Here is a 144,179-nt window from a genome sequence, read left to right on the forward strand (position 1 = left end):
TTCAACAACCAATCACGAACCATTGCTGTCACTAGTAAACGACACTCACATATCAGTTTCGGTAACAATACGTGCAACAGCCGGACTGAGCCGCTTGAAGTGGAAGAGGATTCCAGACTCCAGAAAAATGCGAAAGTATTTCGAGGTGCCATTGAAAAATGAAGATAATCTGGCAGCGATGGATTTAAATTTCAGAAAAAGGAATATGAAACCGAAAAGCCGAATTATGTGGATCCCAGTAAAAAATAATACCTTAAAAATGAAAAATTATTGGGGGATGTATATAAGACCACGAGAAGAAAAAGCAGAAGAAGCTACAAAAACTGTAACTCCCACTGAGAAGATTGAGATGTTATCTCTTTTAAGGGCTGAATTTCTGAAGAGTGATAATAACATGAATAACACAACTGACGCCATGAGTTTAGAGACTTCATCACCACTTCATGAGAATGAGTATGAATCCGTGTCAAACGCTGCTGAAATCGAAACATCTTCTGCTGCCTTAGAAACATCCGAGAGTAGTATTAAAAATGCAACAGAATATATAATATATAATGTTGATTTCATTTCCGGGCCGCCCTCTCAAGATATTACCTCAATAAAACACGATGAAAGCTCCACCGAAACTACAGAATCCAAACAGAGTTGTAAATCTGGGTGCAGTATCATATTCAAACGTTTAAACCCAAAACAAATTTTGACTTCAACACAGCCAACTGACCGCTTAATAGAAAACAGAGCTTTGAGTAGGAAATCTCAGACTGTATTCGGACGTCGAAGCTTCCTGGGAGCCTCCCCGTCCGAACAACTAACTGTAAAATATGATCCCAGACTTGACTGCGACGAAGATGAAGACGACAACAAGAAATCTTTTCGCGGATGGAGTGTCATAATTGATACAGGCTTAGTAACAAAAGAAAAAACCGTGAAACGAAGAAAATGTAGAGACGATGTTACTTCCAATAAAATGAAGAAAACAATGCCCTGGACACACACTCGACCAACAAATAAAATTTCGAAGAAGAACGAAAATAAAAATTCTCAGAATCAACAATTAAGATTTGGCTCCATGGATCAACAATATTGGCTAAATTTAGTGAAAAACTGGCTCGATGCCTCTCCAGATAGCCAAAGATCCCATAATGCAAGAAACACTCCAGATAAACGAGGTGGTGATTTAAACCATAACTCTCATTCTGATACACCTGAAGACTGGTCCAGAAAGCTAGAAGCGGCAGATGGACGTAATAACAGATTATATAATTCTCAGGAAATACACACCAGAGGGCGGGCAAATAAAGACCAAGATGACAGTTTTCATAGCAAATGGAGTTCTCAAAATGCTGACAATCTACCTCGTAATAACAGATTACGCAATGAAGACATTATCAGTAAGAACCCAAGCAGAAATAAACATCATTCAGATGATTTACAGATTTATCAGAGTAACAGAAATGAATGGCTTATTGATGTACCAGGTGACAATAGTGATTTCAAACTTCCTTCTTCTTCAAATTTAATGACTAATAATGATCAGTCATCTTTCGCATTCAGAACACACCAGCAGAAAAATAAATTACGAAATGAAAATGGAGCTCCTGTACAAAATAATGGCTGGTTATATGATGGTGGTAGTAAAAATAAAAATGCGCCACCTACTGGTGATTCAGATTGGGCTTCAAGAAGAGCTGACAGCAAGCAGCCGAGTCGTGATGCATCTGGATTCAACCAACCAAATAGATTTTCTTTTGATAGTGATGAAAGTAGAAGTTCATTTCCTAGAAACGATAACAGTAAAAGACCCAGCTCTCCAGATAAGTCACAAAATTGGTCACCAGAAAACGGAAAAGAAGATCGTTACTGGGCATCCAGCAACCAACATTTTCAGACAGCTGAAAATGGTATGGATGGTTGGCAAACGGAAGCACAAAATCCCAGAAACGATTGGTCTAGAAATAGAAGAGACATGAATAATTGGCCCAATGAAGAAAATCAAGACCAAAATGCCAAATCCAATAAAAACTCAGGTGCTGTAAGACCACCAACATATCAGTTAAACGAAGAAATTTTAGCAGCATTAACAGCAAACAATTTTATGGATTCTGGTGCATCTTGGGGAGACAAAAATCCGCAATCTTCTGGACCACAAAACGACGAACAAGTCTGGCTAAATGATGAAAGTGATTGGGCACAGGAAGAAAACATGATGAAAGAAACATGGCCAGATCTTACAGGAACTATGGATGACTGGTCAACTGACACGCAATCTGCACAGAAACCCTCTGATAAACAAAACCGCAATCAAGACTGGTCAACTAGCAGCGCTGATAAAGGCAGTTGGTCCGATTTTAAACAAAATAAGATGACTGGAGATCGAGGATTAAAAGAAAATGGCAGGAGCAGCCGTGCAAATGATTGGTCTTTGGATATGCAAAGAGACGTAAGTAATGATGATAGTAGAACAAGCGGGAAAATGAGTGATTTTAATTGGTCATCCAGCTCTCGGAATCATAGAAACAAAAAGGGAGATTCCAGAAATCAGTCTCAATGGCCACAAGAAACCATACAAGAAACGCCAGACTGGTCGTCAAGTTTTAATGATGATAGAAGTAAGCAACCTAAACAAAACGTAGACAAGGGAAGATCTAGATTACCGCTTCCATCTAGTCAACCAGCTTCCAATAACAAAGGCAGAAGTTTCAATATTCCAAATCAACAACAATGGAATATAGATTCCGGTTTCGATATGAAATCGGATATGTCTTCAGATTGGTCCCAAAACAATAAAAGAACAACTATTAAATCATCCGGTAAAAGTTGGACTGAAGATTCTCCCACTCTAGGCTCTAGTTGGAAAGATGAAGGTGACAGCCGCTCAGGGAGGAAAGTGGACAGCAATATTAATCTTGCTTGGGACTCTGATGAGTCATGGGACACTGATTCAAAACCAAGAAGTGGTTCAGATGCATGGGATTCGTCTACTATGAATGATTGGTCGCTTGATGGGAAAGCAAAATCAGATTGGTCTTCAGGTAATACACCAAGTTTCAATAATGATGGCGTTAAAACTGGTCGACAAAATCCTTCTAATAGAGGCAATAATAAAGGCAGCTCTTTTCCAAATTCTTCAAATAAAGGAAGTAAAATTCCTGATCGAGATTGGTCGACAAACACTCAGAAATCAGAAGATGATCCGTGGCCAAACGATGGTCCTCCAAAAGGACAGATTTTCCCCAAAGGAAACAGCAGACCAATGAAGGGAAGTGATACACCAGGGAATAAAAGTCCTGGCAGAGACTGGTCAACAGACACGCAAAAATCGGAAGATGATCCATGGGCAAACGACAATCCCACAAGAGGGCAGACTTCTCCTAAGAAAAATAATAGACCAATGAAGGGAAGTGGTAAACCAAGAAACCAAAGTCCTGACAGAGACTGGTCAACAGACACACAGAAATCAGAAGATGATTCATGGCAAAATGATGGTCCTCCAAAAGGACAGATTCTTCCCAAGAAAAACAACAGGCCAATGAAGGGAAGTGACATACCAAGGAATATAAGTCCTGACCGGGACTGGTCAACAGACGCACAAAAAACAGAAGACGATTCTTGGGCAACTAGTGGAGCTACAAAGGGGCAGGCTTCTTCCATGAAAAGTAAACAGCCAATGAAAGGCAGCGCCACTCCTAGACAAAGTTCAGCCGGAGATTGGTCATCTGATGAAGATTCTGATTGGTCTTCTGACAAATCTTTAGGAGTTTCTTGGTCTGACCAAACACCTGAAAGACGAAGTTGGGCTCAAGATAAACCGAAAGATCCAATGCCAAGTAGTAAAGGAACACTGAATATAAAAGGAAGAACAAAAAATAAACCTGGAAATGGGAAGTCACCACCTAGTGTTCCATGGAGTGGAGTTAAAGGCAAAAATAATGCAACGAATACAAAAGGTGATTCTGCAAAAATGGACGAAGAAATAGTCTGGAGTATTCAGATCAGTAGCAATGGAAAACCAGGGAATGGTTGGGTCCCAATTACTCTTAGACCTAACCTTACGACAAGAACCAATGAAAGTTCATCACCACAAAACAGTAAAGGTTCCTCTTGGAATGGGAATGGCAAAACAAAGAAACAAACTGATAGTTGGGATACGGATAGGGTTTTAAAGGTTACCCAAGGTCCTCTTCTACTCAATGCAGGTATAGTAACAGAAAACTCATTTCCAAGTGCGGAAATAACAGAAGCCAGTCAAGTTCAAAGATTTTACATTTCGAATGCCCGTCGCAGGCTAAGAAGAGATGATAAAAAAGGTGCTAACAATAGACATGGAATCGGCAGGGTGAGAGAGATTCCTAAATCTGTGGAACATGAGTATGAAGAAATGAAGGATGAAAATAACAGATTCTTCCTTGCCAGTGCTGACATTCTTGTAGGAGAAGAATACATAACAAAGCATGGCTCTAAGAAGCATCGGATACAAAATATCCGAAACAGTAATAACACACCCAGTAAACTTAAAAAAGATTTTCTTACTAGTCATAAAGAGAATTCTAGCAGTGACATGAATATATTTCGTAATATCGCAAAAAATTCATCTAAATCCCTCTTAGATGTAATGCAAGAATCAAATGTCAGAGAGATTTGGAGTGAGCCATTTGATGCATCGAGTATTCCGAAATCGGGATGGATACCTTTACTGAGTGCTTCGAATTTCAAAGTCAATGCTACTCCGATGCCTTACCTTAACAGTAATTTAAATAATTCAAAGTTTACTAGCTTCAGCAATGAAAAAAGTGATAATTATGAAAATAATTTCGAAGGGAATAAAGAAACGGTGTCAAGTGACTCGAGTAAAGAAGCAGACGTAGCTTCAAACTCTGGTCGAGGAGCTCGTAACTTCAAAAATAGTACAGATGCAGATATTTACGACGAGGAAGAAACTATTAGCTTTTTTGACGAAGAGATGAGAGTTGGGAACGAAACTATAAGAGTCATTCCCTTTTCCAACATCATGAAGCAAATTAGAGCAGATTCCAAAGTGCTAACCGACGATGCCACTTCAAAAGCGGAAGATTCGAATAGCGGGAATTCGGAATGGAATCTACCAATGACAGCTCAACCCAAAACCTATTCACTTAAACAAATAGATGCGAGTGAGATGCTGACCGGTAACAAGAGTAGTGCCTGGATGTTCGCGAAGCAAACTGAGAAAATGGGTGATGCATGGATTCTTGTTGAAGAAAAAAAGCAACCATCTGAAACAATCTTGCAAGACTTACCCGATAACTCGAGCATAACTGACGATAGCAATTCCACGCAAAACCGAAATTCAAAACCTGATTCAAGGAAGCAGGATTATGTTTATAAAATTATTGTTGGCAATAGAACAGACGAAAGGGTTGATTTAAGAAGGGTGGATGAAGAAGAGGCTGAGAAAATAAATATCCATCCTAAAAATAACCACACAGATAAATTTTCTTTCAATTTCAAAAATGGTCAACAGGATTCTGACTGGACACCTTTGTTGAGATCAGTAGGAAGCGTATCATCAAGAACAAATATTAGTTCTGTAAACAGAAGAAAGATTGAGTGATTTTTAATCTTAAAAAATTTAGGAGACTTTTTCGTAAATGGTTTTTGATGGCTTAGGAGGGTTTGAAGGGTTCAAGTAGTAGTACTGAAGCCTATTTAATCATTTCACCATTACTCCAATCTAATATTTTCTATGGAAGATGAATATTTAAAAACAAAAATAGAAAAGAGTAAATGGAGAAATTTGGAAAAAAATTTGCTGTTCTGTTCTAGGTGGTTTTCTTCAATACGATAGGAAATTTTTTTAATATTGTAAAGTAAGAGAAAATGCAAAAAGGAATTTCAGCATTTAGTCCGTTCCTCTTTGACGTTGCGTTTGTGCAACAATTTGTGGTGATATAAAAAGTAGCTTTTTGAAGAAAAAAAATTAGCAAGTGATTAGCACTTAATAAAGGAAGATGATATCTAATATGACTACCACTTTAGTTTTAAAAAAATATTGCGAGTATTCAAAATATAATTACTTTTAAATTTTGCAATTTGTTAGCTTCACTAAAATATTTTTTTTTAAATTAAATTATTATAGAACAAGTTTCTTTTTAAAACAAGTACCCGAGAGTAAACTTTTTTGGTGGTTAGTGGGTAAAATTTAATACGTTTAAAATCAACTAACGCATGTTAAAATTTTAAGTGAGACGGAAATTTGAAGAAACATATTATTTTCAATAATTTCTGCCGACCAAAATGTATTTATAAATAAAAAGAAATGCATTTAGATGTTAAAACAGCCTGACATAATTCCTAAAATTAAACTTAAATTTATACCTTCAAATTTTCCGACAGTTTCATGACACATTTGCCACCACTTTTTAAAAATATTCTTGAATTTGGCCACCCTGTGCAATTCTGTAAAATATTTTCACTAGTTGAAGCTTAGAATATCTAAATTATTTAGCACCTTTGCTATAAATTATCAGAGTAAACGAATAATTATTTGAAAATTAAAGTTTTCACAATAAAAATTCAAACTCAGGAAAGGAAATGCCCGTATAGAGAAGAAACTGGCTCAGCCCGGGGACAGGCCAGACGTAGGCTTGTGCTCGTTAACTGTAAAAAGGTTTCAGGCTCAGACTCATGATAAAATTCTCATTAACTTTTTTACTTCTTTGAAACAACTGTTTGGTTCAGTTTTCAAGCACAGTAAATGTAACATTTATAAGGTATAAAAAATTACAGCAATCTGCCTCTTCTGTTCGGTACTTTTGCTTTGTGAAGTTAACACTAATTGTTAAATGCCTGGCATTTAACTTAATATTTTGATTAGTTTGAAAATTTAGCTTTTCTCTAACGTATATCTCTGGCTCTGGTGGACTCGGGCTGTTAGTAATCTTATATATCTCAGGCTACATTACATCCAAATTAGAATGCCTCTACACGGTTTTTAAAAGTTTTCTGTGTAGACTATTTAAAACGTGAACCAGTTCTGCGCAAGCAACCAAATTCTATTTTAAAAGTAATTGAGAAAAATTTATCATATATATTTGAGAATTGAATCTGTGGTGATTGACAAGTAAATAAGGCAAACCAATCATATTCATAAATGAAACAAATTTTTCGTCACATATACATATATTTACTACCACTTCTTATTTTTACACGATTTTGCATTAAATGGCTCTTTCATATACTGGTTTATCTTCATAGTGGTCTGATAACACTACCTATAAAAAAACCGTGAGGAGGCTCAAATTTTAACTTTTGGGGTTCTGTACTTGTCTCATACTATTCATTATTAAATTTTTTACTAAAACAATTTAAAGAGTTAAACTAATCCTTACAACTAGGCAGTAAGGAAATTATACCAAAAATATTTTTAGGTTAATGGAACAATTCCGGTTAAAAGTTTAGACACGCATGACATTAACAAATACGAACTTATTAGACAGTACATTCTAACATAAGCGGCATACTTTTGCTCTTTTAGTACTTTTGCTTTTTTTTTAGTACTTTTGTTCTTTGTTGTTTAGAGACTTTGTTGTTTTATTGTAAAAATCTTTGAAAGGAATTAGTTTCAATTCACTAATGTTTTGTATCTTTTGTTGAATTAGTGTTTCCAAACTGGTTACACTGCCCCAAAGCATGTTAAAGAATTGTGACCATTTTATCAGTTAACAGGATTTTCACCTTTTTGGAAAAATTTAAAAAAGTGGTAACAATTATTTCGCGAGCTTATCGTAAATTTCATTTGTTTTAATTTCAATTCAATTTTAGAAATTCAGTTGTAACGTAGATATTTAATTTATAAACATTTTTGATGTAGTAATTTTGTTGATAGTAATCGTCAAAACATTTGGTTCCTTGATCTTCTTCAATCAGTTTTCTAAATTTTTAGTGATTCATAGATGCCCAGCGTATCAATTGTTTCTAGTTTTAACAAAATTTAAGCTATTTTTTGTTTCGTATTTTTCAGTTTTGGTAATCTTTCCACCTCTACACATCAAAAATTCAAAGTATCGTATGAAATGCAACTTTATTGCAGTTATCTCGTGGTGACACTTTTAAAGAGGGGCCCTAGTTATCCTAATTCTTCTAGTTTTTCTATCTAATTCTTTATGAATTTATGAAATCTTTTACAAAAACAGATCAGTTGGCATCCCTGCAGATCGCGGTTGCCATTGTCAGTGACGGTAATTTTCCATTTGAAAATAATTTCTCTTCAATTGCTACGAGGGGTCATGTCCATCAGGTAAATGATTAGAGACCAAAATGATTTCAACTTTCTTGTTGCTGAAAATAACCTGATATCAAGTCAAGTAAAGCGTGTCAGAATCCTTAGGCAAACGATAATTGCGCTTCGCAACTGGATCACAAAATTTTGAATTCAAACAAAAAGTCAGGTGATTGAATTTTAAAAAAAAACGCATTTCCCATGAAATATGTTTTAATTAAAAATGCTTTAAAACTCAGGTAAATAAATTTAATACTCAATGAAAGAATCTAGAAAAATTCAGGCAATTTTTCAAAAAAAAAGAGACAGTCTTCTGTAAAATGTGGTTAAATTTTTGTTGTTTATAATGTTTTTTATAAAACCAAAGTTCAATCAAAGGAAAAAATTTAAACAAAGGATTGATAAGTATCTTTAATTTATAAATATAGCATCGAAAAATCAAAATAGCCATATAAGTACGTTTGACGCATATGCAAGTCGGACCGAATTCCTATAGCAGTATGTAAGACGTGCATAGACATCGGACCAAATCCAAAATGCAGGGCGCGTGACGAGTTCACACGTCGTGCAAAATTAAAAAAGTACCATTGACTCTCAAAACTCTAAATTCCAATAAAATGCAATTCCCTTAGATTACCAATATAATTACCAATATGTATGTAACATTTCGAAAGAAATCCTTGTTGTTAATTTTTCGTAAAATTTAAAATAAGACCATTTATCTTGCGTTTGGCGTATATAATACAGGTCATTTCTTGGTTTTAAATTTTGATCCTGTCTCGGTCAAGCGTGATTGTTTATCTTTAATGCTTAGTTATACCCCATTGCGTGGTCATTTAATGGTAATTTCTCATCTTCTCTCAAAATTTATCTGTCGAATTTTGATAAATCCAAACATTATATATTTTATTCATATCTTTTGTAAAAATATTCTTTAAATCATTTCAATATTTGTAGTTGGACATTATAAGGTTAAAAATATGTAAAAGTAGTTATATTAGGGTCGTAGCTACCATTATTTACTAACACCCAGTCGATTCCACCTGTTCTTCCATGGAAACAAGCCTATTAAGGAAAAATAACTGGCTTCCTACAACCAATTTTTACTGCTTTTGTGAAGGATTTTTTCAAATGATATCAATATTAATGCTTTGTCTTCATATTTTAGTCAAATTTAGTTTAAAATAATTTTGTAATGCATCACCTGTATTAAAATAAAACTTGCACATGAAAACTAATGTTAAAAATTTTGCCAAGTTACGTGTTTATATCATGATGTTTTACTTCCTCCTCAGAAAAGCGTAAAACTTGGCAACTTAACAGTTGTACGTTAATGAATTATAAGACAATGTCTAGATCTGAATTCATGTTTTTTGAGATTTTTTGAATTAAGTTTAAACAAAATAACTGAAAAATGCCTAAGTAATTTAAATACAAATTTGATACAACTTTTAATATTTTTGTGTACCTAATATTGTCTGATCAATAACAGTTTTCTCAGGGTGAGGAAATACGAAATAAGTTACAAAAACCTACTTCCTCTGATTAAAGATGACTTTGGTAGAGGCTTTTTCTTAAAATTTAGAATTATTGATGCATATAAAACATTCTAAAGACGATAACTTTTTTTTTATATTTATGGCTTCTTAACTATTTACGACGGACCTACGACAATAGTCTTATAGTACTCCAATGCATTTTTTACCCTAAGTAGTTATGCTTACTACTTTGCTTAGGTTTTGGTTTGACATTTCTCTTGGTTCAGGACTTACTTCTTTTAAATAAGCGTATGGTTAATTTTCAAGGTGTTTAGTTTGCAATTAATATACCTGGAGTACTGAGTTCAAAACTTTACTTAAACGTCTAAAATAAGAACATGTTGACAGATATCTCTAATGTTAAGGTCATAAAACTGGATAAAAGATAATTTATTGATAAAATAATGTTAATCTATATTTCTTGGAAAAAATAAAGGTAAGAGCATTTTATGCATCATAGCTTATTTATTTTTCCTTTTCATGCTATTTGGCTTATAAAACCTTGAGCTTATTTCGTCAGGTCCACTATTTCTTAGCAATGAATCTTGCTTTTCGAACCCGGGATCATTTTGATGTGAGACTAGCTCCCTGATCATTCCGCTGTCCGGTCGGCATTGTCCGAAAAATAAAACTTTACAAAATAATAAATGAATAAATGAAATACAACTAATGAATGAAATAATAAATGAAATAGAATAAATGAATAATAAATGAAATGCAACTGTATCTTATTGCGCAATTAATGTACTAGATTAGCCCCATCCATTGTTCTGTCTTGACCCCCTGATTAAATTAGACTTCGTGACAGAGCTTTAATCTTGTAAAATACAAAATCCAATCTGAATAAATTTAACTAGGTCTTCAAGTATTACAATAAAAAAAATTAATTAAAAAAAAACATAAAATTAACTTAAAAACAACACAGTTCAATGTTAATTTTTTTCTTTTTATATTTTGAATATATTAGTAATGGTCTGTCTTAAATGATTTGATGTATTTCAAATGAACAGTGAAACATAATTAAAATTAATCATAGCATCTGCTTTATTTCGATAAAAATCGACTATCAAAATTGGCAACGCGTTACCCAATAATACCACTATTTTGTGTATTTTAATATCAATCCCGATTGACAATAAGTTTTCCTTGTAGTAGAATACGTATTTCATCTATTCAGATCAACCTCATAAACAGTCTCAGTGAAAATTCCCAAATCATGTAGTTGAAGTTTAATATCGCTGATTAATATGAAATTATGACTGTTGACTTATGATTAATGCAAATAAGGTTATTGGGTTTTACTTTGGCATACCCTCCAACATTCGAAGTTTTAGCGAATTACTTTTTCAAGTGGAAAGGAAATGGAACAAAAAAATTTTTGAGCAAATTGAATTTTTAAAAGACTTTTATTAGAACTTCAGACCATGACCTGGTCTGGTTTTTAATTGTATAAATTATATGTACTAATGGGCGATATAATATTGAATTCGCCAAAATGTTAATACATTACCATTGCTGCCATTTAGAAAATTACTTTTTAACATTACGAAAAACCGTAGTAGCTAGAGAGTGTGCTTTAGTTACTATATATTTATTTCAAAATGTAAAACTCTGAGATTTCAGATATGGAATTATAAACAGTTAAATGAGAGCCAGAGTCCCCAGGAAATCTTTTCAAAAAGATACATACTGGTAACTCAATCATTTTATTCTTCAAATTTATATTGCTGAAGTAAGATATCTGCATTGACCATAATACATTATAATTAAATAAATACCTGTAATCTGATCTAAAGCTATACAACTGTGATGTTTTAAAACTAAAATTTTAATCAACTACTAAAAATATGAAATAGCTCTTAATTAAAAATAATTTATTACTTTTTACACTAAGATACTTTTTATGTTACTACCAGAAGGCTGCAATACTTCACTAGACGAGATGGAAAATTACATAACAACAAACGTGTGGCGTTAGTCTTTTTTGAATTAAATTTCAAACTGCCTTGTGTTTTCGCTTTCCAAGGCAGGGTGGAAAAAAGTAAAAAATGCGTACAAAACCTATCTCATTAAGTATGCCTCTGTGCACTTAATAGGTATCAGTGATGGATATACTATATACTATAGTAAAGTACCATTACCCGGTATTCCCTACTTCATATTCAAGATAAAGTTCTATTGTCTAGTATTACTTCTGATTCACTTTTTTTTTAAATGTGAGAGTCATTGTCTGATATTTCCCACACAGAACTTTTTTTTAAAATCTAAATTGTGTGAAAACCATCGGGGCAAAAAAAAATTTATCCCAACTACTGACGAAAAATGTATGAATATAATAGCATAAAATTAAAATGGTGGCAAACTTTAAGAGTCTAAATGCTTTTAAATACATTTCGTTGTAACAAAGATTGTAGTTAATTTTTGATTTCCAAATTCTGAAATCGAAAATAAATTTTGTCTGCTATATTTGTTTCAGAAAAAATTTTCATACAATATTTTCTTCATTTACAAAAGAAATTGAAAATTCCCTTCCTATAGAGAAGCAGCTTAGAATTGAAAGACCTGAATTCGCACACTTGCTATATTGTAATCTTGTCACTAAGTAAATAGATATGTTGAGAATAAAAATACCTTATCATACGAACTACCATAGGAAGTGTAGAAAAAATTTTCCAATTTAATCTGTTAACTCTCAACGTCCTATTTATAGAACAGTTGCATTTTTCAAAAAGGTTTAGTAAAGAAATTCAAACCCTCCAAAGACTATGGAACTATTGTCGTTTCAGAAAATATTTTTCCTTGAGGTAGTAACGGTAATGTATTACATTTCAATAAAATTATATATGAAAGAATTTTGCAGACCACTTATAAATAATTTATAAAAATTTAAAAAAAACACAGAAATGCTCAGCCGCAAACAACGAAATATTTTTAAAGCGGAAATGCTAATTAAAGATCCCAAAATCTGACCCCTAGCCTTCTTTTTTACTAGCGATATTAATTTGGCAGATTAATTCAATTAATTCTTTACTATGTTTAATCTTTTATTGATACTTATAATTTAATTTATAAATTCAAACTATAACACTGCAAGCGATTGCCGCTGCAGTCTTTTCTCTAACTGTTCATAAATCGTTCATAACTGTTCATAAACTCTTGATAAATTTTCTCTAACTGTTCATGAATTCATAAATTTTTCTTATTGGTGATGTGATTCAGCCAATGGCGTTTCAATTGCATCAAATGGTTCAAAATTATTTTTACTTTTTTCTATATTGTGATTATTTTTCTTTCTGTTTTCCAAATTCATGATGAAAATTACTTCACGAATCAAGTTGAAAAGATGAAAGCCTTAATCAATAATATGACTATAGTCATGTTTATTTCAAAATTATACCTACCCCATAGAAATTTTCTTCATTTTTCTTGCTTTTATTTTCGCAAATCAAGCTGAATATACAACATGATCTATCAAATCGATATGAAATTCAATACGACAATTCACTTTAACCCGTTTTGTCCCGAATTTATATATTGAAATGATACAAAAAGTGGTTTTATGGAAAAAGTGGTATAATATATTTTCGAAATTAATTGTTTTTTCTACTGTTAGGGCATTCAAAAAGTCTTTGATAGACATGGGTGAAAGCCCTTATATAGCAAGACGGAAAAGAGAAAAACCTGGTACGTAAAACATTTCATTCCAGCATTTTTTTCGAAAAAAATGAAATATCTGTAACTATCAAGATTTCTTTTATAATTCTGGCATATATATAAAACTGCTTCTTTTCCAAGATAAAGTAGATATTGTTGAAAAATTTATAAAAAAGAATAAGTAAGCTCCTCCCCAAAACTAGCTATAACTGGAAAGGTTTTACTACCAGCCTTTCCTCGTTTCCGTCTCCCTTTCACACCTGTTGATAGATCAAAAAGTGCTTGTTCCTTATTCTAGATCTAATCAGAGATAACTAAATCATTGTGGTATCGGAGAATCTCTTAATTCACCCAGATAAATTAAAATGCTGAAAAAAGTTTCCCGCCACAATGAATGTTTTTGAAAAATGGAACTGTCCTAAATATATGACGCTGGGCGTTAACCGGTTAACCTTTTAGAGACGGACGGGTCATAAATGTATTCGTAACCAATAAGAATAAGGATGTTAAAAAATAAAAAGTGGTATCTTAAGTTCGGGAATAGTTAATTTGGCAGACTCATTTTTTCTTTCACTTAAAATCCAACACATCCTTTTTAAAGTGTAACTACATAATTTTTTAATTTGAACTAAGTAATGGTGAATTAAATAAAGTAAACTGTTATTACCCCGCCCACAAGTAAACTGCTATAAAAATAGTTTGGCTACCAGTTTTATTTTTTTACCCAGATTGTCGCCAACCTGAGAATACGTCATGCTTTTATATACAGTTTAAAGTTTTGCTAAAATTCTATTTACTTATAAATTTTCAGCTTCAGTTAGCTTCCACTAGAAAAATTATTTTGAATTAACTTCAAATGTTAGCAGGTATGGAAATTGTTACATTTTTAACATTTTTCTTTCAAAAAGAAGACAATCGCTTTCCCAATACATTATTTATGTAAATGTGCAAGGATGCCAGACTCCTCCGGACAGTGGATAAGTATTTTAGAGTGGTAGTCTCGGTTTAGTAAATTCAATTTATATGGTTTTTACTCCCCACTACTTCTAATTAATTCTAAGTGATGAGCCACTTTATTCTAGTTATACTGCTTGGGGCCTTTTAAGAAGTTGGAAATATCAACCAAAAATCTACAAAGTTTAGTTTGTAGTTCTATAACGCTTTTTAAAATATTTTGACAAAGCTGAAGCAGCTGGCTGTGCAAGAGTGTTGCCTCTTTCAAGAAAAATTTAAAAAGTGGTGACTAATAATTCACGAAACTTTGGGTAATGCAAAAGTTTTAAGTTCACTTTAATTTTAAGAATGCTTTTAGGAAGTTTTACAACAAATATTTAATTTACAAATATTTTTTGGTTGGTAGTAATTAGTTAAAACGGCTTATTTCCTTGTAATTTTTTCTACCCACTTCAACATTTTTCCACATTGCGCCTGTACACAGTGTATATGTAGGTATACATAAACATGTACAGTGATGCTAACTGTTCAGCTTTCTGAAAAAGATTTAACAAAGTGATAGAAAATTTAAAGCTCAAAACATTAGCACAAGTTAAACTTGCCAACACTTTAACGGTTTCACTACCAGATAATTGGTACAAAATGATGTTATGTTCTGAATCATTTATTTGTAATGGTGGAAAAAATAACTTCAAAACAAATTTATTAAACTAACAGTTATTGATCAGCAGGGACAAATTTTTGTTGCGTTTATACAAGTAGTACTTGATTTTATCCGGTGTTGGGATTTTAAATCTGTAATTAGTTTCGGTTGGAAAGGTTTACATATATACTTATCCACTCTATTGAAAGCGACACTAAAAAAACAAACGAAATTAACGTAACGCATCATAAAATGAAATGTATTATCGCCTTCGTCCGACCACTTCTTACGTCGCAGAGAAGTGAGACCACTTAGTATTAACGCGAGTGAAGTTTAAAAAATCCTGATTAGGAATGTGTTATTAAATTGCACGTAAAGTGTGGCTCCTGGAAAGAGCCCGAGTAAAGATTTGAAATCGCGAGAATGTCCCTTCAAAACTAAAAGAAAGACAAAGCGGTTTGCATCTCTACGTTTATAAATATCAGGTTCGTAATGTCCTGTGCAAATTTTTAAAATAATGTTAAAATTCTAATAAAAAAAAAGTCATAGGTTTCTTTTTAGTGGCTTTCACTTTTATGTTAAAAACTCTCCTTTATCATTTTAAAACTAGAGATATTTATTTAAATATATTAAGCGCAGTGAGGAATACAAATTTATCAAAATAAAATTTTATTTTCTTAATTAACCATTTTTTTAAATTTTAAAATGACCGTACAAACTCTGAAATATATTGGAATTGAATAAAAATCTGTAATTTTTTTAAAAACTCAAGTGGTAGTATCACGAAAAAATAATTGAATTGTTTAAACCTAGTTATAAATACTAGGTATTAAGTTTTTGATATAAAGCACTTATCACGCACTTACAGCGCAAGAAATTGGAAAAAATATGTTAGATGATTATTGCGTCAAATGGCAGTTATAGTATTTGCCATAACTTGTAAATGAAATTACAAATATATTTTTGTAAAAAAAAAAAAAAAAAAGTTATCTGTATGTAATTATTATTCGATTGTATTGCAATGTGTGTTATTTAAATGTATGTTTAAATTATTTATTTATTTGTGTTCTTTAGTTCTATTGATTTAAATAAATGTTGTTTTATTAACTCTGTCTGTTTCTGATCATTAAAAAATAGGCTATTATTTTCATTTTAAGATCTGTTATTTGTGAGATTATTAAAAACTATGCAGTATTGCTAAGATCTGAATTTTTTTTTTTTTTTTTTTTTTTTTACAATAGTAACAAAAGTAAAAAAAAAAAATATAGATGTTTAAAGCTAATCGTAACTACAGAAGGGTACGTTACCAGGCCTGACAACTGCTACGCTTTTGGTAAAAAAAATTTTTAGAGTGATGGACATTTAAAAAACAAAGCTTTCAGAATTTTTGGTGATTTTGACAACATTTTAAATGCCTCACCATGAAACAGTGGGGAAAAAATGGGGTTTCATATAAATTTTTAAATCATTTATATGTAGTAGCGTGGAAAATTCGTTACAATGAATAAGAAATTATACATTAATACAACAATTTAGCTGCCACTGGAATAAATATTTACAAAAGCGTTAATATTAACAAAAACTTTTTACTTTTTCCTGGTTCGTAAGAATTTTAAAAAAAATATTTCGTAAAAACTTTTGGAAGTATTTTTGCAATGTTTAAATGGAAATGGAAAATAAATATTTTTCAATAGCTTTGAGAAAACTTATTAGCAACTTTTTGATTTTTTCTAGGTCGCCGGAACACGAGTGGAAAATTGTCCTCTTGCAATACAATCAATTACTTAAGAGTGCGCATTATTAGTTAAACATTAAGAGAATAGAAAACAGTATAACTGGGTTGAACACCAGCGATCGATTCTGCCTAGAAATGGGTACCGTAAATATAGAAAATACGATAATTATCGACACCGATAAATAACGAATGTTTAATCGTGAGTATATTATCGCATTCTACTCGGTAATGGTTAATATCGAAAAAAATAGTATTTTCGTCACTCATCAAGTACGATATTATCATAAATGTAACGGAAATATTTGCCGATTTAAAAATAATCTATAAATTAGTTAAATAAGAAAAAGATATCTTTAAATCATGAAATATAAATATCTGATGATTGAGCAGTGCACAAAAAAAGGAAATGAACTGCCTTGAATAACTTTTGATCTTTCAATAAACGATAAGTATTTGTGCTTCCATCTGTTGATCATAAAGAGAAACATCAACGATCGCTTCAGTTTTAGGTATACAATGCGAGCCAGAAGCCTTACTTATCTCAAATGTAAAGATCCCAAAAAGAAATGATCGGCCTGTCGTAAACGACCAATTATTAGTTTATTTACTTGAGAATCTTTACAAGCTATCAATTTTACTACAACTACAGCTACAACTCTTATAAAGGATGTTGATTTCCTTGTTTTGAAATTATAGTTATGTTGTGATCGTACATATTTTAATTTTAGATATACTTGTTAATTGTACTTCGCTTTATCAATAAAAATTTTAATAATGGCTTTTAATCTTCTTTCACGACCGTCAACTATTCATCGTTTTATTGTGAAAGATTTAACAGTTTGTTGGTTGAGAAAGGTATCAACTATTGTGACGGAACCTTAATATGTTTTTTTTCATTTTCTTTGCATGTTTTTTTTTCTCCATTAAAAACATGTAATATAAGATTTAAAAAAAAAGAATTATACCTTTTTTCCTTCACTATCCTTAGTTTTGATTATATATTTCTAGCTATTGATAGGGAATAAAAAAATATTCAACAATAGTTAACAAAATTAAGGTTTTCCAGATGTATATAAAAATTTTAAAATAAATAATATTTAATTTATTTTTTGTAAAATTATAGATTTTTAATGAACTATGATCTTTAAAAATTTTTTTTTCATTTAAACATGTTTTTTTTTTTTTTAAATGAATCATTAAAGCGAAAATGTTTTTATACAATGTTATTTAAGTTAAAATTGTGATTTCCTTGGTATAGTAAAGGTGTTATTGTTAGGAATTCTGAAAGAGGATTAAATTATTACACATCAAAGTAGGCTAATTAGGAAATAAAAGAGATTGAAAGTTGCTATGAGTCACGGGAAACTGTTAAATTATAATTTATTTCATTAGTTGCATGCAAAATAATTTTGCTGCTAATAAACATATTTCAATTATACCCCCTTTAGTTTTATGTTTATTTAGATACAAGTGTTTTTAAAACTTATTAAAAACTATTAAATTAAGTATTTCAAGGTTGCCTTCCCACGGGAAGTATAGGAAAGACCTGGAAAATGCAGGGAATTTAAAAATGACCTAAAATAACAGGGAATCGTGATTTTTTCTTTAGAAACTGGGAAAATACAGGAAATTTTGTCTTCTATTTTCAGTAACATGGTAACCACTCGAAGAGCAATCTATGGGATATTTAAGGATGATATTTCAGCTATATTAAACTATTTCATTTACTATAGCATTATTGGGGATATTTCTGTATCGTGATCTGTCTCGCCAACTAAAATTGCCATGATGCCAAATAGATTTTATACTTGTAAATTGAAAAAAAAAAAAAAAACATGTAGATGTTTGCTTGGGGTGGCTACGAGTTATACCTTTCAAGTCAGTCCCTTTCTGTGATGTTTTTTTTTAACGTCATTATTGTGCCACTGATCACGATTTGGAAATCTCCCCCACATTATTTGTTTTATTAAATGTGTTCAACTGTTCCTTTTTTCTCTTAGTTTTTTCCAGCAATTATAACTAGTATAGTTAGCCCAATACAGCTCATACAAGAGCATAGTGATTCTGTTTTTCCTCTTATTATCTTGTGTATAATATGTACAGGGTACAATATGTAAGTATTGTGTACAATATATGTAAAGTAGCACAATATTTAAAAGAGACTTGTTTGTCCACAGAAGCTTACATGATTTTTCTTTAATGTATTCTGATTTAAACTAATTTACTCTTTATTTATATACAAGTGTCAAATCTCCTCCCTGTCTTAAATTTTAGGATATTTTGCTTGAACAAAAAATATTCATGATTTCATTTATTCTGTGATTATTTTGTAATAATTAAATAATAATTTTTAAAACATTTTAGTTGATTTAAATAATAAAAATCAGATTTTTTTTTATCATGATTTTTGCTAACTCTGGTTGTTAATTAATTTTTACAAAACATGAAAAGTTAAGCACAGTGCAGGTCTCAAACAATTTCAAAATGTGTACCCGCCAGGCATCTTGATCTAAACAACGTATTACACTGTATCTACATCAACAAATTTGTTTTCATCAGTTGTTAAAAAACTTTGATTTTTGTTTGAAGTGAACAACAACTTCGATTCAAGTTATTTTCAAATGTAGTGATTATTAACTATTTTCAAAGTGTAATCATTGCTTAACTACTATTAGAAAATGAATTTTACTAGAGGATTCATTTTACACATATGTTCAAAAACAAAGGAAGTTGTAGATTTGTATAAAAAATTTGTTTAGAATAATAAATTTACTTTAGGACAAGGAAAATTTAAAAAAAAAAATCTATTCATGTTTACATATGTGAATTTATAATTCTAAACCAGTTTTTTTAACTCCTCTTTTTATGCCTTTTTTACTGCAAATATTTTGTAATAAATTACAATGAGAATTACAAAGCAAAATATGTCTCTCTTCACTGAAATAATGTGTACTAGTATTTTAATTTTGATCTTCAATTCAATGTATATTTGTATTTGAGGCAATGATACCCATGATTAGAAGCTAATTGATAAATTTGCTTTGGTTTATGATGGCTTGACTAAATAAAATCTATAATGCTTGGTCACAGAGACATTCTCATTGCATCTGATAATGAGTTCATATAAGATTTGCACCTTTCAGATTCAAAAAATTAGTTGCATTTAAACCTTGTTACTTTAATAAACAAATGATAAAAGTAGTTGCTAGGAATCACTACAAACTATTTTTATTAATTTATTTCGTTCTTACCCTACTCACTTCACTTTTTTTTTTTTTTTAAAGAAATAGCTTGTTATGCTAAAAACTACAAATAAAAAGGTAGGGACTACAATAGTATGTTAGTTCCAACCACTGATTTTAAATATAAATCAGAAGCAAATATTATTAAAAAAGAGCATTAATTTTCGAAAGAAAGTATTATATAGTTAGTGAGTAAATTCAGAGTATCATTATCAGCATGGAAGTATCTTATTAAATGTATGTCCTTCAGCATATTGCTTTAAAATGATGTTATAAACTTTTTATATTAAATATTTTCTTATGCATAGTGATTATCAAGGAGCCGGAGCTGTGTTTTCTCTGGAAATCTAAATTTTCCAATGCTCCAGCAATTTCATGAAATGTTCTATCAACACTCATGAGTAGGGCTTCAAGTTTGTCCCAGGAAAAAAGACCCCTAATTCGTGGGAAAATCGCGGGAAATTTTGAAAATTACACAAATTCTAAGCATAAAAAAATTTATTATATAAATGATGCAGAGACAGAAATTTCGCAAATAATAAAGAAAGCTTAAAAATACGCAACAAAAGTATTTCTTTGAATTCCACGCAATATTAATATTTTTATTTAAATGAACAGAATTTTGGTACAAAGTACTGGACATTGTCAGATTATTCTCATTTATCCTTCGTCTTTCATCACTTAATAAATTTTTATACTTAGAAAACGATCTTTCTGCATCAACGCTGTTTTTAGGCACCGGCAAGCTTCGAATTGCCAATTTTGGAGCGTTCTGTCTTTGATTTCCAAAACTCGATCAATTTTCCTTCACCAACGAGCAATTCCTTAACCATTGCTTTGTAAGAAGTAATTGCTGTGAAAACTCAAACATTCTACATTCAAACTACTAGTTACAAGTCCTTACTAACTACTAGCCCCCCCCCCTTCATCTAAGAAACTGATCCATATTTAAGAAATCACAAGAAGCCGCCTAGAAAAATTAACTGGATATGTAGAAAGGTAGAAATTTCACTGCCCAGTGCAATAGCATGTAAACTTATTTTCTGTCAAAGATTTGATTTATAACATTTTCCTTCGTTTGTGATTCCAATTTCTTTTGTACTCTTACTGACTTCAGGAAGGTAATCACCCTCCCTAAGTGTAGAAAGACCACCTTAGTTGACAAGATTGTGATTATCACTTATCTTTGAACTATTTTCAGGTCATTTTGCCATTGATTCACTCCCCTAAATATCTAATCAATTTTACATGTTCAATTTAAGGTTCAGGAAAATAAAAAATTCTGTTTAATAAAAATAATAAATAAAAAATGAAAAAAAAAAAATTTAAGCAATTTTCGTGCAAGTCAAGACATATTGAGAAATTCGCGGATTTTAGGAAAAAATATGACAATTTTGTGGAAATCATCGCGGAAATTCACACCGCGACAAACCTGCAGCCCTACCCATGTGTCAAGAGGTTTTGCACATTGTATTGATATTGCTCTTTAACCCTCTTGCTGTATAAGGATTATTCTCCATATTAAAATACATCTATAATGATTTAAGATCCTATATAAGGGAGAAATTATTAGATTCCACTCTTTTTTTTTTTTTTTTTTTTGAGATTGTACAAATTAACTGTGTATTTTATTTATTAATTTGTTTTGTATCAGCTATTTATATTTTCTGAATCAGCTATTGGTTTTTTTTAATGCTCCTTTTTATAATAAAAATTCAAAATTAGAATTTGAAACTCGAAAACATGTATATACAATAAAATTGCTTTAACTTTTTATCTGGAACAGAGCTAGAAAGACAAAAAAATATTTTAGCATTTCATTTTTTTCTCCTCTTTTGGTAAATTTCTATTGAAAATTTCTTCTACTACATGGAATGTATAAAAGTTCTATATGAAATTATATATATATATATATATATATATATATATATATATATATATATATATATATATATATATATATATATATATATATATATATATAAAGGAAAATATGTATGCAGAATGTGAGTTATACATATAAAAAATTTTATATTACTTCTAATTTTATATTAAGTGCATAAATACATATATGATATTTTTTTAAAAATTATATTTGAAATTGACCTAATTTAATTCATGAAAAATTGGTAATTTTTAATTTAAAAATTTCAATTTCACTTCAGAAATTTCTTGTCGTTTAATTTTTCCTCGAACTTAGCCACCTTATTTTCATCAATTTTTATTGAATTTGTGTATATTCATGTTTCTTTTTTAATTGATCTTTATTTCTTAAAGGTTCATGTGAGGCATAAACAGACTATTTTTTCTGGAATTCAGCCAACAGGAGTTCCACATTTAGGAAATTACTTTGGTGCCATTAAGAAATGGTCTGATCTTCAAAATGAAGGAAAGAACTGCATTTTCAGCATAGTAGATCTACATTCGATAACATTACCTCAAGATCCACTTCAATTAAAGTTTGTGCAAAATTTCTACATTTTAATTTCATTGGTCTTATTCTTTTTTGTGAAACATGTATTCTTATTTTTAAAATTCTAAAAAGTACCACTTGGTGTATAAGTCAATCCCTTGTGTAAGTTGATTCTAGTCTAATAAGTGAAAATTGTGTAATGTTTATGCTGCTAACATTATTGAATCCGATGCAGATGATATTCTGGAATCTTTAAATTTGTAACTTAATATTGTGCTTTAAAAGTTTTCACTGTGTTATTATTTTTTTAAAAATATTCTTCACTTGATATCTTCACTTTTCTTATTCTTAATTTTTTTTTCTGAATGTAAATTAAAGTATTATTCCTAAAAATAAACTTTTATATATAAAGAAAATATTAGTAAAAAAGTGCAAAATTAATTGTATTTAACGTATCAAAAATTGTTTAGTAAAGGGGTAAATTGACACTTCATGTTTATCATTATTTAAAATGCACGTATATTTTTACAATCAACAAATTCCCATTTTATTACGGATGTATAAATAAGTCGACCTCCTGATTTTCGTAAAATTTTGGGAGTTTGAAAAGTTGACTTGTACACTAACATATACAGTATGTTTTTTGTTTTGTTTTTTTTCATACTCATACCTATGTTTTATTTTTAAAAATCAGAAAGTATTCCATTAAGTCAGTGGAGTTTTCTTCTTTGTTGTTTGCAAATTTAATAATTTTTATCTTGTCTATAATTTGATCCTAATATTTAATCAGTAATAAAATTTTTCCAATTTATCTTTAAGATGTTTTTAAATAGAATTAAGATAAATTTTTATCATAGTTATACCTTTTTTACGTTTACCTATGATGAAATATAGAAACATTTAAATAGTATAGTGAAATTAATACTATTTATGATTTTATAAAAAATATGTTTCTACTCATTTTCACGTTTAGTTAAATAACACAAAGTGTACAAAAACAAATTATACTTAATCATAAATTCATTTCAGTTTTTACTATCAAATTTGATATCATTTTACTTGCTGGCAGACAAGCATTAGAAGTTTTGTTTTGCATATCTAAATTAGCCAAGAGTGGCGCTAGACTTAGCCCGACAGGGGGTCAGCAATGCCCCGACAGGGGGGCTAAGATAATTTTGAAAATAAGCAATAATTTTTAATATACGAAAAATAATTAATATGACATAGACATATTTGTTCTGATAAAAAATTTATCATGATTCAAATATTAACAAAGAAAAAATATAAAAGTGATATCTGAATAAATAAACAATATATGCACATCCATCATAAGATTCTACAGTGTTCTCAATTAAATATTCTACTCAAACAATGCAACTCAAACAATAAAAAATTTATGCACAACTAGAAAAAATCCGAGCTTACTACTTCTAATGCTTAATTCCGTAGCCTTGTAATTTTGAACCTAATCCAGCAGACAAGAGAACTCCAGGTTCAAGTAGTGGAATAAATTTTTGCATTCGTGGAGGACGTTTTGATAGCCCGCATTTGAGTTACATGGAGAGGAAAACCACGAAATCCTCCTACGGTTAGTCTGATACCAAGGGAACTCTAAGAAATGATCCGCTTACCACTGAGGATATTTCACGTCAGCACTGTGGTCGGTAAAAGCCGGGTGTGGAATTCATATCACTCAGCCATCACTGGGATTCGAACTCGGTGCACCTCATTCGGAGGAGAATGCTCTATCCCTTGAGTCCAACTTTATTGAGTAAAAACTCTGCGGCAGGTACCAATTTTCCAATTTTATTGATTGGTACCAATTTTATTGATTTACTTAAATTTAATCACCTTCAAAATGTAAATGGTAATTCAATCGTAATTTTTGTAGAAAAAAAGGGAAATAAACCGTTTTTCCTCTAAACCTGCAATGAATGCAGAAGCAACCACGAGGGTTAGTGAGCAAAATGAACAGGTAGCGGAGCCTTCCAGTTCATTAAATAATTGTTAAATTACTAGTTATTAACATGCATACTTAAAAAAATACGAAAAACATTTTTCAGCATTAAGAAATAATAATTAAAAACTGCCATCAGCTGGAATAGAGCTCCCGATCTCACAGTTTTGTGTTAGATTTCATAATCATCAGCCCCAAATATACAAACCTGCCTTGCGGATATTTTTTAAAATTTTTTTTTAAATTCAATAAATTAAGTCATTTGGATACTTAACATTCTTGAAAAATGCTTTCCAAATTGATCAGTTCATTTAGAAGTAAACCATAATTCGGCTTATCTTATTCATTTTCAGCTTATGTATATATATACACCAAAAATTATTCAAAACTAGATTAGATATAACTGAAGGACTGCAAACTTAACTGTCGGATATAAAACCTTATTTAAGATTAAAAATGGTAAAACGAGGAAAAATCTACATTCCTCGAATTAAATATTTTAAAAATAGTCTGTTTTTAGGTTATAATATTCGTAATTACCTTAATAAACTTTAATCGTAATGTCGGGGTTCCGCCGATGGAAGACATTTAATATATACACACTAACGCTTTATATCAATTAGTTTTAGAATTACAATTATAGAATAATTATTATAAGATTATTATAGAATTAATAATTATTATAGAGTGAAAGGTTTTAAAAGACAAATATTTGTTAATGTTTAATATTTAATCTATGAAAAAACATAACACATATTGAAATCTAACGAATAGCCCCTGATAAATTTCGTGACAAAAAAAATTGAAGCTTGATTGATTTCCGGATTTTAGAAACACCTTCTAGTTTTACTATTCAATCAAATTGGTTTCGATGTCGTTCATCCCACCTGTCTCACTAGTGATTCAGTATATATTGATATCATTTTTGTTTCGTTCTTACTTAATATTAATTTGCTTGCGACAATTATTTTTTTACGTATTAATTGTTTAAATATTAATTGATTTTTGAATTGACAATTTCAATCATCTCTTAGGTATTTAAAACTGCAGCATATCACATGAAAATATTAAGTATATATCATTTTTACAATAAAGTAAAATGAAAAAGAATTCTGATCCTTAGGAACAGATATTAAATAGTCTCATGATCGAATGATGGAGCATAATTACCTTTTAAACAAATAAAAAAATTTTTTTACCTTTTAAACTAAAAATTTTCTTATTTTTATATAACTTATTGATACTCAAATTATTCAAAAGATGATATGACAACGAAGTTTTTTTTTTTTTTATTCAGTCATTTATTTACATTTTTTCCGCTTCTTTATTTATTTTTATTTCATTAAATTAAATGCACACGGTTAAAATAAAAACAAAGCTGTCAAATTTTTATATATAGTTTCGATTTATAACTTTAAGAAATTGCTTCGACTTTGATTAGGAAATTTAAAAGCCTTATTAATGAAAAAATTGAGGAGCCTTATTAACTTTAAACACATAATAACAACAAAAAGGAGTTAAAAATAGAATGATCAATAAACAATAAAATCGTAAGCTAACTAAATTAATTAATTTCGTGTTCGAACTATAATATTACAAATTAAACATATTTCATATTTATGGGAAACATGGAAAATTTGATCATACAGGAGTTTTAGACAATTTTTTTCTCATGTTGTAACATTTTTTTTAGCTGATGATCATTTGATTTCAATGCTTTATTAAACAAAATCATATGTTGTTTCTGTCTATTAGCAGTAAGTAAAATTAAAATTAAATTACTTTTGTTATATCAATTTTATCCGGAACAGACCAAATCAAGAGTTTTGGCAAACAGGCCAGTCAAAGAGGGAATTGAATAGTGGCCCGCCATTTAAATAAATAAACAAAACAAAAAAATCTCGATGTATATATAAAAAACTGCTTAAATCTTTCACGTTTTGATTGATTTACTAAAATTGATTTAATAGAAACATTTGCTTACCTCCATGTGAAAGATTTATGTCTTCTTAATATCCTACAAAAAGTTGATATAGAAATTCCTATTTCATTCTCTTACGATTGATTTGAAAAATAACAGAATTAAATCAACTACAATAATTAAATAAAGTAAACAATTATGCTAGTTGAAACATTTAGGATGATTAAAGGAAAGAAAAGCTTTTATAATAAATTAGAAAAAATATCTTCTAAATTTTGTAAGAGAGAAAAATTCGAATTGAACGAGTCCCAATTTAAGGACAATATGGAAATCTCAAGACAGATTCTAACAAGACCCTCCCCCTATCTACAGCCCTAGAAATGTTTTCTTCTTAGAAATTTATGACCAGAAATCAAACAAAAGGGTGTTTCTGTGGATATCTGATATTTCCGAAGTTAGGAGAAAAGAGCCCCTAGGCAATATCAAGAAGCTAAAAACATATTCTCACAGTGTAAAGTGAGGAGGCTATTTAACAACTCTGTGGGTGGTAGCTACGAAAGTGGGGATATTTTCATCAGTAGAAAAAGCGTTTTATTGCTCTTTTGGTTAGAAAACTGAAGAATAACAATTATTTTATGTTTGTAAGCACTTCGATTAGATTTTGAAAAGCATCCAACTATGTAAAAAAGAAAAAATAATCTGAATAAATCTCTGAATAAAACTTTAAAAAAAGAAGAAAAAAGTGGGATCTGGTGGCCCTCTTGAGTTATAAATAATAAATGAGTTAGAATTAAAAAAAAAAAAAAAGAAACAATTAATGCAATGAGATTTTAGACTTTTCGGGGGCCCCATCAGAACTCGGGGCCCTGGGCCAGGGCCCAATGAGCCCATCCTTAAAAATGGCTCGGGTTCAAAATTACAAGGCTACGGAGTTAAACTTTAGTAGTCGTAAACCCGAAAATTAGGTCAGCTGTTCAACGACGGATAGAATAAAATAAAATAGCAAGATATACAAATTTTTATATTATTTTGTGGAAGGTAATTTTAAATTGTAAAATACAAAATTTGAATAAAATTGATTGAATAATTAAAGATAAATGAAATTTAAACAAACCGACGTTTTTAAAATTTGAACTCAGAAACTAATCGATCGATTGCTCTGAAAGTTTGTGTTTTGAAATTAAAAGGATGTAAAAATATGTAGAACATGCAATTCAATAAATTTTATTATTATTTAATAAACTAGTAAAAAATAAATTATTTAAAATTATTTTTGCTTAAAAATTTGTGCATAATTTTTTTTTGTAATTTAATGTATACATTTTTCAATACACTGAAGAAGTTCTCGAGATAATGCGCAATAATCAAAGTATGAAGTTAAAATTAAAGGACCCAAACTTTCGATCTCTCTTTTTGCCATAACTTTGGACACTATCATCTTCCAGATTGCGGCTGTTTCCGCATTTTGAAAATTAAAAACCTAAAACTAAACTTTTGACAAACTTGCATGTTTGTCCTGAACAAAATGCGCTTTAGTGCTCTTTTTCGTAAAAATATGGTATTGACTCTTTATACGTGAATATACGATTAAATCAAAAGTTAATCAAGGTGTTCCCTTTTTCCATTTCATACACTGTACATAAAATAAGTCAATGAGAATCTATTATGTTGATTAATATATATTTTAAGATATTGAATACGGACAGTTTAATTGTTTCTCTGAATCAATCAACAATCTTTTTACTACTAAGAAAATGATTAAAAAAAAAATAATAAATTAAATCTGCCAAAAAAATTAAAATAAATTACAAATATTTTGTTAATGTTTGTTTTTCTTTTTTTTCCGACTGCTTATTTAATGCGCTGATTAAAATATAAACCTTGAATCCGAATAAGTAAATGATTTTCCTCATTTAAAAGTATTGAAAAAATTAAAACTGAATTTTTTTTATTTTATTCTTTTACTTTCATTTTGCTTGAAAATTTCACAAAGCAATTATGTGATCCCATAAACCATTAATAAACATGTTACATAAAAAAGAATTTGTAAAGAGGACCTGCCTCTCTCTCTCTGTGTCCCCCAGGCTTTTGTCAGTTATTCTCCCAGTAAAGAGGGGTGATTATCTATCCCCTCCTCAGTTCTCGAGAAAAAAGAATAGCAGTTTGAAAGATAAGTTTTCAAGAAAATCAAGATGTGTTTGAGGGGAAAGGATTTCTATGGGTCTTCGAAAAGTCTTCAATTTCAACCATGTCTAATCGCATCCGGACTCTAGTTTAACAATGTATGAGCAAAGTTTGGAGTAGTGCAGTGAAACTACAATTACATAGAATTTACAATATATTTTACTAAATTTTGTTACTAATTCTTAAAAATAAATAAATAAAATGTCAACTACAAAAATTTTTATTAGGCATTTGTAAATGAATTTTTGACATTTTTTAGGAAAAAAAATGTGACCAGACTATTTTCCCGACGAGACTTTAAATTTTTCCCGATGGGGGAGCTGGCCATGCCCGACGGGGGTGCTCCAGCCCCCCCTGACCCCCTACTGGCGCCGCCCTTGAAATTAGCATAAATGAATGACCTACTTTAAAAAATTATTAATATTTTTTGGAACCATTACACATATACGATAAATGATACAGAAAATTAAAGAAGAGATCTGGCAAATGTTTTTGCAATTGCAAATGTTCAGTATGCATAATTTTGTCACATCCAACATTGCATTTGTTACATCTAATGCATAATTTTGTTACATCCAGCATTGCATTTGTTACATCTAATGCATAATTTTGTTACATCCATTTTGTCCAATGTCTAATCTAAAATCAAGTTTGTTCCTCCCATTTTGAAGTCCCTCAAAACCAATGATTTTCTAATGCAACACAAATATGTTTATTAAATTCTTGTAATGTTTCAGCTTGTGGTGATTCATAAACGATGCCTTGTAGGTGCAGGTCATGTAAGTTATGAGGTCAAAGAGGTTTGGAAGTGGTAGCATATCAATTTTGATTCTTGGTTTAATAAATTCAATTCAGTAGATTTTAACCACCACTATTTCTAAATAATTTGCAGGTTTATATAATTCACGATTTAACAGTATTTATGTCATGCTATACCTCTTAAAAAGCAAGCAAAAATAGTCAAATATTTGCACAATTTACTTTGTAGTTATTTGCCGTTTTTTTTAATTATTTTGGCGTGTCCGCAGTAGTTGGCATCTCTGTAGCCACCAAAATGCCCGTACATCTCTCTATGTAATTTCTTTTCATTGAGTAATGTCAAAGGCACTGTTTATAAATGCCTGACTCCAAAAAGACAAGTTTAAAATGCATGTGTGAATCATTCAAAACTGCTGGCAATATAAAATTACCAGTGGTTAGAAAAACTATATTTTTTCTATAGTTATAACTGCTTTAATACAAGTGTTAACTACAACTATTTTTTTAAAAATCTAGTGTTTACAAACTATTTTTGAAACATAATCACGATTTAACTACTTTAAGGAGATTTGACTACTTTTAATTGATGATCATTTTGAAGTTTAAAAAAAATAGTGGAATATTGAAAGTATAAATATGTAAAAAGTGGTTTAAAATATGAAATTTATTTTTTAAAAACATATTTCTTTCAATTTTCCACTTTGTATACCTTTTTTAACAGTGAATACTTATTTCCAAATATGCTAAAAATATTTATTTAATTAATTAACAAAATTTATTTATGATTTTGTTAAGTGTCTTAAACTTAAAACTTAACTGAAAAAATTGAACAAAGTTCATTAGTGAAATCCTCATTGCATCTGCTGATGAACTTGCATAAGTCTCCATTTATCAGGTTTGAAAAATTATTGGTACTTAAACCTTGTTTTTCTACTAAACCAGGGTTGAGTTTTTGACACAACAGAGGAACAAATTGTGTTTTTTCTGGTAAAAGCTGTCAAAAAAATACTTTTTTTCTTTTTGTTATGGTACAGTAAACACTAACTTAACAAAATTTTCTTTACAAATGACAATTATTTTGGAGATTTTTTTTACCTAACCATAAAAATACATTGTTATTTTTTTATTAATAATCTTAAATTATTTTTTGACAAATACATACCCTCCAACTGCTACGGAATTTCCGTAGTTTCAGAAATCTTCTTTTCTGACGGTAGCAAAATTAATGTCTTAATATTTAAAAAAAATTAATTTTAGCGTAACTTGTCCACTATTACTTATAAAAGTGCAGGCCATATGGCTAGATTCTTAAGTTCTGATAAAAGTTTTATGAGAGATCCATTTGCTTTAAAAATTTCTACTTTGGTTCGCAACCACTAGAAAGAATTATTTTCAAAATCCTCATAAGTTGGAAGGTATGCAAATATCTATCTATTCTGTTTATTTTTAAAAATTTTAATGTTTTAAGATACACTTATTTTTAAAAGTTTAATTAGTTGAAATAAAATAAAAAATGCAATATCACCAGAGTTTTGGGTTTTTGACAACAGGGTTTTTGACATGATGGTAAAAACCTTCATATGTAAAACACTTTCCAACCCTGAAACTAAAATCATTTGCGAAAAGTTATTACAAAATGGGTCACTTTCTTATTTTTTTCGTATCACCTTGCTCACTGTACTACTTTTTTCAAAAAGTAGCACAAACTAGGAAATATTAATTGTAACTACAATAGTTTCAATACTCGTAGCATGTTATTTATGACCACAGGAAACTGCAAGGAACAAGCTTGATTACAGATTAAATGTTAAGCATGTAACAAAAGAAAAACTCATCAAACATTAGTAACTGAAACAAAAATTAAACATTTTTCTTTCAATTTATGTATCATTTATTTTAATGTGTGTAATAGTTTCAAAAATATAACTTTTTAAAGTCTAATTATTCATTTGTGCTAACTTTGAATTAGTACTAATATCTAAATTTATTATAAAATTATTTACAATCATTAAAATATTTTTTTTCTTCTGAAATTTTTCTTTCTAGATATAACATCCATTTAATGACTGCTTGTCTGCTAGCATGTGGTATAAACCCTGATTTATGCATATTATTCTTACAATCACAAGTGAGTCTTTTCTATTTTTTCTCATGAAAAATAATTTTACAAATGCTGGTTGGTTTAGAAGCTGTTATTAATTGGCATTTTATTGTTGATTTATTGAAATTGGTTATATTTATTCTTATTTATATTGTGCAATTTATTAGTAGTTCTTTTCACATACTAAATACAGTGAACTCCCAATTATTTGCTGGCAGATCATCCGTGCTTCAATTTTTTTTTTCTTTGCAATGATAAACAACATAGCATTTAGAATTTAAAATAAATAAATTTATAAAGATGGAACTATTTTAAGAGAAAACTATTTGAATAATTTAAAAAATCAGAATTAATTTTCAAGTATTTTGACCAACTCAATTAAAACAAAGATTGGAATTAACTTCTTGTGGATTTTGACTTTGTTCTTTGTTTATTATTTAGTTAACAATGAATTTGCATACATTTTACTCTAAGTGCAGAACCTCTTTTGGAAAATGACCGAAACAAATCAAATTTTTATATCAACTTGAGAGTTTTTCTATTAATTGTAATTGCCAAATGCTCTAATTTTGGTAAAGGATTCTATAAAGAGGCAGAGAATTAATAGCTAACACTTGCAGCAATTCAGCTTTTGGATATTATTTTTAAAGCCTCACCCTGATATAACTTGAACAAAGTTGTATTTTATTTGAATTCTTGAATGATTTATGTGTAGTGGTGGATTAACTATAATTAAAATTCAATCAAGGAAGCTTTAAAAAATAAAAAGGTTCCCACTAAGTGGGATAAAGTGGCGCATAAGTTGATTTAAAAATTAAAAGACAAAATTTATGCATTGAAGATTTAAGTTAAGAACAGTAAAAAAGAATATTTAATTCTTGGTGCACTTAACCTTCTTCTGTAAAACTAAATTATTGCTGATTTCTCATCTTACTCTGTGGAAAAATTAATTTTATATTTTACTATACATAAAGTACTTCTATAATTTTTAAATAACTCTTTAAACTATAAGCAGAGTTCATAGTTGTCCTGACTTTCCTCACACAAAATATTTTTTCCTGATTTTTAGTTTTTTGTCCTGACGCTCCTGATTTTTTGTATGTATTCAGAATATCCTATATTCTAAGAATGCATGCTCAAATTTTTCAAAAATTATTTTTTTATCTACTTTTATTTTTTATTTATAATGACCTAAACTTTGTGAAATTTAACTTGCTTTAAAAAAAAAAAACGTGGAATGGAAAAGGCTAAATTCATCATAAATTTAAGGAAGAAGGAAAGAAAAGATTTCAAAGTTATTTGAAATTTAGGCTTTAAAAATTTTAACGTTTTAATGTTTGAAAAAAATAGAGATGCATAAAATATTGGTCTATTTTCCTTGATCATGAAAATATTTGTTATTCAAATCTTTTGCATAATTTGTGTTTTGATTTATTTTCTATTAATATTTATATTACTTAAAAATTAAAGGCTTTTACTAACCTACACTTTTTTCTAAAGTGAGATTTTTACATCAAACAAATCCTTGGTATTGTTTTCAAATAGAAACTTTATTAGTTTCCAAAATTTTCTCTTTTGATGAACAGAAATCTCTTAGTTTCTAAACTAATTCTTGTATTCAAGCAATCTTACACATCTTGTTTTTTAACCAATAAAGTTCTTAAAGCATGTTCTTTAAAATATTTTAAAAAAGTGGCATGTCATTTGCCCCAAGCTCATTCAACGTATTATTAACTGAAAAGATATAGCTTGAAAATAAAGACTTCCTTATCAGCATTAAGAAATAAGACTTTTTTTAAATTAATATTTGCATAATATTCTCCAGAAAAATTCCCTTTAAAATATTTCACTAGAATATGAATGCAAGCATGTGTAAGAGTTAAATTAACTTAATTGGGCTTTACCTTCTATGTTATTAAGTTAATTTTGTTACAAAATTGATATTCCTAATTAGACTTGCTTGTTTTTTCTAAACCAATATGAAACCATCTATTTTCATTTTAGATACCACAACACACTGAACTAGCCTGGATTTTGGGTTGTCTAACAACTATGCCTCGATTAGCTCATCTGCCACAATATAAAGTAATTTCTTATTTTTCCTGATGCAATTTTGTAATAAATTATGCAGCTACAGTCAAAGGTTACAGAACCTGTTTTTTTTTTTTAATTGTTCGAAGCTTATTCTTGTTTTTTTATGTATAAATAATAACTTTCTTATGTATAGTCTTATGTAAAAGTCTTATAAGAATGTGCAAGTTTATTATAACATTATCTTTTTTTAACATATTCAAAAAAAAATAATAATAAAAAGATTTTATACATTTCCGTTAAACTTTCCTTTTTTCTACTCTATTAGGCTCTACATTGTTTTCACATAACAAGTGAATATCAAGGAATTTTATCTATCTAAAAATCTCAGGAATTTAATTTTCAAAAAAAATCAGTCGAAAGGAATGAATTTGAGTTCAAGGAACCAGAAAGTCATGCACTGTAGGGAAAAGGTTAACTATAATTATCTAATCTTTCTATACAAATTTATTATCATGCAAATGTTTACTCTAGCTCTGTAAAAATAAAATAAAAAATTACATGGTTTATTTTGAATCATAATTTCTATCCTAATTAATAATCCTAATTTGAATCTTAATTCATAATCCTATTGAATACTGATTTTGACGCTGCATTTCATTATTACCGCCTTTTATTAATATTTAGTCAACTAAAAATTTCTGTCCTCCACAAAAGAATGCATACCATTATACAAGGATGTAAAAGGTGCATTTATAAAAATATATATATACTGCTTAAGGCCTGGCTTCTTAGGACAAGCGCCTTATCTGGGCGTCAGCATTAAGTTGACGTTACCCTGACGCCAACAAAATACTGGTTTGTTAGCTCAAGGCCCGGTTTCTTAGGACAAGTGTCTTATCTGGGCGTCAGCGGAAAGTTGACGTATCGCTGAAGCCAAAAAAATACTTATCTGTTAGCTCAGCGTGAGCAGTCGGTCCAAAGCAGACATTATCTCTCATTGCGCATGCATTAATAACGTAAACAAATATTTAATTTGAATTTGTATTGATTTTGTTATTGTCGACCAGTGCTTTAGAGAACAAATAATGGCTTTGTCCTAGAAAAAACACATTATAGCTGAGCTAAATGAAGAGTGCTACATTTAATGAAGAAGCTATGTTTAATGTTAAAATCAAAATCTTGGCTGATTTCAATCTGCTGTTGGATGTTGTCTGCCATTGCTTCAGTCGTTAACGTCACGCTGTAGTCCAACTGCAGTTGAGTTGGACGGAAATTGTAGTTCAAGATGAGTGTTCGATGACGTATACTGTCATACTCACAAATGGACCAATCAGAGGTTAGCGCTGATTTCCAGCTGACGGCGACCTGTCCTAAGAAACCAGACCTTTAGATGTGTCCGATACTTTCATTACAAGTTTTAATATGCATGCACATGCTCTTGCCTGCCATATGTGCTGTTTCTTTTTAAACTAGTACATTACCATTGAGTTGAAGGGTATATACCATAACACTTTCTTTTATAAACGAACCTTTTATATTCCTGTAAAAAAAAAACGGTGTGTACTTTCGCAGACAGAACTTTTGGACCTAATATAACGTTTTTGCTGAGTTCATTGAAGTGTATTTGGAATAAAACAAGTGAACAGTTTCTCCAAAGCTCTGTCATTATATGAGTAACCTTTTTTAGGGAATTTTGCACTAATATAACTATTCATGATATGATTGTTAGGTTAAGTTTTGTCTAGCTTAAGTCATTGTTACTAGCTTTTATCTAATGATTACATTTCATTTAGATTGGTGCCTTATTCTTTACTTATATTCTATTTTATTTTTCATAGGACAAATCATCATCATTGGAGAACATACCTTTAGGCTTATTTGTTTATCCTGTCTTACAAAGTGCAGACATTTTATTATATAAGTAAGCATAATCATTGTTTTTTAAATACTGTTACAGTTCTAAGATAATCTTTTTGAGTTGTACTATTAAATCTCTATTGAGTAAATTATTTAAAACTATAAATTTCTGTCTATAAAATTCAATACTCCAATGCCAGATATGGTACTTTAACATAATATTCATTAAGTTGCTTCTATTTGTTTTTGTACTATGCCATGGCTGTAAGAAGGGATAAAAATATGCTTTTTGTATGTTAACTTGAAATGAAACTTTTTGAACTAAGTATGTTATATATTTTTTCACTGCATCATACTATGCATACAAATGAATAGAGCCCTATAGATTGTGCAATGATCTGAAAAACTGCATAATTTTAATTTTTTAGCTAAATATCTTCATTCAGCAGATAAACTTGTCTTTGTGTTTTTCTCACATGCAATATAGACTTCTTTTTCATTATAAAGAATCCTTTTAACAACTTATTCTTAACTTTGTGAACCCAAGTCTTGTCAACCAGCATTTAACTTCATAAAAGTTGCTCAACATTTTGATTTAAAAAAAATAGCTTACTTTATCAATGACTTATAATATACAGACTACGCTTTTTGCAAAACTTTGCCAAGTACTTCACGTTTTGCAAAATATTTTATATAGTTTTGACTTTCATAATTTTTGTTAATTTTGCTGACAATTTAAAATCTTCACTACGAGGAAATGAAACAAAGTGCATTTTTTTATGAACTTTTGAATTATTTACATGTAGTGACATGGAAAATAGCTTTAAAATAACATGATTTAACAAAGAATTATATATTTAATCATTAACTTTTCTACCACGAAAACCAGTTTTCTCACAAAGTGTAAAAGTTGTCAGCCCTGTTATGTATTTTTAAATACTAGGAATGAGCAATCTATCTATGAAACTTGAGTATATTGTATACAAAGAATATGTTGAAAAAAGTTTTGTTCTGGACACAATCAGATTCTGGAAATCATATCTAGTCTTAGGGAGGTATCTAAGTTAAGGTTGGGCTTTCTCCTGCCTAATTCATCATTATAAACATGAACTCATTATTACTCAGTGTTTTAACTAAAATAAAAATTGAAACTTCTATAAAAAAGGGTTACAATTTGTGCACCAATAAAAAACAAGCACTTATTGGGGTACTATGTTAATTGTTGATCTGTCACTCGATTTTAGTTTTCTTTCAGTGATTAAATGTGATGAATATTTTATTTCAATGTTTTGTTCTAAATCAACTGTCATTCGTCTTTCAGATCTACTCATGTTCCTGTAGGTGAAGATCAAATTCAACACATTCAACTGACTCAGCATTTAGTCAAAGTATTTAATAACAAGTATGGAAAAATATTTCCAGTTCCTGAAGCATTAATAGGTAGAATGTGTTTTATTTATTTATCTCTCACCTAAACTGTCGCTTTTATTTAAATTAAACGTTATTTTTTTGCATCAGACTTATTTTAATGTACTGTTTGGTCAGATAATGTACATTAACAATTGGACACAGAATTATTTAGCATTTTTCGACTTTCTTCATTATTTTAGGCCAAAATAAGTTTAAAATATTATATCTAGCATTTTAATAATGATTATGAAATAAAGCATGAAACACTGGTTTCTTTTCCTGCGTCAAAGGTAAAATCTGCCAAACATAGCTCTCTTTTAAATTTGCACTTATTTAGATCTAAGAAAATCAGTTCATCATGAAATTTGCAAAATCAGTTAATGATAAACTTTTGAATATGAATGGAAAAGAAATTTTAAAACAACTTTTTTTATATTTTGGTACAAATATGATTCCAATCTTCTATCCCGTTTTTGTAACTATTAGACTGTTTCTTATATTTAAAAAATATGAAAATATATTTTTGCTTGTAACTAGAACTGGAGCATATTTTTAGTTTAAAAACATTTCTAATCCTGGTATTTTTTTTGGAAAGTTATTGAAAAGAAATCTTAATTGCTATTTTATACTCAACTTGAGAACTTAATTAAATAATGACTACAATTTAGTGAAGTTAGTCTCTTAAACAATGTGAATAAACAGGAAAGTGTAATATGTTCTTTTTTATGGCCCATTGAAGAATTTGAATATTTGATTACTAATATAGTTATAACTTATTACTTTTATACATTTATGGCTACAACACATCAGGGAGGTATATATTAACAGAACTCCTTGATGTACATAATTAGTTATTAAACCTTCAATTAGCAATTGATTTAAATAATAACATTTAATTAACTAATTACCTATCTTAAATTATACAGTTGTCTTTAATTTACTTAAATAAAAACGAAAGTATGCTTAATTATTAAACAGTTCAATAAATCTCCTGAAATATTTCGAAATTTTTGTTGAAGTTAACGGGAAGAAAAGTTATTTTATTTATCTGAAAAAGAATTGAAGAAATTTCAAATTCAGAAATTATGTTATATGCCATAAAACAAAGTAAATTACAAGACAAACAACAAGGTCTTCATTTCGCGTCGAGTATGATATTAATCTACTTCCAGTATTAGAGACAGTTACCCTTGATTTGATGGCATAAAAGCATTGGATGTGGGAGAAATATATAATAAGTTCTTATCTCTCTAGTCCCTCCTCATCACTATACATCACCTGCTCTACTGTTTTTTACAAGAGAATCCGCGTATTTTGATACTACTTAACGATTTTCCATATTTTGACTATTTTCTCTCCTTTTTTTGTATAAAAAAAAGAAGAAGAAATTACATAACTTTTTTTAAAAAATCCGAGTTTTTTTTTTTTTTTCAAAAATATTTCTTTTTTCACTTAAGTGCAGGAATTACTAAAACTATTACCAATTGTATATCTGTGAATGCATGCTGGTATTACAAATTGCTCTAATTAGAGATTCAGCATCCTTTAATTATCCTTATTTCTAGAGGCAATTTTGTCCTTAATTTTTATATTTTGGACTTCCTGCCCTGATTATATTTATCAATAATAATATTAAATATCACAATAGAAGAGTGTGTTGCTATCAAGACCAGTAGCAGAACCTCTGTATTTATCTACAACACCATAAAAAAAATACTATAACTTATCTACAGAACATGCTGTAAAGTATTTGTATTCAAATGTTTCACTTGGTAAGTTTGCAAGTTTTGCTAGGCAAAAATATTTACTGAAAGAAACATTTTAAAATTAATTAACTAAAATTTGATTAAAGGCGATGAAAATCCAGCTGATGAAAATGAAAGACAAGCTGTTATAACAGTAGAGTTGAATTTTTTTAAGTTTAACTTACGTTAATATTACTACCACTTTTTTTAATGTTTAGTTTATTTTCGTCTGCAAAGCCAAAATAAACTTACGACACTCGTCGAAGTGCCACACTATCATGGGCTTTCCTGAAAAAGCTTCTTTTAACTGCAGCTATTGAACGTTCATTCTTCACCTTCGAAGATACCGAAAATGTTGCTCATTTCACGTTACCCAGTGGCCACCTGCGAACCTAAGTCACAGTAGGGAGCAATATTACCCACTCTACAATGCCACAAATACCCGTTCATAGGGTGGGCCCTATTCACACACATAACACACAATAGAGGACAATACACAGAGAGAAACAACCATGCCCTGAGCGGGATTCGAACCAACATCAGGCACGCTAACCACTCAGCCACCTGGTTGTCTACATTAAAAATTAATATACAGGGTTATTCATAATTTCCTCCGCCTGTAAACGCCATTTTTCTTTACTACAACTGGCTTCAGTGGTACATGTTACTGCCATCTACCGGCAACTGCTTAAATTAAAACTTGAATAATTTCATATGTTCTTTTTTGCCATATTCGTCTTCGTTTTTTTACTACAATGCTTCGAAACCCCGGAGGGAATTATGAATAACCCTGTATATTATATATATATATATTTTATTTATATTCTTTTACATTAAAAATTAAAATACGTATAAGAAATAAATTATGTGATTTTGTTGGGTATATTTATAGTTGATGTCTCACTTTTTTTTTTCAATATTTTTTACTCATTCTTATATTTTGTACCCCTTACAGTGTCCCACATTATTACAAAATTTTATGCTTGTACTTTTGAAGCAAAGCACTATATTATAGATTATATTTCAAATTTCATTTTAAAGCCTTATATGTTATAATTTAATTTGCTACATAGAAAGTACTCTAATTATTTACAACTACAACACTTCCTCTATCCATTCATAGGGCAGAGGAAGTGTTGTAGTAGTAATTAGTAATCCTCATATAGTAGTAATTACTAATCATAGTAGTAGTAATCCTCATTCATCTAGAACTTTCAAATGTAATATCCTTTTAAGCTTTTAGCTAGGACTTAAGTTAAACCTCAATTATCTTTAGCAAAATAAAATCAATGATTATACAAAATAAAATCCTCAAAAGAAAAACAGCATTTTCTGTTCTTGAAATAAGATGGAAAAAATCAGAATCAAAAAAATATATTTGTTTTACTGATTTTAATTAATGTATTTGAACTAAACTGTATGATGCCACTCTTCTTGCTACCTCTCCTTCTCTCTTCTCATAAACTGTCACAATTTCATGAACACTCTCATCTTGTCTTTCATGCAGCAACTACATCTTGTCTTTAATTCTCACAATTTCTTGAACTTACTGTCCCTTTACCCTTTACTTTAACTGTCGCAATTCCATAAACCTTTCCCCCTAGTCATAAACTTTCACAATTTCATCTTCTCCTCCTCCTCCCTTTCTCAGGAACTTTCACGATTTAAAAACCTTTAGCTTAGAACAATATGTCAATTGTTGGAAACTTTTCGGATGATTAATTGAGCCTATTTTGACATACTTCAGCATGTTTTGAATGAACATAAGACTTTTTTTTTTTTAGATGAAACCTGTGCACGTGTTAAGGGCCTCAGAGAGCCAGACAAGAAAATGAGCAAGTCCGACAAAAACTTTAAAAACAGAATCGACCTGACAGACTCTCCTGACATCATAACAAAAAGAATAAAAGAAGCCCTCACTGACTTCACGTCGGGCGTCACATACGACATGGAAAAACGTCCGGGTGTCGGTAATCTGATTCTCGTCCACAGCCTGTGCTCAGGAAAATCCTTTGAAGAAATCTGTAAGGACAGTGAAAGCCTGGACACTGGCCAGTACAAGTTGGTTGTTGCTGAAGCTGTGATAGAGCATCTAAAGCCAATACAAGAACAAATAAAGCGAATAATGTCCGATCGTGGATACATCGAAAGGATTCTTAAAACTGGATCTGAGAGAGCAATTGAAATTGCATCCAAGACAATGAATGAAGTTAAAACTTCTGTAGGTCTTACAGTAGAAGGCTGTCAATTAATTAAATAACTAATTGTGATATTAAATTATTAGTCTATTTTTAATATGCAATTCTGTGATGTTATACTATGTTTTGTAACTGAGAGAACTAAAATTAGCCAAAAATAAATAATTTTTTGACATATTTTTACCTGTTTATCTAGACTCAGTATCTTACCTGGTTATTCTAGACTCAAACTTTTGGCTATTTCTTTGCCAGTAGAGGATCCTTATGATGCTAACTTTGAAACATTAATTTGCATTTTATAGAGTTCTGTGTTATATAGATCATATCATTAAGCTTACTGACTAAGCATCACAATATACAGGGGCTGTTTTTTAAGTAAAGGCTGTTTTCTTATGTACACTTAATAGGTGGTGTGTGTGTCACAACGAGTGCTTACCTCGTGTCCTAGCATTCCATGAAAACAACTGTGCCCAGTTACAGCTGTGTAGGGAATCTATGTGTTCAGTTCTATGTCTTTAAAATGTTCAAGTTCAACAAATCATCCGCCACATATGAGGTACGGTCAGTGTTGCGTTTTTAGTAGGCAAAAAACCTATCTACTGAATGCTTTCACCGGTAGATTTGTGAAGTTTATGATGCTTAATACTGGTATGCTGACAAATTTTGCTACTTTATGACTCTCCCCACAACTCAGTCTCGAGCTTTATTGAACTCATTTGGCTAGGAAGTTTTGGACCACCCCTCAATACAGTCCAGACCTTGCGCTAAGGGATTTTCATCTTTTCCGATGTTTCACACATCATTTTGACAGCTACCAGTGCTGCGATGACGTCCAGTACATGAAAACGCCATGATCATTTGTTTATCGGAGCAGACGACAAGTTACTATGAAGAGGATATTCTAAATCTAGTTGTAAGGTATGATAAGTGCTTAAGCAAACTTGACAACTATTTTGAAAAAAAGGAAATTAAAATTAAAATAGTGTTAGTGATAGAATTAAAATAAGTGGAATTAAAAAATAAATTAGCTTCATGAGAATTTTCTTTCTTTTGGTTTTTATTTTCAAACAGCCCTTACTTAAAAAACAGCCCTAGTATATCTGGAACATATTATTCAAATGTTTTTAAATTATTTCCAACTGCAAATTACTTTAAAACAAAAAAACTTGTGCTTAGGTATTTCTTATTTACAGAAAAAAAATTTAATTATCCAAAGCAATATAATCAAGAAGAACAAGAAAATATATTAATTTTGTTTGCTTTAGAGTTTAAAACCTGTTTAGAGTTTAGTTAGCAAATAATTTTTCTTTCAGCCTTTGAACGGTTGATGATTCTTTCTCAGCATCAGAAAATCCTTTAATATGATTTTCATGGTTTATACCTATAAATGATTATAATTTATTACAACCTAGTTATTATAATAAATTATTATTATTTTGCGAATTATAGAATTGTGTTATATAGATCTTCTGCTGCATTATATGATTTTTAAAAGGTTTTATTATAATTCATTTTTGTACAATTTAAAATTGTTAAATGTTAATGTTTAATTAAAAGTTGCCTTGAATGCTGGGTTCATAATTTACCTAATAAATAATAGTTTGTTCTTATTTTCCCTAATTTTTAATGTTTGATGTTTCTGATTTACATTTGAAACGTGATCTGATTGATTTGAAAACGTGCTGTTAAGGCTTCATTTATTTATATTTCTGTATCAGTATTGGTTATTTTATATGTTTAGCATATTAAACCTCTTTTTCCTTTCCTCATTAGCTATTATTAATGTTCAAAATGCAAGAGCGAATCATATGCTCTTGACCGCAAGGTCATGCTCAACAGGTGTTTCTGTAAAAAAGCCTTAAAGTTCAGAAAGTAAGGAAATTAAAGAAATTCCCTTCTAACTTGGAGAGTTAAATCTTTTCTTTTTTTACAACGATTTTGATTAAAAATCAAAACTAGAATAGTGATCTTATTAAAGTAATTAATCATTATATCAACAAAATAAAATAATTAATTGCATTAATAAGATAACTATTCATGTTCATGATTTTTTTTATTTGTATTTTATCTAATAAAAAAAGCTATAATAGTTGATATTCTTTTTGTATGTTAATAACCATTTATTTCTGAGATCGCTATTTTTGTCTAATCAAACAAGAATAGTGATCTTATTAATGCTATTTATCAAAGAACAGAAGTTGAATCAGAAGGTAATAAAAAAAAATACTTACTCACAATTTTGAGGAAAAAAACTTCACAGCTTCAAACTTTAGGATTCAAGCCAATTGAAATTAATGAAACTTAAATGTACCCTATCAATGCTTAGAAATCTCTTGTCACACTCAATATTTGATACAAGAGGAGGAAAAAATTAGTTTTTATGTAAAATTTAGAGAATTATTCAGATTTTGCTTTTTAATTTTATACTACTTAAAAACTGAACGGCTGTGACGCCCATAATTTTTTTTATGGTATTTCCTTGAAAGAAGGTTGTTCAACAGTTGGTCTTACTACTGTGTGCTAATAGCCATTTTTTTAAATCATTCCAAGTGATATAGCCACATAGCCATAATAAGAAAAAATTAGAGCACTGCCCTGTAGTAGAAAAATTAATGTATGTGAAAAAAATTAAAATTGAGATAATTATATCTTTGGCATTTTTTGTATGAATGGCTGTGATACCCATAATTTTTCTATGGTATTTACTCAAAAAAAGGGGGATTTAATAATTGCTCTTACTATTGTGTGATAATAGTCTTTTTTTTACTATTCTAAGTGATATCATCACACATAGTCATAATAAAAAAAAGAGTTGAGTAATACAATAGAAAAATCAATGTAGGCAACAACAAAAAAATTGGAATTGAGATATTAAATATTTTTGTATAATAAGCTACATATTGCAAGAAAATACATATTGCAATTTTGTTTTATCAGTTTCCTAAATTTATATTTCAGCCTTAATAGTATTAGTAGGAAAAAGAAAATACTTGCCAAGCACTTTTCTCAGAATCCATCAGAAAGCACTTGAAGTGTTTTTTTTTTTAATTGCACTAAGAAACTGACTTGTTTTTACATAAATGGCAAAGTGGTGTCTATTATGGTCCAAGTCTAATAAGAAAGCTCTAAATTTCAAAATATTTTTTGGTTTGATATATTTTTGAGTAATACAAAATATAGTTAACATGTACATATCAGTAAGATCAATTTTTAAAAATAAAAAAAAAATTAGGTAATGTGAAAAATACATGATTCATATATGTACTTCATGTTCTAGTACAATCTTTTTCAAAACAGTATTTTTGAAGAATAATATTGTATCATTATGTGATATTTAAATGAAATGAAGACACTAATTATGACTAATGAAAGAATTTATTTATAAAGTTTTGACTAGCTATAATACAAAACATACATTAGACATATATAGGAACATATGACAATTTGATAGCAAAATTATCTAAATATATAGTAAAACAAAAAAATAGTTTCTAACAATGTATGAATATTTATTGGAAATGGTGTACTTTTTTATTCGCTCTATAAACATGACATTTTCATGATATAGTAAATTGTAGCTATAATTTACTATTAAGGGCAGAGTAATGATGGTTGCCATAATATTTTTAGGAGAAAATAAATTTAATTATTCCACGAAATTAGTTATAATCTCATAAAAAGAATGAGTATTCTTCATTTATCTCATATTGCGGAAATCTATATCTCATATAACACGTTGTTAATTTATCTCATATTGTTATTTATTGCTAAGAGTTCTTAATTCCCTTCAAAAATAAGTAGTTTATAAGAAATGCCTCTATTTGGTCTGATAAATTGATGATTTATTTTCTTTTAGAAATAATTATATTTAAAAAAAATAAGTGAAGAAATGGCAGTAGGATGTTTAACACTAAGCAAACCTATACATTTTTACAATGCAATACAACATACCATAATCAGTCTTATGACCAGCTTTGGTATGTTAAGTGTTACGAACTTGTTTGGTGGAGTCTGCAAAATCTATAGCTTTTGATTATATTTTTATTATTTAATAACATTAAAAAATTTTATTTAATCATATTAATCGCTGTCCTAGTTTTTCCCAAAATTATTCTTTCTTTACCCTGAATTTAGGCAATTACAACTTTAAGCATAAGGCAATTTAAAAGTATATATATTATGCAGTTTAGAAAGAAAATCATTAATCTTTGTACATTTTACTAACATTTTAATGGAATTAATCGTTTTCACTAAAATAACTTTTTAATTTTTTTTTATTAATAGCATTGTTTTAATTTTATAGACTGATTAAAAAAATTTAATGTTAAATTAAGTCATGAATTATTTTTTTAACCTAACTTTTTGATAATGTCCTCAATTTGTCCATTCATTATTATTTTAAATTAAACATTTATTTTACATTTTAATAATTAAAATGCTTAATCTTTGACAACCCTGCCACTTATAAGTTTTGTTTTTAAACTTATTAAAACAATAAATCAAGCGGAAACTTTATATCTAGTTACATAAAGTCTGAAAAATATAACATATCAAAAATAACATAGCTTACTCAGTATTTTTTTTTATATGAAATGAATTTTTTTACATGTTAATCAAAGTGAAAGACATATTGTAGTAATTGCACTACGTTTAGTGCTTATTTCTGACAGGTATAATATTAAATTCTCAACACTTTTCAGTTATTCACAAGAGTTCACATTTTTTCAGTTATATAATTATTTACATATTGAATATCTGGTAGCAAGAGAAGTATTGAAGTTCTTTTATTTAGGAATAAACTAGATTTTAGCTTACAGTTATTGCTTTATCACATATTGCTCTTGTAGCTCTAATTTGAGAATATTATAACATTTTACAATTCTTTGATTTTTAAAACATGTTATCACCTATTCATTATTATATAGGGTAAAATTAGGAAAATCTGATCCTGCGACGAGTAGTAACTATGTCCACAAAAATTTAGATTTTTAAACTATTAAAAAAGCTGTTGTAGATACTAATAATGTAAGGTACTTTTTATGAAGCATTTATCAAAATATTCTACATATAAATACCTACTAATTCCATATTTGTTAAAAAAAACTAATAATAATAAAATACGCACAGGATGCATTTTCAATGGAAAAAAAGCAAGTGACAGACAATTCTTTTTGCAACCATTAATTTTGTCCTATCAGTAATTATCGGATAACAAGAATAATTTTAAACCTCTTTGGTTTAGAAAGGAACTAAGAAGCATTTAGCTTGGCATTACTACTATCATCGCAAAACGATCTTTATAGATAATTGCTATCATCACCATGCTATCTTTATAAGTAATGTGTTCTACAGATTTTAAATCCATTGATGAATCAGAAGAGTGCTATCTAATGCAACAACAAAGGAAGTAGCTCGCTCGAGTCAAGTTCCAGTCTGAAGCCAGAGAAATATTTCTCTGAACTTTTCAAAGTTCTCTAACATTGCAATCCTTAGTTGAGAAGGTATAAAACTTTGGTCGTGGTGAGTGCAATTTTCAACTGTAGAGTGCTCTACTGAGTCGTAGTTGAAAGTCTTTGTAGAGCAGCTTGCCACCAAGAGGCACTCGGCTGACAAACATTTCAATGGACATCAGGCAAAGAGCTTTTCCATTCATCAGAAAGCGTTCCAGCTGGACTTTGGGCAGCTGGTGGGTGCTGATGACTGATTCAATCCATCTGGCAACATCCTCTCTGCTCCACTGACGAGGATCTACAAGGTGAAAAAACTTATTAGGCTTTTTATTCTATTTTATAACCGTCGTTGAACAGACGACCCAATTTTGGGTTTACGACTACTAATATTCAACTCGCAGCCTTGTAATTTTGAACCCAATCCAGAAGACAAGGGAACTCCTGGATAAAATATTGGAAAAATTTGCCTTCGTGGAGGACTTTTTGATGCATCCAGCATTTGCATTACATGGAGAGAAAAACCTCCCACGGTTAGCCTGACGGCAAGGGGAATAAAACCCAAGATCCGTCAACCACTGAAAATATTTTACATCAGCACTGTGGTCGGTGCAAGCCGGATGCGGAATTCGTATCAACCAGCCAACGCTGGGATTCGAACCCGGTTCACATCGTTGGAAGGCAAACGCTCTGTCCCCTGAGTCACCAAGTCTTCTAAGTTTTGATTGAAATTGTCGTTGAAATAGCTATTAAAGCTTAACGTAATTAATTATTGTATACAGCTTATGCTTAAATAAATGTTCATTCTATCGCGGGAGAAAATCGTCATGGCAAATTCTCTTTAATTTAAAATAAAAATTAATTTAAAGTATAGAAAACGTTAGTTCATGTAAACCATGTCCACGAAGTTTCAAATGCTGAGCAAAAATTGAAATTATAGAAATTCAAACAAATTACTTCAAGATTGCGCAATGGGGAATAGCAATAATTTGTTTACATTTTGATATTTTTAATGAGCATTTGAAATTTCATCATTTAATTTAGGTTTACCTGAACTCATAACTTAAGAGTTTAAAAACATCAACAGAATTCGCAATGAAAGATTTCTCAGCGGTATAGTGTTCTCTTAAGAGGACACTATCTCACGGGAGAAACTTTTCATCACAAATTCTCTGTGACCCCCATAACTAATTAAAAATTTACAGCATAAATAAAGCGAATTCAGACAGACCTAGAATAAGTCATGAAGTTTTAAATAGCTTTAAGAAATTTTCAAAATGAAAAAAAAAAAAAAAAAACACTTTTACGCATGGTTTATTGCTAAGATTGCGGAGAAGTTCTGTTCAAATAATTTGTTTGCATTGTGATAACTTAACAATATTTTTTTCAGAAATTGAAACTTCATGGTTTTTTCGGGGGTTTTCTGAACTCGCTGTTTCTCTGTATTTGAAATTAGTTCTAGAGATAATACAGAATTTGCGGGAAAAAATTTCTCCCACGGTATGATTTTTCGAAGCTCTGTCGCCAAGGAAAATAAAAAAGCCATAGTTTAAGTGCCTTACACTGGAAGGAATGCGTTGATTTTAGACTATAGATATCATCTTGCTGTAAAGAATTATCTGGGCTCTAGAACTGACAAATAAATTAAATATAAAGTCATTAAAATCGTCAATTTGCAACATTTCCCCCCCTAGATGGAAATTATCAAAATCACTGCCTTATTCTCAGCTTTTGTAAATTTTTTATGAGCCCGGATAATACAGTAGTGGAGAATGTTTTTAAACATTAGACAACAAACACTTTTCATTTTCACAAAACCATGGTTTTCTACTGTTTTTCTGGTGAAAAAATATCGCCAGATTGGCGATTTTTAAAGAAGTTCAACTTTTTTAAATATTTAAGTTATTTGTCTGTTCTAAAGCCCAGATAATTCTTCACGGTAAGATAATATACATAGATTAAGATAATCGCATTGCTTCAAGTGTAAGGCACTTAAACTATGGCTTTTTTATTTCCTTGATGAAAGAGCTTCGAAGAAACCATATTAAACTAAAACTTTGAGAAAACAGTCAAAATCAATAAAAATTCTTTTCTCACCTGATGGTAAATTAGGCTCATTGCTGTGGTTTCTTCCAGATGGAGGGGGGATACTGGCCTTGTAATTGTGGCGAGAATAATCTTCTATAAATTTACAGAGTGTGGAATAGGCTTTTTTATCCCACATCCTTGAAGAGGTAGGCGGTAGGTAGGTAAGCGAAGATAGGCCACGATCAGGCCAGGCAACTGTAGGCAGTGCTCCGCAATCAACAGGATACAACATTTTATTGCTGAAAAATTAAAGATAATTAGAACAAAACTGCTGAAAATATTGAATTATTATTATTGAATTTATTTCTTTTTGGATTGTTCAAATTTAACGAAAATTAAAAATAACAGCTGTGAGAAGCACAGACAACTTACATCATTGACAGACAACATTTATATAATAGCGTTTATTAATTTATATTTTACCTTTTCTTTTTTTTTTTTTTTTTTTTGCTGAATTTTTCACACTTAACTTTTAATGGTATAGTATAGTTATAATGGTATTTTAATAGTAATGGATATTTTACCGAAAATTTGAATATTTCTTTTTGTCATAAATCTGAAATTAAAAAGCAGCAAAAAATAATTATACAGAAATCAAAGTTAAAATATGCTCCGTACTAAAAGGAAATTTCACACAATTATTGAATTATTATAATTTTTCTCCTTTATTACATGAAATTAAAAAAACCGTGCAAAACTAAATTTAGAAAGGAATTTTTGAACAATTATTTTCTTTTCTTACACAATAAAATTTAAAAAAGAAAAAAAAGAAACATGTATGAGTAATTTCCGAAAAATCACATTTATGAGCTCAGAGCTAAAATAACGTTATACGGAATTATTCAATTATTTTTTTTTCTTTCTTATAAAATAAAATTAAAAACGAAAGCAAAATAATTATAAGAAAAAATAAAATCGATTATATGGTCAGTGCTACAGTCATTTTGTCCAATTTTTTATGCTAACTGACTGACGTTTATGATATATATATGTACGTTTATGACATCAATAAGTAATAAATAAACATAAACTAAATAACTTAAAATCAAATTAAGTGCAAATTCAAACTACTCTTCAATAGCTTAGTTTATAACAAAATTAATATGGGTCTAGTTATAAAACGATTTAAGTGTATTAAATTGTTAATCTTTTTATTTTTAGAAAATAATAACCCCTATAGCGATGGATGTGGTAGGGCAGGATGTTTTGTAGAGGTGCAGCAAATATTACATCCGCGCGGATGCACGATTCAGCTGTGTGTATCACCTGGAAGTACTTTACACCTGCCCCTCCCACTTCCTTCCCTTCCCTTCACCTATCACTAATTAATAAATTTCAATTCCTTTATTTTCTATCTCTCTCAAAACGATTGTTTTTTTATTTCTTGCAGCTGTGATTAATGCCGAGAAAGGATTTGTTACAGATATAGAATTTATTGTACTTAATACGTTCCCTATTTTCCAAAAGATTATCTGTGTTTTTGTCACTAAAGCCATTTGGCGCAATATTTTGAAAACAAGTCTTTTTTTCTTATCCTAAGATAAAGAATACTTAATTATTTCATTTTTAGGATAAATTTTGAAAAACTAAAGCGTTCGTGTTAATCATAATATATTAGTTATTTTTCTTTATATCGATCTGAAATCATTCGAATGTGATCCCTTTAATTCTTTCGCGTCGAGTGCCCCTAACACGCGAGCATAATTTACATTGACCGGATGCATAATTCATATTAACTAGACGCCGCTGGGATTCGAACCTGGGGTACCTCATTATGAGGCGAGCGCCGCTGTATCCCTTAAACCAGTGTTTCCCAAACTTATAACTTTTGTGTACCCTTTCTAAATTATTCGAAACGTAGAGTACCACTAATAAAAAAATGAATGTATTTTTTACTATAAAAAAAATGTACAAAAGTTAATCATCACAACTGGCTGTTGGCACCACTAATTATTAACTGTTAATTCTGCAAAAAATAGCCAATAGAAAAATACGTAATCGTAAATTTGAATGGCTAGCTTTGTTTTTAAATAAAATTGTTTTGAAATTTCGTTTGTTGCAAGATATTTCACATAAGAAAGCGTACCCCCGCTAAATTGTTCCCGTACCCCAGGAGGTACGCGTACCACACTTTGGGAAACACTGCCTCAAGCCACTGTTGCTCTTCTTAGGTAGATTGGATACCCTGAAACTTCGATTCAAGGAACACAAAAGAAGTGTACAAATTCAAGATATTAACCGATCTTCCATCGCCCTACATTGTTAGGATTCTGATCACAGGTTTGAGTCTTCTTGCGCTAATCATTCAGCGCTGCTCTTCATCTACCGAACTTGATATCTGGGAATCATTGTATGTTTGGAATAAGTTTAATAATTTATTTAATGATCAAGACAAGACAAGGAAACTCCTGTAACTAACATAGACGCATACTGACTGACTTTTTTTTTTATGTAATAAACTTATAATCCTTGGCGTGCAGTGGGGGTGGAAGCAACGGCCGCAACCATTCAGCCAAAGTGGGGCATCCAACCAACGACTAATGTCTTCAAAATATATTATCTTTATAAGTTTTTTCTACTAGTTAATGTCTATCTCACGCAAAATATTTTAAGAAGAATTTAAACAATTTAAGAACAGATAAGCTTATTAAGATTTAAATTCCTTTCATATTTTGCTTGAAATAATATTCTTTTTACCTTTTAATAATTTCTCCTTTCATTTATGTAAAAAAAAGTTTAAAATATTGATTCAGTTTTTATAAATATAAGTCATTTCATTCCCCTTCCCCTTTTTTTCCCAATGTTCTTTGAAGACCACCCCCCCCCCAACCTTCTTCCTTTTTTCTTTTCTTTTTTTTTCTCGTCTTTACACCACTGCATGCTGCTGTTTACAAATGCGTTACATATAGAGCAAAACTTACATCTATTAGCCCATGAACCATTTATTAATGACGATATTTTATGTCAGCATTGCGGTCGATCTGAGCCTGCACAATTATCATTTTTCTTAATGTATACAACTCTAAAGAAACTATAAGTATTTATGAATTTCGGAATTATATTTTGCGTATTGTGATATAAAAATCATAAACAATACTTTTCCAACAAGTGATGTTTTTAAATGTATTGAAAAGAAACGCTTAATCTTTTTGGTCAATTATCATGAAATTCCCCCTCTCATCGGAGATTATTGTTAACTAATACGTTAATCTAACAATACTACAATAGGCGATTTAACAATTTAAAAATAATAATAAAAGCTCCTTTCAGTAGATTTTATATTAAAACACTAAATTAATTTTTAAATAACCTATAATTTCGTTCGAATAAATATTTAATTATATTAAATTAAAGGTCAACAGAATCGACCCTGTCGTTTGCAGGGAGCTATCTAAAATCAATTGGATACAAATTAGATAAAATAACTGGTTTTAATTTAGTTCCCTAATTAATCTACTGGCATATCAAGAGTTAATATTGAATTAAAAATGCTAGATTTTTGAGAAAAAAAACGAATTGCTTTTATTAATATGCTAATTTCTGTTACAAAAGATCAATTTACAAAAATATAAATCGTTTTAGATTTATTGTAGAAGTGTACTGAGTAATAAAAAATAAATTTTTTACCGTTATAACGTATTATTATGTGTTTTTCAGTTTCATAGCAATTAAATAGCTTTATATTTATTATTAAAATAAGAATAAAGACGGTATAGACAAGAATAAAGACGGTATTAGGTGAGTGGATTGAATGTTGATTCGATTTAAGCATCCGGCGTCATAGAATAGAGCCGAGTCGTAATGTTTTGTGTAAATGTCAATATTAAAGCGATAAAATAGTTTTGTACTCATTGTTGAAGTAAACTGAATAAAAAAGGAAATTTATTATCGTTTTCTTTCTTCAGAAGTAAAGGAATTCAATCGTCTGCTGCCTTTAAAACTGAAGTTAAATCGTATTGTTTATCCCAAAGACTGAAAAGATGCTGAGAAGTTGTGTACTCTTTTAAAGATCCTGTCTATTTATCTCCCTTGAAATGCTTGGAATGTTGTCCCGCCATCCGTAAAAAAACACGACCCCTCCTCAATTTCTTCAAAGGTGTTCAAAAGAGGTGAAGAGGAGCAGACAGGAAATGTGGTAAGCAGGGAGCAAACGATTCCTTTTCTTGGATGAAAAAAAAGAGAAAGAAAAGACACCTCAAAAAGGAAATGCTCCACAAAAACTTTTCCCCTTCCATTCTTCTCCCCATGCTCTTACTTTCAGAAGACCGGAAGCAAGAGGGAGGAGGAATCTATTCAGATTTATTAACGTCCCTGGGCCCCCTTATTGGCACCGCGCCCTCCTTCCTTACCTGAACACGTGCGCACACCGGAGGTAAATAGTTTCTGTCCTGCAAAATTTTTTATTGATGCTCGGAAATTGGAAGATTTGCAAACGATAAAAAGGTCAACTGGGCGATTTTTTTAAGAAAAGAAAAAAATATATTTATCTTCGAATGAGCATCGAACACATTTGCAATTTAGTTGCCCTATTCTGCTAATTTTTTTTTTCTTCCAAATAAATTCTAATTAGAGATACGATCATTTTGATTGATATATCTCTTCCAAGAGAATATTAACTAAACAAATATGTCGAAGTTAGAAAAGGACGAAACCTTGATAGTCAATCGATGTTGCCCGAATAAGATTTAAAATTTTTTTTGATAAACCACAAACGATTTATATTTTATTATTTTATTTTATGACCGGCTTTGAACAACCGACCAAATTTTCAGTTTACGTTTTTCAATGTTCAATTCCGTAGCCTTATAATTTTGAACCCAACGCAGAAGACAACGGAACTCCTGTATCAACCATTGGTATAAACAGGCCTTCTCAGAGGACTTTTTGATGGAATTAACCCACATTTGCTTTACATGGTGGGGAAAACTATGAAAACCACCCATGGTTAGCCAGACGGCTTGGGGATTCTGTCCCATGATCTGTCTACCACTGAGGATATTTTATCCGGGAGCGGATATAATATCCTCAGTGGTATAATATCCTCAGCGATCCGGAAGCGGAATTCGTATCAACCAGTCACAGCTGTGATTCAAACCTGGGTTACCTTATAGGAAGACGAGTGCTTTATCCCTGAGCCACCACGACTCAACCACTAACGATTGTGAATCGGATGAGTACATTGCGTCCATACTCTTAATCATGGTGGACATATAAATGACCACGTTTTACTGATAAGTGTGAATGCAGCCTTAGAATTTTTGTTAAAATTTAATCCTATCCATGGAAATACATTGTACCTACTTTTTCACAGCAACAAAAGAAATTTAGATTGGAGAGAGAAACCGATTGCAGATTTGAAATCAGTGATGGTACCTAAGATCTGTTAAAAATTCTCAGGCAAAAGAAAACAAAACAAAGAAATTAATAAATAAACAAATAATGACAAATTCAAAAAAAAAATTTCCAATGTAATTTATGCTTCCTAGAATTCATTATTAGGTGGAAGATCTAATTTAAAGTGTGTCATAAAGCAGCTAGGTTGCTTTTAATATTAAAATGGTAGCTAAGAAAAGAAAATTTTAACTCAATTTAAACTTGGTTCAACTCGGAATATATATTACCACCAAGCATATACTGGTTTAAAATATAGCCTGCACAGTTGTGAGGACTGGGTCTTGAAGAGTTAAATTATAATAATAGCCGCGTTAAATTGATATTGTGCGAATTTAGATGTTTTTTAAAACCATTTAATAGTTCGGTATTCTGAATACGAAGAGATCGTCTGAAAAGTTACGCCTGTAATTTACCCCTAAATCTAGGAATTTTCCCCAAAATAAATATGCTTAGTGTTTACATAAATAAGGAAAAGTGAGTATGAAATTCGCTTAGTTGTTAAAATTGGGTTAAACATTAAAAAAGAGCTTTTTATTTCTTCTTATGGTGTGTCCATTTATTAAACACGCATTTTGAACTGTGTCTGAATAAAAAAAAACTCACAGACGATTTTCTAGATTCGCATTAGAGCTTTTTTTCTGAAAATCTCGGCGCTGAAAGCGATAAGCTAAGATATCGATTCCACTCAAATATGTTAGCATTCGGAAATCGTTAAGGAAAATGAAATCCAAATATGCATTCAGGCCTTTGCGGAACTCAGAAAATTTATGTTTCTCGAGTAAAATTCAATCGAAAATAATTAACAGCGATATTTAGATTCGGATTAATGCCTGTCAGTAACTTAAATAAAATTGATGTTTTCACAACAGTATGAAATTTTTAATTTTAAAAAAAAATTCGCGTTGCAAAAGATGAATAAATAAATAAAATCTTTATATATTAGAAATCAAAGGAAAATGAGTCATAACAAATATTATTCAAATTCCTTTAGCAGACAAAAAGTTGAATTTCAGTTAATTCGTTAAAAAAAAGGGGGGAAAGGTTTTTATTTAACTCTTTGCACTCTGAATACTTTAAAATGCTGTTTTTCTTTTATTTAACCCGAATAACCTTTGCACTCTTTGAATTAGCCTTAGCTGTCTGAATACTTTAAAATGATGTTCGAATTAATCCAAGCATTAAATCATTTAAAATACATAAAACTGTATTTTTTTATTATTTGTAAAATTCTTAAAATAATGTGGTTACTAATTATTAAGGTATAAAAACTTTTAATTTTACAGTGGTGACAGATCATTATGCATAAAAGGCGAAATCGGAATGCAAAAGTTTAAAATTTTGTTTTTCCTTTTTTTTCTCTTTCCAATGCTCTGACGAAAATACTCTTTATTAATGCAATAGCCATCACAATATTTTCATGAGACTTTTTAAAAAATTCATTGTTTGAACTTTTCTTTTAAAGTGATCGTTTTATTGGCAAATGTAATTTTTTTTTTTTTCTAAAATCCTCATAACTCTTATGATGATTGCATAATGGCAGACATAATAGTGCACAGTGTTCGAAAATAAATAGTTCATTATTACTTAGTACCATACTCCATTTTGAAATTTTTCAGTCTAAGGACTTTAAACCGACAACGGATAGTTTATGACCCCCCCCCCCCGTCACAACAAGGGTCTGTAATAAATACAAGAAAGAAAAGTAACTTTCTTGTCTTTTTGTTCCTAAGAAAGTTGAATTTATGTTATTACGGTTTGCACAACGAAAATTTAAATGCTTCACTATATGATAAATGTAGCACTCATGATCGCATAGCAATGAAAAATGAGAAAAAATAATAAAAAAAGCTTACTCTTTATAGAACTTTCTAATATTTTTGTGTATTTTACAAACTCAGTTAGAGAAAGAGGATCAGCATTACAAATTAAATAATTTAACTATGGAGACTCGCTCTAAACGTTTTATATTTTAATTTTGCCACGACAAAACAAAGAACTGCCGTATTTATTTTTCAAACAAGAAAAAAATTAATTTTCTAATTTTTATTTTTCAGTTATATTAATAACTAATTAAACAAGAAATGCTAAAATTTTGTAACATGGAGGATTTTTTTTAAATATATATATAAAAGAAGCAAATAGCTGAAATAAAAGCAATAGGAATAAAAGCAATAAGTTGGAGGATTAGGGGTGTAAAGTAAATAAAGAAAGAAAATATTTCAACAGCATAAAATATCTCTAATTTGAACTTGCAATACAAAGTAAATATTTCATTACCAAAATATTTAAATAACTTAAACCTTATCAAAATTATTATTTTAAGTAGGCAGGCGTAAATGCAGCAGTTTGAAGAGAAGATAAAATTACCTTTATAAAAAAAAAATTAATAAGTAAGTAATAAATAATGTGTCGAAATAAAATGGGTATTGAATATCATTAGCTACCCCGGATAGCCAAACTCAACGAAAAATTTAAAGATGGGTTATAAAAAAGAAAAAATCAGAAGATTAATTTGTAGTACAATTATTTCATTGCACATTTTATTATATTTGTTTAAAACAAATTTTGCATACATTATAATTTAATATTGCACTCGACTTTTAAGTATATCCCTTTTTGTCCAAATCATAACCCTTTTCTTTTTTCCTTCTTTATTTTTTTTAATTTATTTTTTTTAATAACAAATTTATTGTTTGAAAATAATTTTATAATTCCTTTCTTTGAAAAAAAAAGAGCAATAAACAAATAAAAGCAGCATTTATGTACACGTCTGCAACAAACGAAAATTATTAAGTTCTTAATATGTAAGTTTTTTAAAAAAAAATATGTAATAAATAAAAACAATTTACCTGATTTTATATAACTCCTCTAAATAACTGATATGCAAATCTTGAGTTATTAATAGCATAACCTGAGCTTAAACCTAAATTCTAAATGCATTCTGATATTCTTTCAATCAAATACTTCGAATTAAAATTTTATAGGTTTAAAATTTTATGGGTTTTAAAAATTGAAACCCATAGAAATCAAATGCAAAAAAAAAATGAATAAATTAAAAAAACTTACCTGTTATATTTAACTCTATTAGGTAGCTGGTATGCAAAACCTTGAATTATATCCAAATCGTCTGCTGTAAGTGCTGTAAGTCGTCTGCTTTGGTCTGCGTACAAAGTGTTTGTGTCTGGTTAGATGAGTACACCGTTCTTTTTTCTTTCACGGCCGACCGGAAAGAATAAGGGGGGGGATGACTTGTTCCTCTTTCATCACCCCTCACCTCCTTTCCCTCATCTTTTTTTTTTTTTTTTTTCGAGCGGGAGATGGCTGTAGATTTCCGCCTTTCCTCTATTTTGAAGCTACTGTGAAAGACCCCCGTCTTTACAGAGGAAGCCAGCCTCCTTAAAAATATGACAAAATAAACAAATGTCTGCCCTATAAACTGGTTTATAGGAAGTGTAAGACCGTATCCTAGAAAAACAATTTTAGTAAACAAGATGGAGCTTCAATTTTTATTCGAATACTAGCTGAATACCCGTTCTTCATATTGCGTAGAACAGAAACTAAACAATCGATAAATCGGTATTAATCATGCACAAAACTGGTGAGCATATGCCGATGTGGTCAAAGTTAAAACAGCAAACAAACAAAAACAAAAAAAAAATATAAATTTTTTAAAATTATTATTTGTTGCAATTCACGGTGACATCATGTTAATAAATTAAGTTAAAAAAAAATTTAAAAGTTCAACTCATGCAAATAATTTATTAACCCTGGAACAGCAATTCAAAATGGTTTCCGAGGAACCTTATGGTTCCGTGTAAGGGTCACTAGGGGTTCCAAGAGATAGGATATTTTTTAACAGTTACGATTTTCGCAACCAGTCATTAAATTTATATTTAATTAATTATATCCTTATTAATTTCATATTTCCATTACCTTTATAAAATTAAGCGAAATAGTTGCGAAGAAAAAAGTATAATTAAAAATACTTTTTTTCATTTTGTAACAATATATTGAATGAATAATATAACATTATATTGAATTGTACCAATATATTGAATGCGTTTATGAGAAATTGCACCAGTACCTCGCATCAAATAAAAAGTGTAGAAGTATCTTTTGCTAATAAAAATTTTCGACATTTATTTTTCGCATTTTCGTTTTTATTTTTTTTTCTTCCAACGAAAACCATATTTAAGCTCATTCATTTTCAGTTTATGCATATGTTACCGGCAAAGTATGAAATCTGGCATTGTATAGAATGACTAGTCATTGTATAGAATGCCTAAAATTAGCCGGCAAAGTATGAAATGATTTATATTTCACACATTGCCTAGGCATTCTATAGAAAGCCAAATGAGAAATTCGCAAAGTATAAAATACATCTCCGATTCGTCAAAAAGTCATTAAAAAATGACAAATTCAAAACATCATCCGATTTATATTAATTTATTCGTGGATATAATTACATTTATTCTATATTTTAATACTTCCTGACGATAGATTAGAAGAAACATCAGTGTGTGGAGTATCGGGCAAATGTATACCAGGCAATGGCACTTAACTAGAACTAGTATGACTGGACCTTTGGTAAATGTCCGAAATATATACTAGGTTTAGTTAAGTGCCATTGCCAGTTATACATTTGCCCGGTATACCCTACAATGTTTTTTTAAGGTCAAGTGCCATTGCCCGGTATACCCTACACTGATGTTTTTTTAAGGTCAAGGGCCACTACCCGGTATACATTTCCCCGATACTCTAAACACTGATGTTTCTTTTAATCTATCGTCAGTAAGTATTAAAATATCGAATAAATGTAATTATATCCACGAATAAATTAATATCGAATGGGATGTAATAAATATTTCGGACATTCACCAAAGCCACTATGTGATTGTCAAGATTCATCGGAGAAAGTCAACAACCACCGATTTCGCTCATTCACACTAACATGCACATCATTTACATAATAACCTCAACAGGACATTTATTTCATACAATGCCTAAATAGCATCCGGTATTGTATAGAATTCCTGGGCATTCTATACAATTCCTAGGCAAACTATGTAATACTTCTCACATTTCATACTTTGCCTAAAAACGACAGGCACTCTAGACAATGACTAGTCATTCTATACAATGTCGGCGTTTCATACTTTGCCGGTAACACATACACTAAAATCAAATTATGAGCTTGAATAGTTGCCAAACCCGTCAATTCAACCTTCTGACATAAAACCCAATTTGAAGACTAGAATCAATCGAAGGATACAATGATAAAAATTCATATTTCATTCACTCGTTAAATACTTATAAAATAATTAATAAAATTTAATCCACGAAATATTTTTTAAATAATTAATAAAATTTCATTCATTAAATATTTTCCAAATAATTAACAGTCAAATTTCGGTCAGTATACTAAAAATTGCTATTACTGTTTTTCGAATGCTCAGCCGTCATATGAAATGATGCTTTTTTGCGAATATTATACTATTTTCATAACTACTATGAGTTTGCAACTGTTAATCATGACTGTTAGGTAAAGTTAAAGCCAGCGTTGTCTAGGCATATTCAGGGCCCGACGTAGCCTAATTGGGTCCCGGGATGAAAACTTCTTTGGGGGTCCCCTCTACTTCACTAATTCAGTAATGAAGAACTAAACTTTATAGAGGTATTTAAAATTTTCACCTCATTATACTTATATAACAAAAAAATTGACTAGAACCTAAAATAACAGATATTTCAAATAAATATAAAGTAACTATAATAAATGACTACAAAGTCCCCCTCACTGCAATGGTCAGTCAAAATATCGTTCTGTCCATTTCATTCATTTTCTGACAATTATATGTCAATCATGCCGAATGCAATTTTCTGATTGTTAATTTTGTCATCTAGCTGCCAAAAACCCATATCCTTGCTGACATTAGGACGAAATTTAGCTAAATTTTCGCAATTACGATGGCTCAATTAGGTCAATCAAAAGCCTGTATTTTTGTAAACATATCGCATTTTGCGATATGTAAAAATACAGACTTTTGATTGGTCAAATAATTTATCCATCGTAATTGCGAAAGTTTAGCTAAATATAGATTTTTTGCGTTCATACAATAAGAAGCTAACATAAAACTGACGGATTTTACACTGTACAGATATTTTGTTTAAAAAAAGTTCATCACAGAAGGAAACCTAAAATAAACTTTCTATTCGAATTGGGGGCCCCCTCTGTTGTGGGCCCGGGGCAACTGCCCCGTATGCCCCTGCCTTGGTCAAGCTATGGGCTTATTTTGAAAATGGTGCAAAACGTCAACATGGTTAAGAGCCACAGATTTATAAAATTGAAAAGCGTTTGTGGTCTAATTTTTTAATATTTAGAAACTTGCCCCAATGCTGAATTACTCGTAAAAATTTGCAAAAACTGAAAATAAGGCAGTGGTATTGATAATTTTCATTTAGGTGGAAAAAATGTCATCAAATTGGCAATTTTTCAAAAGTTTAATAACTTTTGAAATATTTAAGTAATTTCTCTGTTCTAAAGCCCAGATAATTCTACATGGCAAAATAATATATATAGTTTAATATCATCGCATTGCTTCAGGTGTAAGGTTTGGCATTTAAGGTAAATTATGGCTTTTTTATTTTCATTGGATACAGAGCGAGAAATAGAAAGTAGTAACATGGAAAGAAAACAACTACAACTACATGGAAAGAAAAATTAACTTTTAATAGATTGATTGTAGCCAGAAAATTATCAGGCTGATTAGAAAATACTTTACTAATTAGTCTGTCTTATTTTCAAAATGATGGCAGCATCAGCATACAGCTAGAGCTTTCTATTAAATAATTACAGCTACTTCTAAAATAAATAAATAATAAATAAAACTGATTTGGTTCTTGGCAAATGTGTGATTTGGCTTCAAAAGACGCATGCTACTAAAATCTGCAAAGATTTATTATTATTTTTTTTTTATGAAATTTAAAGCGTGTTAACAAAATTATTTATCTTGCTAGGTATTCTTGTGTGATTTTGAAACTGGCATATTTTTATTTTCTAAACTCCTGGAACTGAGTACAGAATGTAAAAGACAACTTATTGAAGCTATAATTGATTCTTGGCACCATGTGATTACGAAAGATGAACTCCAAACACTCGTTCACTCGATGAAAAGACGCTGTGAAGCTGTCTTAAAAATTAAGGGCTATCCTACTAAGTATTGATTGTGTAAGTATCACTTTAAAAAAATGCAAATCTAAGATAGATCTGACTATTAATTGCATAACTTTTTTTGTAATACAGATATTGTATTACTGTATTTATTATTAAATTCTACATTAAATTACCTTCAATTTGATATATAAACGCTTGTATTTAAGTGAAAATTAATATATTCTACAAGCACCCAATGTTGAAAAACATGAAACTTTCAAAAAATGCCCACACTTTTGGCCACCACTGTATATAGATATAACAATGATAGACCCTCAAATCTTCTCATCCAGCTACGCGTCTGTACAAAGTTCTTAACATTTGAGTTTCTTAAGAAAAGTTTTTCGTAGTTTAAGTGAAACAAAGAAATTTTTTTAACTCCGTCAACGTATTAACTTTTTCTAATTTTCGTTAACAAAGAGCCGGATTTTCCAATTAGCCAATGAAGTATAGATTATGATTTGGTTTATATACATTTTACTTTCAAATTACTTTCAAATTTGGTTTATATACATGCTACTTTCAAATTACATTGGGAACAAATAATTCATAGAACTAGGAGGCTTCGCCCCCTGCTCGCTGGCGCTCACCAACCCCCGGAACTGCTTTCACAGTTCATTTCGGATTGCTGCGCAATCCAATGCTCGCTTTGCTCGCTCATTGGATACGTTCTTAACGTCTAGTTTTTGTATACTTTTTTGACTACTGAAGTTCCGAAAACTTTTCACTGTAGAAAATTCTAAACCTGTACATTTCAATATTATTTTGAAATTGCAAACAGTTCACATATTTTTCTTAATCACACTATTCTAAATTTCAGTTGTTGAGAAAAGTAACTGTTGTAAGTTTTGTTTTAAAGTCTTTCCCACCAGAGGGCTAAAACCATGTGTTGTAAAACAATATGAAATAGTAGTCTGCCACTGAACGCCGGATGTAAAGCATCGGCTTCGATGAAAATAAATTTGTATTTTTAATTCTTTGAAAGGCGCCACCCTAATAATATGGAATTTGTAAAATAAATGTACATATTTTTGATTGTTGATGAAGCCCATGATTTTGCGTTTTCATCAGTGTTCAGAAGCAGAACAATAATAAGTTTTTTATTTTTAAAATGTATAAAAACAAAGAAAAGAGTAAGAAAATGAGTATAGTCATAGAAAAAGTTAAAATTATAATATAGTATTTGTCAGTTAAAATAAAACTTTTTGTTTAAGTCATTGCTAACAATTCAAATTTCTCCGAGGCAATTCTAAACCTTAATTTTGTTCAAAATGTCAGTAAAATTAAGGTAGTATTGTTAAGTTGAAACACAATATTTTTAGTTTTGATGTCAGCAATACAATTCAATTTTTCACAAAAACGATTGTTTCTATTATTAAATTCAGTGTCAACAATTCAAATTTTTCTGAGGCAACTCTTAACCTCTAAATATTATTTTTTTTATGTACACATTTCTAAATGTCAGTATTCAACCACAAAGCAACTTAAAGTCCTCAAATTTAGCATAAAGTTGTAAAATGTAATGAAAGAGGGTCATAGCAATAATGTTAGTAGAAGTAAAGTTAGTACTGTAAAATTAAGACAATATTTTTAATCAATGAGCCAAGTTCTTCAAGAAGCAGTTGTAGAAGTAGCTGGATAGAAGTTTTCTTAAAACATTTTATAGAATTTCTTTAAAAACACAATTGTTAATCTGGGCATTTGGCGATACAACACTTATAGAATCGAAGGATTTGTTACGTCAAGCGCTCAGGTATCATAATTTTGATCTAGTTGCGCTTCTATGTCATTTTGATTTATGTTGCTAAGTTAACGTTCAAAAAATTCTATGGCTGGCAACAGCATTTTTATTTTTTAAGTTGTTTATTTTTATTTCTTTTAGAATTCGTTATTTTTTTAGCGAAATGTTTTTTAACCTAACAGAATTCTTTGCCGACTGTTTTTTCTATGAATGAAGAAAATAAAGTAAATATTTAACTGTTGTGAAAAGAATCTTATTTAGTTGTACAAAGTACTTCAGTCAAAATTTGGGAGCCACGTAAGAGAATTATATATATTAGATCAGAAACACATCATTAAAAGGCAGAATGCTTTGGTGTTTTCAAAACAAAGCAAACGTTGCCACCGGCGGAAAAGAAATACAGCCAAAATTTGGGAGCCACGTAAGAGAATTATATATAATAGATTTCCTTATGTACACAATTGGATGCCTACAAGCTCCGTCATCGTGGGTATCGATCCCGATTGGTCAGCTTAACAGCTAATCAGGTCACACATGACGTCGTATGCGGATATCCAATAAAATCTTATACGAAAGATGATTCATCGTAATAATAAACCCAAGCCTTAAAACTGTAATGTTAACACGTCATGCACAACCGCGTGATTAGACACAACGATGTGATTATTTGTAAGTACTTAATTCAGGAAAAGAGCCACGAAAACAAATTGTAACTTGGACCAGTAATCAGATGTTTCTGAATTTAGTTTTAGACTCAAGATAAGTTGACATTTTACTATACTACTAAATTTATAACATTCAAACAATAAATTTCTTTTAATATTAACATAAAAATAGTATATCTATTAAAAACTAAAGTCAACATTTTAGCTACATTTCTTTTTAGTAGCGCACGAGAACAATTAAATGTTCTAAATTCGTTATTACCCGCCATAAGATAGAATTATTTTCTTGATTTCAAAGGAAACGCATTAGTTGATTGTTCTAGTTCCAAAATCGCTTTGGCGATATAAATAATATTTAATTATACAGTTTTCCATTATAAATAACTGGAAGTGTATTCTTCATTTTAATCGTTATCGCGAAAATATGAAACAAGGTCATTTTAGTAACGGAATTACACTGTGTTGAATATTAATTGACTCAAATAGTTAGAAAAGTGGGAAAAAAATAATAAATCAATGGAATTAGATTAGCATTTTACAGGGATTCTTCCCTTTCTTCAGCGCTGGGAAACACGCCAAGTGCAATCGTTGACGTCAATTCTACGTCACATATTCGAATTAATAACTTTTGAGATGACGTCAGCTATCAACATTTCTCCGGTTTCCCTGACAACCGAAGATGAGGGGCTCTCTACATATATAAATTAATTCCTTAAAAAAATTTTCCATTTCTGATTTTCTTTGTTATTGTTTACTTTCCTCGCAATATTAGAAATAGTCATAATGCAAATTCCTTTTTTCAAATGGAAAAAATTATCGGAAAAAATGAATATATATATATATATGACATATATATATATTTTCTTCGTGTTTTCTTGTATTTATTTATATATATATATATATTGTGAATTAGTAATAAATTTGCATTTGCTTATTTTGTAAAACTAAAGCAGCCAAAACTATAAATTTCCAGTCACTTATTTCATAAAAGTAGCTTTTAAATCACTGCAAAAATTTTGCGTTTTCTTAATAGTAGTCCCAAAGAGTTTAATTTATTTTTCCTTTTAAATTTTATAAATGGCAACCCTTATCAAGCGTTCGGTTGCAGTTCACATTGTATAGTGTTTTTATACAGTATACAATTAGGGATATTTCTTGCGAAAACAAGTTAAAATGCAAGTGGTTTCACTATCAGCTTTTTTATTTCCGGGATACAAATAGCCTTCTTATTTAAGCTGTTTCCTTTTAAGTCATGACTCGAAGGTAAGCATCATGATGCTTAGTTAAATTAACTTCATTTCCGTAAATATTTTCGGAAATGCAATTGAGAGTCTTGAGCCAAAAAATAAATGATAAGCAAACATTTTAAAATTGTTCAGGATATCAATTTTGCCTAGTAGATTTCTATGAAAAGCAAACAAATATTTTTGTGTTTTGGGCTGCAGGGCTGCAGTCTAATTTAAGTCAAATGAGAATTTGTTTTACGTTTTGGCTCGAATTTGAGCTATGTCCATTTACTAAGTGCGCACTTTGAGCTGAATATTTTTTTTTTTTTTTTTCCTTTTTGAACGTGTATTTTAAGCTACGTCTATGTTCTTTCTGAAAAGCACAATTTCAGTTTTACCAAAAACGAAAGGCTCACCGACAGATGACCAAAAAATTGTCGATTAAATTTTTATTTATTATTATTTACTTTATAACAGTCATTGAACAGCAGACCCAATTTTTGGGTTTACGACTACTAATTTTCAATTCCGTAACCTTGTAGTTTTGAACCTAATCCAAGAACTCCTGGATCAAGTATGGGGAGAAATTTTCTTCGTGGAGCACTTTTTGAAGCATCCAACCCGCATATGCTTTACATGGGGAGGAAAACAGTGGAAACCTCCTACGGTTAGCCTCGCGGCAAGGGGACTCTAACCCATGATCCGTCTATCACTGAAGATATTTTCACGTCGGCACTGTGGTCGTTGCAAGCCGGATGCGGAATTTGTAACGACCAGACATCGCTGGGATTGGAAGGCGAACGCTCTATCCATCACGGCTCCTTAAAAAACTATTTTGTAATAATTCTAAAATAGCCTTTTCATATGTTATCTTTTCAAGTAATGAAAATTTTAAGACCCCGTACCATTATTGAGAGACTAGACACATTTTCTAGAAAAATTTTTTCGGATCAGCATGACGTCTAAAAATCAAATCTGGCACTCAATATTCTCGTAAAAAAATAATAATAATAAAATGATCCTTGAAGCATAGTATCCGACCATTATATCAATGTATTGTGACTTTCGCTTGTGTAATGATCTATGCATTGACATAGTGAGTGCCATTCGTTTTCGAAATTTTTGAAGACATGGTAGTAAATCTATTTTGTTCCCTCTCTGTTTCTAAAAGAAAGTGTTTGTTCATCATAACCAAAAACTATAAATATTGATTGATTAAAAACTTTATTCGCTTCCAGAATAAACAAATCGGAAATAACGGTTGACATATTTGAAGCGCTCCAAAACAAGCACATATTTTCAAGATTGCCAGACGTCGAGTCTTGATCAATTATTTTGGTTTCTTCAGATTCGAGTCTGGCAAGTCTTGGTTCCTGTCTCTTGAGCACTTGAAACATGTCAACTGTTCTTTTCAATTTGTTTTTTTGAAGAGAAGGAAGTTTTTAATCAAGTAATATGAAGTCACGATGGCTCAGAGGATGGAGCAGTCACTTTCCAACGTGGTGAACCGGGAATCGAAACCCAACAATGGCTGGTCGGATACGAACTCGCAACCGGCCTCCATCGACCACAGTTCTAACGTAAAACATCCTCAGTGGTAAACGGATCATGGGATAAAGTCCCCTTGCGGTCAGGCTAACTGTGGCTGGTTTTTGTGGTTTTCCTCTCCATGTTACGCAAATAGTTATTAATTAGTGCCTTCAAAAAGTCCTCCGCGATGGCAAATTTCTCCCAATACTTGAACCAGGAGTTCCCTTGTCGTCTCTAATGGGGTCAAAATTACAAGACTACGGAAGAGATCATTAGTAGTCGTAAACCCAAAATTGGGTTGACTGTTCAATGACGGCTATAAAATAAAATCAAGTAATATCTTATAGCTTCAGTTTCTTGGCGTCCCGCAGTGGACTGATCGTTAAGACACGGTTCCCAGCAGATCACCGAAGTCGAGCATCACTGGCTGCGGTTAGTGTGCGAATGGGTGACCACTTGGATCAGTCTGCGTAGGGACCGAGGGTGTGCGGTATTGGCCCTCGTTAAACTGGGCTACCGTAAAGTGCTCTACTTCGCGCGCAGGTCGTCGGGCTACCGAAGCGGGGGTGCCATCCCCTCCGCAGAGGATCAAAATTGTGATGGCATGTCTTCAGATCATCCTCCGGGATGTTTCCCAGACCGTCGCCAATAGCCCATTGTGCAGCTCTAGTGTGACGTAAAATTAACAACAACAACAGCAATCAGTTTCTTGGCATCATTTATTTCAAAAATATAAAGGATTCAGTGCTGATGTATTCAGCACTATAATTGCTCGTCGTAGCAAAATTTTAAGTTCGAATTCTAACTCTATAGAGACAAATTGGGGCCAGCTTTAATAAAATTTTGTCTACAACTTCTTTAGGGTTTGACCTGCATTATTTTCTCATAAATGCTCATGTGGTCAAAATTGGCATGTGTCATGTGGACCCATGTGGTCAAAATTGCGCTCAGGCCGCTTTTATTTCCTAGTCAAGCTGGTACACATTGATATGAAGCTGGGTAGACTTGAATTTATTATTGCATACCATGCTTCTGATTACTTTTATTAATTTTAAATAATACTGAATTGGAAGTATAAATTATATTTATGCATACAAATTCATAAAAGCAAACCACTGCTTTTTCTTTCAGGCTCGTAGAAATTTTATATATTTTTGTAAGCCCTTGATCCCCCCCCCCTTCCTGTATCGATATATTCCGGTATGCATGACCTCATCCCTATCATGTGATATGCACAACCCCCCCCCCCAAACGAATGTTCTACGTAACTTCTTCTATTGAAGATGAAGAAGAAAGCAGTCCTTGGCATTCATTCCTTTGAAGTACTTTTTCTGATGACGTCAGAGAAGATGCTCTTGATCTCATTCTTTGCCCTGACTTTGAAAAGAAAAACAGGAGAAGGAAACGGGGATTATTATTACTCACACTTCCGACCGACATTTCTTTATTACGACTATTTATTTCTATTCTTTTTAAGATTTCGTAAATTTTTTTATTTATAATTTATTTTTATTTATTTGTAATTTATATATTTTTTTAAGAAAATCAAAATATTTAAATGCAGATTATATTAATTAATTGTTTGATTTACTGCATAAAAAATGTGCTTACTTGTGTTTATTCATGACAATTACTTGATTAAAAACAAAAGAAAGAAGAGAAAAAGAAAACATTAACAACTAAAAATTGTTTTAAATAGTGAATAACTAAAAAACTAAAAAGATAACGTTAATATTAAAAAAGAAATTGAAATCAAAAGAGTTGGCAACTATGCCAAACGAAAATTTATTGATAACAATATAATTGATTGAACAAATTGATTGACATATACTGATGGAATTTTTTTTTTATGTTGCATTAGTTGCATAAGATTTTTTTGAAGACCTGATTCAGATCTGAATTCAAATCTGCAATAGGCTTCTCTTTCCCTTCTCTTTCCAAGCTACAGTTTTTTTAATGACATTTTGGTTTTTTTTTTTTTTTTTTTTTTTGTCAAAATGTACAAGTTTAAAAATGTTATCTATAGCAGGGGATTGCATAAATATTGCGGCAAACATCTAGAGGAGTTAAGGAGTATCAACGGGATTGAAATTGCTTTGGAACAGAAAGGTCATCATACGCCGCTAGGGGCACCTCCTATTGTTTCTTTGTGGGCTTCTAAGCAGGTCATAATAGGAAAGTGACCCTAACCGCGTAAGACAACATTTCCGCAGATGGATTCCGCTTTAATTTAAAATTGAAACAGAAACTGATTTACGAACTGAAATAATTCAAAATTTAAAATAATGGAACAAGTCCTTAAACACTCTGTTTACAAGTAATTAGTTTTCAGAAATTAAGAGTTAATTTTCAAATTTTTATTCATATTTCAAAATTATTTTTCAAAATTCCAGTTAATTAAAGAACATTATTGGAAACTTTTGAAATTCGTCACTTTTCCTCTGCATATATCTACAGATTTGCAAACAAATATTGTTATGAACTTGAAACGAATAGCAATTTACTAAGTTTTGAGACCAAAGTTTATTTTTCTGTTTCTCCTCACAGTAATATTTAAGCTTGTTCTTAAAATCTGCGATACAAAATAAGCTTCAAATGAATTTTTTTTTTTTTAATCTGAAGTAAAAATAATTTTATGATGATCTATTAATCTGAAGCTCTCACTGCCGGGCAGGAGGATTTTCAGAACCGGAAATGTATATGAAACAAAATGTTTAAAAATTAAAAAAAAAAAAAATCACTATGTTTTGGAGATCTGTTATACAAAATGCGTAAAAATATTTATTTATTTGTGTACTTTTAAAAGCAGCTCGATTATGCATTCAAATTATCTGAATATCCAGATTTAGTTTAACACGTCAGACAAAAAATTTTGTTTTTTAATGATGAATAATTATTTTGTGGCGCAATGTATGATGCAAGAAATTCAAAATATTTGTCAGATTAAAAAAGAAAAATTAATATCCGTCGGTAAACTAAAGTCGGAAAAAAAAAAGGAATGAAAAAATAGGAAAAGAAAACAATCCATCCATCCCATTTCTTCTTCCGTACACCAGCTGCCGGAACACAAAACAGGAAATACCTGCACTTCTTACCTTATTTAGGGAGCGTCTACAAATTTCCGAAAAACGGAAGGGAAACACCTCTGAATGCTGCTGGAGGAAAAAAAAAAGATTTAATTTTTCTTACAAGAATATCTATTACGCGCAATCGTCGATTTTAGTCATAGATAAAAATGCGCGTTTAAAGGAAGAAATTTTTTTTTTTTTTTGCTTTTGTTTAATAAGTAAGAATATATGCGGGGTTGAAAGAAAAAAAAAATAGTAAGCTCAAAAGGCGTGTTAATAAAAATAAGCATTGCTTAAAATCCGCGCTTTAAAAAATGAATAAAGCTGACAAAGCATGTTTAGGAAACTAAATTTAGCCTTGTATGAGTGTTTAAGAAAGTAAATTTGTGATTCACAAAAAGTGATTTTTAGAAAATAAATATAGCTCGAAATAGGTGTTTTAAAAAGTGAATCTAGATTTATCGTCGATTTTATGAGAATAAACATAGCTCAAAATGCGTGTTTGAAAAAATATATCTATATCAAAAGCTGTTTTAAAAAATGAATCTAAATTAAAGGACGATAATTGGAATGGAAATTAAACATAGCTCGAAACATGAGCTTAAAAACATGAATAAAGTTCAAAATGCGCTTTTTGGAAAATAAACATAGCTCGAAATGGGTGCTTAAAAAAAGCGAACCTTGATCAAAATGCAATTTTATGGAAAATAAAAATAGTTTGAAATGCGTGTTTAAAAAAGCGAATCTTTATTAAAAGGCGATTTTTGGAAATACGTTTCGAAATATATTTCGCGTATTTAATACGAAACGCGCGTTTAAAGAAGTAAATCTAAATCAAAAGGTGATTTTTTGGGGGAAATAAATATAGTTTTAAATATGTGTTTTAAAAAGAGAATCTAGATCAGAAGGCGATTTTTGGAAAATATACATAGCTCGAAATCAGCGTCTAAAAATTTAGTATTGATCAAAATGCAATTCTTGTAAAATGAACATAGTTTGAAAGGCGTGTTTAAAAAGTGAATCTTTATTAAATGGCGATTTTTGGAAAATAAACAAAACTCGAAATACGTTTCAAAAATTTATAGACCGAAATGCAATTTTTGGAAAATAAACATAGTACGAAATGTGTGCTTAAAAAAGGGCTTTTAGTATTAATTATCCAAATTTGACTATCATCATCAGCTTCTTCTTTTGAGAATGCTGCTTTCACAAAATTTTTGTTTAAAAGCAATCAATTTCATTGCTTGTATTTTGATGATAAGAGGTTATGCATTACAAACATAGTAAAAACAAACATAGTAAAATGTACATAGTACATGTTGTGCAATTGCACAACATGTTTTCATAAAGAATATTCAAGACCTTTTAGTTAAAGCAAGATTATTTTGTACATTGATTGGGAATTTTTTTTAAATGTTTTTTTTTTACCATATATGTAAATGTTCTTCAACATAATTTAATATAAAGTCAATCAAAGAAATTTTAACGATTATAATTATTTTACAATTTTATTATTCTAAACATGATAAGAATAAAAAACCAATTTTGTCTCATATTTGAAATGAATAATCACGTGGAAATTTCTAAAATTAAAGTCATAAACACAATGTTGATAATAAAAATGTCAAGTTTGTTTAACATCAGCGTTAAAAGAAAATTGCTTCCGATGTTATGCAAAAAATTAAAAGTAACCAAATTTTAAATATATTCAACTGTTTTCATGGCACTTGAGCTATGACATAAAAATTTTATAAAATTTTATCAATGCAAATATCATGCCTGACAAATCATCCTTTTTTAAAATTTTGAAGATTTATAACAAAGTCGTAGATGAAATTATACATTACAGTAATTAAGAATAAAAAATAACATGATAAGCATTATAACTATTTCGCAGCATAATAATTTTATTTTTAAACAAAACTCTCTATAAAATAAATTTCATTCAATTGTAAATGCGATACATTGATCTTCATTGCTTAAAATAAATGTCGATAATCTTTTGGTAAAATATAAGTTAAAAATACATAATTGTTAAAAACAATTCGATGCAGTTTGAGTTTATTTCTCCAATTGTTAATCTTTGTTTACTTGAAATTATATTTCCAAGCAAATGCATTTTTTTGAAAGCTTTTACGAAATGTTCAGCAACAATTAATAATGTGTGTATCACACAAAAGCACACAACACAGTGATGAATCTCATCGGTATCCTCTCTTTCTTCAAACTTCCACAATCTACATGAGGACTTTCCGCCATGGCAGATTTAAAATGCACCTTGCTATTGCTGTATATTCACACTGGTTACTTCATTTGCTGTAAGGATCAAACTTAGAACTCAGAGCTTTCAATCAGAGTGTGCAATTTCCATTTTCAGTGTCCAGCAGCCCTTTTTAAAATTGAATCAGCCCCGAGAAGAAGTTTCTGCCTTTGAAAACAAACAGTTTCTTCATAGTTTTTCTTGAAGTTGAAGAGCTTTGGCAGAAATTATAAAAAAAATAAATAAATAAAACTTTACACTGAAAAAACCAAATTCAAAACTATTAAGCATTGAATATTTGTTTGAAACTTAAATTATTTAATTCAAAAATGTTTTTAAAAAAATTGTAATATCCCTTAGAGTGAAATTCAATTGTAAATTCCGGTATCAATACCTGCGTAAAAAATTCCGGTAGCGCCACACAAGAAGCAAAAACAACACAGAGGGAATGAGATTAACTAAAAAAGTTTAACTCATAAACACTTCCCAAACAAAATATTATAATTTTTTTTTTCTTCTTTAAATGTCAAACTGCAAAACCCTTTAACCCCTTTTATTAGATCTGAAAATAACTACTCGGTGTGTGACAAGTCAGCAAAAAAAGAAGCGACTTAAATTAACAACTAGTAATTTTCTTCTTTTGCTTTTTTCAAACAAAAAAAAAAAAAAAAAAAAAAAAAAAACGTCAATGTAAAGAGATACTCTGGGAGTTGCGTTTTCTGGTGCAAAATTGCAGCTGCTAGAAATGATGTTTTGCGAAATATTTAATTTGTTGTTTTCTTTTCACAAAAATGTGGCGCTAAACAATAAGTAATGAAATAGATGATAATTTTAAAAGTTCGAATATTAGATCGAATACTATTTAATCTTATATAATATTAGCTCTAATGTTAGAAGATAGCATTCAGGAGTCTGGCGTTTTCTAGCATGGCGGTATTATATGGCATCTTTCTAATGTTAGATAATATCATTTTGCTACAATTCAGAATTGCCAACAATTCTGAAAGCTTTAGTTTGGCTTCTACTCTGTAAATTTTTTTGCAAAAAGCGTTGCATGTTGCAGCACTGGTTTTAACTATAACGCTTAAGCAGTGAAGCAAGCGCAGTATTACGCGCATTTAATTTTATTAGTAATTTTAGCTTAAAATTAAAAAATACTATTAAAAATATATTAATACCCTTATCAGAGTATTATTATTAAGCAAATAATAACAAATATAGATCGCTTAATATAATATGAAAAGCAAATTTTTTGGAGGATTTACTAATTAGTTTATTTATGAAATCAAATAGAATAAGTAAGATTTGTTTCCATGATTGTTGGATGTAATTTGAAAATTTAAACAATGCGACGACGACGACGATCTGTGATTAGTAAGGTGCCTGCCCGCGTTAGCGGGCACCAGACCTCTTAATCTGATTTTTTGCCCTAGGGCGACTAATGGCATAGGGATAAACAATGGGAAAGTTACCACAAACTCTTGCAATGCAGTATAAATGTGCGAAAGTGGAAACAAGACTGCCAATTTGCCGAAATATTTCTCAAACTGTATAATAGTAACTGTATAGTTGGTAACACGGAAGACGTTGCACTTAACAACGATTAACCGGTAAGCGCCTTGCGTGATATTTATAAGACAGTTACTTTTTTCAAAAACATACATTGTGGTAGGATTATTGTTTCAAAATCATCATTTATTAAAAAGATTCTCAGTTATTAAAGTTCATTTATGATTTATCTGCATTTTTGATGCTGTCGTATTCTTCTCATTTAAAAAAAAAAAGCTTTTTTTTAAAAATTTGTTTTGAATTTTTTTATAAATATTTTTATTTAAAATAATTTTAATAAAATTTTTTATTTAATACCTTAGGATTAACAAAAAATGGGAGCTTCATCCGCCTCTAGAATGAAAGCAAAACCATAAAATCTCATGCTTTTATATATATATATATATAAAAAAAAAGAGATTGGATTTGGAGATACTTTACTTTAATAGAGTTCAGTCATTGATTTTTAAGACTTCCTCTGTTACCGATTCGTTTGTGTTTGAATGTTTTACGAGTAGGAGACTAATTATATTTAAACGGAAAATTTCATTCAGTGTGACTTTAGAAATTTTATTACATAAATGTTCTTATAAATTTTGTAAATATCGGAGATGCCAACTGCTCCGAATACGCCGAAATAATTAAAAAAACAGTAAATAACTACAAATTAAATTTTGCAAATATTTAACTATCTTTGTCTGCTTTTTAAAAGGTATAGCATGACATGAATACTATACCTATATAAAATAAAAATCTGAGTACCAGCCACTATATTTTAATGCGGCTTTAGCTCATCCATCTGCGTGAAAGTTTTTAGAAATTATCATCATCATCATCGAAATATATCTGGGCACCTGGGGCCGTTAGCGGCCTTTTTCCCATTCGTCTTGTATTGTGGTCTTTAAGGTGGTTCTTTCTGGTAATTGGAATGCAACTGGAATAAAAGTAAATTAAATATTTTGTATTTTAGTTAAAATTACGTCACTACAAAAATGAGCTGCTATCGGTCTGAGGTTTATGTCTTTTCTTAAGTTTTCAAAAGTAAAAATTTCGTTGAATCCTGCCGTGTCACAATTTATGGTCTTTTCGAAAAATCTGAAATTTAACTTTGCAATATGATGATCTAAAAAATCTATGTTGAGGTCGCGATGTATGTTTTTATTGCGGATAAACCATCTTGCTTTTGTTATTTTCCTGAGGATTTTGTTCTGGCATATTTTGAGTCTTTTAAGGAGTGATGTGGAGATGTTGCACCAAGCTGGAGATGCATAAGTTAGGATGGGACGGATCATCGAGATGAAGAGTAAACGTTTAAGTCTGAGTTCCATTTTGGGGTTCTGAAGAAGGATTTGTAATCTGTGACAGGCTGCTTGTGCTTTGTTGCTAACTGTTTTGACGTGATCTTTCCAATTGAATTTGCTGTTTATGACCAGACCAAGATATTTTGAGCTTTTGACTATGGGTATAGTTTCGTTGAAGAGAACAACTTGATTTTTTGGGAGGATAGTTTTTGTTTTATGTTGGATGATTAGTAGTTTCGATTTTTGGTTGTTGACTTTAAACTTCCAGTCTAGACACCAGGTTTCTATTTCCGTAAGCTTTTCTTGGAGTTTCTGTAGGGAAATGTTGGGAGTTTCTAGAAATTCGGAGGTGGTGAATGATATAAGCTTACGAATTATTAAGAATTAGTGGTAGATCAAAATCTACTAAATTAAATTTATTATACCAAGAATCACAATTTATAAACTACCACTTTAAAATATGTATTTGTTGTCCGGAGTAAGTTGGTATCTCTGAAATATATGCATTTGTTCTTCTTTTGCAGAAATTTCTCTCTTTGTCTCCACCGAAAATGGTCCGGTTTCACAGACCGGACGGCAATATCTGTCTCTCTTTTCTAGGGCAGGTAGTAAAAATTTCGGATCAATAGGTCAAGACTGGACATATATTAGTTTTGCATATCTTTTTATCTATCTAAGGAAGAATCTAAAGCCATATAAATATTTGTTTGTCAAAAGAATTTGTTCGTTTTACTTTTAGTTCTCTGCTGTTATCCTTACCGAACCCAGATACCAGAAGTTTTAAATTTATGTTAATTTCTAAACATGGTTGATACCACCATGTTTTGAGGTAAATATACTCTTGTGCTTATTCTAAAATCATGAATATTCTAAGGTTATGTTTAAAAGGAGATAAAGTGTAACTGCAATTATTTAATATCGGAAATTATCAATAAGAGAAATTACATTTGTATCAATCAGAGCATATTTATATATATATAAATCCATATTTAGAATCGGAATGTAATCGTTAATATTATTAGTGTCAAAAATGGCAGATAGTGGAAAAAATTATAAATTAATTTTAACATTAAAAGACCATATTTATATGTTGCTTAGTACAAAAATTTGCATTGAAAGGCTGAGAGTCTTTGTCAAAAGAATAATGAGTTGAAGCTTGGGATTTCGTTTAGAATTTTATCTATTTTATTTAAATTTTTTGCAGTACAATAAAAATAAACATCAACTTTTCAGTGTTCGAAAAGTGTTTTCTTTAATTTTAATTTTTTTAACTTTTGATGCTGCCCTCTATTTTCAAAAGTATAAAACATTTCAAAATTCATGATAATTTTTTGTAAAATTTATATGTCGTCTCTCCAATTTTACTGAATTTGATTGGTTGTTGTTTATTTAATTATTTTTCTTGTTACAAGCAATTATTTTCAAACTAATGTTTCATTTCATGACTACGGTTCAGGAGATAATTTCTTCGCTTATTTGCGAAGTTTTAAGAAAGTGTGGTGCTGCCATCTTGTAGGTTATTTAATAAATTTATTATCATCTAAAGAGCTGGAAGATACAACAGTATTTTTTTTTCACTCTCCTACCATTCTTTCATTTTCTTCTTATTTCTTTCTTTATTCTTTTTCTTTTTAAATCTTTAAATAATATTATGGACTAAACAATAGTTAAGGTTTGAATTTTATTTATAACGAGCTTGTTTTAATTTTTTGGGGGCAAAATAAAGTTCAAATATTTAAATTTGAGTCAACCGATTGGAATGATGAAATTGAAAAAGTCTTTTAACGTTAATGACTTAAGAAAAAAAAAATGTGCATTTTTAAAAAGAAAAACGAAACATAAATGTCAAACAATCTTTCTAAAAATACGGCGGAGAAACTGAAGCAGCAGAAACGAGAAAAGTGCAAACTAGTTAAAAAGGAGCAATTAGTGAGAAAAAAAAAAAAAAAAAAAGGGAAAGTAAAAAAAAGGGTAGTAATTACTACTTGACTTTTTAATGATATTATTTTTCTTAATAATATTTAAATAAACCAAAATTAAATTGTGAAATTTCATAGGCTGAAATCTTTTTTTTTCCTCCAAAATTGTTAACAAATTATGACAGGATCACTTTCTCTTAGCATACGTGCCAAGTTTTACGCATTTGGCGTAAAATTTTATTTTTATATTTAAAGTGGTAGTAAAATATACACTTTTTATATGTTCCTTGAGTTTATAAACTTGATTTATAATTTTTTTGACCACCACTATTTTTAAAAAAATTAAACATATAGTACAACGACGCGTTGTTTCTGCGTTAATTTGTCATTCAAGTTCTCCTTTTCTACCGCTGGGAAAAATCATCCTCGAAAGAATTAAAAGTTGGCAGGTAATCATGCCATAATTAGTTAACATTCTGATATTTAAAAGATACTTTTTTAGAATGTTAATCTTAATAGTATACTTTTGAGAACAGCTACTGTTTCATTTACACAGGGTTACAAGCTTTCTGCGCTTTTTGTAAACATTTATTCTAGTGGTAGCTATGTTTTAATGTATTATTCTTCATTCATATAAATTTATTTTCCACACCGCAACTTATAAATGATTTATAAGTTCATATGCAAGGCTACTTTGTTTCGTCTCTTAATTGGTGTGGCTTTTAAAATGTTGGCAAAAATTCTGAAAATTTTATTTTTTAAATATCACTCTAAAAATATTTTGCGAAAGGCGTTGTATGTGGTTACTATTTACATGAGTCATATAAATTATAAAAAATAAACTCGGGTAAACAAAGAGTAAACCCTGAAGTTTCATATGTATGCTTCACTCGCCAAATCCATTAAACAAAAAGTTGAGAAAAATTTTAAGCAGTATAGATTGTTTTTTAAAATTCTTCTTTAAGATTAAAAACTGAAAAATACGATGTAGACTGTATTACTGCATATTCTTCTTTTATCCAACAACATATTAAAATTACAAAATAGAATATCTTTAGAGTTATTGTTATTATAACTACAATTTTTTGTGTGATGAAAGGAGTTAATCGCTTTGTCAATCGAAAGAAAATTATTAATTCAAATTCAGTCTTCGAATAATTACTTTTATTATGGAAGAAACTTCATTATATAAAAACATATGCTTTTTTTAAAGATTTTCGCAAAAATGAAATAATAACTGTTCCGTTGTTTCTGATACATAATATTACGGTATCGTTTTGTTAAAATTGATTCATCATCAATATAAATGATGTCCTCTTCATTAGCTATATTGCATGACGGTAATCATGCCGATTTATTCTTAAAGTTTTGTAATATGTTTAAGGATGTTTTTCGAAGGCTACATCGTAATATGAAAAGGTACTTTTTTGCGAATACGTAATATGCTATTTATATAACTGCAGTAGCCTATCTAAAGCCAGCGCTCTCTACGGTTATTTTGAAAATGGCGCAAAACGTCAACAAGGAGAAAAGTCACAGTTTTGAGAAAATGAAATGCGTTTGTGGTCTAATTTTTTAATATTCAAAAACTTACTTCAAAGCTGCACCATAAAAGTTTTTCAAAAAGGAGACTAAGGCAGTGATTTTGATAATTTTAATCTAGGTGGAAAAAATGTCGCCAAATTGGAGATTTTTAAAAGCGTGTAATAACTTTTAAAATATTTAAGTTATTTCTCTGTTCTAAAACCCAGATAATTCCTCACGGTAAGATTACATATATAGTTTAACCCTTTGCACCCCGAGTATTTTTAAACGCTGTTTGATCTACTACCTGCACTATGGCATTTAAATTACACAATATAGTAATATTATACAATTTAAAATTCTTATAATAATGTGGTTACTAATTATTAACCCTTTCGCGCCGACTGTCACAAATACGTGACAGCATAAAACCGTATCAACCAGGGTAAAAAGATAAAACTGGTAATCAAAGTATTTCCTTAGCAGTTTATTTGTGGGCGGAGTTATAATTGTTTGATTTATTTAATTCACCATTACTTAGTTCAAAATAAAACTATTTAGTTATACTTCGAATTAACACTGATTATATATATGATTAAACTAACAATAATTAAAGTAAAAGCAAAGTAAGTCTGTCAAATTAGCAACGACTACATTTAAGTTACCGTTTTTTATTTGATTACAACTTGATTCTGATTTTGTACGAATGCTTTTCAGAATCACTCGTCCCCAAGGGGTGAAGGTATAAATTTTCTTAATTTTGAAGTGGTGACGTCGAAGTGCAAAGGGTTTAAATCAATGCATTGCTTCAAGCATTTAAACTATGTTTTTTTCTTCTTCTTTTTTTTTTCTTTGGCGACAGAGTTAATAGAACAGTGTTAATAGAAGAAATGAATTTCGCCTAGTCGTTTAATCCTTTCGCGCCGACTGTCACTAATACGTGCCATCATAAAACCGTATCAATCAGGGTAAAAAGATAAAACTGGTAATCAAAGTAGTTCTTTTGCAGTTTATTTGTGGGCGGGGTTATAATTGTTTGATTTATTTAATTCATCATTACTTAGTTCAAAATAAAATTACATAGTTATACTTTGAACTAATATTGATAATACATACCTGCCAACTTTTAATCCTTTCAACGATGATATTCCCCAGTGGTAGTAAAATGAAATGCAAATTACAATTTTAGGCAGAAACATTTGCTGTATTATGAACTAACTTATACGGATTACTGATTACTCGAGCAGTATTACATATTAATCTATATGCTTAATTATTTTAAAAATAGTGGTGAATTAAAAATATTATAAATTAAGTTTAAAAATGCAAGGAATATATAGAAAGCATACATTTTACTACCACTTTAAATATAGAAATAAAATTTTACGCCAAATGCGTAAAGGTTGGCAGGTATGATAATATATACGATTAAACTAAAGGTAATTAAAGTAAGTCAGTCAAATTAGCATCGCCTACATTTAAGTTACCGTTTTTTTAACCAATTTCAATTAACTTAAAACAGTTTTACTATTTCAGTTTTGTACGATGCATGAGTCTGAATTGGTTTTTGTTTGCAATTTCTAGGAAGCTTTTCTGGACATCTTTCTTATTCTGACCAAACAAACATGTGACTTACATTTTCATCCAAATCATGACATCTGAAATTGTAAACATATGGATATGTTAACTGGATCGTTATTGTGATTTAAATACATTGTAGGATTTACTCTGAAATAAATTATTCTGAAATAATCTGATTGGCTTCTGAAATAAATTATTCATAATTCAATAGCTAAAATTTTTTTCTCATTTAGTGATGTGAATGCTTATTATTAAGGGAATTTGTTTTGAATAGATACAGTTAGCAACATATTAAGGGCTTCGGTATATAAACAGAGATGCCAACCTGCTCCGGACAGCGAATAAATATTTTCGAGTGGTAGTTCATTAATTGTGATTCTTGATTTAATAAATTAAATTTACTAGGTTTTAATCCACCACTATTTCTACATAATTCGAAGGCTTATATACTTCTCCACTTTGTCTTATTAAACCTTTTCAGATGTAAATAAAAGTAGTCAAATATTTGAGAATATTAGATGGCAATTAATTACATACCTGCCAACTTTTACGCATTTGGAGTAAAATTTTATTTCTATATTTAAAGTGGTAGTAAAATGTACGCTTTCTATATATTCCTTGCATTTATAAACTTAATTTATAATATTTTCAATTCACCACTATTTTTAAAAAAACTAAGCATATAGATTAATATGTAATACTGTTCTAGTAATCCGCATAAGCTTGTTCATAATACAGCAAATGTTTCTGCCTAAAATTGTAATTTACATTTCATTTTACTACCACTGGGTAATATCATCCTTGAAAGGATTGAAAGTTGGCAGGTATGTAATTACCATTTTTTAAATTATTTTGTCGTCTCCGGAGCAGTTGGCATCTCTATATAAATTTGTTAATCTTAGTTAATAGATTAACTTAGAAAACTTAGTTAATCGATTTGGCAACTTAAGTATTCATATGCTGAAAAATGTTTTGATAATATCAAACTGCAAACAAATTGTGGCAGGATAACTTACCCACTGAGTAATTCTAAGTAAACATGCCATAACTTGTTTACATTTTAATATTTTGAACATTTTCTTTTACCATTGATCTTCAAACTAGAAATTTCAATAAAATAATTGTATTGTTAGGTGTTATGTTTTCTTTATTTTACCAATAGAACTAAGTATTTTATATTGCACGGACAGGGTTCAGAGTCCGAAACTAATTACATTTGTAAGTTTGAGCGTTGATTTACTTAAACATTTAGCAGGGCCTATTATGACCCTTTGATGTAAGAAACAAATCCAGACATTCTTGAATTGATTACAATAATCCGGCGATACTCCATTAGCAGTGCTGAATTATGTGACGATTTAATTACGTAATTTATATACAAAAACTTTGACCATCACTACAGGTTTTTTAAAATGAACGAATAATCGGAGAAATTTGGAAGTAAAATTATCTAATTCATCTCCTTATGATTCTTTAGTAACATTGCAAGATTTAATTCTAGCATTGTTTAATTATATCAAATCTTACTAGATTACGATTAGATTAGATCCGAGAAAATTTATATGTATTTTTTTCAAATAAATAAATTGGTAGTTAAACTTCAGAAATTTTTTTCCGATACTACGAATTTGAACTGGATCGATATACTGTGTACCTATCCGCAAAGCTGACACTTCGCACTTTCATCTGAAGGTGTGCTCGTGGGATGATGACGTTGTTTACTGATACTACGAAAATTTTGCATTTGATTTGATACTTTCTTTCTTTTCTTTATTTATAAAAAAATGGGCACCAGAGCCGAGCAGAAGGCCCATATCCCATACATCGTGAAATAGTATAAAAAGTTAAAATAAAAGTCAGTTCTGCAGGATTTGATACTTTTAATTTTTTATATGCATTTATGGGGAAATTACTTAAAATAAAAATAATAAACTGAAAATAGTTAAAAATTCGTGACCACTAAAAAATATTTTTTACAAAGCGGAGCAAGTTGGCGTCTCTGTAGTTTTTATTGTTGATTGCTTGATAACTTTACTGAAAACTCTAGCTTAAAATATTTTAAATTTTAAGTCAAAAGTTAATTTCAGAAATTACTTTTTTATTCAAAATAATACCAGGTACTACCGATTCGATTATTTACTTCAAAACCGTTAACTTCATTTCAAATTCGATTATTTTCTAAGATTTTTGAGCAACTAACTGTTAGGTTTTGAACCACTAACTAATATTTAATCTAATTTTGAGGAGAGGAATTAATTTTTGAAATTTTTGGTAACTAACAGATGTACTATCAGAGATTTTTGTTTGAGACGGTTCACACTCTGTTATACTGCACAATTTAATTTATTATTTACATTATTCTCCATATTAATTATAAATTAATTTTTTAAATTTCTGTTTTTGCATTAATGGCTGTCCCGCAACATGGCTTACATTGAAAAACTTTTAAAACTATTTTCTGATAACATATTTTTCATTGTTTGCTATCTTCCACTTCTTATGTGAGCAAACTTTCATGATCAGTAGCCATTGCAGTGGGATTTACAAAACTCTAGTCAGGCCGGTCTTAACGTATGCTTCTGACAACGACAAAACTGGATGCAAATTGTATCGCATTATTTGAGAGAAAGATTTTGCGAAGCATACCTGGTGGAGCCAGGATGGCTCAGGGGATAAAGCGTTCGCATTCTAATGAGGAAAACCGGGTTCGAATCACAGCTATGGCTGGTTGATATGAATATCACATCCGGCTTGCACCAGATACAGTACTGAAGTGAAATATCCTCAGTGGTAGATGGATCATGGGTCCCCTTAACGTCAGCCTAACCATGGGAGGTTCTCGTGGTCTTCCTCTTCTTGTAACGCAAATGCTGGCCAGTTCCATCAAAAAGTGCTTAACGAAGAAAATCTTTTCCCAATACTTGGTGGTGCAAATGAATACAATAAGTGGAGAAGGAGGTTTAACTTTAAACTATAAACAACAACAACCTGATATTTTTAAATGCATAAAAATAAATCGAATGAATTGGATGGCTCACGTGATTCGAATGAGAGATGACAATACAAGAAAGCGAGGAAGGTGGTGGTTGAGATGGGCTGATTCTGTGGAGTCTGATTTTCTTGCAATTAATGAAAAGAATTAGAGATCAAAGATAAATCGGAAGTCGCTATGGAGAAATCTTCAGAGGAAGGCATTGGCCCACATTGAGCTGTTTGGCCAACTATACTGATGATGGGTGGATAAAAAGCACCTACTATTATAACCGAAAAATTGAAATACACTTTGTTGGTTGGTTACTTGAATGAATAAATTTAATTTTCGCTTAAAAAACTAAACATATAGCATTAAGAATTATTTAATAACTTTGGTTCTTTAAAGTGTCAGAGGATTTTTCTTCTTTATCAAATTGTCAAAATGTATTAATTTTACATCGCCATTTTTATTTTATGTCTGTTTGATGAAAGACATAGTTTACACTTAATTTACAGTATTATTATTTTATATTATTTCACAGTTTTTATATGTTTGAAAAGTACTTTTTATTTTGCTTAATACCTGACAATCGTGTTCAAATAACATCAGCGCTTCTCGTTTAATTATTGTTGCTTTTTTTTAATACAATAGTGCAAAAGAATGAATCGCTGATAACTAAATGGCAAAAAGTTTTTATTTGAAAATTATTTGAGCCCTTTAAGTTACAATAATACATTTTATTAAAAAATATTTAACACATAAATGCCTTTCTATTGATATTGGTATGCAACGTACATTTGAAAGCTTGTGTGCGCAGTTAAAGCTTACAAGCCTTTGTCAAGTAGAAGGATATCACGAAGATGCACTCTGGATAGCAGCGGGATTCAAACCCGCTATCCCCACCATTCGCACAGCGTTTGATAGACAATACCGATCGGCTCTATACACACGTAAATGTTTCTATCTGGCCTGAAATTGAGACGGAAAAGGAAAAATAAAGCTTGCTATTTCAATAATAGCTGGTTTTCGAAGGAAGTAAAATAAGTTCTTAACATTCTTAACACATTGCTGACCGGTCACGAGTTAACTCGTGTTTTTGTGGCCAAACGTTGGTGACCGGTCACGAGTTAGCTCGTGTTTTCGTTCGCAGTGATCTCGTGGAGACTATTTTAAAAAGTTATTCCTTACTTTTCAAGTTTTACTATTTAATTCCCTATCAATTTATTATAACTTTACAAAACCTGATATATTTGCAAAACTTGTGGTGTACCATTACACGTAGGTGATTGTTAACTTTTTATCATACGACATTAAAAATCGAAATTTTTTAAAGTTAATTTATATTGAATTACTTCCACATCCGCTTTCAAAACAATAGCTGGGCACATGGGGGTAATTTTCAGAAAAGTTACCGGTCAGCAATGTGTTAACATGTTGAATGCCATGGAGTCATCGGTGACCGGCACTGAGTTTGTTCGTGGTGACACGGGGGTCACCGATGACCGGCGAAGCCAAGATTATTAGAAACTCATAATTCGAGTGAATTTTTAATTTTTTTAATGTTATTATCGCTACTAAAATGGTTTGAAGAAATTAATGCAATATAGAACACACAGAAATAGTTTTATTTATATACACAGAGAGGCCAACTTGCTCCGGACAGAGAATAAATATTTTCACGTGGTAGTTCATTAATTGTGATTCTTGGTTTATTAAATTCAATTTAGTAGATCATGTTAAATCTTTCAAAAACTAGCAAAATCTGTCTAATATTTGAAAATTTAGTTCGTAGCTATTTACCGTGTGGCCAGCCGTGCAAGCAAACTATTTATTACCATTAATATTTTCTAGGATAAGAAACAGTTCTATGTATGAAAATTGTAAGTAAGTTATTTTACTCTTTCCAAAAACTGGATAGAGTGTAACGATTTCTTTTACTAGTTTCTGCTGTTTTCTGGCTTTATGTGTGTAAACTTTCAGTCTTGGCCCATATACATAACTTCCAATTTTTATGCACTTTATGAAAACTTCTTCTAGTTCTTTAAGTTAATGCCTAAAAGTATACTTTATTTTACAGATATTTTCCTGACAATTGCATGTAAATGATTCACAAATTCATGGCAAACGCCACTTTGATCCAGCTCTCTCGTGTTGAGCTTCTAACTCATTTGAGCCTAGCGTCCTTTTATCGGGACAGTTCCTTTTTCCATAATGTTTATTTTGCGAAAACAAGTTACTGTTTGTCTAAGATAGGTACTCTGACCACCACTAAGTCTGAATGTCTGGCAGAGTACCTATCAAAGTATAAGTACCTAGTATAAATATTTATTTTCAGATCACAGTTGGCAACAGAACAAATCAATCCATTTTGCTCTCCAAACTTTATTTTTGTCATGTATGTTTCTTAGTCTAATTTCAGGCCCAATGGGAAAAGGGCCGTAATGGCCTCAGACACCCAGTTCCACTACAACGAACGAACGAACAAACAGAACAAGTCCTCTACTTGCTGAAAACTAATATGAATTACCACTTCTCGCTTATCAGCAAGTTTCATGTTTAGACAAAGAAAGCAACTGCTCCGGTTTCGATTTTACGAAACAATAGAGAACTACCAACTGAAATTTGCCAATTTTCTGGTTAAGATTGCTATTTATTTAAGGAGTCCAATCCATCACCTCCTATAACTGAAAGTCTCCTCACAGTTTTTAATAAGTTGTCTGCCCAGACTATTAAAAAGTGCGCATGAACCCGAATTTTTTTTTAAAAGTAATTAAAAGAGATTTATTATATAGATTTGACAATTGATCATATTCATAAATTAAACAAACTTTTTAGACAAATATTTCAGAATTGAATCTGTAGTTGTTAACAAGTAAATAAGACAAACCAATTATATTCATAAATTAAACAAATTTTTTCGACAACTATTTGCTACCTCTTTCTTATGTTTACTAGATTTTCTATTAAATGGCTTTTTCGTTAGATGGTTTATCTTCATAGTAATTAGATCAGACTACTTGTATGTAAGAAGCCTTGTGGAGGCTTTCATTTATAGCAGGAGTTGGCATACATCACTCTTTAGAAAGATACATTAATGGTTTAAAATGTTAGAAAAATTGTAAAAAAAATTCTGAAAGATTAAGTTTTTGATTTTCTTCCACTATATAAAATATTTTACAAAAAGCTTAGTAGTTTATAATCCTGTAGATTTGCTTATCACTCTTTATCTCAAACTGATTACCACTATTTAATTTGGTTTATATGTTTGGGGAATACTTTAAGTTTTTAAACTGAAGTACTAGTGTATGATTCTTTGCTTTTTTAAAATTTGATTTAAGGTTATTTTCCACATCTTACATGAAAATGGCCACGATAGCCTGGTTGGCAGGGTGCTGTACTCACGATTGTGAGAACGGGAGTTCGAATTCAGCCGGTCGAAAAATTCCCTCGTGGTAACTGGTTACTGGTGCACCTTAAATCTGTCGAGTCACAAAGTCTTTCATGTTCCCATAACAAATCAATACCTCTGAGGATACTGAATTGGAGATTGATTGTTCTCTGGTTCAGGTCAAAATTACGATCTGTGGACGAATGAATAGATGTATGAATGGGCCTGCCCTATAAATGGGTGTGATATATGGGAGAGGCAAAAGTCGAATTCTTGGCCATAGATGGCGCCACTGGAAAGCAAGAACAACTCTGCTTTAATAGCCGACAACAACAACAGCATTACAAGAAAATTATTCTAAATTCCATGTAAAACACTACTAGATTCCAGCTTTCCGTGGTGATGCTTTTTAATAGTTGGCGAAATACAAAAAATTCTGATTTCTTTCAACTGTCTACGACTCCATCAAATACCTTGTAAAAAACATAGTAGTTAAGCACAGTAGTAAAGCATAGTAGTAAAGCCTACAGTTTAGCTCTATTAAATGAATTAATATCAAAGATGCCAACTGCTCATGTTTCCAAAGTTTCAATGCATTGGTAGCGAATTAAATAGTAAAATTTGTAGAATAAGGATCATTACGCCTACTCTTTAACAATATCGCCACTAGACAATTGCAATAACGTTGCATGATATATTGAATTTTTAATGTGTAGTGGTGAAAAAATGACTTCAATTAAAGAATACTCAACTAAAAATAACTTAAAATTCGGCACCACTAGAATTTTTTTCTGTCATATCTGTAATTTCTATGTTAATTGTTGCGATTCTTTATTTCAAATAAAAGTCTTTAGTTATTTTGTTATTCCTAAAAATTCCTGAGCATTCTAAGACATGAAGCAATTTTTGAAGTACTTGTTTATATTCTTTAAATAGCTCAAAACGTCGAAAGTGTTAGAAAATGTATTTTGTTATGGACTTTAATCTAAGAAATTAAAGATAATTTATGCTCACTCATTATTCAATTTGAAATCTAATTTTATGTTTGTAATAGATATTATTAATCATTAAAATGGTAGCTAAGAGAAGAAAATTTTTACGCTGATTAAACTTTGTTTTGATACCTAAATTATTTTTGTCTTAACATCTAATTTTGAAAGAAAAATAAATAGTTTTGGTTATCGCGCCTTTCTTAAAACCTAACAAATAAATTCAAATAACAGGATAATTTTTGTACTTGTAGTTAATTTTGAAAAAGTTCTGGTTATCTCGTTTTTGTTAAAAACCTAACAATTTTCAAATATAATTCAAATTATGGGATTGTTTTTGTCTTCGTGCTTAATTTTGTAAGAAAAAAAAATAGTTCCGATTATCTCGCTTTTCTTAAAAGCCTATCAAATAAATTGAAATAACAGGATTGTTTTTGTCTTTGTTTCTAAGTTTGAAAAAAAATAATAATGAATAGTTCTTGTTATCTGACTTTTCCTCAAACCTAACAAATGAATTCAAATAACGGGATTATTTTAGTGTTCGCATTTAATTTTGAAAAAAAAAAAAAAAAAAATAGTTCCGGTTATCTCGCTTTTCATAAAAATCTAACAAATAAATTGAAAGAACAGGATTATTTTTGTCTTTGTATCTAATTTTGAAAATAAGATAATAAATTGTTCCAGTTATCTCCCTTCTCTCAAAACTTTACAAATAAATTCAAATAACGGGATTATTTTTGTTTTTTCAAAATCATATGGACTAAATCACTTTAAATTGCATCTGTAAGTGTTATTTTTACATCACCGAGCTTTACTCCTGGCATGTTTTTAAAAAAAAATTAAACAATGGAGCTGCGTTTCATTTGTAGTAAACCCTTTCCTAAAAAAGACGTTAACTTAGTTCTGATGACGTTTTCTTCAAAAAGTTCAAATGAGATGGACTTTGTTTTTGAGTGACTTATCAGATATTCAACTTTTTCTTATCTATGTCATGGACTTTGAATTTTGTGCAAATATTTCAAAGAGTAAAATACTACGTTAAGTATACACTCATCGTGGTTTATCATGATTGATATGATTATGAATATTTTGACTTTTATATTAATTGGAGTTTGAGTAACTCTTAGCATTTATCCTTTGCCCCTCAAGTCATTGTATCAAAGTCCAGTGGGGAAAAATAATTAAAAAAATGCATAAAACAATATTAATGCATGAAAAAAAAATTATGAATATTTGATAGCATATGTTTTCAGAGTATATTCTAGTGTAACAATGTATTTACGATATTGAGAAATAGAACATCAATATTTATAGAACAATGTTCGCAATTGAAATCCATAGTAACGATGTATCTGTTAAAGTAATAAATCGGGTTATTATTAATAATTACCATTGATCTTTTATAATCAAAATTTTTTTGTGATAAATGTGATAAATTTTGCAAACATATTAACTGGTATTATTAATAACTTCCTCCGAGCCGTGATAGATCAGAGGATAGAGTGTTCACCTTCCATTGATGTGAACCAGGTTCGAGACCCAGCGATCTCTGGTCGATTCGAATTCCGCACCCGTCTCGCATCAACGACAGTGCTGACGTCAAATATCCTCAGTGGTAGACGAATCATGGGCTAGAGTCCTCTTGCAGTCAGGCTAACCGTGGAAGGTTTTCGTGATTTCTCTACATGTAATGCAAATGCGGATTAGTTCCTTCAAAAAGTCCTCCACGAAGGCAACTTTCTCCCAATACTCGATCCAGGAGTTCTCTTGTCTTCTGGATTCAGTTGAAAATTACAAGGCTACGGAGTCGAACATAAGTAGTCGTAAACCCATAAAATTGGGTCCGTTACGCTGTTCAACGACTGTTACATATATTTACAAAAAAAAAAAAAAAAAAACCGGAGGAAACATTTGCAGAGACTTTTTTTCCAAACATCTTTAAACTTGTTATGATCAAAAATTAAAAAGCTGAATTTAGAAAGAACAAAAAGTAAAAATAATTCTCCTTTCTTACTTATATATTAAAAAACATCGGTCATTGTACACAATGCTGGCCTTTTTACAGTGTTGGTAAGAAATGTATGAAACGAAATTTAATGAACCATAGCTGGATGTTTAACAACATAGTTATATAAATAGAAATCTGAAGTTTATAAATACATAGCAAGTGGTAAAAAAATTAAGAGGGTTCTTGTATACGAAGCCGGTTTTTTCTATAGTGCCTGTAACAGATGTATTTAGAAGATATTTAATGAACCATCGCTGTTTGTTAAATAACATAGTTATATAAATAGAAATCAGAAGTTTATTAATAATTCCGAAGGTTAAGAATAAATATTAAAAGCATGTTTTACTTGTAAATTAAAAAAAGCCTAAATATCATCTAGAAAATCTTCCTGCATACAAGTTATCATAAAAAAAAAGAACTAAGAAAATTTATACCGTAGGAAGCGGTGTCTTAGTATTATTTAATTCTACACACATGACAAGTAAAAGTCACATGACTACACACCTGTTAGTGTTAACTAAGTTCCAGTTTGTTGCAAACGATAATTTTTTTCAAAAAAAAAAAAAAAAGTCGTCTGCGCTGAAGGTTAACAGGTGATGAAAATTCAATGAGTTTGTCACTTTTCCTCATATCTGATTCATCTAATTCTAATAAAATATTTAAACGTTTTTTACGGTTTCGAATGTAACTAATGTTCGTTATATAATCATTGCTGCCTTTTCTCTTGGTTCTATGAAAAAATTTTATTTTTGCAAAATTTACGATTATACTTGGATTTTTTTCTTCCAAGATACGATGTATATACGATGTGCGATACGGCTTTGTAATTAATTAACATATCGTTAATTAACATTCTAACTAATGTAGAGAAGCTTGGCTCAGTTTTAATACGCTAGTTTGCTGATGAAGATTAGCTGGCGCTGAGATCATAGGTCACATGTGTGGGTCTGGGAGATCTTCTTCTTGAAGTGCAAGTACCTAATTGGAATGCAAATTGAAGTGAAAATAATTAAATATTTTGTGTTTTAGATAAGTGGTTCATAATTTGATTTCGGCTATGGAACCCTAAATGATTGCACATTTTTTTGATGGAACCTCGAGTTTTAATAAATTTATAAATAAAAGAAAATTTTTAGCGATTGAAATTTTTTTAAATTATTTTGAAAATATAAATAATTAAATTTTAATTATTTTGGAAATATCTAAACTGAATATACATGAGGTAAGCCTTGGTTTAGTGAAAGGAAGAAGAAAAAGGAAGGAAGTAGACGTTATTAGAAAGGCATGTTCCTTTTTTGTAGAATTTTGTTATTTTTATTCTCCGCAATTTTTCATAAATGTGTCCTTTTTATTGTTTATTCAATATATTGCAATTAGAACATAATGCTTTTAATTTAATAAGCATTTAAATTTAATAATTTGATATGAATAACCAAAATATTAAATAAATAATGTGTAAGCTATCGTACATAAAAACAGGAATCGAAAATCGTAATTTGTAAATAAATTTAAAAAAAATGTCTTTAACTCTGGAAACCTCACTAACCTAACGTTTCCGCGGAATGACTTGTTCTACTGTTTCGCTGTTCTAGATAAAGACGCACCACTACAAAAATAAGCAGCCATTGGCTATAACGTTATTATTTTCTTTCCTCGGTTATATGCTTCTTTTATTGCTCTACGTAACGGTAAAAAAAGAAATATTTTTTCTTTCTAATTCTAGTAAAAAGAGTCTTGGATCGAATTCATCCTATAATAAGGAATATTCCTATAATTTCCCTATTAAAAACAAGTGCATTTGTAATCAGTGAAAATCTCTCTTAACGGCGCCACTGGTAGTGCTACACGGAAACAACAAATTGCAATAGAGGTCAGATTACAAATGAAGGCGCGCCTTCTTCTTTCATAAGAGATGTCATTCTTTTCTCGTAACACTCAAGGTTAACAAACTGTACAATTTTACAACAGTTATTTCTTTTCACCTTCTATCGTTCCACTGAAATAATAGAATAATAAGAACTTCTATTTTTTTAATAGTTTAAACTAGAGGGATTCCCAAACGGTGTTCCGGGAAATCCTGGGGCTCCGTAGAAGGGTCACGAGGATTCCGAGAGTTTAAATTTTTCAAATCAGTAATGATTATTGAAACTTGTGATTATATTTATATCTAAGTCGTGATAGGGGATAGAGCGTTCGTCTTCTAATGAGGTGAACCGTGTTCGCATCCTAACAATGGATGTTCGATACGAATTCCGCATCCAGCTCGCTCCGACCACAGTGATGACGTAAAATATCCTCAGTGCTAGACGGATCCTCAGATATAACGGTCCCCTCACCGTCAAACTAACGGTGGCAGGTTTTCGTGGTTTTTCCTCTTTATGTAGCGCAAATGCGGGTTAGTTCCATCAAAAAGTCCTCCACGAAGGCAAAAATTTCCCGATACTTAATCTAGCAGATCCTATGTCTTCTGGATTGGGCTCAAAATTACAAGGCTACGGAGTTGAACATCAGTAGTCGTAAACCCAAAAAATTGGGTCGACTGTGCAATGACGGTTATAATATATTAATATCAAAAAAATAAACCACAATTTCTTTGATAGTTTGGATAGTTTAAGGAAAATGTCAGTAAAAAAAAAGGCAAAATTTATAAAAAAAAATTGCTTCAGCATTTCTCGTCGAACATTTAATTTCTAGAATAATGAATAGTGTTTCGCTGATATCTATTTTTAGCTTTCATATGAGTTATTTTTCAAATGCTAAAATTCAGCTTATTTTATTCATTTTTAGCCAATGCATGCAGCAAAAAGAAAATTCAGAGCAAGAGTAAATACCACTCTAAGTTTGTAAATTAAACTTTTTGATATAAAAACTATTATTTTTAAGAGTACAAGACGTAAAACGATTATTTAACACGTTCACGCCGGGAAAAGTGAAAATACTGGTAGAAGAACTATTTCAATATTAGATAATATTCGGGAGGAGTTAATCTATTCTCAACAATAACAATTTACTGTAAGGAAATTTATCACGGTGAAGAAGCAATTCAGTATAAAAATTGCATCCGTTAAAAACAATTGGTAGTTATGGATTTTTATTATTCCCGGAAAAAAACTAAAAAATGAAATGCCAAGATGAGACAATCTAGCTTGACCCACCGGTGGGTCACCCCGGCGTGAACGTGTTAAAATAAATTTCATTCCTTGCATTAAACATTATCAATACAATTAGCAGTCAGTTGCATTGATCTTTAAAACTACATTTTCTTCGTAGTTAACTACAATTACTTCATTACATTTTTAGTTAAAACTACAACTACTTTCGAAATGTAGTCAAAATTGGCTTGGTTAAATTTTAATTCATGTTTACATGAAATAGTTTTTATTCTAAATTACTTTTTACGAATTTGTACTTTTGACATTCAAACTCTATGCTTTTCTCAGCAGTGATTTAAAAAATGCCAGGAAATTATGAAATATATGTGATTTAAGTGATCAGTGCTTTTTATATCCTCCAAGAAATAAAGTACAATGCGAAAAACAAAAAACGGACCACCATGAATAACTTTTGTTCTAAAGATCGGATCTTCACGTTCTAGGACACAATCTTAATGGTTTGAAGGGATGCTGTGGAATCGAATTTAAAAAAAAGTCAGATATTTAAAATTCGATCTCTTAGAAACAGCCCGACCGATTTCGCACCGATTTTTCCGAGCATCAGATGTAAATCTTATTAGCATCCTGCGGGTAAATTATTTTCTTCTGAGCACTTTCTTTTTTTTAATTTATTTATTTTGCAAAATTATTATTATTTGTGTATTTGCAAAATTTATAAATGCTTTGTCGTCAACCATTATGGCTTGTTCGTATTATTTAATTTTTATATTTAAGGCGGTAGTCAAATAATAAACTTATTTTTAAATTTAATCGAAAATGATATTGATCACCACTACATGAAAATCAATCTTTCATTTATAATTTTAAAATCGTAACTACAACCATGTCTTACATTGTAAATTTTCATATATATAGCAAAAACTTTCTTTACATTCAGTTTTATTACTAAACTGAAAGAAGAAGTATTGAAAAAAATATTGCTAATTTTAATCTCTTTTAATAAATTTGGGCTTTTTATTAGTCACCACTTTTTTTGTCACCCGTGGCATCCTTGATATATATACGTGCATACTGTTTCGGATATTTCATAGAGAACATTATAATGCACTGGCAAAAAAAAAAATTTTATAACTACTTAGGACATTTATTTTGATGCAAGTAAAAGTTGGCAGGTATACGTTACTTTATTATGACTTTTTTTTTACGTCTTAATTAATCTAAGGATGGTAGGCAAATAATAATAGAAAATATTCATTTTATCCTAACATTACTTGCTTAACCACAAATATTTCATCTATCCTGTTAAAAAATTAATAAATAAATAAACTCGAAAAATGTTTGCCAATGCAGTTTAATGATGGCTACGTTTAATGTCCCTAATCAACATGCGAACATTATTTTAACGCCATCAACATACAAATGTAAACAAGAACTTTTTCTAAACTTTAAGAAATCTACAAATCAAAATGCCATTTTCACAAGTTCTAAAAAAACTATATAAACTCTTCTCACTTTTTCAATTTAGTTAACTGCTAGGAACATAATTACATGGAAGTGAAGCAGGCGTGAAAGATAAATTTGACGCCAATGCAAATATAGACGGTAACAAAAATAGAAGAGGAAAAATTAAATTTAAGTAGAGAAAAACGGGAGACTCCGTTTAATTTCCACAGCCTCTCCTGAAATTGAAGGTCAACTCCCGCGAATATAGTTATTCCCAGTGGCTTTCAACTCTATAGACCCCGAATGCGTCACTAGCAACTCCGAATGACGTCATCGGTAGAAAGGGTTACTCCAGGAATAAACTTTAGATGCCAAGAGATATTCATCATTTGTTAACATCTTTTCGCTGCAGATCGTTACGATTGGCGACTTATTACTCTTTCTTTTTGAACGCCAACTGAAAAACGGGAAAATAGGAATTAAAGATGAATGTTCCAAATAAAATATTGAGTGAAGGCTTCTGTTTAATTAGAGAGGGGAATGAAAACTTATCTTTAATTAGTGCATTCTTACAAGGCAATATCATTCATCCAAGGGAGGGGAGGAACCATAAACGTCAGATAGGACTGCAGATAAAAAATATATATTAAATGTTTTCTGTTATTGTTACCCAAAAGGAGCAAATCTGCAGAACGCAATAAATTTGATAAATATTTTTCGAGTACAGATATATCTTTAGACTAATAAATTTTTAATTTTTGAAAAAAAATGCAATGATGTATACGCAATAAAAAAATTTAAAAATGTTTGAAAAAATGTAAACTAAAATAAGTTTTATGGAACAGAAAACAAATCCAAAACTTGCAAAATTACATAATAGTGTTGCATTTAAAAACATATTTTTTTTTTCTTAAAGAGTAAATAGGTAGAAAGCAAGTAAAGCTTTTTTCATAAAATTATAGAAATACATAATTGCCAATTGCTTACGGAATCTTAAGATTATTTTATTTTTATAGTTAGAATGATAGCAAAGCTATATTTTAATTAATTTTGATAACTCATTCTTCAATTTATAAATTAAATTTAGAACGAATTTAATCACCACTACTCATAAAAAATAAATGAATCACTATTATATAATTGTCTTATCCATTTTGTGGGTGCATTTTATGTGTCTGTCTCCCTCAAATAAATTTAATATAAAGTATTACAATTCCACATTACAACTCTCGGATAATTTAAAAATCCAAATATTGGTAACTCCGAAGAGTTGGTGTAGATTTTCAAAAGGTGGAACACTTAATGGTCCGTCCGAAATATTAATGTGATATAGCAAAATTTATATTAGGTCTGTCGGAGAATTCTGCGCGCGAAAGAACACGACTTATTTTAAAAAGATGCAGGGCCGGAGTACCCATTAGGCCCGACTAGGCCATGGCCTGGGGCCCCCAATGATTAGGGACCCCCTTAAAAAAATTGTTTTGAAAATAAATTTGAAAAAATTAAGAAAAACAATGATTTGAAAAAAAAATCAATTTCGAACATATATTAATAAAATACGGTAATTTTTTTTAGTTCTAATTTAACAAAATAAAGTAAAATTTAATTTATTATTATTTATTTTTATTTTAAATTTGCTTTCTTAAGTGAAAAGATATGCAAATACTTTTATATTTGAATAAATAAAAAATATATGAGAAAAAAAAATTTAATCTAAGGACCCCAAAAATTTGAATGACCTAAAGATGCAATAGATGCCTGCGAACTTTCTACCATTTTTGGAAACTTTTCTTTTAATTTTTCCTTAGTTCATGTTTTAACATATTATTCTTTCTCTTACAAATTTGATTTAAAGTTATATTTCACACCACTACTTGTAAATTGTTTTGAAAGCCCTATATAAAAATCCACTCTATTCCAACAATGTTGCGGTGTGACTTTTAAAATGCAGGCAAAAATACCAATAAACGATGAAAAAGTGGTGATTAAAATATTTTGCTGTCAGTCTATTTCAGAAAGAAATAACGCATTGATAACTACCACATCTTATAAATGACAAAGCATTTAGTAAAGGTGCCGAGTCATATTTGGTAACTATTTCACAAAAAAAAAAAAAAAAAATCAAAAAACTTGCAACCAGGTTTTTAATTTGGTTGTTTCCTCATAGCTCATAATTTAAATGAGCCGGAACCAAAGGATATGATAAAATATTGGGAAACTCTTTGAACAGTTAGTAGTCGGAGATTGAACTTTGAATTTCAAATTTTGCACTTTGGTTGGAGAAATAACACTCCAAAAATAATATTTTATCTTTTATTAAAGAAACAAAAAGAGGTAAAAATAAATAAAAATGACAAGATCGTGTCTGCTGAATGAAGAAATCTAGTATTCAAAGTACAAAGCAACGTTTTAGTTTTCCATTTCAGGAAGATAAATTACGGCAGCAGGTTAAAAAAATCATATTGCCCGATAAGTTCAATGATTATAACGTCATTGTACAAAGATCGTTGAAAATTGGCATTTGACGTAAAGCTGATTATAAAAACTAAATTAATAAATAAATCTGATTTTTACGAAAATAATTAAGGGGCAAGTATAATAATATTATACTGGCTTTATAAATGATAAAGGTGGAATTTAAATTTTATTTTCGATTATTATGATTTTTATAGAAATTGTTAAAATGGATTGATTAATTTTTTTAAAAAATTTTTTTTAAAAAATATTTATTAAATGTCAGATGATTTTTATCCATTGATTTTCCTGAATCGGATTTGCACTTGGTAAAAATATAAATATATTTATATTTTATAATAATACAAATAAAAAAATTAATATAAATAAATTGCACTTTTTACTAATTTATTTAACAAATAGCATATTTTTGGTTACTTTTTCTTATATTTTGCAACTGAAAATCATTTGTTCACTAATTTTTAAATCTTAAACAAAAATAAATAAATAAATAAATGAATAAAAAATAAAAATAAAAAAGAGGGAAAGAAACACAGAGTTAAAAAATATTAAAACTTAAGCAAAATTAATAGATAATAAAAATTTTTAAAAAAATTAAAAAATGAGGAAAAGAAATGTTTAAAATGTCTCAAAATGTAAACAGAGATATTTCTTTACATATTAGAGAAAGTTAATTTCATACATATTCATATTCATTTACATATTATAGAAAGTTAATGCTCATTTATAATTGTATTTTATTGTATTAATGTTTATTCTCCGCAGTTATAGATATTATACTTCATAGATATTATAATTCAAAATTAAAGGCTTAAAATTAAAATTACTGTTTATTTAAAGTAATTTTGCGATATTACGTTCTTTCGAAACATTTTATGATTGAAGATATTGAGTAACCGATTTACTATCATTAAATTATAAATAAATTGCATTTACTGGCTCGTGCTATGTATTTCAAATTATTAGCCAGTAAATTAGGGAAGCATCAAAAAAGTCATAGCTATAGAAGAATGTTCACATTTTTTTTTATGATTCTTTTTTTTCCCACAGAAAATTTCTAATCAAATTATAAATTTAACTATTTTATAGAATGCAAATTCAAATCAAGAGTAATAAGTGAGAAAGAATGGAAGAGAGGATGAAAAATATAGATGTTGTTTTATCGACCTTGAGGAAAAGAAAATTTTCGTTAACTTCTTAGACTAGGGCAGTAACGTAACATAAGGATGAACCTGTCGCAACATCCGATGTTTTTTTTTTTTTAATATTCCGGCTATCTTTTAAATAAATATATTTCATTTTAACGCTAGATTGCCCAAGGAAGTCATTTTGATTGCTTTATAATTTCAATTGGAAAAACAATGATGTATATAATGGCACAATTTCTTAGAATTTTGTGACTTTTTGTACAACGTATAATTTTTTCATTGTTAATATTTACTAATAACTTGTTATATAACTGTAAATAATATAAAAAATATTTAAAAATAATTTTAAACAAATTTCGTTACACATTAGTTATTCTTTCAGAATCCAGTCATTTTGATTGCTTTATAATTTCAATTAGAAAAACAATGATGTATATAATGGCACAATTTCTTAGAATTTTGTGTCTTTTTGTACAACGTATAATTTTTTCATTGTTAATATTTACTAATAACTTGTTATATAACTGTAAATAATATAAAAAATATTTAAAAATAATTTTAAACAAATTTCGTTACACATTAGTTATTCTTTCACAATGCAGTAATTTTTACTGCTTTTGGGCAATATAGGTATATACTAAATTTCAGTCTTTCTAACGTTAAATAAAACGTTTCATTTTTTAACACGTTGAATGCCATGCTAATTTTACATGGCTTGCCCGTCTGACCACACGGTACATATCTACAAACTAAATTTGCAAATATTAGATAGATTTTGCTAGTCTTTTAAAAGGTATAGCATGGCATAGATGAAAAAAGTGGAGAATTATGTAAGCCTATGAATCGTTACTATATACGCATACCTGCCAACTCTTCCGGATTTTCCGGAAGATTTTATTTTCATATTTAAAGTGATAGTAAATATATAGTATTTTTTCTTTTAAAAACTTAATTTTTAAATGATTTTGATCACCACTATTCTTACAAAAATTAAGTACATATATCAATACGCGTTACTATCATGGTTGTCAACTTAAGTTTTTTCAAATGCAACTCATTTGTTTGCTTAAAATTGAACTTTTAATTTAATTTTAATGCCACTGGGGAAAATGATAATGGAAGGGATTAAAAGTTGGCAGGAATGTATACGCCTTTGTATTAGACTTAATTCTTCCGTCGGCTTTATAGCGAATAATTTCGTTGAAGGGGCAAGTGTCGCAAGGCAGATACCCTAACAAATACTGTGGGGATAACAGAGATGCCAACTGCTTCGGACACGCCAAAATAATTAAAAGAACGGTAAATAACTACAAACTAAATTTTGCTAATAATTGACTATTTTTGCTTACTTTTTAAAAGGTATAGCATGACATAAGCACTGTAGAGTGCAGAGATGCCAACTTGCTCCGGACAGCAAATATATATTTTAAAGTGGTAGTTTATCAATTGTGATTCTTGGCTTAATAAATTCAATTTAGTAGATTTTTATCCACCACTATTTCTCAATAATTCCTAGGCTTATGTAATTCACCACTTTAAAGTATTAATGTCATGCAATACCTTTTAAAAAGCAAGCAAAAATAGTCAAATGTTTGCAAAATTTAGTTTGTAGTTATATACCGTTTTTTTTAATTATTTTGGCTCGTCCGGAGCAGTTGGTATCTTTGAGAGTGGTTAATTATGTAAGCCTACGAATTATTTAGAAATAGTGATAGATAACAATCTAATAAATTGAATTTATTAAACCAAGAATAACAATTAATAAACTACCACTTTAAAATATATAATTTTTGTTCGGAGCAAGTTGGCATCTCTGAGGTAGTAGTTATCGTATCGACCATGTCAACCGTCGTCTATGAAAAGGTACCCCGAAAATGAGTCGTGTTAACATGTGTTATATACTAGTGAAATGTAGTTGTAATTTTGTAGTGGTAGATACGCTACAAATACTTTTATATTAAAGTATTACTTTTAAAATAGAATTTTGGTTTGTGGGCACAACTGATTCACTTTTTAACACTAAACATATCATAACCGGTCAAATTACCGTTTAAGAATTTTTGCATCGAAAATGCGCTTATCATCTTATCATTTTTGCACATTTGACTTTTTCTAACAATTATATACAGTTAATATTCTATTATTATTATTATTTTGTATTTTGTTTGTTTTGTATACCTATTAGTACCACAATCGGTCATTTGATCGGGAAAACAATTTATTGTTTTATAAGGTTATTGGATCAGAAATGACGATGTAAGGCGTGGTTAAAATATTACATTCAATTCTACACACATTTCTACAAAGACTGTTGCGTAGTTAGTTCAATCAGAATTACTGTGAATTCAAATTTCCAGAAAGTACCTAACATTTTAGATTAGCATTTTTGTGTAAGAAAAGTCACAAAAACTAAATGTTTTAGTAAATATTATATTTTATTTTGATATCTTTACTTCATTTCTATTATTAACTGTTAGTTTATACGCAGAAAAATGCCGAAACAATCAAGACAGCGCAAGTTCTCAGAAGAAATAGTATTAATTATAAGAATAATTATACGAATTATAATTCTTATATATATTCTTATAATTATAAGAATTACAGAAATACAGTCGGACTTCTATTTAACGAATTTCCATTTTGCGAAATTCTCTATTCCGCGATTTTTTTCGAGGAGCCAAGAACTTTTTGGAAATTTCTTCGTAAAATAACTTCCAAATAGCGAAGTGAATTTTCTATTTAACGAACTTTTCTTCGAGATTCACTTTCCCTATTTTTCCAAAATATTTCAGAACATTTTAAACTTGTGAACACATTTTATGGGTGAAATAACCTTGAATTTCGAAGCCACGTAACTTTTAGAGAAAGCGGTAAAATTCCTTCCCCTTTTTGTTTCCATTTCAAACGAGAAACTCAGATAGAACGGATTTTATCAGTAACAATTAAACTTAAGAACGCACGTGGCAATATATGTTTAAAACTACTTCTATACATCTATACATAATAATAAACGCGGCTGTGTGTGTGTGTGTGTGTGTGTGTGTCTGTAATCACAATATATCGCCCCAGAAGCCTCGCCCGGGCACGAAACTCGGCCCATAATTGTGTTTTGACATAATGAAGAAGTATTTTTTTTCTTTTTCAAAAATTTTGATTAGTTATTTAGTTATCAGTCATTTTGTAAGTCTATGCTTTTCGTCTGCTTTTTCGTCTTCAAAGAGCCATATTCAAAAAACTATTAAAAAATGCATATACTTTTCCCCACTCTTATAAATGTATGCTAATGCGAACCTCACAATTGAAATATTAATTTTCGACAACTTAAACCAATAATATACGAAGGAATTAATTATTTAATTGTAAAGTTCGCATTAGTTTTCATTTATTAAAGTGGAGAAAAGTTTAACTTTTGTATTAAAAATGTGGCAACATATTCGATACATAAATAGAACGCTTCGCTTTGATATATTTGTCGCTGTTCATAATTGTTATAATAAGTTTTTCTTCTTCTTTCCACGCTCTATTTTTTTTCCTTAAGCGAAAACGATAATTTTTATAGCGATATTGTAATACTTTGTACAACTACAAAATTCTTTTCACAACACTTTAAAAATATTTACTTTATTTTCTTTATATATACAGAGAACAGTCGGCAAAGAATTCGATTAGGTTGAAAAACATTTCGCTAAAAAGGAACGAATTCCAAAAGAAAAAATAAACAACTTAAAGAATAGAAATGCTGATGCCAGCCAATTTTTTGAAAGTTAACTTAGAAATAACAAACCAAACGATGTTAAATAACAAACCAAACGATGTTAACAAAATGACGTAGAAAGCGCAACTAGATCAAAATTATACAAGCACAACTAGATCAAATTATAATACCTGAGTGCTTGACGTAACAGATATAGAAATAGAATTTGATACCATAAAAAATTATATAGAAATAGAAATTGATACCATAAAAAATTTATTCGTTTTCGTGTTCTTTTCATGTATTTAGCATTTTAGTTTTTTTTTCTTAAGCGTTGTAGCTATGTAATTTCAAACATCCTCAAGAGCTATAACACATCTGCAGCAGAACTGGATATGAAGACAAAATTGCTGGACAGGAACACTTTAATTGTCCACTAATCTTTAAAATCTTCTAATCTTTGTCCACTATGTTTTAAAAAACTTTATTTGTGAAAACCTTCAGCGTGGCGGACAGCTGGCCGCCTTAGGCGGCTAGTTTATAATAAATGCAGCTATAATTTTATACATAAATTTAGCTTTTTTAAGTTGAAAATGTATGTAGCGTGTTAGTGCTACACTGGATAATGTTTTGCTCTATTCTTGTTTTCCATACAGATTTCTTTTACGGCTACGATTAATAAAATAAATCGTATATACTAGTTCACAAGATAATGGTATATCAACTGCTATTTTAATCTAAAAACTAGTGTTTATGAATTTAAAAACTGTTTTGTGTTGTTTAAGTATTTCAAAAGGTGATTTTCTGTTACACGAATTTTCCATATAACGAACTTTTTATCGAGATTTAGGGACTTTGTTAAAAAGAGGTCCGACTGTAATAATAATTAGAAGAAATATGTTTAAAATGTAAAACGGAAACACCCAGTATTTGTGAAAAGTGCGTTGAGCAATGAATTATAAATTCTTATTCTTTGTGTTTGTAATACATAAAAATTGGCAATATACAATTTTGTTTAACTATAATAAAGTTTTTGTTTAGTTCATTTCCTTCCTTACATCCATATTTCATACATTCTATTAAGAAAGTCATTTGATCGGCTATGGTAGAAATAGGTATATATTAAGTGTTTGGTATGTTTAGTGTTAAATAATCTGCCTATAAAATCTCGTGTGGAGGCTTTCTGATGTAAGAGGTGATGGTTTTGACTTGGGGACGGGTGATTCAGAAAAGCATTCGTACAAAATCAGGATCAAGACGTAATTAAATAGAAAACGGTAACTTAAATGTAGTCGTTTCTAATTTGACACACTTACTTTGCTTTTACTTTAATTACTGTTACTTCGATCATATATATATAATCAATGTTAATTCAAAGTATAACTCAATAGTTTTATTTTAAACAAAGTAATGGTGAATTAAATAATTCAAACAATTATAACTCCGCCCACAAATAAACTGCTAAAGAAATACTTTGATTACCAGTTTTATTTTCTTACCCTGATTGATACGGTTTTATGCTGTCACGTATTTGTGACAGTCGGCGCGAAAGGGTTAACGCTTTCATTGCCTGCCGAGTGCAAACGGTTTTACTATATCTATCACTGAAGAGTGGTAATCAGTAGAAATAAAATCTCATAAGTTAAATTTTCTTATTTTAGTAACCGTTTTAAATTTTACAAAAAGTTTATTTTAATAAATAATATGTTTTTGCCATGAGAAAACCTTTTCCCCGTGAAGAGTAGTTGGATGCATGATAATCTGCATCCTGCTAACACTTAATCTGTTTTATGGAGAGCAACACGAAGGACTTTTGCAGCGCGATGTCGCTTAATCCGGCAACGAACGAGTAAATCTGTATTTCATAGTATAGTTTGTTTCATGCTTACATAATCTCTCTTTTTGCTTACATTATCTGGATTCAATTTAATTGTCTTTCAAAAAACTCTTTTTTTTTTTCCCGATTGGATTTAAAAAGTAAATAAAATATTTCTTGTCGAAGAACTTTTTTACTGGACACGTCTCAGAATACGAATTTAAGAAAAGGTATGAAGCTAAAGAGGTGGGTTTAAGAAACTACACTACATTAAATGTGCTTTCTGAAAAAGGACACTCCTTAATAAAATACGTGCTTAAGAAAATAAGCAGAGCTCAAACTGTGTAGTATAATGAAACAGACGCATTTAAAGATGCGTGTTTAGAAAAATGGACACAGTTAAAAAGCATGTTATAGAAAAAGCACATAGATTCTGTTTTTCAAACTTATCTCATGAAAATGATTCATTTTCTAAAGAAATAACTAATGAATTCAAATAAACGTATAATGTGATATCGGCCTTTCTTTTTTAAAATCACCAAGTGCATTTTTTAAAATAAGCTTCTTTTTAGAAAAAAAAAATTGCATGTCAATAATTTTTTTTGAAGGTTTTTACGGATCCAATAAATTCATAATATTGGTATTAAATTTTCAGGGTACGAGTTTAGATATTTAAAAATAATTTTATCATACTGAATCCGAAGAGTTAGTATACTGAATTAGAAGAAATCGACTAAAATGTTACCTCTATAATATGCCCAGACATCCCAACAACAGGACTTATGCATACCTGCCAACTTTTATTCCCTTCCATTATTATTTTTCCCAGTGGTATTGAAAGGAAATTAAAACTTCAATTTTAAGCTAACAAATACGTTGTATTTGAGAAAATTTAAGTTGACAACCATGATAGTAACGCATATTAATATATGTGCTTAATTTTTGTAAGAATAGTGGTGATCAATATCATTTAAAAATTAAGATTATAAAAGAAAAAATAGTATATAATTACTACCACTTTAAATATAAAAATAAAATCTTCCGGAAAATCCGGAAGAGTTGGCAGGTATGACTTAGCCATCACCTCCTACATCAAAAAGCATCCACACGGTTTTTTATAAGTAATCTGTCCAGATTATTTAAAAAGTGAACCAGCATGAACCCTAATTCTGTTTTAAAAGTGGGCGAAATTTATCTATTATATTTGAGAATTGAATCTGTGGTGGCTGACAAGTGAATAAGACAAACCAATTATATTAATAAATTAATCACATTTTTAGAGATATATTTGCCACCACTTTCTTATTCTTACTAAATTTTACATTCATTTTTTATGAAGTTTATTCATGGTAGAATCGGACTTTCTATAAAAAACCACGCGGGCGCTTAGCTCTGTATTGATTATACTTAGTGTTTAAGAAAAGAAAGGACGAAATTTCAGATGAACATTAAAGTGAATCCAATCACTTTTTGCTATGTTCATTTATTTAACCCTTTCGCGCCGACTGTCACAAATACTTGCCAGCATAAAAGCGTATCAATCAGGGTAAAAAGATAAAACTGGTAATCAAAGTATTTCTTTAGCTGTTTATTTGTGGGCGGAGTTATAATTGTTTGATTTATTTAATCCACTATTACTTTGTTCAAAATAAAACTATTTAGTTATACTTTGAAATAACATTGATTATATATATGATTAAACTAACAATAATGAAAGTAAAAGCAAAGTAAGTCTGTCAAATTAGAAACTACATTTAAGCTATCGTTTTTTATTTAAGTACGTCCTGATTCTGATTTTGTAAGAATGCTTTTCTGAATCACCCGTCCCCAAGGGGTTAAACACGCATTTTGAACTGTGTCAATTTTCTTAAACACGCATTTTAAATTGTGTTAATTTTTCAAACGCTCAATTTGATCCGTGTCAATTTTCTTAAACGCGCATTTTGAGCTGAGTTAATTTTCTAGACACGCATTTTGAGCTGTGTCAATTTTCTTAAACGCTTGTTTTGATCTATGTAAATTTTCTCAAAACGTATTTTTAGTTGCGTTAATTTCCTTATACAATCAAGTTGAACTGTGTCCGAAATAAAAAAAAATCATCTAATAGATACTATACGGCAAACGCTTTGTTACATAAATTTACTTTTTACATCACTACCAAGTGAGGATTAGGTAAGAACATAAATTTTGATTCTTGAAATTCAACAGAATAGGCAATTTTGACAATCAAATATTTATATATTCCGAATCGTATAATTTTATCACGAAAACTGAACTTTCCATGCATATATTACCTCTCAAAAATTACGTAACTTAAAGTGTAGATTGCGAAGGAAATGAATTATCCTTGAAAACTAGTTTACTTCATTCATAAACCAGTCTCCGTTTTCTTTTAACTCTTGAATCGCACTCAGTTTAGAATAACCACTCAGGGTATTTTATTTCATTATCAGAGCAATTCTAGATTCACTCTTCCTCGATTTAATGTAACGAAAATAAGGATTACATTGTGTGCATTTGTGATGTAACAGGCGACTGAATTTCGAAATAGGAGTCGATGTTGTTCTTTTTTTTTATGAATATTTTACGTCCCAAAAGCGAGGTGAGCAAACAAGTTGTAAAAAGATAGACAACGTATAAAACTGTTATCGTCAGAATATTGTTGCTTCTCCAAAAAAAAAAGTATTCACGATACACTTACACCTAAGTCTGTGCTGCTTATAAAAAGAGTCATAAAAATAGCAATTTGCTTATTCATAGTGCGAGCTCTTTTTTATTTCAGAAGGGCTGCAGAAGTTCGTTGAACGGTTTTTGCGTACAAAATTAGTATCAAGATTCTTCTAAAATAATCATTAAACATCTGCCATCGATTATTTAGAGTTATAAAAGGTTTATTTATTTATTTTTTTTACGATAATCCTCTTCTTCTTTTTGCAGGTACACACAATTCCAAAATTTTTTTCCCGTTTTTTTTTCGCATCACTCTGTCGTTCAACTTCTATTAATCAGCTTATTATGATTATGTAAAGTTGGTTACGTTTGGCGCAGTAGAGTTGATTCCGGCACATAAGCCTTGAAATCTATATTTAATTTCTCCTTTCTTTCGATTCCCAGTCAACATTTTTACCTTTTTTTTCGAGTCACACTTTGGTTTAGCACCTTCAAATCAGCTCATTAAGATTCTGTTAAGTTGTTTACGTTTGGTGCAGTATAGAAAATTCCAACACGTGCCATTAAACCATTTTTTTTTTCAATTTAATTCTTTTTGCGACTCTGAAATTGATCATAGGGGAAGAACTCAAATTATGTCAAAATGGTTCAGGGGATAGATTTTTCGTCTCCCAATGAAATAACCCAAATTTGAATCCCATCAATGAGCTTATGCTGCTCTGGATCTTCCTATCAGGCAAACCATAGCAGGGTTTTGTGATTTTTTTTCGCTGGGAAACATCTGCAGCAAAAAAAAAAAAAAAAAAAAAAAAAAAAAAAAACCTCACTACCAGGGCAAATTTGTTCGAGTGCTTATTTCAGGTTTTTCCTTGTCTTCTGGGTTGGAATGAAAAAACACAGGGCTACATAGTTGAGCACTGATAGCTTCGTCCCATTTTTAGTTTCGTAGCTTTCAATGATCATAGTGTTAGCGTTCCTTAATTTTATCTCTGGTCAAATAACATGGACAATGTCACAATTGGTACCCTTCTCACCAAACTTTCACATTACAACTTATAAGAGGACACTCAGTCGCGACAGAATTAACGGTGCACCTTGCTCTTGTTGCACTATGCAGTTTGTCACCAATGCTAATATCATTTCTGGGTTACCACGTATTGAAAAGTTTTTTTAAAATGGTAGCAAATTGGAGAAAATACAGATGTTTTAAGCTAGTCGTATAAAATATTTTAATAATATCGTATAAAAATATATTATAAATATAGTTATATATTTCTGAAGAACTAACCCCTTAGGGCTCAGCCTCAACCCTTTAACCCTTTCGCGCCGACTGTCACAAATATGTGCCAGCATAAAACCGTATCAATCAGGTCGAAAAGATAAAACTGGTAAACAAAGTATTTCCTTAGCAGTTTATTTGTGGGCGGAGTTATAATTTTTTGATTTATTTCATTCACCATTACTTTGTTCAAAATAAAACTATTTAGTTATACTTTGAATAAACATTGATCATATATATGATTAAACTAACAATAATTAAAGTAAAAGCAAAGTAAGGCAGTCAAATTAGCAACGACTACATTTAAGTTACCCTTTATTATTTAATTACAACTTGACTCTGATTTTGTACGAATGCATTTCTGAATCACCCGTCCCCAGGGGGTTAATGCACAGTCACAAAAATTGCTCTATTAATAAAAAACATCTTAATCTCGAAAGTGGCAGTACACATTTTTTTCCGTTAGCTTCCACGATAACTTTGAAAAAAAAAACACCATGCTTTGATTTAAAGCCAAATCTAAATATATATTATTAATATATTTCTGAAGAACTAAGCCTTTAGGGCTCAGCCACCATCCATTATTTTAACCCATTAGCTACCAGCTACAAAAATTGGTCCATATATAAAAAAATCTTAATCGAGAAAGTGGTTGTACACATTTCTTTCTGTTATCCACCACGTTTGCTTTAAAAAAACATCATGCTTTAATTATAAATCCAAATATAAATATATATTATTAATATAGTTCTGAAGAACTATCCTATAGGGTTCAGCAGCAATTCATTATTTTAACCCATAAGTACCCAGCCACAAAAATTGGTCTATGTACAAACAATATCTTAATCGAGAAAGTGGCGGTACACATTTATTTCTGTTAATTAGCTGTGAAAAAGCACCATGCTTTGATTTCAAATCTAAATATAAATACATATACTGACTTGTTTCTAGAAAATTAAACTAATTAATATATCATTTTTTACCGCCTTTTTAAAATAACGCTAGCACTCCTGAGTCTATTAACAGCAAACGGAAGTTTTTCAAATCACATGCATAAATCACTGAAAGCATTTTATTTAACTCTCTATTCAACAATATCCATTAAGCTAATAAAAGTTTATACATTTTATAAACAGATGGAGAAACTCTTCACTTTCTATTTAATTAACTTTGTCCATGAAATTATCGACTCGAAAAATTTTACTATAAAAGTAAATTTTAAAAACGAATATCTAATTCAAAACTGCAAATATGCATACAATGCTTTCTTAATTGTATATAAGTAGACTTCATGCTAAAACAACTTAAAGTAAGAATTTATACTTATTATCCTCAATCACAAAATCATATGTTTCAAACCAAGGTATTGGAGAAAGGCCCAAAGAAAAGAGTTTTCCACGATGTTGTCCCTATATATTGAATTTTATTAATAATTTAAAATCTGCCCGGCAGCCATTAAATCTCACAAAATACCAAGAGTATGAGTTCGAGACATTTCTGCACAATAGGTAGGAAAATAATAAAATTACTTCTAGATTAGATAGAAAACTCCATAACTTTGAATATCGAATAATTTATCTATGCTATTGTTCGAAAAAGGCTTGTTCCGTCTCCAATAATCGGTATGACAGTGTGCGGCAACATTTTAGAAATGATCAAAAAATAAATCTACATAATTACTTCGCAATTAAGCTTTCTATAAAAATACTAAATTACTCTAAACAAACACTTAACGAACTAAGTATTCAGCACCATCTAAACCAGTGGTGCGCAAACTAGGGGTCGCGACCCCTGTGGGGGTCGCCAGAAGTTTTTTGGGGGTCACCAAATTTTTATGAAATGCATTATCCCTGCATGCTGCATACCATACAGTGTACTTATAAAGAGTGAAGCGCCGTCACTCCCTGTTTAATTGCAATTTCATGCTGTCCACTCTTTCTGATGGTGCTGCAGCATTAACAGGTTCGAATAAAGGGCTCAGAGGCTTAATTCAGAAGGTGGCGCCTCATATGGTATTTAATCACTGTATGATTCATCGGCAAGCTCTTGTTGCAATAGATATGGATGAAGAGTTGCACAACGTATTACAAGACGCTGTTAGTTCAATTAACTACATTAAATGCAACTGCCATCTCTTTTCAATACTTTGCAATGAGATGGGCTCAACGTATGAGAGATTTACTGTTACACACCGAAGTCAGATGGCTTTCACGTGGGAAAATACTACGACGGATATTTGATTTAAGAAATGAAGTGTACATGTTTTTAATCGAAAAGAAACATAGATTGGCAAGTTATTATATCAATGAAGTTTGGCTAGGGAAGCTGAGCTATTTAGTTGATATTTTCGAAAAACTTAACGACTTAAATTTGAGCTTGCAGGGTGAGAATTCAACTATCATAACTGCAGCCAGTAAAATTCAAGCTTTTAAGAATAAGCTTAGTCTCTGGCAAACTGAACTGAATAAAAACAACACCATGTTCCCTTGCTTTAACGATTTTATCAAGGAAAATAATATAGATATATTTACATTTAAAAACATCATTTCCAATCACATTGAAAAGTTAAAGAAAATTTTTTCGAGAAGATTCGAGGATTTTCCTGAAAATCATGGTTGGATTCGTGATCCATTTTCCTTTGACATATGCAGTTCAACTCTTCAAATTAGTGAGAACTACTGAGTCGAAATCAATTTAAGACTCAGCCTTGACAAAAAATTTTGTCTATCCGTGGAAAAACAATATCCCATTTTATGCAGGAATGCCATCAGAGTGTTAATACAATTTGCATCAACGTATTTATGTGAAACTGGATTTAGCAAACTAGTTTCAATAAAAACAAAATACCGCTCGCGTTTAAACCCTGAAGATGATATGCGAATTGCAATTAGCAACATACATCCAAACATCGATGAGATAATTAGAAACTTGCAGCCACTTACATCTCATTAAAGGGCAATTTACTGATTTTTGTGTTATACAAAAAGTATTTTCTTAAAATTATAAATAAAATTAATATGAGTCAAATATGATGATGTTTTTATTCGATGAAACGAAAGAAATGCGCGAAATATACATCTTATTTGTGAACATTTATCTCTAGGGGTCGCAAAAAATTTTCTCTCTACAAAAGGGGTCGCAGTCGAAAAAAGTTTGCGCACCACTGATCTAAACTATCACTTGAGACTACCTCACAAAATGAATTTAAGTAAATACTTAACATATAACTAATTTTTTAACACCACTTAAACTATTACTGATAACGTAACAAAATGAAGCTAAACAAATAATTAACGTGTAACTAATTATTTAACACTACTTAAGTTAGTTAAGACAATCTAACAAAATTAATCTAAGAAAATATTCAACTAATGTGTGTTAAATAATGACTAATTACTTAACACTACTTAAATTGTTACTTAAGACAACGTAACAAAAGAAATCTTAATAAATACTAGTTGATTAATGTAACAAATTATTTAACACTACTAAATTGTTAGTTAACATGCTCACGCCGGGGTGACCCACCGTTGGGTCACGCTAGATTGTCTCATCTTGGCAGCGCACCGGAGTAAAACTGGTACCAAATAAATTTCATTTTTAAATTTTTTTCCGGGAATAATAAAAATCCGTAACTACCAATTGTTTTTAACGGATGCAATTTTTATATTGAATTGCTTCTTCGCCGTGATAAAGTTGCTTACAGTGAATTGTTATTGTTGAGAATAGATTAACTCCTCCCGAATATTATCTAATATTGAAATAGTTCTTCTACCAGTATTTTCTCTTTTCCCGTACCAGTATTTTCACTTTTCCCGGCGTAACCGTGTTAAGACGATCTAACAAAATAAATCTAAACAAATACTAAACGTATAACTAATTATTTAACACTACTTAAATTGTTACTTTAGATAACCTAACAAAAGGAATTTATGAATACTTACTGTTGAACTAAATTTTTAACACTACTTAAATTATTACTTAGTCAACCTAACGAAATAAATTTAAATAAATACTTGTTAAATAATAAAACAACTTTTTTAACACTGCTTAAATTATTACTTAAGACAACCTTGGAAAATGTTGTTGACTATAATGATAGTGTTGCCAGTTTAGAACGAGAAATACTCGTGCTCTTGTGCCATTTTAGAGGAATAAATATATAGATAACAAAAAGGCTGGTATGAGCTTTATTAAAAACTCCACTTTGTGGACCAGGGAAGGGCCGGTTTTGCAATTAAATAGCACAAATGATTCATTACCTTTTTCTTAAAGGTACTTTTTACATCATTACGAATTGTTGTGTTTTTTGCAATAGAAAGTCAAGAATGGGAATAAATTAGACATGGTGCAATATATAATTGTGCACAATAATGAGTCTTATTTTTATTATTTACTATACCATGTTATTTCTCAGATATTGCGTATCAAAATATTGATAAATAAACTTAATTTTTTTTAACATGATTTTTAAATTTTATTTAGCATATACCGAACGTATCTTAAAAAAATGAGATTAATTACCTGAATGAGTAACAAATTGTATTTCAATATTAAAATAATTTTAAAAAAATTACAAATATGAGCGTTTTGTTAGTGAAGCTTGCCAGTTATTAATTATTTATATCAGTACACAAGAGCATACGCAATTAGAAAATTTTACATTATATTCTTTTTTCAAATTTTGAAAAATATATTTTGTTTGACCTTATTGTTGTCACTAACTGTAAAAGTTATTGAAAATATATTTCTTGAAAAAGTTAATTTAAATAGTTTTCTCAAATGTCCAGTTCACAAAGGGAGTTTTGATTAGATTTTAATATTTTTTCACCAAATCAATGAATTTCTAACACAGAATGTAATAAGTAAAAAGCTTTTTTTTTTTGGTCAACTTGTGAAGTATTCAAAATAGCCTTCTACAAATGATTAAATAAATATAATTTTATTTCAGCCATCAACATGCAAGATAGACAGTTGGTTGGTATACAACGGTTTTTCTCTATTTTATTATATAGTATAAATTTGATTCTTAATAATGAAAGTCAATTTAGACAGATTTTAGATTTAAAAGGTTTCCCAGTACTGATATTTTTACATAAGTGCTTTTCATATATATAAACCACTTTTTGTGGCAAGACATTATTGTGTTGAAATAACAGTTCGTAACTGTAAAAAACCTCCAAATGCAGTGAAACCTCCTGGGAGTGACCATTCTCCGTTCCACAGTAAAACGGGTGTTGATGGAGATTACCTCCATAGACTTCAAAATTGTTATCGAAGTTGCATGATTTTTCGCAAATTATTTTAATTTTAGTCAGTGCTCATTTTTTGGCTTGCAAATGCCACTTCTATTGGCGACATGAAAAGATCGATGAATAAAATTAAGCTTCTATAAAAAGGATCCTAACTGATGTAATTATGTGTAAAAACAAATTTACCAATTATGAATGATAAAGCTATTTTAAATCAATAGACAATTTAATCACATCAATTGACATTTGCTTAAGTCTGCAATCAATTTTATATCATAAAAATTAGTTAGCTGTAAAAGATGAGAAGAGGTTTGTTAATTTAAGATGCTTGTTTTCTCTTTCAACTCTAAAAGTAAATCATTGATAAAATCGGTTTTAACACGTTGAATGCCACGGTAAATAACTACCAACTAAATATGCAAATGTAGACAGATTTTGCTAGTTTATAAAAGATTTAGCACGACATATGAGTAAAAAGTGGTGAATTATATATGCCTACGACTTGTTTAAAAATAGTGGTGGATAAAAATCGAGTAATTTGAATTTATTAAATCAAGAATCACAATAATTAAGTAAATTTTGAATAAATTTTCTGCAATTCCATAAAAGCTGATTTTTACGGCCTATGTGAAAGGTCAGTGTCAGAAAGCGGTGGCAGACGCGGCCTAAATGTAATTTCAGTGTCAGCCACCGGTGGTTAACGCGGCCTAAAGGGAAAGTCCAGTGTCAGCCACCGATGGCTGATGCGGCGCTCAACATGTTAATGTACTCTGACGAGTCTGTATCGTTAAAAAGAGCTCTCTAACTAAAAGCCCCTCCCAAATAATTTTAATCTACTTATTTGCTTTGTTAAATTTTTTGTTTTGATATTTTTTTGTGTCCTTTTTTGACCACTTCCGAGTTTGGTGCAGGTGCTTGCCCGGTCTCTGGGAGATGTTTTAATGGTCTCTCCTAAAGGTTTTCTTCAACACAAAGTCTATCCCAATAGTGGTTGTAAGTAGAGGTGGACGCTACATAGAGATGTTCTTTCTTGAAGATTCCACTGCATAAATGCAGCCCATCCTCGTGATCCGGGAGACAAGATCACAAAACAAAATACGTGCAGCGATTGCCTTCAATTTCATGCAGATTCCATATGAGGAGTGCATTGCTGCCTTTTTTTTTTTTTTTTTAGCAACTTGAGAAAATCAGAAGAAGCATCGTATTCCCATAACTTTCAACTTAATCAAAATTTTATATAGGACTCTTTTATGTTTGAAGGAACATTAAATATTACTATCAGATTTTTTTTATCAAGTTGGACAAAACAAAAGTATTGAATTACAAATTAAAATAAAAAGTAGATTTTTACCTGAGAAATAAATTTTTTTGCTCCGTTGGTATGTAAAATTTCAAAGAAACGAAGAAATTAGGGTTTTTTTTTTTTTTTTTTAACGAAAGAAAAGTATTTTAAACCCATATAGATTTTCCACGAAATTCGTCCGCAAAAAATGACAACTAATGTATTTTAGCTCGTGGGCCACAAAAAAAGGTTTCGCGGGCCGGATGTGACCCCCGGGCAACCAATTAGTAATCAATGGTCTAAAAAGTAAGCAAAATCAGTCAAATATTTGCAAATTTCAGTTGGTAGTAGGTTACCGTTTTTTAAATTATTGTGGCGCGTCCGGAGCAATTGGCATCTCTGCTCGCTAGTACCCAGGGCTGCCAATTACTACCGTTTTTGAATAATATTGTATCGAGCTGTAGACAATTTTAATAACTAAAACTTTCAGATTTCTCGGTAGTTTCACCAACATTTAAAAAGCCACATCGCAAAGGAGCTGAAACAGAGTGCAAATTTGCCATCGCTTTTGGTTTTCCCTCAAGACTTTTCATATTTAAAGTGATGTTATTCCATTAAACTTTTTGAATTATAATGATATTTATAAATGAGTTTGACCACCACTACATAAAAATAATCACTACATAAAAATAATAACAAGAGATATATCAAAGTACAAGAGACTTTAAAATTGTTAATTACAACCTAGTAAAATTGTATTTATATTTTTGAGTGATATTGTTTTTGGTTATTGTTTTACTTGAGTGAAATTTGGCAGGTGCTCACCTTAGGGAAGCAGCTTGGAATTAATTGAAGAACGAACGCTGCATGAGTGTTGTTTTGTGTGTCCAGACAATGCGGGTTTTATTACTTGAGGTCGTAAAATTGTGAGTACAATTCGAAAATACGAACCGCAAAAGATTGACATTTCTCAAAAAAATAAAAATATGATTAATAAATTTATTGTATCTTTTGAAAAGACAGTTACACAGATTAGGAAGGACCATAAATTACGATCACCAAAAAATTTCTGAGGTCATGTCACTTTTCCTTTATGCAAAGTGTTTTGCATTTATTGCGCTGTTACATCAGAGAAATAATGATTTAAATAATATCCTTAACACTTTTTCTAAATCTCTTGGCTAAATTTCAGCCAGTGTATATTTTTTATGTTTGCTTTATAACCGTCGTTGAACTGCCAGCGCAATTGCGGAGCCCACGACTACCAATGTTCAACTCCGTAGCCTTGTAATATTTAACTCATTCCAGAAGACAATGGGACTCTAAATCAAATATTTGCTTTCGTTGAGGAATTTTTAATGGAACTAACCCGCATTTGCTTAACGTGAAGAGGAAAATCATGAAAACCTATCTAGGTTATCCCAACGGTAAAAAGACTCTAACGTATGATTCTAACTAATGATTAAAAGGTTCATATACAACGCCACTTTTTTCCAGATCTCTCTGGTGACGCTTTTAAAATGTTGTCAAAATTACCAAAAAATCTGAAAGCTTTAGTTTTTAAATGTTTAGTTTTCACTCTATAAATTATTTCGCAAAAAACGTAGAAGTTGGCAGGCCTATTTACACGAGAAATTTAAAATTTAAAGTATACAAAAATAATGAACTCGGGTAAATATAGAGTAAATGATATGAATGCTTCACTTGTCAAATCCATTAAACAAGAAGTTGAGAAAAATGATTTAACAATCTATATATTTTTCAAAATTATTCTTAAATTAAATATTCCAAAATACGATGAGTATGTGTTACTGCATATTTTACTGAGAGTTTTGGTTTTTAACCCCTTCGAGACGCGCGAGTCATTTTTTCATTCTCAGGGGGGGGGGGGGAATAATAAAATAAATAAAAAATTGGTAGACGAAATGTTTTTATAGCAGTTTATTTGAGGGAGGAGTAATAATAGTTTGATTTATGTAATATATCACTACTTATTTCAAAATTAAAATTATATTCACTCTTTGAACTAACATTAATAAGATATGCTAGAATTAACCCTTTCGAAGGCAGTGGGAAGTATACTTCCCACCACTTTTCTACCACTTTTAATTTAGGTTTCCATTTGTCAATAACTTCAGATTTCTTGAAGTGCGTTTGAATAAAATTGGAAGCCACTTGTTAGTTTACAAAAACGTATGAAAGTTATAAAATACATAATTCCTTTTGAAGTTTGTTGTATTTATAAAATTTATTTTATAGATAAAGAAAAATAAAAGTCAATAAGTTCCTAATAGGTCGTGTTAAATATATTTACCTCCAAAAAAATGGCATTTTTATAAACTAAATGAGTTTTTTTTTCTTATATCAATTACTATTCTTAAAACAATTTCAATTCCAAAAATACTTTAATTTACCTTTACTAGAAATAAATGGCCCTTTAAAGGTTTAAAGTGAAAGCAAAAACAAGACTGTTGAGTTATAAAAAATAAGCCTTGTCCAAACTTCAGCTACCGCTTTTTACTTTTTTTTTCATTCTGATTCCGGCTCCGCACGAATACATTTATGACCCTCCAGAAAAGGTTAAAGTTCTACCATTCTATCGAACATTTCGCAAAAAGCCTAGTAGTTGGCAGGCCTGGTTATAAACCGAAAAAAAGGTATCGATAATCGGAGCTGTAATAAATAGCGTCGACTGTATATAAATTATGACTCTATTAAATGTCATGATTGTCAGAGATATTTTACACGTCCTGTTACAGAAGTTACAAGTTTTTGTCGTAGTAATCACATTGCAGGAAAGGTGAATGACGCAGTATATTTTCATTAAGTAATTTATTGACGTAGGTAAGTTTATTTACAAAAAGAATCGAGCATAAAAATCCATATCATTCTTTTTGAACACCTGAAAATGAGTGTGAATACGAATCGTTCTATTATGCAAGTTCGGTTAAAGCGTAATACAGTTCCTATTTCCCCAGTGACGTCCTTTCGAGAGGATAAATTGGAGGCGTGGATAATTGCGTGTTTCTTAAACCATTCAGCGTGTCAAAATTACAAATATCGCTGGAAGATGCAAAATAATATGTTTTTGAGGCTGATATTTTTTGAAGACGTTAAAATTATTTTTTTTTATAGTAATTTACAGTATTGATAATTGCGTTTGAATAATTATCATGGTCTTGGTGAAATAAACGGTACTTTTACGGTTTTTTTTTAGTAAGTACTTTTTTATTGTGAAGGCAAAGAATAAAGCATAAATCCAGTAATATTCCAAAACATCTGAATAAATGTTTGCCAGTTCTACTGTCATTATTGATTTCACAGAATTGGGGAAAAAACAATCAAACATTTATGACCCTAGTGATTTTAGAACTTCAGTGCTTACAAATAAGTAGGAGGGAAAAAATCAACTTTGAAACTTAATTTTTTAAGATGTGCCTAAGTGTTATAATTGCTTCATTAACACGTTCACGCCGGGAAAAGAGAAAATAGTGGTAGAAGAAATATTTCAATATTAGATAATATTCGGGAGGAGTTAATCTATTCTCAACAATAACAATTCACTGTAAGGAAATTTATCACGGCGAAGAAGCAATTCAATATAAAAACTGCATCCGTTAAAAACAATTGGTAGTTATGGATTTTTATTATTCCCGGAAAAAAACTGAAAAATGAAATTTATTGTTACCAGTTTTTATTCCGATGCGCTGCCAAGATGAGACAATCTAGCGTGACCCACCGGTGGGTCACCCCGGTGTGAACGTGTTAAACCATTCAGCGTGTCAAAATTACAAATATCGCTGGAGGATGCAAATAATATGTTTTTGAGGTTGATATTTTTTGAAGACATTAAAATTATTTATTGTTTATGTAATTTATAGTATTGATAATTTCGTTTGAATGATTATGGTAAAATAAATGGCTACTTTGTATAAATGTGAGATTATCAGGCAAAACTTCTGGCACATAAAACGGATCATTATTTAGATATTATGAAGAAGTACTTTTTAATTGTGAAAGCAAAGAATGAAGGGTAAATCCAGTAATATTCCAAAACATCTGAATAAATGTTTGCCAGTTCAACTGTAATTATTGATTTCACAGAATTAGGAAAAAAACAATCAAACATTTGTGACCCTAGTGACTTTAGAACTTCAGTGCTAACAAATAAGTAGGAGAAAAAAAATTAACATTGAAAATTCATTTTTTAATGGTTGCCTAAGTAACATAATTGCTTCATTAATATTGTTTAATTGAAATTACATACATTTGCGGGCTTGAGTGCTCAATTTAGGTTTATAAAACTTTGTCAAGTAGAAAGACATCATTAAGAAATACATCCAGGGTTACGGCGAGATTCGAACCCGGTACCTCCAGCTTCACACAGCATTTGACGAGCGATACCGCTCGGCCAGGGTGATCCACAATTACTCAAATGTAGAGATGCCATCTGCTCCGGAAACGGTTAATTTTAAAAACGGTAAATAACTACAAACTGGAATAAGCAAATATTTGATTAATTTTGCTTACTTTTTAACAGGTTTAACATAACTTTAATATGATAAAGTGGTAAATGTATAAGCCTGCGGATTATTTAGAAATAGTGGTAAATAACAATCTAATAAATTGAATTTATTAAACAAAGAATCATAATTAATTAACTACTACTCGATAATATTTATTTTCTGTTTGGAGCTAGTTGCATACCTGCCAACTTTTCATCCCTTCCATTATGATTTTTCCCAGTGGTATTAAAATGGAATAAAAATTTCAATTTTAAGCAAAAAAATACGTTGTAATTATAAAAGCTTAAGCTGCCTATCATGATAGTAACACATACTAATATATATGCCTAATTTGTTTAAGAATAGTGGTGATGAAAATCATTTAAAAATTTAGTTTATAAAGGAAAAAATAGTATATATTTACTACCACTTTAAATATAAAAATAAAATTTTACGCCAAATGCGTAAAAGTTGGCAGGTATGTAGTTGGCATCTCTATTAATGCAAAAAAAATTGCATATGAGCAATGAATTTATGAACATAAAGTGGTTGTTGAATTTTTACGTTTTTCGCGTATTTAAAAAAAAAAAAAAAAAAAAAAAAAACGAGATGTTTTTTTAATATATAAAAGTATGTAGTATAATTTTTTACAACTACTTTGAAACCTTTTGCTTAGCTTTGGGAGCCCTGTATATGGGTTGGCAATGACTACGTTTTGTGTAAATTTTTGTAAATTGACTACTAAAAGCTAAAGCTTTTAAAAATTTTGATAATTCTTATCAACATTTCAAACGCAAATCGCGAAAGAGTTAAATCTAAGAGGCGTTTTATATGGACTTTTGAATCATTTTATATGAACTTTTGAATCATTCATAGCGGTGTGGAAAATGACTTTAAATCAAATTCACAAAACAATTAATAATACATTAAAACATAACAAGTAAAATTTTTTTCTCCATAAAGCTTTAAAGTTGACTATATTCAATTCATTTCTTACAGAGATTCGTTTTGATTTTTTAAGAATTATTAAAACCTTTATATGACTCTTTTTAAGAGCATTAATTGAAGTAAATGTTATGACTCGATGCTAATTTTAAATGTGGAAAATGCCACTTCCGTTCCTTGTCTCTTTAACATCCCTGTTAAATTTTAACTTTCTTATAAAACTTATTAACTGTGCAATGTACAGATTTTTATGCTAAATATTGGGAGTCATTAGAAATGTATACTTCATTTTCACTCACGCTTTTTATACTTTCAAAACTCTCCAGAAAAATTGTGTCCCTTATTTTATTTGTCACAATTGTCCCTTATGATAAATACTATTAAATATCACCTCTAGAATATATACTGAATAAAATATTAATGAATACTGAATAAAATGTTATGAGCCCCTGTATGCGAAAGATGATAACTTTTCAAACTATAAGCTAACAATTTTGCATTCAAATGAGTTTAAAAGTGTAAATACTTTTATTATTCGAGTCCCTTCAATTTGTTGTCAATGCGATACATCAACTTGAGAGGATCAATTTAGTATATTAACTAAACTTGTATTCATGCCCAACAACTACTAAAAAATTTTCGAAGTTTCAAAAAATATTCTCTATAGCTATATTTATATTTTAATAAATTAAAAGTATTTGGACTACCACTATATATAACTAATTTACTGTTAATAATAAGTGATCAGCCAAGCAGAAATTTTTGACTAATTTTAACCCCTTGGGGACGGGTGATTCAGAAAAGCATTCGTACAAAATCAGAATCAAGTTGCAATTAAATAAAAAACGGTAACTTAAATGTAGTCGTTGCTAATTTGACAGACTTACTTTGCTTTTATTTTAATTATTGTTAGTTTAATCATATATATAATCAATGTTAATTCAAAGCATAACTAAATAGTTTTATTTTGAACAAAGTAATGGTGAATTAAATAAATCAAAAAAGTTATAACTCCGCCCACAAATAAACTGCTAAAGAAATACTTTGATTACCAGTTTTATCTTCTTACCCTGATTGATACGGTTTTTTGCTGTCACATATTTGTGACAGTCGGCGCGAAAGGGTTAAGTTTTTGTGTAATTTCATGATGAATGGGATACGGGCCTTTGGCTCTGCCCAATTTTTTTTATAAATAAAGAAAGAATTTATTGAATAGTGTTAATGTAAGTTATTTTATTGTCTTCCCAACTCCGTAGCCTTGTAATTTCGAATCCAAACCAAAAGACAAGGTAATATTTGGATCAAGCTTTAAGAAAAAAATAGCTTTCGTGGAGAACAGATAAAGACTGGTAACTCAATTTTTGAACTTCTTTATTTTGGCGAAACAGGAAATTTAAGAGCTTATCAATACATTAACACGTTCACGCCGGGGTGACCCATCGGTGGGTCACGCTAGATTTTCTCATCTTGGCAGGGCACCGGAGTAAAAACTGGTAACAATAAATTTCATTTTTTAGTTTTTTTTTTCCCGGGAATAATAAAAATCCATAACTACCAAATTGTTTTTAACGGATGCAATTTTTATATTGAATTGCTTCTTCGCCGTGATAAATTTCCTTACAGTGAATTGTTATTGTTGAGAATAGATTAACTCCTCCCTAATATTATCTAATATTGAAATAGTTCTTCTACCAGTATTTTCACTTTTCCCGGCGTGAATGTGTTAATATTTTCACATTTTTTCTACTCGTTTGATATGACATAAATGCGATTTCTTTAAAAGCGGTAGCTAACACCAAGAATTATTTTAATATATTAAGCAAAAGTATCTTACCACTTTTTTATTAGAGCACTTTTCTTCTACATATTTAAAAGATGCTTACAGAGATGCCAACTTGCTCCGGACAGCAAAAATATATTTTAAATTGGTAGTTTATCAATTGTGATTCTTGGTTTAATAAATTCAATTTAGTAGATTTTTATTCACCACTATTTCGAAATAATTCATAGGCTTATATAATTCACCACTTTATAGTACTTAAGTCTAGGTATACCCATAAAAAACCAAGAAAAATAGTCAAATATTTGCAAAATTTACTTTGTAGTTATTTACCGTTTTATTAATTATTTTGGCGTTTCCGGAGCAGTTGGCATCTCTGTGTTTAGTATTCTACTTAATTGATGATTAATATTTTAAGAAAACAATTGAACTTTTTAATACTTCAGTTACATTATCAATGCTCTTATGAAGTCAGATTTTTTTTTTTTTTTTTTTTTTTTTTACTTACGATTGAACATATCTATTAGTATTTTTAACAAATAAAAAAAAAAATGATTTCATCTCTAAAGTAGAACAAAAAAAAAGTATTGTTCGTGTTGTTTTATTAGAATTATAGAAAAATTCACTAGATTTCAGTAATTCCCCGAAAATTGAGATAACAAACAAAATGGAGAGGAAAACAGCTTTTTAAGAGAAGCAACAAAAGAAAGCATTGGTAATTTCGAACTCGATTCTGTTGTGCTTCTGACAGAATACTATCAAAAGGCTTGAAAGCCGTTCGATACAGTAACCACCTTGTGACGTCACTATGACGCGCTTCCTGCACGGCCTTCTCATGCAACATTGACGTCAGCAGTCAGAACACTTTTCACAGAATCAGGAAAAATTTTCCCTTTTCTCCGCGAAAAATGATTTTCTAGTTTTTCTCTTTTCTTTCTTGTTAGTAATTCATTTTTATTTATTATTTTTTTTACAAATTCCGAGCATGATGAAAACTCAGAATTCGAGGTTATTATAACCAATTTGATTGTTTATTTATTTTTTCATTACTTTGCGTCCCTATGTAGGGAAGAAAAAAAAAACATCAAGTCGGGAGGAGGGTGGGTGGTTACAAATTCGAATTTGTAGCGAGTTTTCATATTTGAAATTGGGAAATAATTTACTGCAATCAGCAGAAAACTATTTTCCTAATTTAAATAAACCACGTTTACACAATTTATTTATGTATAGATGTTTTCAGAGCGTTTGACGAGTATGCTAGTCGAACCAAATCACCATTGCGGTGCGTTTGACGTTTATATACGTCAATGAGTATCAAAACTAAAAATTTCACTAAATCGCAATAAGAATAATGTTTTGTGATGCGTTTCCTTCACATTAGCAATAAAGCTAAGTATTGTGGACCATGTTTTGTAAGACCAGTTAGCACGCGAAAAAGAGGAAGGCCGAATTTGAGGAGGATAGATGGCATAGAAAAAGACCTTTTAGTCTTAAAAATTGGAAAAAGTTTGCCCTGGAAAAACCTTCTAGAGATGGCCAGGGTCATCCCCGGGGCTGTTAAGCAATTGATGATGAAGATCTTAGATTGACCCAGGTTAGAATCCCAGCAGTGGCTGATTGATACGAACTCTGCTCCCGGTTCGCACCGTTCACAGTGCTGCCTCAGTGGTAGACGGATCATTTTGATGCTAGGCTAACAGTGGGAGGTTTTCGTGGTTTTCCACTTCATGTAACGTACATTCCAACGCTGGCTATAAAATGAAATTAGAATTTCTAAAATTATTTTCCTGCTTCGTGTTTTTTTTTTTTTTTTTTTTTTTTTTTTTGTTTACGTATTTTTTTAAAATTTTATTTAAGTATTATTTTATTTATTTTTTGTATCATTCTTATATTGTATTCATGTACTATTTTTTGTAAAGTTTCTTATAACAGTACACTTTTCAGAAATGACTCGTTAATTTTTTTAATTAAATAAAAATGCAATCCTTCGTCTTTTGTAGAATTCGTAATATAACCATTTGCCCTACGTTTGTATACATGTAATTTTGTTTGGCCATTTCGTCGCTCAACTCTGCGCTCTGTTCGCACCGACCTCAGTGCTGACACAAAATATCCTCAGTGGTAAACATGGGTTAAAATCCCCTTGCTCTTGGGAGAAGGTTTTCATAGTTTTCCACTCCATGTTATGTAAATGCGGGTTAGTTCCATTAAAAAAGTCCTCCACAAAGGCTAGTTTGTCCCAATGCTCGATCCATAAGTTCCCTTGTCTTTTGGGCTGGGTTCAAAACTACAAGCCTACAGAGTTAAGCATTGATAGTCGTAAACTCAGAATCGAGTCAACTGTTCAAAGCCGGATATAAAATAGAATTGGATGCTCAAAAATCATTTTATTTCTCGTTTATATATTTTTTTATTTATGTATTTTTGAATTTATTTTTTTCTATTATTCTTAGATTGTTTTTATGAACTATTTTTTTAAAAAATGTTTTTAACATTCTAATTGCAGTACCCTTTTCGGAAATAAATCGTTACTTCTTTTTTTATAAAATAAAAAAAATTTCCCTCGTTTTTCGTTGAATTCATAATTGGGACCATTTGCCCTGCTTGTATACACGTTATTCAGTTCTGTCACATCGTCACGCATTCCTTCATTCCAAATTTTTAAAATCAAATTCCTTTGCTTAACTAGTTTAAAGAATAGCAAATTTCTAGTGTCAAGAACGACTAGTTGATGAATGAATTTAAAACTGTTTCCTGCAAGCATTAAATTTGCAAAGCGGTGAGTTCGAGCTTAAAATACTAATGAGTAACATAACTTAAAATACTTCAAAACAAATCCATTCATCATAATAAGATGAGGAAATTCGGAGACGCCAATAGAGAGGGGATTTCGTGAAGGTGGCGTGCAATGTTGAAAAGAGAAACAGCGAGTTTTTGAAAGCGAAGGCCAAGAGGGTACCACAAAATAGAGAGATAAAAACGAATTTTACCCCCCCCCCCCTGTTTGCGCTTAAAATAGGATACAAATGCCATTATTTCAGAACAATGCTGCTGGAGGCAACAGCGCCACGAAGTGACTAACTCGTGCAGTTGTTGTTGTTGTTGTTCATTTACGTCGCTCTAGAGCTGCACAATGGGCTATTGGCAACGGTATGGGAAACATCCCTAAGGATGATCCGAAGGTATGCCATCACAATTTTGATCCTCTGCAGAGGGAATGGCACCCCCGCTTCGGTAGCCCGATGACCTGCACGCGAAGTCGAGCACTTTACGGTAGAGCAGTTTAACGAGGACCAATACCACGTCCCCACGATTCCTATGCTGGCTGATCAAAGTGGCCACCCACCCGCTTACTGACCTCAGCCAGTGATGCTTGACTTCGTATTTTTACGAGTTGCAGAAGGATAAGATTCATTCTTACGAATTTCTCTGTCTACATTATTTTTTCGTGAATGCACAAAATATTTTAGGGAAGCACATAATAGCCAATCCATGAACGATTTCTAACTCTCCGATTTGCACTTAAAGTACTAATGATAAGATGAATTCATAGTAATGGTGCCGTAGCCAAAATAGGAAAACGCGGTAGAGCGAAGCTTACTAAATGGCCTCCAGTAGACATCTGCACTAAAATTATATCCTGGTAACATTAAATTTGAATTAAATGATAATCCTTTTCACATAAACAGTATCTTAACCTTTTCTAAAGCAGTGGTAAGTATACTTACCACCCACTTTTGAAGTCTATGGTGAACTTTTTCACCACTTTAAAGTTAGGTTTCCATTTGTTAATAACTTCTGTTTCCTTGAAGTGCGTTTGAATAAAATTGGTAACCATTTGTTAGGTAAAGAAAACGTATAAAAGTTATAAAATACATAATTCCTCTTGAAGTTTGAAGCATTTATAAAATTTATTTTATAAATGAAGGAAAATAAAAGTCAATAAGTTCCTAATAGGTCGTGTTAAATATACTTACCACCAAAAAAATGGCGTTTTTTTAAAACTAAATTAGTTTTTTTCTCTTACATCAATTGCTATTCTTATAACTATTTCAATTCCAAAAATACTTTAATTTACCTTTATTAAAAATAAATGGCTCATTAAAGGGTTAAAATTCACGTAAGATTAAAGTGTTGTAAAGGAAAATATAACAGCTACAAATGCTTCCCGATTACAATAAAAGCTAAACTTTTCTCTTCAACTTGATTATGTTGTATGTAGGACTGAGCGATATTAGAAATTATGTATCGTGATGCATCGTCAGTTTTGCATCGCGATATAGCGATGTATCGCGATATAGTATTTTTGAATTTCATTTACTTGTAAGGCACAGAAAGTCAGATTTCTATCATAACTTCATACTCAGATTGATTTAAATTAATTTATTAATTTGAAGATATATATGTTTTGCTTAAGAAAGATTTTAAATAAATTGACTACAATGTACAAATCTTACTTAAAATATTTATTGAAATGTTTGTTTAGAAATTCATAATACGCGTAAAACGAAGTGTTAAAAACTTTTTTTAAAGCGTTTTTTACAAATTAATATTTTCTTGTACTATTATGCATAAATAATTACATAATTATTAAGTTCGATCGTAATGTTCAATTTCTAAATGAAACGTTAAAAATTATTTATATGCTTAAAACAAAGTGCTAAATAAATTTAAAAAAAAAAACGCTTTTAAAACACTATTTTTTATTATTTTCATTTCAGTTATTATAGTTCAATTACGTCACACTAGAGCTGCACAATGAGCTATTGGCGACGGTCTGGGAAACATCCCTGAGGTTGATTCGAAGACATGCCATCACAATTTTGATCCTCTGCAGATGGGATAGCACCTCCGCTTCAGTAGCTCGACGATCTGCAAGCGAAGTAGAGCACTTTACGGTAGAACAGTATAACGAGGACCAATACCGCACATCCTCGGTCCCTACGCAGACTGATCCAAGTGGTCACTCACCCGCACACTGACCGCAGCCAATGATGCTTGACTTCGGTGATCTGCAGGGAACCGTGTCTTAACGATCAGTCCACTGCGGGACCTTATCATTTCAGATAAATAATGAAATGAAATTAAATAATGACCGAATTATGAACGAAAAGCAAAGTAAGATTTAATTTCTTAAAAATAAAAAAATTGTGATATTCGATAATATATTTAGCTAATTAACAAATAATATGAAAAGAATATTTTTTTAAAAAAATTATTATACTCTCTAATAAAACGAAGTGCTAAATGATTTAAAAAAATGAATAAAATACGCAAACGTTTCAAATTTTTTTGTATAAACAAAGTTGATTGACTTATGTCCAAATCCAAATGATAAAAATAAATTTTGTTTTAACTTTATTTCTAAAAATAAAAACAACAAGATTTATAAATTTAAAATCAGTAATAAAAACTCATTAAATTTTTAGAAGTTTCATTCAAAAAGCTTTTAATAAATTAAAAGAAAGTAAAAAAATAACCTAACAAATTCAATTCTTTATGGGCGCCTAAATTAGATTTCCAATAACTTTCAAATTCAAAAATAAAAAGAAGTTTTTTTGTTAAAAATTTTTTTTTATCTAAATAATGAAGAAACTTTTCTTTATATATTCTTTTCAATAATAGATTGCCTTCAGAACAAAGCAACATCGGCGATCACGAAGTTTAGTCCCTCTGAAAATAATCTACAAGAAAAGTCGCGACAAAGAAAAAAAAAGCTAAGAGTTGCGAAAAGGAACATGCGATATAACGATATGTGTTCTCAAAACTCTGATTCTGATTCTACAGCTCACCAATCAAGGCCATTTCAACAAAACGAAACGAACATCGTCTTCCACAGCGCGAGTCGACATCGGAACGTAAGAGAAGAGTCTTATATCGCTATATCGTTATCTTTGCGTGTCTTATATCGCTATATCGTTTTGCGCTCGTTGTCTTTACTCGACGGCTTAAATCAGATTTCTGATGCATCGTCTTGCCGATATATGCGTTAAATCGATATGTCTCGATACATCGATTTATAACCCAGTCCTAGTTGTATGTATAGCTTAAATTTTTGACCTAAAACATTTTTGAAAAGGGAACTGGTGTCATATTTCGGCAGAATATTACTTTTGTTGCTGTAAAAACAAACAAACATAAACTTAGGAGTAAAAAATATTTATTACCTTTATTATTCTTATAAGGTACTTTTTTATTAAACACTCGTTAAATAGTTCGAAATTCGTATAATATCTGCCCCAGTGATCTCGCTTGATTTTTTATTAGTTTATTTAATAGTAGTCGAATAACCATTTTAACGGGCATATAATTTCTTACATCGCTTTAAAAAATGCAATTTTAAGTGGTCAAATATTTTTTAATATTTTATATCCGTCGTTGAACAGCCGACCCAATTTTGGGTTTACGACTACTAATGTTCAACGCCGTAGCCTAGTAATTTTGAACCAATCCAGAAGACAAGGAAACTCCTGGATCAGTACCCCCAGAGGTATTGATTTGTTATGGAAACATGGAAAACGTTGAGACTCGACAGATTTAACGTGCATCAGTCACCATTTACTACGCGGGGAGTCTTCGACCGGCGGGGACCGAATCCACGAACTCTTGGACATGGGCTCGGCACACCACCGACCAGGCTATCCCGGCCTAGTAGCGACAATTTATCAGAATTATTGTTGCACCGCACCTGTGGACCTGCTACAAGGGGAGTATTAGTTGATTATATAGTTGATTATGGCAGTAAATGGAAATCATTTGTCATAATTGGATGTTAATCTGTCAAACTATCGTTACATTGGTAGATTATCTTGGGACATTTCCAGGACCAGGAGAGTATGATTTTAGGAGCCATTACGACATTCTACGGCAAACAAGGGTGACTAATGCCTTCTCGAATATTGAAGCCCATATCATAGAGCAGATTGGCTATATCTTTGGAAGTGCATGAGTTGCGAAAAAAGAATCCGAACACAAATTATGAACAAATCCAAGAACATCCAAGAACAAATTATGAAAAATGTGTTGTATAATAAATTTACTAACAGTTGAGAAATCAAATTTTGAAAAAGTCATACATTTAAAATTAATGGTAATTTACATATCGCCCGCACTAATTGATTAGTATATTTGTGGTCACCCATTTGAACCTTAAAGATTGAGTCCTAGAACATGCGAATCCAACCATTAGATTAAAAATTATTCCGGATGGTTCGTTTTTTATTTTACGCATTGTACAATTTTGAAAATGGAATTTCTCTTACGAATTTCATATTTGAAGAACAGTGTGTATGAACAAATGTGGCTATAATTAAGGGAGGGGAAAAAAGAAGTACAGAAATACCAACTTGCTCCACTTCGTTTAAAAATAAAAAACTTTCTAGATGTAACGAAATTTAAGCTAATTTTAGTTTACTATTTTTCATTTTCGGCATTTTTCCGTATCAAAGTATCATAAGAAATGTACGAGAAACTTTTTTTGCAGTAATCTCGTGGTGGCTCTTTCAAAGAGTTAGCGCAATTATCCTTATTCTACAAGTTTTACAATTAAATCGCTACCACTTTATTATAGCTTGAGTAGAAAGGAGAACAGTTAACATCTCTATAGATATCAGAATTATTTTGTTTTTGATTCATTGAAAGACGGGGCAAATGAATGTTTTCCTTACTTATAATGAAATCCGTGCAATCATACTCAAAACTAATGTGGATCAGTTTAGTTAAAATTAGCAGAAACATTTCTGTTACATTTAAACGTAATCGTTTACAGAGATGCCAACTTGCTCCCGATAGCAAATATGCATTTTAAAGTGGTAGTTTATCAATTGTGATTCTTGATTTAATAAATTCAATTTAGTAAATTTTTATACACCACTATTTCTGAATAATTCTTAGGCTTATATAATTCAGCACATTTTAGTGTTTTAAGCCTACTCCACCATGCCGACTACCCAGCCCAGTCACCATCTTTTACATCTACTTCAGTCTTTAATATTACTCATTACTTCCAATGCCATTAGTCTCAGTCGCCCTAGGGCATAACACAGATCAGAGGTCTGGTGCCCGCTTGCGCGGGCAGGTACCTTGACAAAATTACATGATCCAGCAACCAGCAGTGTTTTAAGCATGTTATATCTTTTAAAAAGAAAGAAAAAATCATCAAATGTTTGCAAAATTGAATAATTAATTACCGTTTTAATTTTCTCGGCGTTTACTCTGATTTATGAATATTATTGTGATTGCGTTAATTGAAGTTGCTGGTTGCTGGATCATGTCATTTTGTCAAGGTACCTGCCCGCGCAAGCGGGCACCAGACCTCTGATCTGTGTTATGCCCTAGGGCGACTGAGACTAATGGCATTGGAAGTAATGAGTAATATTAAAGACTGAAGTAGATGTAAAAGATGGTGACTGGGCTGGGTAGTCGGCATGGTGGAGTAGATTAAAGTTGTTAAGTTTTTTCAGCTGTAGAGTAAAACTAAATTTATAAAAATAAGTGGTAAGTGAAAAAATCACTAAAATATATTTTTAATTAATATTTTTGTCAATGGTAGACATTGTAATACGATTAAGGCTGTTTAAAAAAAAGGAATTTTTAAAAATAACGTCGGTTCGAACATCACCTCCCACACCAGAAAGCCTCCACAGGTTTTTAACCGTTTAACCCCCACCGTCATATATATAGGACAGTTCCTTTTTTCAAAGACATTCATTGTGGTGGGAAACTTTTTTCAGCATTTTCATTTATCTGGGTGAATTAAAAGATTCTCAGATACCACAATGATTTAGTTATTTCTGATTAAATCTAGAATTATGAGGTACAAGTACTTTTTGATCTATCAAAGACTTTTTGAATGCCATAACAGTGGAAAAACCAATTAATTTCGATAATATATTAGACCACTTTTTCCATAAAACTACTTTTTGTATCATTTCCATACATAAATTCGGGACAAAACGGGTTAATATGTAGTCTGCGCAGACTATTTGAAAAGTGAACCGGTTGTGCGCATATATTCAGATTCTAATTAATCTGAGAGAAAGTTACCATAGTATTTGATAATTGAAGCCGTAGAGGCAGACAGGCAACAGAGATGCCAACTGCTCCGGACACGCCAAAATAATTAGAAAAACGGTAAATAACTGCAAAGTAAATTTTGCAAATATTTGGCTATTTTTGTTTGTTTTTAAGAGGTATAGCATGACTTAAGTACTATTAAGTGGTGAATTATATAAACGTACGAATTATTTAGAAATAGTGGAGGATAAAAATCTATTAAATTGAATTTATTAAACCAAGAATCACAATTAATAAACTACTACTTTAAAATATATATTTGCTGTCCGGAGCTGGCATTTCTGAGGCAAATAAGACAAACAAATCATATTCATAAATTAAAAAAATTTTTAGACATATATTTGCTACCACTTTTCTATGTTTACTAAATTTTTTATGTTATAACTATTTCATAAAAGTGTTCATTTCCATTGAGATCTGAACACTACCTTGAAAAAATCGTGGAATCCTAGAGTTGTAGGAGGCATTGGTTGGAGAAACACTTCTAATTTCATCTGATTTTGGTTCTTGGATTTAACACAAATGTTTAAAATTTTTGCCACGTATTGCTTAGAAGTTATTTTTCTCCGAGAAATTTCGCAACGACTGAGTCTCCAGCTTTCAAACTCAAGAATCAATCAATTTGAATGTTTGTTATATTTTCATTCTTCTACTATTTTTTAAATCAGAACTAGTTATGCGGAAAGTAGAAACGTCAGCATCTTTTTCACAGCTGGAGTTAGCTTAGTAGAACTATTCGTTTTGACACTCTGTCACAGTTATAGGCAAGATGACCCTATTTTTCTTAAGACACAGTGAAATTACTATTATTTTTGGTTTAAATTTAATTTAATTTTTTTTTTTTAATCATAACTAGTTGTGCCAAGGGCAGCTTTCTCACTGCTCGAGTCTCTGTGGCATACTCATTGTTTTTACTTTCTGTCACAGTTATCGACAAAATGGCCCTAATTTTCTTATGTATGACCCACCTATTTCTCAGACCACGGATGGGCAAACTTTTTCTGACGAGGGAGAAAAAAAAGTTTGGTGGGCTTAGTAAAAACTTTTAAAATAAAAAAACGATATACTAGTTTTAATTTAAATATTTAATGAGATGAATGAAATTGCGATTTCAATTTTTAAAGTTCCTTATATTGAGGTTCAAGTAAGATGTACTTATTTTAAAGAACGAGACTAAATGTTTCTCTGTTAGTCTACTTCTGAAACGATTTTTTCTAAGATTCATTGTTGAAAACACTTGTTCATATAAATAGGATGAAGCAAACATAGCACTGATTTTTTGGGCATGAAATATTAAATTTGGGAAACTAGTTTTTGGTAATGATTTGTAAAACTCAAACTTTGGCATATTTAGAAACAACTGCTTCAGATGACGCCAATCAACGGCTATTCTATAAAGAACTTCTGCTTCCAACATTTTACCAATTGAAACCATCAATTTATGCTTTGTAGAACAAAAATAGAGAAAGTAAAAAAGTCATCAGTATTTTGTTAAAGAAGAAAGAACAAAAATAGCTTTAACACGTTCACTCCGGGGTGACCCACCGGTGGGTCACGCTAGATTGTATCATCTTGGCAGCGCACCGGAGTAAAAACTGGTAACAAAACATTTCATTTTTTAGTTTTTTTCAGGGAATAATAAAAATCCATAACTACCAATTGTTTTTAACGGATGCAAATTTTACATTGAATTGCTTCTTCGCCTTGATAAATTTCCTTACGGTGAATTGTTATTGTTGAGAATAGATTAACTTCTCCCGAATATTATCTAATATTGAAATAGTTCTTCTACCAGTATTTTTTCTTTTCCCGTACCAGTATTTTCACTTTTCCCGGCGCGAACGTGTTAAGCAAAGTAGACAAGAAAATGGATGTATATTGTTTATATTTGCCACCGATCGGTAAGTTAAAATTCTATCCGCGGGCCGTAGTTTGCCCATCACTGTCTCAGACTGTGGCTACCCCCTATATTTTGAGGGTGAGAAACTCGAATCCGTAGAAAAAAAATATATGTTTATTCAAAGAAAATATGTTTTTGGGTCTGATTTCGTAACTTGAAATATCGTCTGCACTAATTAATTAACATATTTGAGGTCACCCTCTCGAAATTGCAGAGATGCCAACTTGCTCCGGACAGCAAATATGTATATATTAAAGTGGTAGTTTATAAATTGTGATTCTTGGTTTAATAAATTCAATTTAGTAGATTTTTATCCACCACTATTTCTAAATAATTCGTAGGCTTATATAATTCACCACTTTATAGTATTTATGTTGAGCTATACCTACTTTGTAAAAGGTATAGCAAGCAAAAATAGTCAAACTTGAGCAAAATTTACTTCGTAGTTGTTTACCGTTGGCATCTCTGAAATTGAGTTCTGGAACGTTTAAGATTCGCTCATTCGACCAAAAGTTAGCCAGGCTGATCCGTTTTTTATTAATTTTTACATTACGTACTTTGATTTTTTTTATCACATTGAAATAGCACATGCTTCACAAAAATGAAAATTCTGCTTTAAGGAAATGTCGACAGGGTTGAAGTTTCGTAAAGCCAATTTCCGGGAGGAAAAAAAAAAATTAAAAAACATGAAGGTTTCCCTCACCGTGACTACAGCTCAGTATTCGGATCTGATAACGGTTTTCCACAAAATCACGTGCATTTCATTCGGTAAGTGATCTGGAAAAATTCGCGTGTCGAGGTCTATCAAATTTCATATCTCTTTCATCTTACTTCTTTCCCTTGTTTTAATGTATCTACAAAGAGTCATCCTTTTTAAACAGTATAGTTTTTCAGTTTACGCGAGTCTAATTGGTGGAAGTTTAAATCTAAGCTAGAAAATTTCCCTCATCCTAGTTTTTTTTTTTTTTTTTTTTTTTTTAGTTATAATTTGAGAGGAACATAGCAAAAGGCAAGGGATTCAAATGATGTACTTTTCAGAAATACTTAATAACATATATTTTCAGAAATGTTATTACTATAATATTAAATATCATAATAGAAAGTGATATACACCATCGGCGCTTTTTGATACCCTAAAAAAGTTAAGAAATCGACTGTTTCTTAGAACATTTAAATTTTAAGACATCGAAGTAATGTGAAGATAAATAATTGTTTCAGTTGGAGATCATAAAACTATCGAAGAGTTTCAGAGCTTCAAATTTTCTTAAACTTCTATCGGATTCTTTGGAAGATTTTATTCTTATATTTAAAGTTACAGTAAAACTTTCAATATTTTTATATTGCTGGATTGATAAATTTAATTAATGTATATATGCATATAGTTAATTTTTATGTATATATATATATATATATATATATATATATATATATATATATATATATATATATATATATATATATATATATATATATATATATATATATATGAGACAAAAAGAATAAAAAGAGAGAGAGAGAGATTATAGAAGATAATTAAGAAAAATGAGTGCTATTTACTACGCATATGATGCAAGTATATAGAACTTATAAAATAAGTTAAGAATATAAAAATCATGGAAATAGATTTCTTCTTTAAGCTAAAAGAAGATAGAATTAAAAATAATTCAAAAGTTAAAAAAAAAAGGAATCTTGCTATCAGTTGACACGATGGTATCCGAAAAAAAGTGCTTTCTAGTATTGTATTAATAAAGTCAAGGCAAATTACATCAATACAATACTGTGAGGTGTACCGAAAACTATAATGAAAATGGAACTTATTAAGAGCCGACCGGCTTGTGTAGGGGGCAGGGAACTGTCCTTGCATCAGAAAGGTCCTGGCTTCGAATCCCGGGCAAGACATGGACGTTTCTTTCTCTCTGTGTGTGTTCTATGTCCTTTCTCCCTTGTGTTTGATTAAGACCCGCCCTATAAACGGGTTGTGGTTGCGTGAATGGCGTGGCAGAAGTCGAATTCCTAGCCATAGAAGGCGCCGCTGAAAAACAGGAACAATCGCACCCTCACTGGCCAAACAGGCATACGACAACAAAAAAAAAGGAAAAAACCTTATTAAGCAAAAAATATAAAAATAAAGCAAAAAACCTTATTAAGCAAAAAATATAAAAATAAAGCAAAAAATACAAAATTAAACAATCAATATTGAACAATACAGAATAAAATGTAATCTATAAAGTGAGTAGCGAATTCAAACGTACATAACACTTACCGGCATTTTTCACAAATGATTTTTAATTGTTTTCGCATTAAGTTTGCCAGATTACAAAATGGGAAAATTGAATCTTAAATGGAGCATGATGAAATCAGCATATGGCACGTTCTTACTGAAGTGCGTTTGATTTGTTAATTACCTTGTATTGGCCGAAATCAGGTGGTGCACAGGGTAATAGTATTATACTCGATAATTCAAAATTTATAGCTAATAAGGCTGAATTTTAATTATATATTTTATTATTAATTTAATTAATAAGGAAATTTTATAATTAAATTTTTACCTTATTAGTTAAATTTTCATGATTAAAATTCAGCCTTATTAATTTTATTTTATAAACCTCTTTGAACAGCTGATCCAATTTTGAGTTTACGACCACCAATGTTAAACTCCGCTGTCTTGTAATTTTGAACCCAATCTAGAAGACAAGGGAACTCCAGGATAAAGAATTGGGAGAAACTTATCTTCGTGGGGGGCTTTTTGATAGAACTAACCCGCATTTGCGTTACTTGCAGATGAAAACCACGAAAACTTCCCACGATCAGCCTGATGACAAGGGAACTCTAACCCATGATCCATCTACCACTGAGAAAATTTTACGTCAGCACTGCTGTCGGCGCAAGCTGGGCACGGAATTCGTATCGACCCACCATCACTGGGATTTAATCACGGGCCACTTCACAAGTGCTCTATCCCCTGAGCCACCGTGACTTCTAGACTTTTTAGCGAAATTATCATTGAAATAGTTATTAAAGCTTATAAAAATAATTATTGTATACAGCTTATGGTTAAATAAATTTTCACTCTATCGCAGCATTTAAATTTGTTAAAAAGTAAAGATATAAGAGGTTCCAATGATCTACTTTATAGATATACTTCATATTTTCTTGAAATAATTAATATTCTTTTTGTTATAAGATATTATTGTATTGGGTAATACAACCGTTGACAACGGTTACGGTTGTGCAACGGTTGTATTGTGTAATACAACCGTTGATTGTGTTTGATATATTAAAAGTCAAAAGAAGAAACAAGAATTAATAGGAAATATTAAAAATATGTATAAGCTTTTTAAATGCTCAATACATTGAGTTTTTGCCCTACATATATTTAGGTTAAAGTTTAACATCATAGTTAAAATTTCGATATTTAGCTCATTTTCTGGGGAGTAAGATACACACAGTAAAAGTTAGATATAAAGAGTACTATATATTTAATAAAAGACTGTTATTTCGGCAGGTTTCGAAGTCACCCTTAAAATGCCAATATGAAAGATAGAAAAATTGTATGTTTGAAACTAAATGCTAGTTATTGGTCTTCCGCTAAAAATTGATAAAAAAAACTTTTTTTGAATGAAAAACATTTTTCTGTGTTAGCAAAATTATGTTGAAAAGGGGCAAAACGGTAGACATTTTTATTTATTGTCTGGTATCAGAAAAAGTAAAAATGAACATTATTTCACCTTATTTTCTTTTAATCTACAGGGGTTGGACAAAATTATGGAAACACTAACTCGATGAAAACTATCTTACGTTTAGCACCAAATGTTTCGGAAGATTTCACAAGCATAAATTGCAGGCATAGTTTGAAAAACCATCCTGGAAGATTTTAAAAATTGTCTTTTTTTTTAAACCATTAAAAATTTACATCGACTGAAATGATCGTAAAATGTTAAAAGCTTCTCTCCTTTTTCAATACAACCATAATTTTTTTTTAAAAAAAAGGCATTCTAATGTAATATTGCAAAGGGGACGTTCAAAAAGTACGTACATCCTGAAGGGGGGGGGGAATTTGCTATTTTGTACGGTTTTCTATGATGGGAAGGGGGGGGGAGGTATTATACAAAGTACGTACATTATAAGCATACACCAAATTTAAATTTGACTTTTTCTTACACACTTCAGAAATAAATATTTAATTTTATTTAAAACGTAATTATTTTAATTTTTATGAAAAAGGGGGTAGACTAATAAAATGTACGTACTCTAAGGAGGGGGGGTATGACTTTATGCACGGTGATGTACGAAAGGGGAGGAGGGGGTTAAAATTTCTCCATTTTTGTGTACGTACTTTTTGAACGGCCCCAAACCTTTTAGAACGATTTCAAAATTGCTTTTATTGAAGCTAAAAAGAAGTTATTAATCCACTTCTAAAAGCTTCAAGTGTGATCCTAATCGTAAAAATTTATCGAGGTTAGGTAAAATATATGTATACAAAATATATAATATACAAAAATATGGAAGCACTTCTATTCTAATTTAACCGTGAGCAGTCGTGGCCGAGTGGTTAAGGCGATGGACTTGAAATCCATTGGGGTTTCCCCGCGCAGGTTCGAATCCTGCCGGCTGCGTTTATTTTGGGTCAAATGTTCAACGACGGTTATAAAATATACTAATTTCATATAAACAGTCTTTTTTTTAACAACAAATGTTTTTAGCAGATTTTTTGTAGAATAACTGTTGATCCAGTTTGAAAAGATCAGGCTTGAACTTTTTTTTAGAAATGGGGATCCTTTTAGCTCATCCAAAATTTGCATCCACCGGTGAATGAGCGTAGAAAGTTAAAAAGCTTCTTTTTTTTCCAATACTATAAATAAAGTATAATTTTTTTAAAAAAAGTATAATTTTTTTAAAAAAAGCATTCTAATATAAATAATGCATCTCAAAAGAAGTATTTCAAAAATATTGGTATTAAAACTGTATATAAGCTCTTTCATTTTTCTCCTCATTTTGGTTTATACAAATTTTGCATAGGTAAATATGAGGCCATTACCAAAACGGTCCCAAAAGATTTCTTTCAAGTTGTTAGAACAGTTTTGCAATGTAAAGTCTCGCAAAACATTTGCTGATAAGAAAAAGATTGTTTGAATAGAGTTTCTGTAAAAGTGTTTACTTATTTTTTTCCTTCCAATTCCTGTATATTGAGCAGTGATGACTGAGCGGATAGAGCATTCGCCTTTCAATGAGGTGGACCGAGTTCGAATCCTGGCGAAGACTGGTCGATACGAATTCCACACCCGGCTCGCACCGACCACAGTGCTGACGTAAAATATCCTCAGTGGTTGACGGATTATGGGTTAGAGTCCCTTGCCGACAAGCTAACCGTGGGAGGTTTTCGAGGTTTTCCACCGAATGTAACGCAAATAGTTCTAGTTCCTTCACAAAAGTACCCCACGAAGCAACTTTCTCCCAATACTTGATGTCCAGCAATGGACTTATCGTAAAGACACGGTTCCCAGTAGAACACCGAAGTCAAGCATCACTGGCTGGAGTGAGAAAGCGGGTGGGTGACCTCTTTGATCAACCTGTGTGGGGACCGGGGAAGCGCGGTATCGGTCCTTGTTAAACTATTCCACCGTAAAGTGCTCGACTTCACTCGCAGGTAGTCGGGCTACCAAAGCAGGAGAGCTATCCCCCCGCAGAGGATCAAAATTGCGATGGCATGTCTTCGGATCATCCTCAGGGATGCTTCCCACACCGTCGCCAATAGCCCATTGTGCTGCTCTAGTGCGACATAAATAAAGCACCTACCTACTACAATACTAGATCCAGGAGTTCCTTTGTCTTCTGGATTGGGTACAAAATTGCAAGGCTTCGGAGTTTAACATTAGTAGTTGTAAACCCCAAAAAATTAGGTCGGCTGTTCAACGATGTTTATGACCCCCTTCCCCCAAAAAACCCGTATGTGAAAACAGCAAACTTCCGTGGACAACCACCAGCAAAGTTAATTTCCTCTTTGCGAAAGAAAAAATATTATTTTCAAAAATTCTAGCCCACGCTTCAAATGGATGTCTTTTGTTGACCATTTATCCCCTAGGGTCCCTCACTATCCATCTTGACATTTAAATGCTAAAATTTACATTTTGTGTTATCGCTATCGTTAAAATTATAGCACGCTATAGCATTTCAACCTTTTTATTACTATTTTAACATTAAATACAAGTAGCTGCTGATGACGACAAGCTCGTGATAATGACAATTTCCTCAGCTGTAGTCAATTTTATTTTATATCCGTCGTTGAACAGCCGACCCAATTTTGGGTTTTCGACTACTAATGTTCAACTCCGTAGCCTTGTAATTTTGAACTAATCCAGAAGACAAGGAAACTCTTGGATCAGTATCCCCAGAGGTATTGATTTGTTATTGGAATGTGGAAGACTTTGCGACTCGACAGATTTACCGTGCATCAGTCACCATTTACTACACGGGGAGTCTTCGGCCTGTGGGGACCGAACCCTCGAACTCTTAGACATGGACACAGTGCCCTACCAATCAGGCTATCACGGCCTTAGCTGAAGTCAATTGTCGTTATAACTGATTTTTACCTATTTATGAATCTAAGACATATTTCATTTCCCCACGTTACATTAACACGCGAAATCACTTACAGCAGAAATTCGTTTTTTTTTAAAAAGTATGCCATAACTGAGCCATAAGGCATTTAGTATTCATAATCCACCACTAACACTTTTCCACGGGCTAGAGAGCGTCAAATATTTTTTTAAATGGCGGGCACTTGGGGGTTGTCCCATTGGCCACAGAAATGTCAGAACTGCTACTCTCTTCTCGTTACCCAGTGGGCACCTGTGGCGAAGCCACGGCGGTGGAGCAGAGTCGTCCACGTCACACAACCACAAACCCGTTTATAGGGCGGTTCACATTCACACTATCACACACAAAGCAGCCCTGGGCAGGATTCGAACCCGTGACGAGCGGCTCCGTAGTCAGGCACGCTAACCACTCGGCCACCAGGTCGGCGAGCGCCAAATATGTATTTGGTGATTCTTCAAAAAGTTTGATTATGTCAACTTGTATTCCCACCGAGGATGATTTTCCGAAGTGGTAGTGACATGACAACCTAATAACAATTACAGGCTAATTATATATTTTTGTTATTATTAGATTAACACTTATTTATTCAGGGCTACCACGGGTGACTAATAAAACACAAAATTTTATTAAATGAGATTAAAGTTAACAAATTCATACACCATATTTTTGTTAAGTTATTATAGAGAGATTGCAAAGAATGCTTCATTTTTATATATCAATAATGTGGTAGTTACGATTGAATTTAGTAAAGAGATAATAAAAAAAAGTAAAGTAAGTTTCTACCACTTTTTAATTCTTTCGGTGCCTATGTCAACCCTGTTTTTACATTTTTTATAATTTTATAACAGTCGTTGAATAGCTGATCCAATTTTGGGTTTACGACTACCTAACACGATCACGCTGGGTGACCCTAAAAGCGGGACGGAAAAGAGAAAATACTGGTAGAAGAACTATTTCAATATTAGATAATATTCGGGAGTTAATCTATTCTCAACAATAACAATTCACTGTAAGGAAATTTATCACTGCGAAGAAGCAATTCAATATAACAATTCAATATAGTATATGCATCCGTTAAAAACAATTGCTAGTTATGGATTTTTATTATTCCCGGAAAAAAACTAAAAAATGAAATTTATTTGTTACCAGTTTTTACACCGGTGCTCCGCCAAGAAGTTGAGCTGTTACAGTTGATTAAATTATGTTGTTTTCTGTACTGAAGTTGATGCAGGAGTTGAAATTTGAAGTTGAGATTTGAGGTTGAAATTAAGAGTTGAGATTTGAGGTTGAAATGGAGAGTTGATTGAGGTTGTGAATTGAGGGTTGATAAGATTGGCGAAGTTATTATTTATTTTGATAATTATGATACGAGGCATCGTATGTGAAGTGTGCTGCTATGGGTCGATGGTTTTGATCTTAGCTGAAGTTTTCATTGCTGAATATTTGATTGAAGTTAGCTGCACTGCAATTTATGTCAATTGTCGAAAAAAACTGCATTTAGTTTGTATATGTGTAGTGAGTGATAAGAATCCGGGATTTCTAGGTATTTATAAATATTAGTATACTGGATGAAAGATGTGGCACAGGTGATTTTTCTCAATGTTTTGTTTTAAAGGCATTTAAGATTTTCATGAGATGTGGTGGAACTGTGAACCAGGTAGAGGTGACATATTGCGTATAAAGAAGTCTGCTACACGTTAGATGAATAATATTTTAATTGAAATTGTTACGAAATTCGGAATGCTTCAAATAGCATCGAAGAGTAGTTTGCAGTCACTTAACCCTTTCAATACGGCGAAAAATCAGTCCGAGTGCAGTTATTTCTCCTCCAAGCGATTATTAGATAAAAAGAACTTTTATGTCTAAAAGGTTGAAGGTCTTGGAGACGCATAAACGTTCCCATAAGAGTGCACCATCAATAACAATGATTTCACAAGCTTCATTGATGGGGCAGCATATGTCCCGCCATAAGCCCAAAGCATCTAAACCCCGGGACATGGTGTGTCCCGACCGGAATTCTAGAGTCAATAACTCATTTTTATTGGCATTTTACTTAAAATTTTGATGATTATTTCAGGCAACGTTTTTTTTTTATTAACATTTTCATGTACATTCACGTCAACATTTTTATTTATAAGCACTTTTCGAAATTAACAGTTATAAAAAGGAACGGTAAAAAATTGAAAGTAGTGGAGGAACAACAGTATCTAAAGTGTGGGTTTCGTGAGGGTGTGGTAGGGCTGGAAACAGTTCTTGCACTGTGCTACGTTGTAAGAGGTGCACACTCTTTATTCATTTTTCTCACCATGCACATCTGCGCGTTTATTCCCTCAGTTGGGAAATAGTTTCCAACATTGAAGAGTCTCGCTGTTGATGATGATATAGTTTTGGAGGAAGAGGGTCTTTCCTTATTGACTTCTTTGCTCGCATTTTAAATGTTCTTTCTTTCCATTTCTATTCTTTCGTTCGTACATTGGGGAATGTAAATGAATAAGCTTTTAGGAAAGATCTTGAAGAAAAAATCCACTTCGGTGGCTTCGTCGCCAATAGAGAGATTTGTTTGACCCTTGATGTAATTAACTAGTGGCATTCGCTGTGCAAAGTTAGTTGGATGGGACCATGAAAATGATGGTGGATTCTGGTTCTGGAGCATCATCATCAAACAAATCATTGTGATTGGGTGCAACGATTTAACTGTCGGTCTCCTCTTCGGTGCTTTCCTCGAATGTGGATTCAGTGTTTTCAGTTTCAGAAGACTCACTAGTATGAGCGAGCTTACTCAACTCAACGTCAACTTACTCAACGTCTCAACTTGTTATCAGGGTAAATTCTCATTCGACTCATTTCAACCCTTCATCAGAAGAAGGAGCCTTCGAATTATTTAGAAATAGTGGTGGCTAAAAACCTAATAAATTGAATTTATTAAAACAAAAATCACAATTAATTAACTACCACTCGAAAATATTTATCCGCTGTCCTGCGCAAGTTGTCGCGTGCTTGCTTAGATCGGGAACGTACATGAGAAATTTATGGCCTCAGAAAGATGAGACGGCCTAAAAATCGGTTTGGATACCAAAGTGGCAGGCCTGAAAGCGAGACGGAAAATAGCAAATACTGGTAGGAGAACTATTTGAATATTACATAATATTCGGGAGGAGTTAATCTATTCGGAACAATAAACAATTCACTGTAGTAAAATTTTTTCTCGTCCGTTAAAAACAATTGGTAGTTATGGATTTTCATCATTCCCGAAAAAAAATTAAAAAATGAAATTTATTTGTTACCAGTTTTTACTCTTTTCCGTCTTAAAATACATGCCATGGCTGAAAGCCCTTATATAGCAAGACGGAAAAATGCAAAAACTGGTACGAAAGACATTTCCTTTTAGCATTTTTTTCGCGAAAAATAAAATATCTGTAACTATCAAGATTTCTTTTATAATTTTAGTCTATATATGAAACTGCTTATTTTCCAATGATAATGGAGACATTGTTGAATAATTTTAAAAAGAATTAGTTAACTCCTCCCGGAAGCTAGTTATAACCGAAATGGTTTTACTACCAGCCATTCCTCACCCCTGCAAAGAGGGCGTTATTTTCTGTCCTAGATATCAAAAAATTACCAAAGAGGGACGGCAGATTCCCGTCCGGTGCAACGGGGTTAATCATGAGGTGATTAACCATTGGTTATTGCTAATCTTAATTGACATGAATCACTTCTACGCTACTATATATTAGTGAATTGATGTTTAATAATCGTAGTGGTGTTACGTCACAAATACTTTGTTTGTTTTTTTTGGGAGTTTCACCTATTGTAAATTGCCACGAGCTTTTTGAATAATTCTATTAAAAGACTTAAATGAAGTTAATGCTATAATGTCAAGAAAAATTTTGGGGTGTCAGCCTTACTGCTCCTGCCTGTTCAACTAAGTTTTTTGCCATAGGCAACGAATGAGTTAAGTATGAGACATTTCATTTTGGAAAATTCCTACTACTCTATTAACTTACTACCAGTTTGTAAAATCTTTTCTAACGATTGTACAAGTTGGCAGCAAAGGTATTCACTAAATTTCAAATACGGAGATGATAATCTTGAATTAAATATAACTCACTATATGAATCGCTTGATGTTGAAAGGAAAGTTTTGACTACATGTTTTGTAAATATTAATATATTTATAGATATCAAAATATATTTTGTAATGATTAATTCAAGTTGACTCATTCAATTTTACACTAACTCCAAAGATGCCAACTACTTCGCTCTGTTCAAAACATTTTATTAAGTAGTTCAGTATTAATAACCAAAGCTTTCAGAATTTAATTTATATTTGTCATCACTTTAAAACCCTTAACATGAGATGACTAAAACTAAGTGCATTTCATACATATACCTCTAAATATTTTAAAAGTAATGGCTGGCAAAATTAATTCAAATCTAACTTTCAAAACCAAAAATTGCGCATCAAGAATATATATATTTTGTTACGTATGGAAAAATTTGCCCCCAAAGCGAAGCAAGTTGGCATCTTAGCAACACTAATTCTCTCTATTAAAAGCACGAATCTTTTTTTTTACCCCATTTTCGATCCATTTATCATAATGGTTTTCCCTTCTAATGCTTTAATTATAAGATGAAAAATTAAAGTTGTTACTACATTGTATATTACTATACATAGTCATAATTTAGAGCTCATCTGTCATCAATAATACTTTTACTTCATTTGCATTCCCTTCTTGTCATCTAGTCACCAAAATGATCAATATCAGGATGAATGGAGGCAAAGGGCCTCGGGCACCCAAATGTTCTCATTCAGTTTCGAATAAAAATAGTGTCTCAGGTGCCCTATTTTTAGGAACAGGTTTAAAATAAATAAAAGCACAGATACAATTTGCTTTTATCGTCATTTTATTTGTCATAGTTTCCGAAATTATTTGCATGTCTCAGATCAATTATGTCACAGTAATTTTAATATTGCTCTAGCTGCTAGCATCCCTACTTGGTAACTGTAAATTCCCGTTGGCACTTTAATGGATTATATCCAATATTATTATGATTATTATGTATTAATTTATTTATATACAATATTATGCCAATATTATTATCATTTTTTAATATTATTATATCTAATATTATTATTTTTTTCTGTAAAACTAATGTTTTTTGTATATTTTTCTTTTAGAATTTAATATAGTTTAAGGTGTAAAAACTAAGTTGGGAAAGAGTTATTCTACGCATTATAGCAGTGATTCTCAACCTTTTTTTTGTGGCGGTACACTTTTAACGATTTCGAAATTCGAAAAAAAAATTAGTTTAAAAGTTGTTTACTTCCCTATAATACTGTGTTAAACAGTTTGTGATAATAATTTTGAATATGAAATAAAATAATATGTACTACAAAAGCACGTTTATTAAGAGATTATTTCTGTCGACTAATTTTTTATTAGTTAGTAACAGTTATTTTTTTCCGAGTTATTAATTGTTAGCTTGTTTTCTATAGTTATTAACTGTTAGTTTTTTTACATTGTTATTTTTTTGTGATTTCTTGTTAACTAGTTTTTTTGCTATTTATTAATTGTTAGCTTTTTTTAAGATTTATCCTTTGTTAACTTGCTTTTATAACTATTAATTGCATAACTTACTTTAATGATCAGTTTTTATTTCCGTTTGAAAGTTAATATTTAGCTTGCTTTCTTTTGTTAATTAATAATTTTAACAGTCATTAAATTTTCCACTTATTTCAATATCTTTTAAAATTTCCAAAGACAATTTAAACGCTTCCTTCTTATTTTAAGATTGTCAGAGACAAGACAATCGCCGACAAAGATGTTCACGCGGTTCAAGTCTGGAAAAATTATAAAAAGTATGTATATATATATATTTATATATATATATATATATATATATATATATATATATATATATATATATATATATATATATATATATATATATATATATATATATATATATATATATATATATATATATATATATATATATATATATATATATATCAGGTTGAGTAAAAAGTTTTCCGCCAAAGGGAAATACCTCCGTGCTAGCAGCAGCCATTGCCGTGGTGGTTAACTTTTTTTGAAACGGGCTTTTGTATTTTAAAGCAGAAAGTTGGAGCTACACAACTGTGTAATTTGTTTGTCAAAACTTTATCATCTTGTCCACCAAAACATTTCTTAAAATGGAGCTATCACGTTAACAGATCAGACCCATTATGTACTATGAGTTCCGAAATAAACTAAGTGTAACTGAATGCCACAAGAAAATGTGTGAAAGTTTAGGTTTCAATACTGTTTCTTATGAGGATACAGTAAAAGTTTGGTTTCGAAAGTTTAATACTGGGAATTTCAACATTGAAGATGAACCACGTTCTGGCCGCCCTATTGAGGTTGATTGTGACTAGTTAAAGCAAATTATTGTTCAAGACAGAAATTTTCAACACGAACTATTGCGTTAGAGCTTGACATTTGCCAAAAAACAATAGCAAATACTCTCAAACGCATAAATCTAACAGTTAAGTTTAACCGTTGAGTGACTCGCGAATTGACTGCTGAAGACAAGAGCAAGAGAAAAGCGGCCTGTTTGGTTCTGCTCAGAGATCAAAGAAAAGACGACGTTCTGGACAGAATTGTGACCTGTGATGAAAAATGGGTATACTACAATAATACTAGCCGTAGAGGAGGGTGGTCAGCATCCGGGGAATCCGCAAGTTCGGTTGCAAGACG

General features: G+C 30.6%; 2 protein-coding genes and 1 non-coding gene across 3 annotated transcripts; 2 read left to right on the forward strand and 1 right to left on the reverse strand.

Annotated features, from left to right (window-relative positions):
- Positions 1-17,339: 17,339 nt before the first annotated feature.
- TrpRS-m (Tryptophanyl-tRNA synthetase, mitochondrial) lies at positions 17,340-40,779 on the forward strand. Its single transcript, XM_016062009.4, has 7 exons — positions 17,340-17,636; positions 22,301-22,482; positions 31,304-31,385; positions 33,363-33,443; positions 35,231-35,313; positions 36,571-36,689; positions 40,189-40,779. The coding sequence occupies exons 1-7, from the start codon at positions 17,556-17,558 to the stop codon at positions 40,662-40,664; spliced, it is 1,104 nt and encodes a 367-aa protein (XP_015917495.3). The 5' UTR covers positions 17,340-17,555; the 3' UTR covers positions 40,665-40,779.
- A 3,179-nt stretch (positions 40,780-43,958) lies between these two features.
- On the reverse strand, positions 43,959-56,997 carry edl (ETS-domain lacking). Its single transcript, XM_071185132.2, has 3 exons — positions 56,598-56,997; positions 48,147-48,376; positions 43,959-46,350 (listed from the first exon to the last, which is right to left on the reverse strand). Exons 2-3 carry the CDS (start codon positions 48,367-48,369, stop codon positions 46,136-46,138), a joined length of 438 nt encoding a protein of 145 aa, XP_071041233.1. The 5' UTR covers positions 48,370-48,376; positions 56,598-56,997; the 3' UTR covers positions 43,959-46,135.
- Positions 56,998-135,374: 78,377 nt separating this feature from the next.
- Positions 135,375-135,456, forward strand: TRNAS-UGA (transfer RNA serine (anticodon UGA)). The gene has a single exon. It is a non-coding gene; the product is annotated as a tRNA-Ser (tRNA).
- Positions 135,457-144,179: the final 8,723 nt, after the last annotated feature.

Source organism: Parasteatoda tepidariorum, chromosome 5, assembly GCF_982258835.1.
Source record: "Parasteatoda tepidariorum strain Cologne lab strain chromosome 5, Ptep-v5.0, whole genome shotgun sequence".
Taxonomy (NCBI): Eukaryota; Metazoa; Arthropoda; class Arachnida; order Araneae; family Theridiidae; genus Parasteatoda; species Parasteatoda tepidariorum.

Bases quoted from the DNA above. Each gene is read 5' to 3' on its own strand.
- TrpRS-m (XM_016062009.4), top strand. From the start codon at position 17,556: ATGGCTTTTAATCTTCTTTCACGACCGTCAACTATTCATCGTTTTATT. The intron at 17,637-22,300 runs GTATCAACTATT...TATTTCTTAAAG, and splicing joins CAGTTTGTTGGTTGAGAAAG to GTTCATGTGAGGCATAAACA. The intron at 36,690-40,188 runs GTAGAATGTGTT...TTTTTTTTTTAG, and splicing joins AGTTCCTGAAGCATTAATAG to ATGAAACCTGTGCACGTGTT.
- edl (XM_071185132.2), bottom strand. From the start codon at position 48,369: ATGTTGTATCCTGTTGATTGCGGAGCACTGCCTACAGTTGCCTGGCCT. The intron at 46,351-48,146 runs GTGAGAAAAGAA...TTCACCTTGTAG, and splicing joins TGAGCCTAATTTACCATCAG to ATCCTCGTCAGTGGAGCAGA.